The sequence below is a fragment of the Dama dama genome, chromosome 7, assembly GCF_033118175.1.
Source record: "Dama dama isolate Ldn47 chromosome 7, ASM3311817v1, whole genome shotgun sequence".
Classification (NCBI taxonomy): Eukaryota; Metazoa; Chordata; class Mammalia; order Artiodactyla; family Cervidae; genus Dama; species Dama dama.
This window is the reverse complement of record NC_083687.1, coordinates 39698290-39842468: the sequence shown is the minus strand read 5'-3', so window position 1 is coordinate 39842468 and position 144179 is coordinate 39698290. Positions and strand designations below refer to the sequence as shown.

The 144179-nt window shown below is 42.8% G+C and overlaps 1 protein-coding gene across 5 annotated transcripts; it reads right to left on the bottom strand.

The window, feature by feature from the left end:
- Positions 1 to 23057: 23057 nt before the first annotated feature.
- On the bottom strand, positions 23058 to 143391 carry MBOAT1 (membrane bound O-acyltransferase domain containing 1). Of its 5 annotated transcripts, XR_009693636.1 has the most exons (15): positions 142980 to 143391; positions 85180 to 85325; positions 84225 to 84302; positions 78230 to 78325; positions 67150 to 67205; positions 64585 to 64639; positions 62429 to 62612; positions 60142 to 60334; positions 55247 to 55327; positions 54766 to 54869; positions 52302 to 52366; positions 50224 to 50356; positions 47121 to 47272; positions 38239 to 38454; positions 23058 to 32125 (listed from the first exon to the last, which is right to left on the bottom strand). XR_009693636.1 is itself a non-coding variant. In XM_061147527.1 (14 exons), the coding sequence occupies exons 1-14, from the start codon at positions 143073 to 143075 to the stop codon at positions 38328 to 38330; spliced, it is 1566 nt and encodes a 521-aa protein (XP_061003510.1). In that variant the 5' UTR covers positions 143076 to 143391; the 3' UTR covers positions 37149 to 38327. The 5 variants fall into 5 exon arrangements, 2 of the variants coding, with proteins under 2 accessions (XP_061003510.1, XP_061003511.1); XM_061147527.1 differs by lacking the exon at positions 23058 to 32125 and having other exon boundaries at positions 37149 to 38454; XM_061147528.1 differs by lacking the exons at positions 23058 to 32125; positions 55247 to 55327 and having other exon boundaries at positions 37149 to 38454; positions 142980 to 143353.
- Between the last annotated feature and the right edge of the window lie 788 nt (positions 143392 to 144179).

Below are 144179 nucleotides of genomic sequence, written 5' to 3'. Positions count from 1 at the left end.
TCAAGAGGAAAACCTTTAACCTTTCATTACTAAGTATGACAAATACTATAGATTTTTTTTATAAGTTTATTAGTTCATTTCTAATTTCTCAAGACTGTTTTTTTTTGAAGGGGTTGAAAACTGGACTGATATAATTCTTTTATTCCAGTTTTAATAATTTACACATAACACCTTATTTAAGACGTATAACATAATTATCTGATGTGTTCATTGTCAAATGATTATCACAAGTCTAGTAAATATCTATCACCTTATTTTTATAGCTATATTTATAGCTATTTTTCTTGTGATGAGAACTTTTAAGATTCACTCTCTTAGCAACTTTCAAATATATAAGGCAATGTTAATAACTAGTCACTATGTTGTACTCTGCATACCCAGAACTTATCTCACTTAAGGAGTCTATGCCTTTTGACTACCCTTCATCCATTTCCTCACCCCCTCATCTCCCACCTCTGGCAACCACCACTCTGTTCTTTGTTTCTATAAGTTTGTAGTGTGTTTTTTTTTTTTTTTTTCGATTCTGCATATAAGCAAGCTCATATGATATTTGTTTTTCTCTGCCTGACTTATTTCAATACTTAGCATAATGCCCTCAAGGTCCATTCATCTGGTCACAAATAGAAAGATTTATTTTTTGACAGAATAATACTCCATGATACATGTGTATATACATACATACTATATATACACATACATTTTCTCTGTCCATTCGTCTGTCAATAACATTTAGCTTGTTTCCATGTGTTGACTATTAGAAATAATGCTTCAGTGAATAAGGAAGTACAGATATCTCTTTGGAATAGTGATTTTGTTTCCTTTAATTATATACCCAGAAGTGGAATTGCTGTATTATATGGCAGCTCTGGACATGGAACCACAGACTGGTTCCAAATAGGAAAAGGAGTACGTCAAGGCTGTATATTGTCACCCTGCTTATTTAACTTAAATGCAGAGTACATCATGAGAAACGCTGGGCTAGAAGAAGCAAGCTGGAATCAAGATTGCTGGGACAAACACATGAAAAGATGCTCCACATCACTCATTATCAGAGAAATGCAAATCAAAACCACAATGAGGTACCATTACACGCCAGTCAGGATGACTGCTATCCAAAAGTCTACAAGCAATAAATGCTGGAGAGGGTGTGGAGAAAAGGGAACCCTCTTACACTGTTGGTAGGAATGCAAACTAGTACAGCCACTATGGAGAACAGTGTGGAGATTGCTTAAAAAACTGGAAATAGAACTGCCATATGACCCAGCAATCCCACTCCTGGGCATACACACCGAGGAAACTAGATCTGAAAGAGACACATGCACCCCAATGTTCATTGCAGCACTGTTTATAATAGCCAGGACATAGAAGCAACCTAGATGCCGATCAGCAGACGAATGGATAAGGAAGCTGTGGTACATATACACCATGGAATATTCAGTTCAATTCAGTTTAGTCGCTCAGTCGTGTCCAACTCTTTGTGACCCCATGAATCGCAGCACACCAGGCCTCCCTGTCCATCACCAACTCCTGGAGTTTCCTCAAACTCATGCCCATCGAGTCGGTGATGCCATCCAGCCATCTCATCCTCTGTCGTCCCCTTATCCTCCTGCCCCTAATCCCTCCCAGCATCAGGGTCTTTTCCAATGAGTCAACTCTTTGCATGAGGTGGCCAAAGTATTGGAATTTCAGCTTCAGCATCAGTCCTTCCAATGAACACCCAGGACTGATCTCCTTTAGGATGGACTGGTTGGATCTCCTTGCAGTCCAAGGGACTCTCAAGAGTCTTCTCCAACACCACGGTTCAAAAGCATCAATTTTTCGGTGCTTAGCTTTCTTCACCGTCCAACTCTCACATCCATACATGACCACTGGAAAAACCATAGCCTTGACCAGACAGACCTTTGTTGGCAAAGTAATGTCTCTGCTTTTTACCATGCTATCTAGGTTGGTCATAACTTTCCTTCCAAGGAGTAAGCATCTTTTAGTTTCATGGCTGCAGTCACCATCTGCAGTGATTTTGGAGCCCAAAAAAGTAAAGTCTGACACTATTTCTACTGTTTCCCCATCTATTTCCCATGAGGTGATGGGACCAGATGCCATGATCTTAGTTTTCTGAATGTTAAGCTTTAAGCCAACTTTTTCACTCTCCTCTTTCACTTTCATCAAGAGGCTTTTCAGTTCCTCTTCACTCTCTGCCATAAGGGTGGTGTCATCTGCATATCTGAGGTTATTGATATTTCTCCCAGCAATCTTGATTCCAGCTTGTGCTTCTTCCAGCCCAGCGTTTCTCATGATATATTCTGCATATAAGTTAAATAAGCAGGGTGACAATATACAGCCTTGACATACTCCTTTTCCTATTTGGAACCAGTCTGTTGTTCCATGTCCAATTCTAACTGTTTCTTCCTGACCTGCATACAGGTTTCTCAAGAGGCAGGTCAGGTGGTCTGGTATTCCCATCTCTTTAAGAATTTTCCGCAGTTTATTGTGATCCACACAGTCAAAGGCTTTGACGTAGTCAATAAAGCAGAAATAGATGTTTTTCTGGAACTCTCTTGCTTTTTCAATGATCCAGCGGATATTGGCAGTTTGATCTCTGGTTCCTCTGCCTTTTCTAAAACCAGCTTCAACATCTTGAACAATGGAATATTACTCAGCCATTAAAAAGAATACATTTGAATCAGTTCTAATGAGATAGATGAAACTGGAGCCCATTATACAGAGTGAAGTAAGCCAGAAAGATAAAGACCAATACAGTATACTAACGCATATATATGGAATTTTAAAAGATGGTAACGATTACCCTATATGCAAAACAGAAAAAGAGACACAGATGTACAGAACAGACTTTTGGACTCTGTGGGAGAAGGCGAGGGTGGGATATTCTGAGAGAATAGCATTGAAACAAGTATACTATCAAGGGTGAAACAGATCACCAGCCCAGGTTGGATGCATGAGACAACTGCTCAGGGCTGGTGCACTGGGAAGACCCAGAGGGATGGGATGGGGAGGGAGGTGGGAGGGGGGAATCGGGATGGGGGAACACATGTAAATCCATGGCTGATTCATATCAATGTATGGCAAAAATCACTACAATATTGTAAAGTAATTAGCCTCCAACTGATAAAAATAAATGAAAAAAATGATAAAAAAAGATTGCTGGGAGAAATATGGATAACCTATTGATATTGAGAAATATCAATATGCAGATGACACCACCTTATGGCAGAAAGTGAAGAAGAACTAAAGAGCCTCTTGATGAAAGTGAAAGAGGAGAGTGAAAAAGTTGGCTTAAAGCTCAACATTCAGAAAACTAAGATCATGGCATCTGGTCCCATCACCTCATGGGAAATAGATGGGGAAACAGTGGCTGACTTTATTTTTTTCGGCTCCAAAATCACTGCAGATGAAATTAAAAGATCACTGCAGGCATGAAATTAAAAGACCGCTTACTCCTTGGAAGGAAAGTTATGATCAACCTAGACAGCATATTAAAAAGCAGAGACATTACTTTGCCAACAAAGGTCTGGATAGTCAAGGTTGTGGTTTTTCCAGTAATCATGTATGGATGTGAAAGTTGGACCATAAAGAAAGCTGAGTGCCGAAGAATTGATGCTTTTGAACTGTGGTGTTGGAGAAGACTCTTGAGAATCCTTTGGACTGCAAGGAGATCCAACCAGTCCATCCTAAAGGAGATCAGTCCTGAGTGTTCATTGGAAGGACCGATGTTGAAACTGAAACTCCAATACTTTGGCCACGTGATGCAAAGAGCTGACTCATTGGAAAAGACCCTGATGCTGGGAAAGACTGAAGGCAGGAGGATAAGGGGACGATAGAGGATCAGATGTTTGGATGGCATCACCGACTCAATGGACATGAATTTGGGGTAAACTCCAGGAGTTGATGATGGACAGGGAGGCCTGGCATGCTGTAGTCCATGGGGTCGCAAAGAGTCGGACATGACTGAGAGGCTGAACTGATGGTAGTTCTACTTTTAAGATTTTTAGAAACCTCCGTACTGTTTTCCACAGTGACTGAGCCAACTTGCATTTCTACCGAGAGTGCACAAGGATTCCCTTCTCTTGAGATTTCTGCCAACACTTGCAATCTCCTGGTTTTTTTTTTTTTTTTTTAAGTGACATTCAAACAAGTAGAAGTGATATCTCATTGCTATCTTTCTTGATTTGCATTTCCCTGGTGATTAGTAATGTTGAGTATATTTTTACATACCTGTTGGCAATTTGTATGTCTTCTTTGAAAAAAAAGTCTAATTCCTCTGGCCATTTTGTAACTCATATTGCTTACTTTGATGCTGTTAACTTGTTCTTTATTTATTTGGATATTAACCCTTTATCAGATATATGATTTGCAAATATTTTCTCCCATTCCATGGGTTGCCTTTTCGTTTGATTGATGATTTCCTTTGCTATGCAGAAGCTTTTAATTTAATATTGTCCTACTTGTTTATTTTTGCTTTTATTGTCTTTATTTTTGGTGTTAACTCTAAAAGACCCTTACCAAGGCCAATGTCAAGGAGCTTACCCTCAAAATTCCTTCAGGAAGTTTATGGTTTCGGACCTTATATTCATGTCTTTAATGCATTTTGAGTTAATTTCTGTGTGAAGTATGAGAGAGATTATTTTCATTCATCATCACTCATTCCATTTCATTCTTTTACATGTGGCTGTATACTTTTCCCAACACCATTTATTGGAGAGACAATTCTTTCCCCATTGCATATTCTTGGGCTCTTTGTTATAAATTTCTTGACCATATATGCATAAGTTTACTTGAGGGTCTCTCTATTCTGCTTCATTTGATATGTGTGTTTGTTTATATGACAATAGCATACTGTTTTGATGAGTATGATGAAGTGTGATGCCTCCAGCTTTCTTTTTTCTCAAGATTGTTTTGGCTCTTGGGGGTCTTTTGTGATTCCATATGAATTTTAGGACCATTTGTTCTGTTTCTATGAAAAATGCCATTGGAATTTGCATTGAATCTGTATATTGCTTTGGGTAGTATAGACATTTTAACAGTGTTAAACTTTTCAATCTTTGAGTATGGAATATCTTTCCATTTATTTGTGTCTTCTTCAGTTTCTTTCATTAATATCTTAGAATTTTCAGTGTACAGGTCTTTCACCTCCTTGCTTAAATTTATTCTTATATTTTCTCCTTTTTGACACAGTTGTAAATGGGGGTGTTTTCTTAATTTCCTTATCTGAAAGTTCATTTTTAGTGTATAGAAACATACCTTTTTATACATTGATTTTGTATCCTTCAATTTTACTGAATTTGTTTTTTAGTTCTAAGAGCTTTTTTGGTGGAGTCTTTAGGGTTTTCTATGTATAATATCATGTTTTATGCAAATAGTGACAGTTTCACTTCTGCCTTTCTAATTTGGATGATTTTATTTATTTTCCTTGCCTAATTGCTCTGGCTAGAACTTCTTCTTTTTTTTTTTACTTTTCACTGTATATTTATTTTAAAACATATCTTTTTTTTAAGCATTGTTGTAGTTTGTTTTATTTATTTATTTACTGATTTTTTTTTTTTATTAGTTGGAGGCTAATTACTTCACATTTCAGTGGGTTTTGTCACACATTGATATGAATCAGCCATAGAGTTACATGCATTCCCCATCCCGATCCCCCCTCCCACCTCCCTCTCCACCCGATTCCTCTGGGTCTTCCCAGTACACCAGGCCCGAGCACTTGTCTCATGCATCCCACCTGGGCTGGTGATCTGTTTCACCATAGATAATATACATGCTGTTCTTTCTAAACATCCCACCCTCACCTTCTCCCACAGAGTTCAAAAGTCTGTTCTGTATTTCTGTGTCTCTTTTTCTGTTTTGCATATAGGGTTATCATTACCATCTTTCTAAATTCCATATATATATGTGTTAGTATGCTGTAATGTTCTTTATCTTTCTGGCTTACTTCACTCTGTATAATGGGCTCCAGTTTCATCCATCTCATTAGAACTGATTCAAATGAATTCTTTTTAACAGCTGAGTAATATTCCATGGTGTTTATGTACCACAGCTTCCTTATCCATTCGTCTGCTGATGGGCATCTAGGTTGCTTCCATGTCCTGGCTATTATAAACAGTGCTGCAATGAACATTGGGGTGCACGTGTCTCTTTCAGGTCTGGTTTCCTCAGTGTGTATGCCCAGGAGTGGGATTGCTGGGTCATATGGCAGTTCTATTTCCAATTTTTTAAGAAATCTCCACACTGTTTTCCATAGTGGCTGTACTAGTTTGCATTCCCACCAACAGTGTAAGAGGGTTCCCTTTTCTCCACACCCTCTCCAGCATTTATTGCTTGTAGACTTTTGGATAGCCGCCATCCTGACTGGCGTGTAATGGTACCTCATTGTGGTTTTGATTTGCATTTCTCTGATAATGAGTGATGTGGAGCATCTTTTCATGTGTTTGTTAGCCATCTATATGTCTTCTTTGGAGAAATGTCTGTTTAGTTCTTTGGCCCATTTTTTGATTGGGTCATTTATTTTTTTGGAATTGAGCTTCAGGAGTTGCTTGTATATTTTTGAGATTAGTCCTTTGTCTGTTTCTTCATTTGCTATTATTTTCTCCCAATCTGAGGGCTGTCTTTTCACCTTACTTATAGTTTCCTTTGTAGTGCAAAAGCTTTTAAGTTTCATTAGGTCCCATTTGTTTAGTTTTGCTTTTATTTCCAATATTCTGGGAGGTGGGTCATAGAGGATCCTGCTGTGATTTATGTCGGAGACTGTTTTGCCTATGTTCTCCTCTAGGAGTTTTATAGTCTCTGGTCTTACATTTAGATCTTTAATCCATTTTGAGTTTATTTTTGTGTATGGTGTTAGAAAGTGTTCTAGTTTCATTCTTTTACAAGTGGTTGACCAGTTTTCCCAGCACCACTTGTTAAAGAGGTTGTCTTTTTTCCATTGAATATCCTTGCCTTCTTTGTCAAAGATAAGGTGTCCATGGGTTTGTGGATTTATCTCTGGGCTTTCTATTCTGTTCCATTGATCTATATTTCTGTCTTTGTGCCAGTACCATACTGTCTTGGTAACTGTGGCTTTGTAGTAGAGCCTGAAGTCAGGCAGGTTGATTCCTCCAGTTCCATTCTTCTTTCTCAAGATTACTTTGGCTATTCGAGGTTTTTTGTATTTCCATACAAATTGTGAAATTATTTGTTCTAGTTCTGTGAAAAATACCGTTGGTAGCTTGATAGGGATTGCCTTGAATCTATAGATTGCTTTGGGTAGTATAGCCATTTTGACAATATTGATTCTTCCAATCCATGAACACGGTATGTTTCTCCATCTGTTTGTGATTTCTTTCATCAGTGTTTTATAGTTTTCTATGTATAGGTCCTTTGTTTCTTTAGATAGATATACTCCTAAGTATTTTATTCTTTTTGTTGCAATGGTGAATGGTATTGTTTCCTTAATTTCTCTTTCTGTTTTCTCATTGTTAGTGTATAGGAATGCAAGGGATTTCTGTGTGTTAATTTTATATCCTGCAACTTTACTATATTCATTGATTAGCTCTAGTAATTTTCTGGAAGAGTCTTTAGGGTTTTCTATGTAGAGGATCATGTCATCTGCAAACAGCGAGAGTTTCACTTCTTCTTTTCCTATCTGGATTCCTTTTACTTCTTTTTCTGCTCTGATTGCTGTGGCCAAAACTTCCAAAACTATGTTGAATAGTAGTGGTGAGAGTGGGCACCCTTGTCTTGTTCCCGATTTCAGGGGAAATGCTTTCAATTTTTCACCATTGAGGGTGATGCTTGCTGTGGGTTTGTCATATATAGCTTTTATTATGTTGAGGTATGTTCCTTCTATCCCTGCTTTCTGGAGAGTTTTAATCATAAATGAGTGTTGAATTTGTCAAAGGCTTTCTCTGCATCTATTGAGATAATCATATGGTTTTTATCTTTCAGTTTGTTAATGTGGTGTATTACATTGATTGATTTGTGGATATTAAAGAATCCTTGCATTCCTGGGATAAAGCCCACTTGGTCATGGTGTATGATCTTTTTAATATGTTGTTGGATTCTGTTTGCTAGAATTTTGTTAAGGATTTTTGCATCTATGTTCATCAGTGATATTGGCCTGTAGCTTTCTTTTTTGTGGCATCTTTGTCTGGTTTTGGAATTAGGGTGATGGTGGCCTTATAGAATGAGTTTGGAAGTTTACCTTCTTCTGCAATTTTCTGGAAGAGTTTGAGTAAGATAGGTGTTAGTTCTTCTCTAAATTTTTGGTAGAATTCAGCTGTGAAGCCATCTGGTCCTGGGCTTTTGTTTGCTGGAAGACTTCTGATTACAGTTTCGATTTCCTTGCTTGTGATGGGTCTGTTAAGATCTTCTATTTCTTCCTGGTTCAGTTTTGGAAAGTTATACTTTTCTAAGAATTTGTCCATTTCTTCCAAGTTGTCCATTTTATTGGCATAGAGCTGCTGGTAGTAGTCTCTTATGAGCCTTTGTATTTCAGTGTTGTCTGTTGTGATCTCTCCATTTTCATTTCTAATTTTGTTAATTTGGTTCTTCTCTCTTTGTTTCTTAATCACTCTTGCTAATGGTTTGTCAATTTTATTTTTTCAAAAAAACAGCTTTTAGCTTTGTTGATTTTTGCTATGGTCTCTTTGGTTTCTTTTGCATTTATTTCTGCCCTAATTTTTAAGATTTCTTTCCTTCTGCTAACCCTGGGGTTCTTCATTTCTTCCTTGTCTAATTGCTTTAGGTGTAGAGTTAGGTTATTTATTTGGCTTTTTTCTTGTTTCTTGATGTAAGCCTGTAATGCTATGAACCTTCCCCTTAGCACTGCTTTTACAGTGTCCCATAGGTTTTGGGTTGTTGTGTTTTCATTTTCATTCATTTCTATACATATTTTGATTTCTTCTATGATTTGTTGGTTATTCAGAAGCATGTTATTTAGCCTCCATATGTTTGAATTTTTAACAATTTTTTTTCCTGTAATTGAGATCTAATCTTACTGCACTGTGGTCAGAAAAGATGACTGGAATGATTTCAATTTTTTTGAATTTTCCAAGACCAGATTTATGGCCCAGGATGTGATCTATTCTGGAGAAGGTTCCGTGTGCACTTGAGAAAAAGGTGAAGTTGATTGTTTTGGGGTGAAATGTCCTATAGATATCAATTAGGTCTAGCTGGTCCATTGTGTCATTTAAGGTTTGTGTTTCCTTGTTAATTTTCTATTTAGTTGATCTATCCATAGTTGTGAATGGGGTATTAAAGTCTCCCACTATTATTGTGTTAGTATTAATTTCCTCTTTCATACTCGTTAGTGTTTGCCATACATATTGCGGTGCTCCTATGTTGGGTGCATATATATTTATAATTGTTATATCTTCTTCTTTGATTGATCCTTTGATCATTATGTAGTGTCCTTCTCTGTCTCTTTTCACATCCTTTATTTGAAAGTCTATTTTATCTGATATGAGTATTGCGACTCCTGCTTTCTTTTGGTCTCCGTTTGCATGAAATATTTTTTTCCAGCCCTTCACTTTTAGTCTGTATGTGTCTCTTGTTTTGAGGTGGGTCTCTTGTAGACAGCATATATAGGGGTCTTGTTTTTGTATCCATTCAGCCAGTCTTTGTCTTTTGGTTGGGGCATTCAACCCATTTACATTTAAGGTAATTATTGATAGGTGTGGTCCCGTTGCCATTTACTTTGTTGTTTTGGGTTCACGTTTATACAACCTTTCTGCATTTCCTGTCTAGAGAAGATCCTTTAGCATTTGTTGAAGAGTTGGTTTGGTGGTGCTGAATTCTCTCAGCTTTTGCTTGTCTGTAGAGCTTTTGAATTCTCCTTCATATCTGAATGAGATCCTTGCTGGGTACAGTAATCTGGGTTGTAGGTTATTCTCTTTCATTACTTGAAGTACGTCCTGCCATTCCCTTCTGGCCGGAAGAGTTTCTATTGATAGATCAGCTGTTATCCTTATGGGAATCCCTTTGTGTGTTATTTGTTGTTTCTCCCTTGCTGCTTTTAATATTTGTTCTTTGTGTTTGATCTTTGTTAATTTGATTAATATGTGTCTTGGGGTGTTTTGCCTTGGGTTTATCCTGTTTGGGACTCTCTGGGTTTCTTGGACTTGGGTGGCTATTTCATTCCCCATTTTAGGGAAGTTTTCAGCTATTATCTCCTCGAGTATTTTCTCATGGCCTTTCTTTTTGTCTTCTTCTTCTGGAACTCCTATGATTCGAATGTTGGGGTGTTTCACATTGTCCCAGAGGTCCCTGAGGTTGTCCTCATTTCTTTTGATCCTTTTTTCTTTTTTCCTCTCTGCGTCATTTATTTCCACCATTTTATCTCCTACCTCACTTATCCTATCTTCTGTCTCCGTTATTCTACTCTTGGTTCCCTCCAGAGTGTTTTTAATCTCATTCATTGCATTATTCATTTTTAACTGACTCTTTTTTATTTCTTCTAGGTCTTTATTAAACATTTCTTGCATCTTTTCAATCTTTGTCTCCAGGTTATTTATCTGTAACTCCATTTTGTTTTCAAGATTTTGGATCATTTTTATTATCATTATTCTAAATTCTTTTTCAGGTAGATTCCCTATCTCCTCCCCTTTTGTTTGACTTGGTGGGCATTTTTCATGTTCCTTTACCTGTTAGGTATTTCTCTGCCTTTTCATCTTGTTTAGATTGCTGTGTCTGGAGTAGGGCTTCTCTTTTTTTTTTTTTTGGTAAGGTATATAGTGTATTGAAAATGAAAATTGAGGAGTAGTAGAGGAGTACTAGAGGACTTTAAAAGAAATAAGAGAAAAAGAAAAATAGAAAATAGAAGAGAAAAAGAAAAAAAGAAGAAAAGAAAAGAAAAAAAAGAAAGAAAAAGGAAAAAAAAAATTTTTTTCCTAATTAAAAAAATCGTAAAAATCTATGAAAATGAAAGTTAAGGAGTAATTTGGGAGTAATAGGGAATTTTAAAGGAAAATAAAAGAGAAAAAAATAAAAAATTAAAAAAAATTTTTTTTCTACTAAAAAAAAAAAAAAAGTAAAAATATATCTAGGAATTTCTCTGGAGCTGTTGCGGTCAGTGTGGGTTCGGCTCAGTTTCAGATAGCTCCTCCTTCCAGCTTACACTTCTCAGTATCTACAGGCCCCTTCCGGTGTAGTCGGTTTTTTCCACAGGGATTTTAATCTGTTGCACCGGTCCCTTCTGAAGCAGTTCCCTTTGTTTATTTGGCTTCTGTTTGCCGGTCTCTTCAGAGCCTCATTTCCACCCTGACACAGATGGGCGGAGGTGGACTCTTATTCAGGTTGCTAGTTCCGTCGCGCTGCAGGGAGGGGCTGACGCTGCTTTCTCCGTCTGCGCTGCTCAGGCTCCCGGCTGTTCTATATGGAGCGCGCCCCGCGCTGCGCGAGGTTCCAGCCCTCGGGTGTTCCACAAAAGCGCGGAATGAAAAGCTGCGCCTGCTCTCTGTGCCTTCCCCGTCAGAGCGGTCCAGGCAGCCAGGGGCTTGGTGGGCGCACTCTCCCCGGGTGCAGCGCACCCACTCCCTTCTCCGGTCCCAGTCTCAGTTTCCGCCGGCGCCAGTTGGGTGCGTGCATCTTCTGCCCTCTGCGTCCCCAGCCCCAGTCCCCGCCCGCGCCGGTCAGGTGCCTGCGCCCTGTGTCTTGCGGCGACCCTCCTGGCGGATGTCGACCATCCAGAATCTCAGGAGGTCTTTGATTAGAAAGTGGAGGCCTGTTTGCAGTGCGGCAGGGGATGCGGTCCTTGGGGCCGAGCCTGCCCCCTTCCCCTCCCCTCCGCCTCCTGCCTCCGGCGGGGCTGAGCCGGTCCACAGCCTGCCGAGCTCTTCTCTGGACTTTCTCGGTCCCTTTGTTCTGCGAACGGCCGGCAGTGTGCTCGGGCCGGTTAATTTTCTCTCTCTCTTTTGCTGTCCCACAGTTTAAGTTGGCAACTCACAAAAGCTCCCTATGATTGTCCTCAGGGCACTCAGGCCCGACCCTACCCTAAGCAATGCCGCCTGCTCCTCTCCGTTCCGCCCCCACTTGCTGGTGGCGGATGCGGGTGTCTGGGGTACTTTTCTACCGGGAGTTGGTTTTAGGCTTGTAATCTGTGGGTTTTATTTATTGTTTCCCTCCCAGTCAGGTTGCCTTCCGAGATTCAAACACTTCCCCCCAGGCCCGCCAGTGCGAGGGTTTCCCGGTGTCTGGAAACATCCTCTATTGAGACTCCCTTCCCGGGACGGATCTCCGTCCTTGGCTCTTTTGTCTCACTTTTTATCCTTTATATTTTGTCCTACCTCCTTTTGAAGACAATGGGCTGCTTTTCTGGGTGCCTGATCACCTCAGCTAGCGATCAGAAGTTGTTTTGTGAAGTTTGCTCTGCGTTCAGTTATTCTTTTGATGAATTTGTAGGAGAGAAAGTGGTCTCCCCGTCCTACTCCTCCGCCATCTTGGCTCCTCCTCTGGCTAGAACTTTTAATATGAACTTTAATAAAAGTGGGGAGAGTGGGCATCTTTGTCTTATTCCTGATGTTAGAAGAAAGCTTTCAGCTTTGTACCATTAAGTACGATATTAGCTGTGGGCTTGTCATACATGGCCTTTATCATGTGGAGGTGCATTCCCTCTATAACTCTGTTTGTTGGGAGTTTTTATCATGATTGTTTGTTAAATTTTATCAAATGCTTTTTCTGCACCTGCTGAGATGATCATGACTTTTATCCTTCATTGTGTTAACATTGACTAATTTACAGATGCTGAACCTGCCTTGAAGCCCTGGGATAAATTCCATTTGATCATGATGTCTAATTCTTTTAATGTATTATTGAATTAGGTTTGCTAATACTTTTTGAGGATTTTTGCACCTATGTTCATCAGGGATATTAGCCTGTAATTTTCCTTGTCAGCCTCCCTTCTGGTTTTGGTATCAGGATAAATGCTGGTCTTATAAAATATATTTGGGAGTGTCCCCTCCTTTTCCATTTTCTGGAAGAGTTTGAGAAGGATTGGTATTAATTCTTCTTTAAGTATTTGGTAGATTTCACCAGTGAAGCCATCAGGACCTAGAATTTCATTTGTTGAAAGGTTTTGATTACTAGTAAGGAGATTTAATCAGTAATCAGTTTGTTCAGATTTTCTGTTTCTCCCTGTTTGAGTCTTGGTAGGTTGTATGTTTCTAGGAATGTATCCATTTCTTCTAGATTGTCCAATTTGTTGGCGTACACTTTTCATAGCGGTCTCCAATGATCCTTTGTACTTGTGTGGCTTTTTTAAGTCATGAGTAGATATGGAATGTTTCCAGTTGCTTTTTATGCATCTGTTAAAATGATCAGTAATTTTTTTCTCCTTTATTCTGTAAGCACGTTAATCACGCTGATTAGTTATTGAATACTGGACCAAATCAACATTCTCAAATACAACAATATGAGCAAGATTTATTATCTTTTTATATATTGTTCAATGCACTCTATTAATATTTTGTTAAGGATTTTTGAGTGGATTCAACTATAGTTTTTCCTATAATGTTTGTTATGTTTTGGAATCAAGATTATTTAGGCATTGGAAATTACTTTTTTGTCATTTCCTAATCTCAAGAGTTTTTAAAGTTTACCACTAACTCCTTTTTAAATGTTTGGTAAAATTCAGCAGTGAGAATTCTGAGCATAAATTTTCTTTATGGGAAGCTTGTTAATTATATAGGCTTTCCTTGTGGCTCAGCTGGTAAAGAATCCACCTGCAATGTGGGAGACCTGGGTTTGATCCCTGGGTTGGGAAGATCCCCTGGAGAGAGGGATAGGCTACCCACTCCATTATTCTGGCCTGGAGAATTCCATGGACTGCTATAGTCCTGGGGTCTCAAAGAGTTGGACAAATAGTTACAGCATTGTTCTGATATTTCTGTTTCTTCTTGGATCCAGTTTAGTGAGTCACCACTAATAATGTATTGAGGGAAGTCACCACTAACAGTAAGGAATGTGTCAATCTTACCTAACTTACCTAACTTTAATAGATAAGTTTAAAGCTGTTTGTTCACAACACACACAAAGTCTTACAGCAGGATCTATAGTATTGTTTCCTTTTTGATTCCTGATATTAGTTGGGTTTTCTGCCTGTTTTCTTTTCATCAGTCTATGGTAGAGTTTATGAACTGGTATCAGTCCTTTCCCAGAACCCACTTTTGGCTTTATTGCCCTTTTTTAAATAATGGGGACATTTGAACATTTTTTATTTGTGTATTTGTTTTCGGTTGTGCTGGGTCTTTCTTGCTGTGTGGGCTTTTCTCTAGTTGGGTGAGTGGGCGCTGCTCTCTAGTTGAGGTGCGCGGGCTTCTCACTGCACTGGTTTCTCTTGCCGCAGAGCACGGGCTCTAGAACATTCAGGTTTCAGTAGTTACAGCACGTAGGCTCCAGAGTTGCAGCTCTCAGGCTCCAGAGCCCAGTCGTAGTGGTGGCCCATGGGCTTAGTTGCCCCGTGGCACGTGGGATCTTCATGGACCAGGGATCGAACTCATGTCTCCTACATTGGTGGGTGAATTCTTTACTGCTGAGAAACCAGGGAAGCCCTGATCTTCTTTTTATGATTGTTTTCTGTTTCATCAATTATTTTTCGCTTTCTATTTCCTTCTTCCTACTTTTTTTTTTTTGGTGGGGGGGGGGGTAGCTACTCTTTAAGCTTTTTTTATTCTGACTTGTTGAGATGAATTCTTAGGTCATTTATTTTCAGATCTTCTTTTCATTTAAAGCTACAGACTTGGGGCATGGTTTTCACTGCATTCCCCTCATCTGTTGTAGCAGTGGTGCCTTTGTAACTGTATGCATAAGCCTGTATTTTATCACTTATTTTAAAAATATTGGATCTACTTTTATTTACATCGCATCATAAGTCTCTAAATGATTTCTTTTCTTTTAAGCTATATCCACATAGTCTTTTAATAAACACGGGGTGAAAGTCTTTCCACTTCCCGTTATCTAGAGGACAGAGGAGAAATAGGTGCATACCTGCCTGTGTTTTTCCTTTGATCACACCTTCAGTCTCACTCTCCTACCCAAATCCAAGCCCTTGGAGTTATTTTTCAGCAGGATTTTCCAATCTCTCCTTTCTCTGAATTCTTACAGTATTCAATCTCCATCTTACTCATTTTGACACTTGCTAATAAGTATCTTCCAGTGTTAGTTGTTTCAAGTGTGTGTTTTAAATTAGTCTGTTGTGATAGGTAAAGATTCTAGATCTTTACATGCATCTTGTGTTTCCCTTACCACACTGCATGGTGCTAGACATGTGACTCACAGTCCTAACACCAGATACAGGAAGAGCCGGTGTAACTGACAGGGGCGTGGCCGAGGCCCACCCATGTGCTCTCAGCACTCACCTTTCCTGGGAGTGCAACTGCTGCTTGTTGCAATCCCCCTGCGTCTCTGCTGGAGGTCCGCTCTCCCTGCCGAGCTTGCCGGACCTGCCATGCTGCTGGGGAGTGGCCCCAGTGACAGATGAGAGTTAGTCCATCAATACTTCAATCTCCTGTTCTTGGGTAGGAGAACTCTGGGGTGTGTTTTCCACTGTCTCCAGGGTCCCCAGCAGACTGAGCTCCAGTTGACCACAGGGCTCATCCACTAATTAGTGCCCCCGATACTAGATTCCATCCCTACCCTGTCTCACTTCCCCATTCCAAATCCTTCCTGGTATCACTTCCCAAACTACTGTTGCTCAACGTGACATCCCTGGCTCAAGGAAGATCTGCTTCTGGGAAGACACATCCCAAGGCCATCTGTGGCCTTTCTGCCTTTCTAAAGGGATCATCCTCATTTGGAAATTTACAAGGTTTCAAAAACAGATTCTAGCAACAGTTAATGCAAGCTAATAATAGCACAAGAAGAGTTTCTGAGACAATTTGTGAAATGAACCGACACAGTTTGGCGACTCCAGACCTAAGCCCAGGAGGACGGCCCAGGGTTCCAGTGTCAACCCCATCACTCCCTGCATGTTTGCCCACAGGAAGGTCACTCAGTTTTTTCAGATCTCAGGTTCCTAACTTAAAAATGGATCGTAACAACTCATTCCAGTAACCTCGCATTCTTGGTTTGAGAAGCAAAGGAGAGAATGTATGGGAATGGGTTTTTATGAACTGTCAATTACAAATAATACATGAAGTAAAATGGAATTGTTGTCTCTTCTCATGAGGGACCGAAAGGATTCTGGTGATGTTTAGAAAACTAATTGCAAGAAAGAAAAAGTGGGAAACAGGTGGGGGAAGGAAAGAACAAATTTTCCCAAAAGATATGTTGTTTCCTGATATTTTTCCCTCTGACAGTGAGGCATAAACTTGATTTGGGAATTTTATCCAAGGGCCTTGGATTGCTGAGAAACGAATGAGGTGGGAAGGGAGATCTAGAAAGAAAGATCCATCTGCTGCATTGCTCGTCCTAGTAATCTTGGGCCAGAAGGGGCAGGTGCCACTGACTTACCTGTGTGAACAGGTCTAACGGACACAGAGGAGATTTAAATGCTTGCCAAAATATTTACCTGTTTCTTTCTAATTTAAGAAACTTGCCTCACTGCCCTCATTATAATACTGGAATATCAATGATGAAAGAATACATAAAATGCTTCTCTTAATATTTTCCTTTCGAGACTGGCCACCTAGAACTTATTATCCAGGAAACAAAATACTCCCAAGTTATAGGCCAAAAATAAATTAGGTCAGACCAGCACAACCACAGGCTGGAGAGCTCGTATCCTCAAAATAGGAACTCATTAGGGTGTAAAGGAAAATATCAAATTGTAGACCGTCAGAAGCAATCTTCCTAATCAGTTCGTTTAACACTCATATTGTACAGATGAGAAAATTGACAGTCGAAGAGCTTAGATAGCCCTATGTCCCAATGACTTATTTCCACTATACCATCATTTCAGAAATCAGCCAGCTTAATAATTCACATTATTACTGAACTCATGTTTAATCTCCACAATCTGACTGGTGCTCTACATAAGAGGAAAAGTCCTGAGTTGGCCCACTCCTTCCACGTTCACACAGTAAATAAAAAGCAGAAACATGTCTTAAAGCCATTTGCCCACAACATCTAAGCTTCTTTGAGTCCATACATCCTCCTGTTTTTGTTTAAGATAAGCAGAAGTCAGGGTAGTATTTGACCCTACTGGAAGAGTCATTAAAAATCTGACCTTTACTCTGAGATTGTCATTTACTGTTTAAAAGGAACATCAGAGGTTAAAGCGGAAATTGCTATGTAGTCACACAGTGAGTGAAAGAATGTATGAATGAACCTTAAAGAACTGAAGAATCCATGAACCAATGCTTGAATTTTTAAAAGGTGAGTTGCTTGCAATTACCTTAACTGTCCACAAGATGTCACTGCTTCACCCCACTTCAGAAAAGCCATCCACATTCAAGAATTTTTGATCTTGTGGACACGGATGATTTATCTCTTATAATTGAAAGAAGCTCCGTCATTTCAAGTATCTTTTGACTGCTTCCTGTTTTCTCTTAAATCTACTATGAAAGAGTCTGCAAAAATGTAGATGTTAATTGAGGCCTGAGACTGAATGGGCTAGTGCTGGGAATCTTTAACCAAGAAGTTTCACCCTGTCAGGAGGTTCCCAGGCTGCTGCAGGACTGGGGACCTTGCACCAAGCCCTTCATCTGCTCAGCTGCAAGGCTCTCATCAGCACTTTTTTGTAATTCTACCAGCCTCAGTCCTTTGGACTCACGGAAACAGTGATTTAGCAACATCCAAAAGATGGCATCTTGGGGTTTTAAATTGTGCTTCCTTCTTGAAATATTCCCCATACTTTCCCTTCCTGGGACTGAAGTTCCAATGACTAATGAGTTTATGTTGTCATCTATTCATACAGCACACTCATAATTCAGATCAGAGTTGTCCTGTGTTCACTGGGGTTTTTTTCCCCCATATAATTAGAATCCAGTTTGCAAATCATAATTTCAAGTCTTTACAAGTTTTAAAAAGACCCCAAATATGTTAACCAGGCTCACAATTTCCACTTCAGCTATACTGAGCATCGACAAACCTTCCGTTTATTTTAAATACTTTATTATTCATATGAGATTTATTGATGCACAAAGTGCTTGCAGATGGTCCCAGCATGTTTCAAAGTTTGTGTACTTTATTAGTGCTCACTACTGAGACTCTTTCTCCTAATCTCTCTCTCTCTTAAAACTGAAATTGAGATGAATAGTCTTCACTAATGGGGGCTTCCCTGGTGGCTCAGCAGTAAAGAATCTGCCTGCTAAGGCAGGAGACGCAGGTTAGATCCCTGGGTTGGGAAGATCCCCTGGAGACAGGAATGGCAACCCACTCCAGTATTCTTGCCTGGAAAATCCCGTGGACAGAGGAGCCTGGCGGCCTACAGTCCCTGGGGTCGCAAAAGAGTTGGACACAACTTAGTGACTAAACACCAAATCTTCACTAATGGCAGTTCATGTCTGGCCACCCTGAAAGGCATGAACTCAATTCCATTAAAAAAAAAAAAAAACCCTTTCTGCTTGGTAGTGTTCAGAAGAGGGTTCCACTTTCTAGAACAAGAAAGCTGTTTTGCTTTAAAGGCCCATATTTCCTCCACAAACACATCTTACTTACTGAGGAGGTCAGTGAGGTCACTCAGCAGGCAGAGGGTTAAAAGTCTTGGGGAAGTTGGCCTCAGCTTCCATGGACTGATGGGTTGTGGATTAAGTCAAAGTAATTTCAGACTAATGATAATTAAGAGTTCAGTTAGTAGTTAATTTACCTTTTAGAAAATTAACTAGCTTATGAGCCAAGTTCAAGCCCACCCCCATTATGGCCTCACTGGTTTTCATTCCTCAAAGTGTTGACCGGTACAGAGGAGGGAGGCATGGAGGACTTAGTGGCCTGTGGACATGCTCACATTGTAAAGTTAAATAATATCCAGAATTCCAAGCTCCATAAGAAGTCTTAGGCTTTTGTACAAATCAGTGCCTATAAGAAGAATAATAAGAAAAGCATTTTATAACTACAGAATAAAATAGGAATATAATAAAATGTCAACAGGTACTGGGATTTATGCCTGCTTTATTTTTTTTATGAATTTTAAAAATTCTGGGAGGAATATTTTTAATAAAGCAACAACCAATGGCCAACAATTAGGCTGTTTTTCAAAACTATGACACATTCACCCACAGAAGAGTACGCAGCCATTAAAAACAACTTTTAAGAAGTTTCTTTAATAATATGGAGATATGTGAGATATGTCCAGATATTTCTGAAAAGTCAGATGTGGGGGCATTGAATTACTCTGAAGGGCTGCGTACAGAAGATAATAGTGGCTACCTCCAGAGACTGGAACAGGAGTGCTGAGGACAGACCTAGGAGGGAGAATATTTTTTTCACAATGATCAGATTGCCACAAAACAAAAATCTGGTGACACCAAGTCTGATGAGAACGTGGACAAAGAACTGCCAGACCCTGCAGTTCAGTTCAGTTCAGTCGCTCAGTCGTGTCCGACCTTTTGTGACCCCATGGACCGCAGCACGCCAGGCCTCCCTGTCCATCACCAACTCCCGGAGTCCACCCAAAGCCATGTCCATTGAGTTGGTGATGCCATCCAACCATCTCATCCTCTGTCATCCCCTTCTCCTCCTGCGTTCAATCTTGCCCAGCATCAGGGTCTTTTCCAATGAGTCAGCTCTTCACATCAGGTGGCCAAAGTATTGGAGTTTCAGCTTCAGCATCAGTCCTTCCAATGAACACTCAGGACTGATCTCCTTTGGGATGGACTGCAGGGTGAGGGGGAAATTCCTGTAACTATTTGGAGACCAATAACATACAGGCAAGCTATGAGTCCATTTGTTCTTGCAATTCCATTTCCCTTCATCTACCTTATCACCCCCGTGTACACAGAGAACTACAAAAGGGTGGTCACCCCAGCTTGGTTTATTACCATGGAAACACTGAGAAGAGCCTGAAGATCTGTGATGGGCTGAATCATGGCCTCCCCAAATTCTTAAGTAAAGTTCTAACCCCAGTACCTCAGAATGTAATTTACTGTATTTGGAAATAGGGTCCTTAAAGAGGTATTAATAGTTAAGTTGAAGTTATTGTGGCTGGGCTCTAATCCAATATGATTGTTGTCCTTAAGAGGGGATTAGAACACAGACCGATGCTGAAGTTGAAGCTCTAATACTTTGGCCACCTGATTGCAATGAGCCAACTCATTGGAAAAGACCCTGATGCTGGGATGGATTGGGGGCAGGAGGAGAAGGGGATGACAGAGGATGAGATGGTTGGATGGCATCACCGACTCAATGGGCGTGAGTTTGAGCAAACTCCGGCAGTTGGTGATGGATAGGGAGGCCTGGCGTGCTGCAGTCCCCAGGGTTGCAAAGAGTCAGGCACAACTGAGTGACTGAACAACAGCAACGGAACAGACACACAGAGAGAAATCCCTGTGACAATGAGGGAGAAGACGGCTGTCTGCCAGGAAGAGTGGGAGACCGCAGAAGGTCCGCTCTGCCGACACCCTGATCTCAAACTTCTGGCCTCCAGACTGTGAGACACACACTCTCTGTTGTTTAAGCCGCCGAGACGGTGGGACTCTGATGGCGGCCCAAGCAGCTAAAGGCGAAGCCCATCAGCAATGGATGGATACATGAAGACTTGGTTACGCAGAAAACAAAAGCACTAACCACTCAAATTGTAAAAGATGAAGATCCCAGCAACATGGAGCCCAGTGAGTGGACAGCCCCCAGGGGCTTGGTTGCAGCCATGGTGACCTTACCCCCCACAGGCACCCCAGAGGCCAGAAAAGCTTGGTCCGGCACCCTATTCAAGGGGAAGCCTGGGCGCTCCAAGACAAGGGAACTTGTTGCCTTTGGTTGTGACTAGTGCTGTTTATAGGAAAGTGAAAAGTAGTCATTAGTCATGTCTGACTCTTTGCCGCCCCATGGACTGTAGCCTGCCAGGCTCTTCTGTCCATGGAATTCTCCAGGGAGGAATACTGGAGTGGGTTGCCATTCCCTTCTCCAGGGGATCTTCCCAATCCAGGGATCAAACCCTATCTCGAAGGGCCGTTTCTAGGGCTGATCTCTAAACGCAGGGGCCAGAGCCCCAAGCCCAGCCCACCTCCCCAGGCAGCCCTCTCACCCCAGGGAATCAATCCTGTCCCAGGGAGTGGAATCTATTCCTTCCCTCATTAGTTCAATGAACCATTGACTCCAGACCCTGTGAGTTAGCGCCTTGCTAGGTAGGAAGACATAAACACAACACGGAGTGTCAGGCAGCAGGCAGTCAGGTTGGAGAACAGACAAAGGAAACCAGGTCACTCGGGACACGGAGTATCATTGAGTGTCTCTGAGAAGAATCCAGAGGCCCATGGAGGGTGACAACCAGTGAAAGCAGTCACCAACATCTGTTTTTTCGGCTGGAAAGGCCTGTCATTTTTTGCTTTGGGAAGTGCCCACTCAAAAAGGGCAGGTCCTCAGGCAGTGACAGTACAAGATACGGATCAGGTCACTGGGGAAGAGATGGATTTTCTGTGTCCACAGTAGGAGACGACAGACAGTTTTCTGCAGAGAATGGGCCTCATGGTCCATCCACGAAGTTTCCCCAGGGAGAAGCCTGGAGAAGGATGGGAGGGAGAAGAAGGCTGATGAGCCGGCAGGGAAGTCGCCCCAGCTTCTGAGGTTTTTCTGGGCCAGTGCACCCACAGACAGTTGCCCCCCGGGACTGCAGCTGGAAATGCTGAAAGGTCATTTTGCCTGTGAAACACAAGACAATGGACAGAAAGGAGGCCTGCAATGAATGGATGATTATAGCTGGCAACTGCTTAGACTGTGTATATTTGAATGTCAAAAGTGCTTACTCCAGATGAATTTGCTTTGGGAATAAAAGAGGCCATTTGATCCATTGGGCTATGTGGATCTAGAAAGGCATAGGAAAAAAAAAAGTGCTGTACTGTCTAGAAAAGTGCTTCCCATCTGTCTCCATTGGTTGGGTCAGCAGTTCTGGGAAGACTGTGAGGAGGCTCAGAAGCTGACCCTAGGCCACGGCATGCGGAGGGCCACCTGGTACCCAGAAGATGCAGATGTTCAGGTCTGCAGAAGCAGGACCAATGCTCACCTGTACTATGTTAGGCCTTACAGGGGCACGTGCTCATCAGAGGAATGGTCGTAGAAAACTAAGATAGCTCCTCTAAGCCCCGTTTGTCCATGCAGCGCACAGAGCTGGGTGTCTGTTAGGAGGGAGGAAGTGCGTAGTTGTGGGACTTACAAGCTCTGCTGGAACAAGAGAATTTGCTTCTATCCTCAAATCTGCTACAGAAGAGCTTCCCGATGCCTCGGGCAGGTCATGAAACTCCCTGGGAGTTACCTCGGATGTAATAGTCATGATAAACCAGTAACTCCCAACCCAGGAGTACTGTTTTCCTGAGCATACCTCCAAACCAACTGAACCAAAAGATCTGGGGGCTCCTCCTGGAGTCTGTTAGTCGCCAAGTGTCTGTTAAGGTGTCTATTCCCTGCATATCCCTGAGGATCTCTCACTTTATAAGAAACTTGAGTTTCTAAGTACAAGGATAATGGGAAGCACTGTTGGCGAGAAATTTAGGGGGTCCTCATGGACTTAGGTCACTTCTGGGCTTTTCTTGCTCCAAGCTCTAGTGTCTATTACATTTTCTCTCTCAGTCTGTCCTCTTCTCTCCTCCCAACGCCAGCCCCAAGTGAAGCACGTGGGATTACCCCTTTCTTTAAACTGGAAAGTGTCCCTAGCTATGGCAGTAAGAGAGGAACCTTCCAGAACAGCCCAGAAATTGTGCCCCTTCCTGTTCTTAAACGTCACCCTGATCAGCCGACCCTCTGGGAATTCCTCTTCTCAGGTCCCAAACGTTTGCTGCCTCATTCTTCTGCTCCCAAGTGGGGACGGCTGATCCCCCCAAAGTCCTGTTCATTTCTCCATCAAAGTAGTTTTTTTCCCACAACATACATCAGGTCCCGAAGGTCTAGGCCAACCTTTGCATATTTCAAAAGTGTGCTGAATATCATGTTAAACAAAAGGTCTTATAGCAGCACAAGCACAGACAGAAGCTTCAAAGTGCCTCCTCTCTCTCTTTAATATTTATTTATTTGGCTGTGCCAGATCATTTTTTTTTTCAGGGTAGAGTCTATTATAATATTGCAAATTATTTTTTAAATCCATGAATTATTTTAATAAACATGTCACTTATACTAGTCACTACTTTTTACTAAGTACTTATTAAACACTAGCCACTATTCAGAGCATTATTATATATTCTCTTATTTTATTTCATGATAACCTAGTTGTTGTTCAGTTGCTAAGTTGTATCTGACTCCATGAGACCCCATGGACTGAAGCACACCAGACTTCCCAGACCTTCACTACATTCTAGAGTTTACACAAACTCATGTCCATTGAGTTGGTGATGCCATCCAGCCATCTCATCCTCTCTTGCCCCCTTCTCCTCCTGCCCTCAATCTTTCCCAGCAACAGGGTATTTTTTAATGAGTCGGCTATTTGCATCAGGTGGCCAAAGTTTTGGAGCTTCAGCATCAGTCCTTCCGATGAGTATTCAGGGTTGATTTCTCTTAGGATTGACTGGTTTGATCTCCTTGCAGTCCAAGGGACTTTCAAGAGTCTTCTCCAACACAATTCAAAAGCATGATAACCTAGTAAGTAGATCCAGTTACTATTCCCATTTGATATATAAGTAACCTGAAGCCCAGAGAGGTTAAGCAGCTTGCCTAGAGTCGTGCAATCAGTATATAGTTGTGCCAGATCTTAGTTGCAGGACGTGGGATCTTCAATATTGTGCGGCACATGGGATCTAGTTGCCCAACCAGGGATCGAACTTGGGCCCCCGGCACTGGAAGCACGAGTCTTAGCCACTGGACAACCAGGGAAGTCCCTCAGTGTGCCTTCTCTAGACCAGAGTCCAGTGATTTAGTGTGGTTCCCACCCTACCAGTTTACTCCTTCCCTTCTAACCCACAGGGGCTTCCCTTGTGGCTCAGCTGGTAAAGAATCTGTCTGTAATGCGGGAGACCTGGGTTCAATCCCTGGGTTGGGAAGATCCACTGGAGAAGGGAAAGGCTATCCACTCCAGTATTCTGGCCTGGAGAATGCCATGGACTGTGTCGTCCATGGGGTCACAAAGAGTCAGACAGGACTGAGTGACTCACTTTTCTGACCCAGAGAGCCTGAGAGCAGAGCAGGGTTCCCTTTAGCCTCCATTGACAGGACTTCTGCTGCTCCCTTAGACGGTGGCAGTCGGTGTTTCTCTGTCAACAGCAGACCCATCCTTCCCACCCTGCCTCTTCAGCAGGGTCTCCAGGAGACAGGGCCAGCCCACCTGCATTCAGGGACCGCTGGACCAGGTGACTTGTAGAGTCACTTCTAAGCAATACAGTTTCTTGTTAAAGGGCTTGTTCACAAGGAGGCAAGATGACTTCAGAGTTACCTGGACCAGGATCCAAGCCCCAGCTCACGCACTTGAACAAGCTGGGTGACCTGGCACAAGTTACTTAGTCTCTGAGCCCTGGCTTCCACATTTGCTGAGGATATTAATGGCAAGTTTCCAGGCTGTATTAAGTAATGAATTTGATTTATAATGTCATCTTAATTTCTGTACAGCCAATTGATTTTTACATATTTAAGTGTTCTTTTTTTATATTGTTTCCCATTATGGTTTATGAAAGGATATTGAATATAGTTCTCTGTGCTATTCAGTAGGACCTTGTTTATCCATTCTGTATGTTACAGCTTACAGCTGCTAATCCTAGCCTCCCACTCCACCCCTGCCCAACCCCCTCTCCTGTAGCAACCATAAATCTGTCCTCTCTGTTTATGAGTCTGTTTCTGTTGTGTAGATAGCTTCATTTGTCATATTGTAGATTCCACATGTAAGTGATATGATACGGTCTTTCTCTTTCTGACTTACTTCAGTTCGTATGATAACCTCTGGTTGCATCCATATTGCTGCAGATGCCATTATTTCATTCTTTTTAATGGGTGAGTGGTATTCCATTGTATATACATACCACATCTTCTTTACCCATCCCTCTGTCAATGGACGTTTAAGTTGTCTCCCTGTCTTGGTTATTGTGAATTGTGCGGCTGTGCATATAGGAGGCACGTTATGTTTTTGAATTAGAGGTTTGTCTGGATATATGCTCAGAAGTGGGATTGCTGGATCATATGTTTTTAGTTTTCTGATGGGCCTCCATACTGTTTTCCATAGTGGCTGTACCAACTAAAATTCCCACCAGCAGGGTAGGAGGTTCCCTTTGCTCCACATCCTCTCCCGTATTTGCTATTTGTAGTTTTTTGGTTTAGGGGTGGGAGTTACATTTATTTTTGACTGCACCACATGGTAGGTGGGATCTTAGTTCCCTAACCAGGGATCAAACCAGTGCCCCCTGCATTGGGAGCATGGAGTCTTAACCACTGGACCATCAGGGCAGTCCCTGTAGGGTTTTTAATGATGGCCACTTTGACTGGTATGAAGTGGCACCTCATAGCAGTTTTGCTTGCATTTCTCTAATAATTAGAGATTTGAGCATCTTTTCACATGCCTATTGGCCATATGTATTTCTTCTTTGGATAAATGTCTGTCTAGGTCTTCTGAACCCTTTTCTTAATGGTTATTTTGTTGCTGTGTTTGAATTGTATGAACTGTGTGTATATTGGGAAATTAAACCTTTGTCAGTCGCATCATTTGCAAGTATTTTGTCCCATTCTGTAGGTTGTCTTTTGTTTTGCTCATGGTTTCCTTTGCTGTGCAAAAGCTTATAAGTTTGGTTAGATCTCATTTGTTTATTTTTGTCTTCTATTGCCTTTGGAGACCGACCTAAGAAAACATCGTATGATTTGTGTGAGAAAATGTCTTGCCTATGATATCTTCCAGAGATTTTATGGTGTCATATCTTATGTTTAAGTCTTTCAGCCATTTTGAGTTTATTTTTGTATCTGGTGAGAGTGTTTGAATGTCACTGATTTATATGTGGCTGTTCAACTTTCCTAACACTACTAGATGAAGAGATTGTCTTTTCCCATCATATAGTCTTGCCTTCTTTGTTGAAGATTGAGTGTGGGCATGTGGGTTTAGTTCTGGTCTTTCTATTCTGTTCTCTTATAGAGAAAAATAGAAAATATTGTTTCTATTCAGTGTCTCTGTTTTGCATCAATACTATGCTGTTTTGGTCACTGTGGCTTTGTAGTTTCTGAAGTCTGGGAGGTTATGCTTCCTACTTTATTCTTTTCCTTCAGGATTGCTGTAGCAAGTCTGTGTCTTTTATGGCTCCATATAAATTTTAGGATTATTTGTTCTAGATCTGTAAAAAATGGCATGGTTAACTTGATAGGGCTCACATTAACTCTGCAGATTGCTTGGGTAGTATGGTCATTTTAACAATACTAATTCTTCTAATCCGAGAGCATGAGACAGCTTTTCATTTTTTTGAATCATCTTCAGTTTCCTTTATTAATGTTTTATAGTTTTCAGCCTGTACGTCTTTCACCTCCTCTGTCAGGCTTATTCCTAAGTATTTTACTTTTGGGGGGTGTGATTTTAAAAAAGGTTTGTTTTTTGTTTTTTTTTAAACATTCTCTGATATTTCATTGTTAAAGAAATACAACTGATTTCCATATGTTAATCTTGTATCCTGCTACCTTGCTGAATTCATTTCAGTTCTAGTAGTTTTTATGTGGCGTCTTTAAGGTTTTCTCTATATTGTATATCATCTGCAAATAATGACAATTTTACCACTTCTCTTCCAATTTGGATCTTTAGTTTCTTTTTCCTGATAGCTGTGTCTAGGACTAGTGGGAAGGCTTTCAGCTTTTCACTGTTGAATATTGTATTGGCTGTGCATTTGTCATAAGTAGCTTTTATTATGTTGAGATATGTTCCATCTGTTCCCAATTTGGTAAGAGTTTTATCATTAATGGATGCTGAATTTTGTCAAGTGCTTTTTATGCATCTATTGAGATGATCATGTAGGTTTTATCTTTTCTTTTGTCTATGGTGTAGCGCATTGACTGATCTGTGTATGTTGAAGCAACCTTGTGAACTTGGGCTGAATTCCACTTGATCGTGGTGTATGATCTTTTTTATGTGTTACTGGATTCAGTTTGATAATATTTTGAGAATTTTTCAATATATATTCATCAAAGATATCAGCCTGAAATTTTCTCTTTTGGTTCTCTTTGTCTGGTATTGGTATCAGGGTGATGGTGGCTTCATAGGGTGTCTTTGGGAGTTTACCCTTTTCAGTTTTTTGGAAGGATTTGAGAAGGTTCAGTATAGGTTCTTTTTTTGTGTGTTTGGCAGACTTCATATGTGAAGCCATCTGGTCCCAGACTTTTGTTTGTATGCAGTTTTAAAATTACAGATTCTATTTCACTTCGTGATTGGTCTGTTCAAATTATCTATTTCTTCTTGATTCAGTTTTGTTGGGTTGTAGGTTTCTAGAAACTTATCCATTTCTTCTAGGCTGTCAAATTTGTTGGCATACTATTGTTAAGTATTTGTTCATAGCATTCCCTTACGGCTCTTTGTGTATCTGTGATATTGGTTGTTTATGTCCTCTTTTCATTTCTTGTTTTTTTGGGTTCTCATTTCTTCTCAGCAAATGTAGTGAGAGGTCTGTCAATCTTATTTACCCTTTCAAAGATCTAGCTCTTGGATTTATTGATTTTTTAATTTTTTTTTTCTATTGCTTTTTAAATCTCTATTTCCTCTCTGACCTATTTCCTTCCTTCTGCTGATTTTGGGTTTTGTTTGTTCGTTTGCTAATTCTTTTAGGTGGTAGGTTAGGTTGCTTGAGATTTTTCTTGTTTTTTTGAGGAAGGCCTATATCACTGTGAACTTCCCTCTAAGAATTGCTTTTACTGCAACTCGTAAATTTTGTAGAGTTGTGTTTTCATAGTCACTTATCTCAAGGTATTTTTAAATTTCCTCTTTGATTTCATCACTGACCACTGATATTTTAGTGACATATATTATTAATCTCCATGTAATCACTATTTTCTTATTTCTTTTCCTGTGGTTAATTTTTAGTTTCATATCATTGTTAGCAAAGATGCTTGAGATAATTTCTATAATTTTAAATTTGTTGAGGCTTGTTTTCTGCCCTAATATGTGGTCAATCCTAGAGAATGTTCCATGTGCACTTGAATATGTATTCTGGAGATTTTTTTTTTTTTTTTTTTTGGATGTAACGTCCTGAATATATCCTTTAAGTCTAACTGTTCTATTGTTCTATTTGGGATCTCTATTACACTACTGATTTTCAGTCTAGAAGATCTGCCCATTGCTGTGACTGGGGTGTAAAAATCTCCTACTATTATAGTAGTCCTGTCAATTTCTCCCTTTATGTCTGTTAGTATTTGTTTTATGTAATTGAGGGCTCCTATATTGGGTACATATGTGTTGATAAGTGTAAAATTCTCTTCTTGTATTGATCCTTTCATCACTCTATAGTGTCCTTCTTTATCTTTAGGATCTTTGTTTTAAAGTCTATTTCGTTTAAGTATCACAACCCCTGCTTTCTCATCATTTCCGTTTGCATGAAATATCTTTTTCCATCCCCTCGCTTTCAATCTATGTGCACCCTTTGCCCTAAAATGAGTTTCTTATTGGCTGTTTCTTTTTTATCCAATCTGCCACTCATGTCTTTTGATTGGACCATTTAGTCCATTGACATATAAGGTAACTATTGATAGATATGTATTTGTTGCAGTTTTAAACCTTGTTTTCCCCTTGATTTTATATTTATTTTTGTCCCTTTATTTTTCCTTTTGTGGCTTGATGATTTTCTTTTGCATTATACTTACGTTCTCTTCTTTTTGGTTATTTTCTGAATCTATTTTTATGTTTTTGATTTGCGGTTACTTTGTTTTTCAGGCATGTGAACCCCTTCCTATATCTACTTGGTAGTCACATAGGCTCAAACTCGTTCTAGGAAATGAAAAAAAAAATCTACATTTTCTTACTCTCCTCTCCTGCACTTCATGATTTTGATGTCCTATTTTACATCTTCACATTCATCTTTTTGCTGTTCATTGTGGTTATCATCACTTTCACATAATCTTTTTTTTTTTTTTAAATCTGTGTACTGGCTTATTTGGGCTTCCCGGATGACACTAGTGGTAAAGAACCCACCTGCCAATGCAAGAGACGTAAGAGATGTGGGTTTGATCCCTGGGTGGGAAGATCCCCTGGAGGGGAGGGCATGGCAACCCACTTCAGTATTCTTGCCTGGGGAGCTGCATGGACGGAGGAGCCTGGTGGGCTACAGTCCACAGGGTTGTAAAGAGTCAGGCACTACTGCAGCAACGTAGCACACTCGGGGTTACTCAAGTGACTTGCTTTCCAATTGTGGTGTTCTCTTCCTTAATAGATGCTTACTTCTTTTCTATTTAGAGAAACACTTTCAATGTTTCTTTTAGGATAGTTTTAGTATTGCTGTCCCATCACTTCATGGCAAATAGATGGAGAAACAATGGAAACAGAGACTTTATTTGGGGGGGCTCCAAAATCACTGCAAATAGTGACTGCAGCCATGAAATGAAAAGACGCTTGCTCCTTGGAAGAAAAACTATTACCAACCTAACCAGCATATTAAAAAACAGAGACATTACTTTGCCAACAAGGGTCTGTCTAGTCAAAGCTATGGTTTTTCCAGTAGTCATGTATGGATGTGAGAGTTGGACTGTGAAGGAAGCTGAGCGCCAAAGAATCGATGCTTTTGAACTGTGATGTTGGAGAAGACTCTTAAGAGTCCCTTGGACTGCAAGGAGATCCCACCAGTCCATCCTAATGATATCCTGAATATTCATTGGAAGGACTGATGCTGAAGCTGAAACTCCAATACTTTGGCCACCTGATGCAAAAAACTGATTCATTGGAAAAGACCATGATGCTGGGAAATATTAAAGGTGAGAAGAGAAGGGGATGAGGAGAGGATGAGATGGCTGGATGGCATCACCGACTCAATGGACATGAGTTTGAGTAAGCTCTGGGAGTTGGTGATGGACAGGGAGGCCTGGCGTGCTGCAGGCCACAGGGTCAGAGAGTCAGACACGACTGAGTGACTGAACTGAACTATTGCTATATTCTTTTAGTTCTTGCATATCCGAGAAATTCTCTCTCTCCTTCTATTCTAAATCATAATCTTGCTAAGTAGAGTATCCTAGGCTGTAGATTTTTCCCTTTTGGGGCTTTGAATATATCTTGCCACTCCCTTTCTGGCCTGCAACTGTTTCTGTAGAGAAACCGGCTGACAGCCTTATGTGGGGGGGTTACCTTGTAATTAACTCTTTGTTTTTCTCTTCTGCCTTTAGCATCCTCTCTTTAACATTTGCCATTTTTATTATAATATGTCTTGGTGTAGGTCTGTTTGGGCTTATCTTGTTTGGGACCCTCTGTGCTTCTTGTATCTGGATATGTTTTTTTCCTTTAGGTTTGGGAAGTTTTCAGCCATAATTTTTTCAGATATATTCTCAATACCCTTTTCTCTTTCTTCACGTACTGGAATGCCTCCTATGTATAGTTGGGCACACTTTATCCCATAGGTGTCTTATATTGCTTGCATTTAAAAAATTTTTTTATTTTATATTGGAGCATCATTGCTTAACAATGTTGTGTTAGTTTAAGGCAGCAAAGTGATTCAGTTATACACACAAGTGTCTTATTATTTTTCAGATTCTTCTCCCATTTAGGGTATTACAGAATATTGAGCAGAGTTCCCTGTGCTATACAGTAGGTCCATACTTATCCATTTTAAATGTAGCAGTGTATACGTGTCAATCTCAAACTCCCAGTATCTCTCTTTCCTTCACCTTCCCGTCTGGTAACCATAATTTGTTCTCTAAGTCTGTTTTGTAAATAAGTTGATTTACATAATTTTGCTTTCTTTTTTTTTTCTTTTTTCATTTGGCTTTCTGTCTACCGTCCTGAATGGGTGACTTCCAATATTCTATCTTCCAGGTCACTTAAATTTCTTCTGCATTCATCACCCTGCTATTCATGGCCTTTAGTTCAGCTTTCATCTTGGCAAATGAATTTTCTAATTTTCCTTGGTTCCTCTTTAGTGTCCACTTTCACATTACCGTTCCTCTGCATTTCTGTCAGTCGTCTTTCTTAACTCCATCAGTATCTTCATTATCTCCTTTTCAAAATCGGTGTCTATTAGTCTGAAGAGGTCTGTTTCATTGTTCTTTCAGGGGAATTCTCTTGGTCTTTCAGCTGGAAGTGGCTCTTCTGTTTCTTCATTTTGCTTATATTTCTCTTACTCTGTGAGTTTAGGAGAAACAATTATCTACTGTGGTCTTAGGAAGCTATTTATAAGTGGGAATGCCCCTATGTGGCTTGTGAGGGTTTCATATATTTGGTGCAAGTGCTGTTTTTAGTGGGGATGCTTGCCTCCTCTTTTCTTGGCATATGCTGGTCATCTTCCCCTTGAACAGGGGGTATGCAGATGAGGCAACTGGTCCCCTGTCCTGGGGTTCTCAGAGGCAGGGGTAGCCCATGCATGCCCGCAGAGCATGTGATGGGGTCAGCAGTAGCTCCTCTCCGGGAGCCTGAGGGAGTGGCAGGGATGGCAGCTTGCAATTATTCCTGGAGCTCCTAGCCTAACATAAGTTTAGGGATTAGGCAAAGCTCAGGTGGGCTGAGCCTTCTCTCGGCAAACACCCTTCCTCCCGGGCCTCAACACCTCACTCGCTGAGCCTGGAACTTTCACTAAAGATCTTTCGGGGTTGGGGGCTGGATTAGCCACCCCACTACCTCTATGGGCAACTGGGAACGCACAGTCTGCTCCTTTGGGCCGTCCCTGCAATAACTGGTACTGGTTTGTCGCAAAGGCAGCATCCAGTTTCAGAACAAGGGCAGGCTTCACTTCACCCAGACAAGAGGCTGCTGAGTGGTGATGTTGCTCTCCTGGGTAACCTTCAGGCTCCAAGAGATGAGGTGACTCCGAACTTACAGGAAAACAAGGACACAGCACCAGTCACTGTGCCTTTCAGAATGCTGGGATCCCTCCAACCTGCAGCACATGCTCTGGATCTTGTCTGTCTGGTCCCACTGTGAGCTCTTCGAGGGCACAGAACGGGTCTTCAGCATCTTTTACCTGCATCCTTTATGTGGCCAGACCTGACATTTGATAAATAAGCAAACGCATTAGTTAATGGATGGTGGGGGGTGGTGATGGTGGGTTCAGACTATGTATACTGCCTACCTGAGTGATTATTTCACATAATGTGCTTTCAGAATTCCCTGAAAACACATGCCCTTATTTCAAAAACTAATTCTGAAAAGTATAAAAGATGTTTCCCAGCACAAAAGTGACTCCATCAAAACTGTCAAACCCAATGATGCATTAAACTAATGCATTCAATCCTTCCTTCATTCAACAAACATTTACTGAATCTTCATTACATGCCAGGCACTATGCCAAGGTCTGGAGACAAGAAGAGAAATAAGATACAGTCTCTCATAAAGCTGGGCATCGATCACTTTTTATAAACTTCCTATTGTGGTTGTAATGTGTGGCCAGCATGGAGAAGGGCTCTCTGCCTCAGCCTGCACAGTCCAGGGGGCACATCCACACCTGTTCTGCGACCACCCACCAATTCCTCAATTCCTCTTTTCTTCTCCCAATTTCTGCCTCTTTCTCTTAGCCTGTCAAAATCTCAGGCTGAAATATTGAGTCTTTGCAACTACTAACGTTTCTTTTCTGTACGGTAACCTTAAAAAATTTTTAACTGAAAGATTCTCTAAAGTTTTATAATTTAAAAAAGTTTCACACACATGACTTCATATAATCCCATAATAATCCCTTTTCCACCCTGTTCTTGTGTTGACTCTCCCTTCCCTCTCCTCACTGGTAATCACTAGTCTGTTCTCTGTGAGTCTGCTGCTTTTCTGTTTTATTCAGTAGCTTGTTGTATTTTTTAGGTTCCATGTATAAGGGATATCATTCAGTATTTATCTTTCTCTGACTTATTTCCCTTCACATAATGCCAAGTCCCTCCACGGTACTACAAATGGCAAAATTTTTCATTCTTTTTATGGCTGAGTAGTATTCCATTGTGTGTATGCATATTCTATATGTAGGTGTGTGTACACTGTATCTTCTCTCTCCATTCATCTGATAATGGACACTCAGTTTGCTACCATACCTTAGCAATTATAAGTAAGGTTGCTGGGAACAAAGGATTGCATGTTTCTTTATGAATTAGCATTTTGGGTTTTTTTTTTTTAATATATATCCAGGAGTGGAATTATTAGATCATATGGTAGTTTTATTTTTAGTCTTTAGAGGAATCTTCATACTGTTTTCCACAGAAGCTTCTCCAATTTACATTCCTACCAACGGTATATGAGGGCTCCCTTATCTTCACATTCTTACCAACATTTGTTATTCTTTTTGATGACAGCCATTCTGACTAGCATGAGGTTGATTATCTCACTGTGGTTTTCATTTTCATTTCACTGATGACTAGACCTGGCCTTTAAAAAAACAAAACAAAACCCTAAAATGTATTTCTTTTAAACCTAAAGCTCATCAACTCAACACATATTTATTAAATGTATAATACATTTAGGGTAACTCAAAACTCTTTGTTAAGTTACTCCATCATGCCTGACTTTCTGTGATCCCAAGGACTGCAGCATACCAGGCTTCCTTATCTTTCACTATCTCCTGGATTTTGCTCAGACTCATGTTCATTGAGTCAGTGATGCTATCCAACTATCTCGTCCTATGTAACCCCCTTCTCCTCCTGCCCTCAATCTTCTCCAGCATCAGGGTTTTTTCTAATGAGTCGGTTCTTTGCATCAGGTGGCCAAAGTGTTGGAGCTTCACCATCGGTCCTTCCAATGAATATTCAGAGTTGATTTCCTCTAGGATTGACTGGTTGGATATCCTTGCAGTCCAAGGGACTCTCAAGAGTCTTCTCCAGCACTACAGTTTAAAGGCATCAATTCTTCGGTGCTCAGTTTTCTTTATGGTCCAACTCTCACATCCATACATGACTACTGGAAAAAGCATAGCTTTGACTATATGAAACTTTTTTGGCAAAAGTGGTGTCTTTGCTTTTTAATACACTGCTTAGGTTTGTCATACCTTTTCATCCAAGAAGCAAGCGTCTTTTAATTTCATGGCTGCAGTTACCATCTGCAGTGATTTTGGAGCCCCAAAAAAGAAAGTCTCTCACTGTTTCCATTGCTTCCCCATCCATTTGCCATGAAGTGATGGGACCAGATGTCATGGTCTTCATTTTATGAATGCTGAATTTTTTCTTTCGGGCAAGAAAAAGAAATTTGTTAGAGGGTAAACGAGAGGGTGACTGGCCCTTAAGGAGAACAATGTTGAGTTTTAAGCCAGTTTTCACTCTCCTCTTTCACTTTCATCAAGAGGCTCTTTAATTCCTCTTCGATTTTTGGCGTAAAGGTGGTGTCATCTGCATACCTGAGGTTATTGATATTTCTCCTGGCAATCTTGACTCCAGATTGAGTTCACCCAGCCTGGCATTTCACATGATGTACTCTACATATAAGTTAAATAAGCAGGGTGACAATATAACAGCCTTGACATTCTCCTTTCCCAATTTGGAACCAGTCTGTTGTTCCATGTCTGCTTCTAACTTGCTTCTTGACCTGCATACAGGTTCCTCAGAAGGCAGGTAAGGTGGTCTGGAATTCCCATCTGTTTAAGAATTTTCCAGCCTGCTGTGATCCATACGGTCAAGGCTTTTGCATAAGCCTTCGCATCGTAAACAAAGCAGAAGTAACTGTTTTCTTGCTTTTTCTATGATCCAACAGATGTTGGCAATTTGATCCCTGGTTCTTGTCTTTTCTAAATTTAATTTGTACATGTGGAAGTCCTCTGTTCATGTACTGTTGAAGCCTACCTTGAAGGATTTTGAGCATTACCTTATGAGCGTGTGAAATGAACACAACCGTGTGGTAGTTTCAGCATTCTTTGGCATTGCCCTTCTTTGGGATTGGAATGAAAAATGACCTTTTCTAGTCCTGTGACCACTGCTGAGTTTTCCAAATTTGCTGGCATATTGAGTGCAGCACTTTAACAGAATCGTGTTTTAGGATTTGAAATAACTCAGCTGGAATTTCATCACCTCCACTAACTTTGTTCATAGTGATGCTTCCTAAGGTCCACTTGACTTCACACTCCAGAATGTCCTGGCTCTACATGAGTGGTCACACCATTGTAGTTATCTGGGTCATGAAGATCTTTCTGTGAGTTCTTCTGTGTATTCTTCCCACCTCTTCTTAACATCTTCTGCTTGTGTTAGGTCCATACCATTTCTGTTCTTTATTGTGCCCATCTTTGCATGAAATGTTTCCTTGGTATCTCTAATTTTCTTGAAGAGTTCTCTAGTCTTTCCAGTTCTGTTGTTTTCTTCTGTTTCTTTGCATTGTTCATTTAAGAAGGCTTTCTTATCTCTCCTTTGCCTTTCACTTCTCTTCTTTTCACAGCTATTTGTAAGGCCTCCTCAGACAACCATTTTGCCTTGTTGCATTTCTTTTTCTTGAAGATGATTATGGTCACTGCCTCCTGTACAATGTTACAAACCTCTATCCATAGTTTTTCAGGCACTGGATCAGATCTAATCCCTTGAATCTATTTGTCATTTCCATTTGTATAATCACAAAGGATTTGATTTAGGTCATACCTAAAAACTAGGAAATCTATGGCGATAGAAATAGTCCCCATCTTCTATCTAAATATGGGTCCTAAGTTGAAATTTTTTTCTATGGGCAAATGTTCTCAGGGGAAGAAAGGTACGAATCGTTCTTCAATGTGTTATCCTTTTATTACTGAGTAAAGCCTCATAGTATCAAAAATGTGTCCCAGGACCTAGCACTGTCTGACACAGGTGATCTGTGAGCCCAGATTCCATAGGCTTGACTTTATTCCATAATGAATAGTTGATTCTGGTGGTCACTTAGGGGACCAGTGGTCCCCACTTGCCCAGGACTCAGGGGTTGGCAGAGTCCCTGCAAAGCAAAGTGATGATAAACTCTCCTCTCACCACCAAAGTTTTTCTCTCAGAAATGAAGACACTTAAAATACAGTGAAACCCAGACATAAATCATGTTGCAAGTTCAAGGATTTCATTGTAAGATGGATTATTCCACACACTCCATGCCAGTGGTGATATACACCATTTTTGCTAGTGTACAAGATTATGTATTTTGGTCTTGTTCCTCAAAATATTCCTGGAGGCAGACTCTGACAGATGTTAGGCACCTACCTTTTCCCCCTGCATCCACTAAGATTCCTTTCAGGACACTAAGAAGGGTTGCTAGGAGATTGAAAGAAGTGTTAGTCACTCAGTCGTGTCTGACTCTTTGCGACCCCACTGTAGCCCACCAGGCTCCTCTGTGCATGGGATTCTCCAGGCAAGAACACTGGGGTGGGTAGCCATTCCCTTTGCCAGGGGATCTTCCTGATCCAGGGACCAAACCCAGGTCTCCTGCATTGCAGGCAGATTCTTTACCATCTGAGCCACCAGGGAAGTCCCAGAAGGTTACCTGATTAAATTGGGGTGAGCCTCCTACCCTGGCCCAAATGTGCTACTTCTTAACTTCCCTATCTCATGCGTCAGGACTAGAGCTTAGGTTCTGAGCAGCACAGGGCCACCCTTACTCTTTAAGGGACAAGAACATCATTTCACATTTCATTGTCCAAAGAGAAGCACCAGCATGGGAAGATCCCATGGCCAGCAGCCTTCCTGGGACCACCGTGAATTCCAATCTTAGCTCAACCACGAAGTCTGTGACTGTGGGGCAGTTAGCAACCATCTTCCTGACTCTCTTTCCTCATCTGTAAAAGGAAGTTAATCCTATCTGCACTTAGGGGGATGAAGATCAGAAATCCAACCAAAAACCAAAACCATCCAAGCGCCTGACATAAAGTATAGAGTGAGCACACCATGCTCAAATTTTAAGCAAGTAAGACCTTTAAGTTTGTACACATTTGTAAACACACACACACAAAATGCACACACATGCTTCAGAATGGCAAGATGCTACTGACACAATAAGCAATGCTTTTCAGAAATATTTCCTTTATATAGAAACACAGTATTCATTTAGTAAGAAACTAACTTTTTACCCTCTTATTTGAACAAATCCTCTCCTCCCAAGGTTTTTGATTGAAAATACAACATGATAGCATGTTTTATTGTCATTATTGTTATTTTCCGTAGCATTTAATACCACATTTCCTTTTCCCACATAGAATATCACCCCATAGAAGTTTCCCAAAGGAGCCACAGCACATTCATGACAAAGACAGAAAACCGTTTTTCAATTTCTGCTTTCAGGCAGGATGATTCAACTCAAATAATGTCAAATTTAATCAACTATGAAACTGAAAAATGGAAACCAGCCCAAGTGAACACCATGGCCATGATCATGAACACTCCCAAGATGTGAGGGAAGAGAAGAGAAATGTCTGCCTCTTCTTCCCAAACTTCAATGTAATTTTATTTTTAAAAAAATAATAAAAAGGTATCCTCCTGCCTTCATAGTGTGAAATTTGGGTGTTTTCTCAGGACCACGTGTGGGCAAGTGGAAGGCATGTACTTGTACAATGGGGAACAGTAACCCCTCTGAGACCTCTTTGTACCTGGACAGGAGACTTTCTGATTTTCAAGCTTGGCTCATTGCAGAAGAAAGAAGGGTTACATCCCTCGTTGGGGGGGGGGGGGTGCGGGGGGGGACACAGCCGCCTTCAGGGCACATGCCTGACTTCAAGTCCATACAGGTGTCCGTTCACGGTTGGTGATCTTGGCTCATCGAGTTTTCAGTATTCTGCAGACCTCCCTTCACACGGTCCCTCCCCGGAAGTCTTCTGAGTGTAGTTAATGTGTTTGAGAACAGTAATGTCACCAGTCAAAGGACTGGGGGCTTCCCAAGGCACAGCCATCTTGGGTGTATTCTGGAAGACAACTCATCTCAGCTTCCCCTTCTCACTTCAGGAGCACACACTCAGGTTCCCAATATTCAGATTTCAGGGGCTGGAGATCATGCCAGAGAAACAAAAACCCAGATGCCCAGAATGCACTGTCTCTGCAAGTTCTGGCACTTTCTCCACATACCTCCATGCCACTCAAATGTCCTATGAAATATTAAATCAACTGGGCATGGCTGATTTAATGGTACAAAAAGGCTTACAAAAATACTCCCTGCACGTAAAAAACAAACAAGAAAAAAAAAATGCATGTAAACATCACCTCTAAGTCACTGGAGAACTCTGGAGTCTTTGTCCAATGATTTGCAGTCTTAAGTGTTCAGCATTTTTCTTTTTTTTTTGGTGGAGGTATCAATCCATTTTTTTCTTATTAACAGAGTTCAGAGTCTGAGGCCGCCTTTGATTATGAGCTTGTGGTTTGATTGGCAGGAATAGAATGATCAGGAGACTGATGATGTGTAAGTAAAAGTACATAGACCTAGGAAGAAACATACACACTGTATTTCAAATGAGGATATACAAGGGAAATGTCACATGAAGCAAGTACATCATCCTTTGGCACCGGTGGACCTGACCGCTCTCGGGCTTGCCTTGATCTACTCCATACAGTGGGTGAGTGGGCCAAGGATGGACCAAAACCTCAGAGCTGGGCAGAGCAAACCAACCAGCCCATCTGCAGACAGACACATGGTACTATCCCACTGATGTTATAAGCAGATCAAGAACATTAACCCCACAGCTAGAAACTCACCATATTAAAAGTATAAGGATGCATGGAATTCAAATTCAAGCCCTACCCTATGTTCCCCAAACACAAAAGCAACTGACACTTTAGCCAATGTGCTCCACCAAGTGTCAAGGGTTCTTGTAGACATTATGAGCCCCAAGAGTCCAGATTTCAAAAGCCTACCCCATGACTCAATAATTTTCATCCAAACTAGAACACATTTTGCTTTTGAGGTTTGTGGACTTACAGCCTAAGTGTGGTACTGGGCACAGTATAGATGTTCAGTAAATCTGTATACATCAATGAATGAAGTAATTAGGAACAGCTTTTATATGATTGCTATATATCCCTTTGGAAAAACTGAACTTAGAGTTTCTCCAATGCTTTTTGAAGAGCAGAAGAAAATAATGTTAAGGGGCATTTACATCTCATCCCCCAGCTTCTGTGATCATAAGGTCAGGTCTACAGAAGAGTCAAGAGCTCCAGCAGAAGCAAGCATACCTTTTCTTCTTTCAGTAAGTACGTGTGTGTGTGTGTGTGTGTGTGTGTGTGTGTGCGCCACTGCTCAGTCATCCTTGTGACCCCATGGACTGTAGCCCACCAGGCTCCTCCGTCCATGGAGTTTTTCAGGCAAGAATACTGGAGTGGGCTGCCATTTCCTCCTCCAGGGATCTTCCCGACCCAGGAATCGAACCCACATCTCCTACATCACAGGGGATTCTTTACCACTGAGCCACCTAGGAAGCCCACATAGGATGTAGGAAGGATTAAACTGGGATCTACAAAAAGACAAAGACTACACCCCTTCTTTTGGGAATGGAAAAGACCAGTACAGACAAAGTAGTAGCAATTTAGCCAGCAGAGGGGTTAACAGCCACAGGTGAGTGGTCATCTGATTTAGTATTTAAACCAGGACATTATTGAGTGTGAAAAACAGTTCAACAGGGAAGCACATTGGCTCTGCAAGTATAGACTGGGATTCTCATAGGCACATCCAAGGCAGAGGGAATTCCAGTTTCCAAAGCTGCTCTCCTAAAAGACTTTGTTTTTGCCTTTTGCCTGAATCATTTACATGTGGTCAAATCTACCCTGGAGCAGTTATGTTAGATTACAATCAAATATTCTGGAAGTCAAGGGGTTAAAATTTTCTTTTCAACCTCCCAGGAAGGTTTAGTAACCTATTCTGACACTCCATACTTCTCTCCAGTGTTAAAGAACCCTTCATCTTTTTTTATTATGGAAGAACTCAGTTAACATTTATATAGTGTCCTAGCACTAAAGTAGGTGTCCAGATATACAGATGAATAGGACATAGTTCTACTCTCAAGGAGTTTGCTATCTACAAAAACTCCTACACAAATTCTAACATTCTTATTCACTGAATTTAATAAGTGTTATCTAGTTAAAGACAACTTAGGAGATTTTGCTTTTGAAAATGGTTTCAGAGAAGTGTTCTGCTCTAGACTAAATATTTCTGTCCTCCTCGAATACATACGCTGAAACCCTGACTTCCAGTGTGATGGTATTGGAAGCAGTAGCCTTAGGGAGTGATTTGGTTTAGAAGAGGCCATGAGGGTGGGGTCCCCATGACAGTATTAGTGCGTTTATTAGGAAATAACAGGAAATCAGAGTGTGAGCTGTCTCTCTGTCCTTCTCACTGTCCCTCAACCCATCTCTTTTGCTATCCCTGTCTCCATCAGTCTCTCTCTGCTATGTGAGGACACAGCAAGAAGGCAAACTTCTGCAAGCCTGAAAGAGCTCTCATTGGAAACCAAATCTGCTGGCACCTTGATCTTGACCTTCCCAACTTCCACCACTGCAAAGGAAAAAAAAAGAAAAAGTCTGTTGTTTAAGTCACCCAGCCTATAGTATTTAATCACAGAAGCCTGAACTAAGACAATTTCATTCTTTTTCTTCTTTTATTGGATTATAGTTGATTTACAATGTGTTAGTTTCAAATGTGTGAAAAAGTGATTCAGTGATGCATATATTCATTCTTATTCTGTCCTTATATAGCTTGTCAGAGAATATTGAGTAGAGTTCCTTGTGCCACACAGCAGGTCCTGGTTGGTTACCTATCTTATATATAGTGGTGTGTGTACGTTAACCCCAAGCCCCTGATTTATCCTCCATACCCCCACATTTTCCTCTGGTAACCATAAGTGTGTTTTCAGTATCTGTAAGTCTGTTTCGACTTCATGATAAGTCCATGAGTTCATTTGTATCATTTTTTAAAAATCAGATTCCACATGTGGGTGATATGGTATTTGCCTTCGTCTGGCTTATTTCACTTAGTATGACAATCTGTAGGTCTATCCATGCCGCTGCAAATGGCATTATTCCATCCTTTTTATGGTTGAGTAATGTGCTTAGTCACTTGTCATGTCTGACTCTCTGCCACCCCGTGGACTATAGTCCATCAGGCTCCTCTGTCCATGGGGATTCTCCAGGCAAGAACACTGGAGTAGGCTGCCATGCCCTCCTCCAGGGGACCCACTGTGTATATATATATATATATATATATACACACACACACACACACACACACACCCCACATCTTCTTTATCCGTTCATCTGTTGATGGACGTTTAGGCTGCTTCCGTGTCTTGGCTATTGTAAACAGTGCTGCAATACACATTAGGGTTCCTTCCTCTGCAATTTTTTGGAAGAGTTTCAGAAGGATTGGTGTTAACTCCTCTCTAAATGTTTGATAGAGTTTGCCTGTGAGGTCATCTGGTCCTGAACTTTTATTTGTTGGAAGATTTTTAATCAGTTTCAACTTCAGCACCTGAAATTGAACAGGTCTGTTCTATTTCTTTCTGGTTCAGTCTCGGAGGGTTGTACCTTTCTAAGAATTTAGCCATTTCTTCTAGGTTGTCCATTTTATTGGCATATAGTTGTTTGTAGTAGTCTTTTAAGATCCTTTATATTTCTGTGGTGTCAGTTTAACTTCTTTTTCATTCCTCATTTTATTGATTTGAGTTCTCTCCCTTTTATCCTTGATGAGTCTGGCTAACATTTATCAATCTTGTTTACATTCTTAAAAAGCTTTTAGTTTGATTTTTTTCCATTATTCATCTCTATTTCTGCTCTGATCTATTTCTTTCCTTCTACTAACTTTGAATTTCATTTGTCGTCTTTCTTTCCTTTGCTTTAGGCCTGAGGATCATAGCTTCTCTTGCTTCACATGTCTGCCCTCTAGTGGCTGACATTGGTCCTGAGGTTTGTGCAGGTTTCCTTGTGGTTGGAACTGGTGCCCGCCCACCAGGAGCTGGGTCTCGTCATTCAGGTGGTCAGGATCTTGTCAGTTCAGTTCAGTTGTGTGTGACTCTTTGTGACCCCGTGGACAGCAGCACGCCAGGCTTCCATGTCCATCACCAACTCCCAGGGCTTGCTCAAACTCATGTCCATCAGGTCAGGTCAGGGATGCCATCCAACTCATCACTGGATGGCATCCTCTGGCATCCCCTTCTCCTCCTGCCCCCAATCCCTCCCAGCATCAGGGTCTTTCCCAATGAGTCAATTCTTCACATCAGGTGGCCAAAGTACTGGAGCTTCAGCTTCAACATCAGTCCTTCCAATGAATATTCAGGACTGATTTCCTTTAGGATGGACTGGTTGGATCTCCTTGCAGTCCAAGGGACTCTCAAGAGTCTTCTCCAACACCACAGTTCAAAAGCATCAGTTCTTCGGCACTCAGCTTTCTTTATAGTGCAACTCTCACATCCATACATGACCACGGAAAAACCACAGCCTTGACTATGTGGATGTCTCTGCTTTTTAATATGCTGTCTAAGTTGGTCATAGCTCTTCTTCCAAGGAGCGTGTGTCTTAATTTCATGGCTGCAGTCACCATCTGCAGTCATTTTGGAGCCAAAGACAATAAAGTCTGTCACTGTTTCCATTGTTTCCCCATCTATTTGCCATGAAGTGATGGAACCAGATACCGTGATCTTCGTTTTTTGAATGTTGAGTTTTAAGCCAGGTTTTTCAGTCTCCTCTTTCACTTTCATCAACAGGCTCTTTAGTTCCTCCTCGCCTTCTGCCATAAGTGTGGTATCATCTGCATATCTGAGGTTATTGATATTTCTCCCAGCAATCTAGATTCCAGCCTGGTATTTCACATGATGTCCCCTGATATAAGTTAAGTAAGCAGAAGTGACAATATAAAGTCTTGACATGCTCCTTTCCCAGTTGGGAACCAGTCTGTTGTTCCATGTCTGGTTCTAACTGTTGCTTCTTGATTTGCATACATGTTTCTCAGGAGGCAGGTAAGGTGCTCTGGCATTGGTCAGGATTGTGTCAAGGGGTGTCTCTAGAGGTGGCTGAGACTTCCCTGGTGGCTCAGATGGTAAAGAATCTGCCTGCAGTTCAGGAGACGGGGGTTACATCCCTGGGTCATGAAGATCCCCTGGCCAAGGGAATGGCCACCCACTCCAGTATTGTTGCCTGGAGAATCCCATGGACAGAGCAACTCTAACCTTGGCGGGCTACTGAGAGACTAACACAAGGACCAGGTGACCTCAGTGTGGCTGTGTTCCTGCGGATTGTTCCGTCTGAGGCCTTCCAGCACTGGAGCGGTAGGCTGTTGGTTAAAGCCGGGTCTTGATGCAAAAATGGCTGCCACCACTGTCCTTACCCCTCCCCCAATGGGCCACAGCCAAGCCCTGTCTCCACAGGAGATCCTCCAGGACCCATAGGTCCAGCCCCAGCTCCTATGGAGTTGACTACTCTGGGCTGGCTCCCAGTGTGTACAAAACCTTGTCTGTGCCCACAAGAGTGGACTCTGTCTCCCCCAGTCCTGTACTCAAGCCCCTCTGACCTCCAAGGCCAGATGCTCTGGGGTCCCTCCTCTCAGGGCTGGACCTTCATGCTGGGGAGCGTGATGTGGGAGATCTTGTGAGAGAACCGCTGTGATATCATTCTTTTCCAGTCTATGGGCTGCCCACCTGGTGGACATAGGATTTGACTGTGCTGTGAAAGCACCCCTCCTGCCGTCTCGTGTGGCTTCTTCTTTCTCTTTGAATATAAAATATCATTTGGGGTAGGCTCCAGTCTTCTTGGTCGATGGCTGTTCAGCACTTAGGTGTGAGTTTTGTGATTTCCGGAGAGGAAGTGAGCTCAAATCCTTCTACTCTGCCACGTTTTTGGAAACACAAGTTCTTTCATGATACATTCAGATGTTCACTGGGTCTCACAACTACAAGGGAAAAAAGTAGACTGCGAAATTTAAAGCAGGATTTTTAGTCACTACAGATTGAAAAGTGACAAGACAGAAAAACAAAGCCCGTCTGACACTTATATGTCAATCAGGGAAGGGTACCGTGAGAAGTGGATTTGCATACGACTGCCAATCATCTCCAGTTACTGAAATTACCCACTAGAGAGGAACAGATCTGGCCAGACCCATCTCCATTAATTTCTTCTGCCAGATTCAGAGAGTCCCCTAAGAGTTTCTGAAAAAGAATTGTTTTAAAAACACTTTTGAGAGGCAATCTATAATAGCCATTGGCAACAGCCATGCAGCTGTTAAAATTCAAATTAATTAAAATTAGATTAGGTTGAAAACTGTTTCTCAGTCACACTAGACACATTTCAAAAGCTCAGTGGCCACATGTGCTGACGGCCAACCTACTGGATGGCATTTCTGTCACTGTAGAAGCTTCTCCTGGAGAGAGCTGACCTAGGTAGGGATTTAAATGGTATACATAAGCAGAGAGGAAAGCAACACACCACTTAGGCTGAATTACTTGAAACTGACGAAAGTGACACAAATGTCAATTTCACTCTAAACAGAGGTCTGTGTGCCTTTTAAGTAAATTAGGTTGTTTTTAAAAAGAAATGGAAACCTCCTGAGAGTGATCTGGACTGATAATCATTTCTTTCCCTAAAGCTCCTGCCTAAATGCAGAATTTAGCATACTTAGTAGGTTAAATGCATGTGATCACAAACAAATCACCACTGGTGTGTGACTCCCAAGTGATAACATTCTTCCAAAAACTTTGCAAGTGTGACATCTGTTAAATCACTCACCCTCTCTGAGCCTCCATGGCCATAAATAATAAACAGGGGTAGTGACACCTACCATTCTCTCTCCTCAGCTCACTGCTCGACCTTGGATTGGTTCTACAGTCGCCCCACACTCATGGTTTTCTCAGGGCTTCGTCCTCTTACAGTGGAGCCTATCTGTGCTGCTCCCAGGGTTTGCAGCCCAACCCCCAGTGCTCCAGCTGCCCCCTCAGCACCCCCACACACTCTATACCTGCTTCACACTCCCATGGTGCAGCCTCCGGGAAAGAAAGCTCAATGCTGCTTTCTCTCAAGAGTCGGATTCCTGTTACGTGCACCATGTACATGGTACAGAATCTTTGTACCATTCATTCAAGGGTCTGATCTTAGTGGGTATTTATAAATCTGTCAGTTATTTCCTATCACTTAGAAGTGATCAAGCTATCTACTCCACGGAAGAAGGAATGAGCTCTATCTTTGGCTCACCATCCCAGTCCCAGCTTCTAGAGCGGTGCCTAGCATGCCGTGCTGTGCAACCCTATGGCCTACAGCCTGCCAGGCTCTTCTGTCCATGGGGTTCTCCAGGCAAGAATACTGAAGTGAGTTGCCCTTCTCCAGGGCATCTTTCCGACCCAGAGATCAATTAAATGATATTGAGTTAAATACAGGCACTTCTGCTATAATATGACACACATATTCCTGGAAAAAAAAATATTGCATCTAGCAACATCACGTGCTTAAAATACCAGGACTGGGGTGGGTATGTTTCGCCTCTCTAGTTCCTGTTTCTTTATCTGCATAGTGACTTAGATTTTCCAAACACTGGGGGAACCCTCAGCCATCTGATTTAGGAATGCAAATCAATGTGTCTCAACACCTGTTTAAAAAAAAAAAAAAAAAAACCTGTTTAACATAACTCCTTGTTTATTTCACGGTTCCACTTCTTTATAAAAGGTTATCTCCTCACGAGCAGCTCTCTCCTAAGAAAAGGGGCAAAAGGACCGAGGGTTACAAGTTACAAGCAGACACCTCAAAACCTATGAGACTTTTTGTAACCAGATCACTAACAAAGACAATTAGCACCTAAGCCCCAAACTCCAGGAGGATAGCTCAGCTGGACTTAAAGGCTGCTTCAGAGAGTGTTAAAATGTACAAGATAATAAAGGGCAAATGCTGGTTGGAGGGCACTGGGAAAGGGAAATGGAGCCGTGAGCATGTAGGGCTGCTCAGAGGGAGGGGACATAGGCGGTAAAACCAAGCTGGTGCAGACTCGGGGGGGCAGGTACCTCTGGGAAGAGGGAGCCTCGTGCAGGCGGGACAGCTCATGGCTTCTACCTCTGTGGCACCTGAACTGAGGGGTTTTTTTTGGCTGAAGATTATAATTCTTTTTCCACTAATCTGGCATCCCTTGTCTAGAAAAAGCTGTATATAAACCAGTTCAACTTCCATGTTATCTGGACATAACTCCTATGACCTAACTGGAATTATAGAAACAGACTTCAACCTGAAAAGGAAAAAAAAAAAAAAATCCCACCTCTAGACTCTGATACCTATACTGAGCAGTGAGTATCTTTGATCATTCCTAACCAGTGTATCCAGTCTCTGATGTACAGTAAGGCACATTTGCATGTCTATTTCCAAGCCACTTTTCTGACTGTAGCTATGGCCCAAACTTAATCTACAGAAGTCCCTGCAAATCAGTAAACAATACAAGTCAGTATTTACCGAGCACAGCCTACAGCGTCCAACACTGGGCTGGGTTCTTTGTACGTCTGCCTCATTCAATCCTGACAAAGGTGTTTTGAGATGAATTCTATTCTTACCTTCATTTTACAGTTGAGAAAACACAGGTAAAAGAGGTTAATAACTTGCCAGAGGTCACATAACCATTTCTCTGAGAGTAGAGAAATATGACTAATTCAACAGAGGAGTGAAACAATAAAAGTAATCAAGAAGAGGTTTGCGGTTCAGCTGGAGGGCTGGTGTTTGAATACACGGGGCTGACACCCGTTCCCTAAAGGCCTCGTCTGTGGGGTGAATCCAGCTCCTGCCTGCGTTCTGTCCCTCCTGGGGTGCCCCAAAGCCTCCAAAAGAGCCTAGCCCCTGGAAAAAAGAGGTAAGGGCAGTGAACTCACCCTCTGAGCTTGTAATCCAGACCCATCCCGTAGGGATTCACTACCATAAGCATCCCTTACTTATATTAGGAATGGCTCAAGGGCCACTCTGCTCCATCTGCATTACTATTTGTTGGCATCCTTCCTCCTAAAGCCTTCTCTAAGACATTTTCCCATCGAGAACGTACATAGAAACTGTCAGTACTGGCTGATTCAGTTTACCAGCTCCTAAGTCAAACACAGAGGTTACCAGACAAGTTTTCTACAGAGCAGTTGGGAACGAGGGAAACTTACTTGTACAAGCTGATGGTGGGTTCCACGGCCAGCATAACGAAGGGGGCCACCGTGTAAGAGACGGCCAGCTGAGTGGCAGCCCAGGTGACTATGTCATAAGCAACCTTGAGGGCTTTTGAAGAAAGGAAGTAATGTCTGTAGTTTTTCCTCACCTGCTCACCAAGGAAGTCGTGGGGGGCGGGGTGCAAAAAATAAAAACTTTTATTCCGTGCATGCAGGTAGTTCACCTCAGGAACACAGGAGATAAAAACTACCAAACCATCTTAGTTCTATTTTCAACCAAAAATACCATTATAGTTTTTCTCGTTATTTTTAAAAAGTACACATCCATTCACTGTGGAAAAATGTTTAAAGAACAACTAAGCAGAGTCAGATTTTTTTTTAAACATCTCCCAGAGAAAAGCATTATTGAAAAACCCTTTCAAGTCTCTTTTCTATTCATACATATTCATACTTATATTTCCAATGGCATCACTAGATGGTTAGCCTGTTTTTTTTCACTTAGCAACATAGCATGAACTTTTTTCTATGTCAGTAAATACTAATCTGACACAATTTTAATTATGGGAAACTTTGTAAACAATTTTGTGATGTATATCCTTGTAGAAAAGTCTCTGCACTGTGTCTTACTTACTTCCTTTGAATAACGGTGATAATATAATAGTGTCATAATGACACTTTTTTAAATAAATGACACAATACCATTTATTGAGTGCTTACAGCATGCCAAGCCTGTGCAAATTCTTTATGGGTATCATCTCTGATTCTCCCAACAAATCTATCAGGTAAACATCATTATGCCCATTTTACAGACAAGGAAACAAAACTCTTTGAGATGAAAAATGCTGGGTGTCAAAGGATTTGTAGGTCTTTGGACACAGAGTTGTTTCCAGAAAGACACCCAATTTCCAGATGCCAGAACCAAAGACAGATTTGAAACAATGGCTGGTTTAAAGGCAGGTCAGCCCCAAAGCACGAAAGTCATCCCAGGGCTGCCTAGGAGGGTAAGGACTCTTCCTTGGCTCTAAGGTCCTCTAGACACAGGCTGGAAGTCCATCCATGGGCAGTACTGAGAAGCATGTAAGAGATTTCATTAAGTAACTTCCTAGGCCTGAGACACTTCATGAGTGTTTGAGTTCATTCTCCCTTCAGGGGAGAAAAATGGAAACACTGTTCTGTCAACCCTCTCTCCATCACTTATCTGGCTCATTTGTGGAAGACGTTCCAAGGTCACCTGAGAGGCTTTACATACTGGGTTGGCCCAAAAGTTCATTTGGGCTTTTGCAAAAGATGTTACAGAAAAACTTGAACAAATTTTTGGCCCAACCCAATAAATCAATGCTTTTATAGCAATTAAGATCAACTGAACGAAAGACAATTTTAAGAAATAATACTCTGAATGTATTAACAAAATTCTAGCCTTTGTCCTTCCATCTGTTTTTAGTTATATGACCTAAGTTGGTATATGAATGGGAAAAAAGAAAATGCTTGCTTTCACTGCACAAATATGTACAATATACACTTTTATTGTTCTTGTGTAGTCACTAAGTCATGTCTGACTCTTTTGTGACCCCCATGGACTGTAGCCCAGCCAGGCTCCTCTGTCCATGGGATTTCCCAGGCAACAATAGTGAACTGGGTTGCTATGAAACTTTAAACTGTGCTAATCAGAATAATCAATTACCTATGTTCACACAACAAACATTTATATAAATAAAATATTGGGTCAGCTAAAAAGTTTCATACAAATTTTTCTACAAGTGCTTAAGGAGAAACACGAGTGAACTTTTTGGCCAATCTAATAAAAATTCCATGGGTGAAGAACTCTTGTTCACTGCAGTAGCCCAGCACCTACTAACATATAAAAAGGCTCCTGAAATATTAATCGAACAGATGAATTCAACAATGAGTCAGTAGCTACAAGAAATGGGAAAGAAATCCTTCTCTACCCACTTTCTCCACTGAACAAACAGGAAGATGTGATGCGTTTATATGAGCTGTTTCCCATTTGTAATAGATGTTATGTCTCTATACTCAGCGGCAGACCAGGAATAGGGACCATATCCCTTCTGTTCTCCATTTTTTCCTCCAGTAACCATCACAGCACTTGGCATGTAGGAGGCACTCAATAAACATATTTTTAAAAAATAAAAGAATCAGTGAATAGCTTTGTTAGGGCTCCTAAACCCACATCTAAAATACCAGCTCAACAAATCTCATTGAAAGCTCTTGGCACCTGAATCAGTATCAGGTACTGAAGTGAAATAAAATTCAAAGCTCTTCTGACAGAATACACAGACTTGTCATTACTTTTGTACATGTTCACCTCATTTTTGAGGACAGTCATGTTTGTTTTTTTTATTTGTCATTATTCTTGCTCTGCAGCCAGCAAATCATAGGAACAGTCTAGGACAAACTGAAGGCTACTCCTAAAACCTAGAGAACTAAATTTATAAAATTCACAAAAGACTTTAATCCAATTAAATTAAGTTTGTGTAAACACAAGAGGTTAGAGAAATCTTTAAAAGAACAGTTCCTGTGGCTGCAATTTTTACAGTTGCTCAGAGATCAAATTATTTTTAGGTGTAGGATTATGAAGAGAGACATTATGTATAGTATAAGCAAAACAAAGTTTTATGGAATCTCCATGAATGAATAATGATGCTATGCTATGCATGCTAAGTCGCTTCGTCGTGTGCGACCCTGCGGACAGCAGCCCACCAGGCTCCTCTGTCCATGGGATTCTCTAGGCAAGAATACTGGAGTGGGTTGCCATTTCCTTCTCTATGAATAATGTTAGTCACCTGTAATTAGTAGCCTTTAATGATTAAAAATATTTTCATCTCTTAAGGTACTAAACATTGTTCCTAAGAGTCCTTTTGTTTTGCAAACACTCCCTGTAAGTAATATGAAAATAAAACAGTTAACCATTTTATGACCGTAACTTCCTATATACTGAAATATTTCTCTAATGGGAAGACTTCTGTTGATTTCTCAAAACATCACTCTCACCATGGTCCCCAACCTGCTGGGACCTAAAAGACAACACACACACAGACATCTGATTACTAAGGAGAACACCCTATAACCGAAGGAAGCTTACCGTTCTGGCTGCTAGAGTGACAAGGATTCCAGTTAAGAAAGTGAAGTAGTACCCAGGGTAGACACCGTGCCATAATGCAGACAGGATGAAGGTCAGCACTGTGGGGTACCAGGGAACCCGCTCGTAGCACACACTGGAGACAGGAAGGTACAATGAGCCTCAGGTCAAACATGTCAGGAATTTTCACCGCCACCTGCATCTTTTTGGATCCAATCATGCAGAAATCACTTGATGATCCATTGATGGCATGCCTGCCTAACCCTCATCAGGGACTTTCAGTGTAGTCCAAGCAGCCTTGAACTCTAGTTTTCTTAAACACTAAGAGTCATGTCTGACTCTCTTGTAACCCCAAGGACTATAGCCCGCCAAGCTCCTTTATCCATGGGATTTCCCAGGAAAGAATACTGGAGTGGGTTGCCATTTCCTTCTCTAGGGGATCTTCCAGACTGGAAAGTGCCATTGGCTTTAAAAACATTTAGAACCAGATAAGGGTCCTCATTTAGTGGAAATAATTTACTTTCCACACTGGCCCCAATGCCACCTTAAACAACAACAACAACAAAAAACAATACTGCAGCCTTCTCATCTCTCTTGGCCATGACTCCAGCACAAAATCAACACGTCCGTTACAGGACCTCTTCAGTTCTCAGTGTCCATCGGATTCCAATCCATGAATTTGCCTTCAAGAGTGAGAGCGTTATGAGAGTCCAGGAACTGCCAGGAAATACCCTGGGGAGCTCCAGCTTCTTGGTAGTTTATTAAAACAAAGTGACAGGGGACTTCCTCCCAAATCCAGTCTAGAGATTGACAGTGGTACCCTGGGGAGCAACTTCATGGCTTCCTAAATGAGACAGCCCAGATGAAAAATAAATCCCAACAGTCAAAAGTAACTGAGTTAAAACCAAAGGATCACAGCTTTCTCTTTATGGGAAGAGAGGGAATGCATTTGAGGAAAGAAACAAGGATGGAATTCCACGTGTGATATTTCTTCTTAAACGAGCGGTACTTTTCATGGATGTTTATTTCTTACTTCTCTGTATCTTCATGTATGAATGAAATATTCCGTTTTCTAAAATGATTTTTTAAAAATATTTTTTTATATATGTTCACATAAAAAATGTTTATGGAGAACAAGCTCCTAGCGGAGACTATAGGATTCTCAATACATTGGGGTCATTCAATACACAGAAATAGAGGTTTATGCTAAAATGATTCACAAAATTAATAGCAGTACCTTAAGGGCAAATTTTCAAAATGTGCATGTTCAGATTAATTGCATGAGTTTACTCTGGTAGAACTGTTATACACTGTCTCTTCTTTGACCCCAATGTTTTAACAAGATGAAAAATGCTACTTATCAAAAACAGTAGAACTGACAGTTTAATATTTTTATACTCTCTCTGCATTCATGTATTAGGAATATTCATGAGCTAGCGTCTGTTGCTTCGAGGATAGCATGTCATTAGTTCCATAAGCAGTAATATTTCTAATTTTGGAATGGGTGGAAAAACAAAAGGACAGAGAAATACAAAAAATACAAAGTTAAAAAGCATCAACATGTGGGGGGGTACCATAAAGTTTTCAATGCTACAGATAAAATAAACAGCAGTCCTCCGTGACACTGCCCCTCCCTGACATCTGAGCAATGGACTCTCCTCTAGGTAAGCAGCTGCACATCACAGAGGTTAAGAGCCTGGCTCTGGAGATGTGCTGGACTCATGCTTATTACTCCTTAGCTGTGTGACTTTGGGCAAGTTACACAAGCCCTCTGTGCCTCACTTTCCTCATCTGTAAAATGGAGATAGTAAGTACCAACACTTCATGGGATTGCTATGAGGATTAAATGAGTACCTGGTACACAGGAATGGCATTAGCAAGTATTTGGTACAGTGAAATAAATATACTACATTGTGACCTTCTCAAATTATTCCTGCTTTTTCGTTGACACAGCATAGATGTTAATACCAAACAAAAGTGCCAGCTGACACGACCCGGCAGACTACGGCTGTTCATCTAATGCTGCCCATCTAAACATATCCCAGTGCCATGAGTAACAAGGTCATTTTTGTTTTCCTTACCGCTTTAGCCAAGTAGCTGTCTGAATATTCCAGTTCTCTACGTACATTTTGAAACTTGTGGCAGTCTAGAAAGGAGAAAATAACACCTATCATTAGCTTTAAATATCCCCAGAAACGGAAAGTCCTCCCCAGAATTTCCCTGGCGGCAGGCTAGAGGTGCTATTTCCACAGTGACTGACTCAGTGTACACAGTCAGACTTTATGGGCTTCACAAGATTTCCTTTGCAACTAAAACTTGGCTTGCAGAGTCTCAATTTCTCTCAAAATCTATTTTCAAATTTTAGGATGACCGAAAGAATGTGTTGTGGGTTTTCCTTCCATTCCGGTTAAACACAAAACCCAAGTCATCTGAATTTTAAAACTAAACCCTCTAAAATGGGATTTGCTACAGGAAAAGCTTCATCCTGTGAATTTAAGGCCCTTCCAGAGACACCTTGAATTCAGTTGTCATCGTTTCACTCTGGGGCCAGCTGTAAACTAGGTCAGTCTGGTGCAGTTATTCTGCAAGGAGCTACACAGGTTCAAATGCTTCCAATTGTATCTAGAATAGTAAGGAGATTTCACGCATGAAGGAGTCACAATACAGAAAAGGAAACAAGAAAATATCACCCCGCCGGCATGACGCAGGTAGGTCAACCATGCAGAAAGATTCCAAAATAAGTCATAAATTGGGTTTCCTAATTCCAAAAAAAAAAAATAAATAATAATAAAGGCTGGGTGTAGAAAGCATGTAGCACACATTTAAGAACTAGAATTCCTAATGAAGTTGGCAAATGTAGATGTCACTGTTTTCTGTTTCAACCATAAGAAAATTTTAGGCCACACGTTGGCCTAATGTAATATGTTTAGAAGGAATGGAGGAAGAGGGAGAATGCATCAAGGATGGACAGACAGATTTGTCTACTACGAGCTTTTAGTTTCAAAACCCTAAGGCAGGGGTCTCCAACCTCCAGGATCTAATGCCGGATGATCTGAGGTGGAGCTGATGTAATAACAATAGATATGAGGCACACAATAGACGTAATGAGCTTGAATCACCCTAAAACCATTCCCTGCCCCTGGTCCAGGAAAAAAGTGTCTTCCACGAAACTGGTCCCTGGTGAGGTCTGCTGCCCTAAGGAGTTTTATTTATCCATTTAGCCATCTTCCATGGCTAATAAAATGCTATCCACACAGATCTAAAAGTGCCTAAATTCAATCAGACTTCCTTGGTGGTCCTACTTAGCTCCTGGCTGTATATCAGCTTCACCGGAAATACAAACTTTCTCCTCCTGGTGTTCTATCAGAATAAATACATGACTCAGCATCCCCCAGAACACGTGCGCACAGTGAGGGGGCTCTGTCTTCAGGGCCGCAGTGGAGGGGTTGGTGGGCAGCCGGAGGTCCAGGGGACCCACCCTGAAGGCCCATTTACCCTCAGCACGCCAAAGCAGCCAGCCGGGGTCCGAGGGTTTTGAGGGTGACGAGAATTTTAGTGGGAAAGGGGAGGAAAGTCAGAACACGTTGCTCTCTGACATCATCTATATAGAAAAACAAAAGAGAGGTTGTTCTGGAGGCTGGATTGTGTCCATTGAAATGAAGAGAAGCCCCAGGTATCAAGCAGTTGGAGGCGGTCCCCCAGGCCTCCCTGTGGCCTTGTTCCCACCGAATGTGGCTGGCAGGGGGTCAGTCTCCACCTCCGGGGTTTCCTGCCCCACACGGACATCCTCTTTCTGCCTAGACTCTCCAGTGGCATAGCCAACAGCAACCATGGGTCTCTTGGCTGGAGAACCAGTACTTCTGTGTGTTGAGAATCATGCCCTCCGGCTGCAAGGAGGAAAACAGCCAGAGGCTTGGCATTCCCTTCAGCGCTGAGGAATGACAACGCTGAGAATATCAAGAAGGATGGGGCCCCACAGAGATCACCTCTAGAGATGGAAATGATAATACCGAGAACTGTGGTCCAAGAACAAAGCCAGTGAAAGAGAAAACACCACTCTAATTCTAGAGGCCTAAAAGCTGTGCACTGTTGTAATTCTTAAAAGCAGATGCATTATAAATGTTTCCAAAGGAGCCACAGAGAACACTGGCAATACAATGCTAGTCTGTATCTTTGAGGAAAGGAGAATGTCACCAAGAGAAAATGACATGAAAATGTACTTTCTAGTTGATGACAACAGGAATGTAAACAACAAAAAGATTTTCCTGGCTCTTTGGCGGGCTTTCCATGTGTCATTGTTACTAGAACCATTAATAATGCCAAGAAAGTAGGTACCTTAAAAAAAAAAAAAAATATATATATATATATATATATAAGGAAAAGAGTTCTGAGACACAGAATGTTTCAGAGACTGCTGGAGCCAGCATTCCCCGATAGTGGCTTTTTCCTGGACACTAACGACGACCTCCCATGTATATCACACTCACAGCACACCGTTTGCTGTATTCACAATGGCAGCGTCATTCAAAAGCATGATACACTCACCTCAATTTTCCAGATGTTTAGGTTAGAAAGCAGATCCCAAGAGAAATTTCCATTCTTATCCACTCCGCTGAACCCAAAGCCAGCTGCATTATTCACTGCATCAGCTATGGTTTTTAAAACAACACATTAGGACGTGGGACAAAAGTCACATTGCTGCTTTCAAAGATAACTAAATGTCTGTCTAGCTTTAAGAGGAAGAGAGATGGCTGCAGTTTCCTTGAGTAAGAAACCAAAATAAATTTACAGGATCTCCTGGTACTACTAAAAGTCAGAGTTTTGGCTCTTGGGTGACGTCAACTTTTATTCATTCATTTCTATTCATTCTCTAGCATTTCGTGAGCACCTGCTAAGTAAGAAGGAAGATGCTCACAGAATGTGCAGAATGAGAAAAAGAGAGATGAAGAAACAAAACAAAGAAATAGCAAGATTTAGAGGCCAACTAGATATAAGGGGAGAAAGGGAAAAAGGTGGAATTATTTACATATAAGCTCAGAAGAGAGGGAACTCCATCCAAGGGCTGTCATTAAAGATGGCAGGAGACAGGCTATCGATAGCATCACATCTGGAAGAGAATCAGCTCTGAAAGAGAAACTGAAGCTCATTCTGGACATGTTAAGCATGACACGTCAGTAGGGACATCAGTTGGGATGGCCAAGATAAAGTTAGAACAATTTAGAACTTACGACAAAGAATAGTACCAGAGCTGTGAATTTGGAGGCAGCTGCCATAAAGGCCACATGCATACATGCTAAGTCACTTCAGTCAGTGTACGACTCTTTGCTACCCCATGGACTGTAGCCCGCCAGGCTCCTCTGTTCGTGGGATTCTCCAGGCAAGAATACTGGAGTGGGTTGTCATGCCCTTCTCCAGGGGATCTTCCTGACTCAGGGATAAAACCCACATCTCTCATGTCTTCTGCATTGGTAGGCGGGTTCTTTACCACGAGCTCCACCTGGGAAGCCCGCCAAAGAGGCCACACATGGATGCAATGACCAAAGCCACCCTACCCACAAAGTCAGTCTAAAAGCTCCTGTGTCCACCTTTACTTCACTTCACTTCACTGAACTCTGTGAAACCGTCCCCCTGCTGTATTTCATTTCTAATCAGTTCCTTAATGATATTTTTTACACTCAAAGAGAGACCTGATGAAATCAACACACTTGTATTATGATGGCCAAGATATCTTCTTTCAAGTTTACTCTGTTAGAATATTTCCTTAAAAATAATCAAATGAGCTTTTTAACAGATTAAAAGGAAAAATATGGTCATATTAACAGATACAGAGATGACATTCCATAGAATTCATCTTTTCCTAATGAAAAACAAGATCCCCTCATCAAAACCCCTAAACCTTTGCAGAGAAGAGAGCTTGTTTAACTTAATAAAGCAATCTACAGAGAACAAATAAAAAAGCAGCAAATGTACTTACTTGATGCCTGCTTCCAACTTTTGACAGTTATGAATAAAGCTGCTATAAACATAAAAAATCAAACTAATGAAGTTGTAGAGCCTGAGATCTGGGGGAGATGTCAGAGAAACCCTTCCCATAGCTTTGGTCATTCCGTTTCTAGGGGAGTTCAAGTCCAACTCACGTTGGACTTCTGAAGGGCCAGTGGGAAGAAAAACCAGCCCCCTCGAAGTTGGCCTGCTTCCCCTTTGGCATTGTTGATGACTTAAAACTGCTTATCTTACGCTTAGCTTTCCTGTAAAATAATCTGGTTTCTTTCAGAGAAGGGAGGAAAGAAAGGAGTCCTGAAATCTCTTCCTCCCATGCCGACTGGAGGGAAATTCGGTGGAAAAGGAGGACACAGCCAGGGTGCAGCAGCTAAGAGATCATGAATTTACACTCTGTGGGCACAAACAGCGAAGCACAGAATTAAACAAGACCAGGGGAGGACGCGCTCCCGAGGGCTGGGCTGACAGTGCTGGGACCAGCACAGCAATCCAGGCATGCCCTGTCCAGGCTCCAGCCTCAGATCTAACACACACAGAAGAATAACAACTTTTTTTTTTTTTTTGGTCCTTAAATATTTCCCCAGGATTCTGAAAAGCATTCCACAGACATTTCTCATTTAATGCTCACAATGGTGTGAAGATGGTGACTCACACTACCATCGTCGTGGGAACGGTGATCTCTTGGGTTCCTTTCTCCACTTGGGAGTGGGGTCAATTCACAGCCTTGGGAGAGCTGTCTAACTTCTAGGAAACTGTTCTCTTGAGTGGATGTCATAACATTGTACCACACTGTACCTATTTTAAAGGGATGTTGAAAGGATTAAACCAAATTGAATATATGTAGAGTGCATAATACAGGGCCTGGCCCAAGTCAACATTCAAGAATGGTTAGCTGCCACCATCATCATCATTATTACTGCCACCCCCATCTTGTTAGTAAGGCGGCTAAAGCTGAGTGACGTTAACATTAAGATCATTCAGTCCCGCCAGGCGTGCAGGACTTCCCTGGTGGGCCAGTGGTTACGACTTCGCCTTCCAATGCAGGTTCGATTCCCTGGGTGGGGAGCCAAGATCCCACATGCCTTCAGGTCAAAAAACCAAAACATAAATCCGATGCAATACTGTAACAAATGCAATAAAAACTATAAAAACGGTCCACATCAAAAAAAAAAAAAAAAAAAGGTCACTCAGGTGGTAAAATTCTGATTCCACCAGGCTGATATTGGCTAGGAGCCATCTGAAAGATAAATGTAAGAACCAGAAGAGGTGACTCTCAGAACTGCCTCAGTCAGACGTGGTTGGAATTCCCTGCTCCCCCTAGTGCATCCTGCCACCTTTTATCCAAGACTGTTCTTGCCTTAGAGCAGTTAGAATGTCTAAGTTCACCAACCCAAAACTGGCTTCACTTGCATTCTACACGGCCCTAACATATGACGGAAGATAAATTCGCTGGACACCCCTATTTGGGCATCTTTGATCTTTAGAACACAGCCTGGGCTATAATTGAGCCTCACTAATTAGTACTCATTAGTAGGAGAAAAAACACTAGCCTCAAATCCTAAGTCCAAAGAAAATAGCTCTATTCTTTCGATAGAAACGGTAACTTCATCTAGACGTACACAGTGCAAGTCGGCTGAGATTCATCAAGAGGCCAGCTTTAAGGATTAAATTTATAATTGTGTATAATTAGTACATCAATTATATGGAAATGGTGTTTGAAGGAGCTGGATAAAACAATTATTCGGTTAAGCAGTTTAAATATTCCCTGTTACACTATTCATTGCATCTTTACTCATAAATAATACAAAGGTTAATTTCAGACCAGCCCATGCAATCTAAACTATTACAAACTTCAAATTGAGGCCATGCAAATTAAGGAAGCGTTTCTACTGAAGCTACCAAAAACAATGAAGAAAGGGTGGTGGGGAAGAAAAGACAAAGAGGTAAGTCCACAGCGAAAGCAAGCTGTGGGAAGGGTTATTTCTCTTCTCTAAATATCTGGAGTCACTCCACAAAGGACAGAGTGAGGCTGGACAGCCCTGTGCCCTGTAACCGCCTCCCCACCCAGATTCCCGCCAGCACAACCCACCTCGTGTTAGACTTGCCCTACAAGGCCACGGAATGGCCTTTCTTTCCTCCTTAAATCAGGAGCCGATTTATTCCAGAAGCCAGCCCATAAGCCCTGGGGTACAGAATATGGGAGCAGGAACGGGAGGAAGAAGCGGGAAAGAAAGGAAAGAAAAGCGAAGAAGCAGAAGTTAGGACAGGAGTGAGAGATTCTATCACACACCCTCTCCAGGTTGGAGCAAGGTGAAAAGTCTACTTCACATAGAAAAACACACCCAGTGTTCCCAGGAGCGCTCCATCCATAGGAGGCATAATGCCTACCTACTACGGAAATGACTCTTCAATAACAAAGCATCTGCAGGAAAGGCAATCAGATACAAGGAGACTCTGGGGGCCTTGCCCAAGGACCAGTCCGTACGCATCATCTCCTCTGTCATCCTGTCACAGCTCTGGGGGTGTATTGCCTGGTGGGTATATGTGTCTGTGGCCCCACCGAGTGCAATGACCTTGAGGGCTGAGATGTCCTACCTTTGAGTTCCTCATAGCACAGAGTCCGGTACTCAACAAAAACTCCTTGCATTCAACTGAATGGGACCGGGAACAAACTTTCCCACACAGCAAATTTTGGAAAAGCTCTTACGTCTCTCTCTGGTCAAGTGTGACATATATCCTGCACTGGACTGCACCTGTCTCTGAACACTGTGACCTTTAAAAAATCATCTGGACCAGGAGCAGGGAGGAAAGAGGAATGGGGGTTACTGCTTTGTTGAAAGGACAGAGCTTCTGTTTCAGGTGATGGAGAAAGTTCTGGAGATGGATGGTGGTGACGATTGCATTATTGTGAGCAAACTTAATGCCATTAAGTTACACACTATAGGTGGTTAAAATGGCAAATTTTACATTACGTATATTTTACCACAATAAAAAATGATAATGAATAAATCAATAGTTACAAACTTGATTCAGGTGCTAAAAACTTAACAGTATGAAATGAGAGAATTCAGTGAAGGGCTGCACCCTTATGGAATATGGTCTAACTACTACGGACGGAGTTTGATAATCTACTTGACCTCATAAACCAAGTCACTGCTCCTGACATCAGGCCCCACGTCACTTACAGCTAAGGTGTTAAACTTCCCTTCCTGAAAGTCTTCCGAATGTGAAATAGATATTCCCTATGGTTACCATGCTTTATCAAAATACTTTACCATTCTTGGTATGTAAATAGAAGGTTTATTGCTCACCTTAGCAAAGGTTTAAACTTTTCTGGTATAAAACTCTTTATAAGGAAAGATATAAACGCTTAATATTGACTAAAGTTACCTCACAGGGGAAAAAGAAAAGTGTGATAATACCCAATTAAGTGGAACTTTTTACCTTAAAAAAAAAAATCACTTGAAATCAGCTTCTTTCTAAGGCATAAAGCTTAACCAACCATTTCTTAAAAAGTTCAACCCAAATGACCACACTTATGGGTAAAATTCGACGTGTATCCTGTATTACAGACAACCCAGAAAAATTACAAGAAAGCCAGATCATTCTGGAATTTTTCCCTAACTTTCCATTGCCCTAAATAGCCAAGTTTGATGGGTAGGCCCAGCAGCTTCCAAGGTTTGACATCTGTTAATAGCACTGGGTTTAAACAATAGCTAGGACTTCTTTTCTCCTTATCACAGATAATTGAGAGGAGGGTTACCCTGGAAAGTACAGAGTCAGGATTCCTGGCTCAACTGCCTTCCATTACACACCAGACTTTTTCTTTTTTGGATTAAGTGATCCAAATGTTACTCTGGCCAAGCCCTCCAAGGAGTAGCACTTTTTCCTCAAGTATTCAGCGCCCTCCAGCAAACTCACCTAATGTCCAGGCAAAGTAATACTTGGGCTTGGAGGCTTGCATGACAACGTATAAATAGCAGAGTCGGGTCAGAAAGTTTGCTTCATGAACAAACCAGTCGTCAGCCAGGGAGGTGACAGGGAAGGTCTTCGTCAGCGTCAGAAACAAAAGGAGAGATACCAAGGTCACGCACAGCTTGTGCATCACGGCTCCCTGGAAATGGGGGAGAAGAATGAAGTAACTATTCAGGAGACACTGGTGCGTGGAAAACAATTTCAGCAAAGGCATGCTAAGAATAAAGCTGCTCCATGGCTTCTGCGGTAATAGTCTCTAGATGAAGGGCATTCTTCCTCAGGGCACAGTTTCAGATGATGGGCATACATGCTATATTTAGGTGCAGGATACGCCTCTGACACCCCAGGAAGGGATGGATCTAAAAAAAAAAAAAAAACTCTTACCAGCACATTCTACCATCAAAGGTCAGGTGGTTCTATTACCCAAGTGAGTGACCACTTGCTCAGTTGGATCTGACTCTTTGCAAGCCCACCAGGCTCCTCTGTCCATGGGGTTCTCCAGGCAAGAATACTGGAGTGGGTTGCAATTTCCTTCTCCAGGGGATCTTTTTGACCCAGGGATCGTCCCTGGGTCTCCTGTGTTGCAGGCAGATTCTTTGCCGTCTGAGCCATTAGGGAAGCCCCCAAACATATGCAAAATCAGTAACATTACAGGGTGGCAATCTTCCATCAGAAAGAAAGAACCACTGGCCTGCTGGTCCTGCAGCCGGCAGAGCCAAGGAAATGGGTCTGAGTCACCAGCAAGGAGCACAGAGGCTTTAGTTAGGAAGGATTCTGGGCACGTGGTTACATGTCTGAGCCAGGACGTGGGCAGGTAGCCTTACAAACCCTTTCCGGATGGTCTCCATGCAGTCTGCTCTGGGGTTGAGATGTACTGAGGTTTTCAATTCCCTTGGATGGAGTCATTTCGCCCAGATCTCCTGACATCCTGGGATGTCAGCTAACACCCAAAGAATTATAGTCCCCAACTTTATGAAAGAGACTACTTTTATTTGTAACAGCACCTGCCTCACAGAGGGGCTTGGGGTTTCAGCGCAGGAATGTTTACTAGGGCCTGAGAACAGTGCCGGATTCCTGGCATCTCGCAGTAACTAACTAACTGTTAGTTACTAATTAACTAACTAACTGTTAGTTACTAATTAACTAACTAACTCGCTTAACTGTTCACCACCAGTGCGCGCCAGCCCCTCACATCCATGTGTCTTTGGCCAAAATCCAAGTTCAGAGCTTCATGTTCTCTGTGCCCAAAAATGCAAGAGTCTCCTTGGAGGGTGACCTGAAGGCTCTCTGATAATATTATTTTCCAAATAATGTGACACAGAACTCCTCCGACAGACCCTGCATATAAGCACCTGCGGTTACTCAGATGACGCCCGGCCAGTGACCTCCCTCCTAGATTCTGTCCATAAAGGTCTCTGATTCACCATAAACTACAGAGGACCTGACTGTGTCAAAACTCTCAGAAAACATATGTTTCATCAGTCATTTAAATTTTCAAATACTTAATGGCGCCTGACTGGCATTTTATAAATATTTAAATTATCCTCAATCTCTCCCTTTCCAATGTTTCTCATTCCTTCCATTAATTGCAAATTTTCCTTAAATATAGGATATCTGGTCTGGATACGTTCAGCAGATTTGCAAAGTTTAGTGAGTTATCCTCATGTTGACTAATCTGAGATTGATACACTTCAAATTAAAACATTATTTCTAAAAAACACCTCCAACTGTCTACAAGTCAATAAGATGAAACTTACTGACTATAAGGCATGCCGGTATAAAGCTGGTTTCCCTTGCCATAGTAAGACTCTGCAATAAAAAGCACATTTATTTTGGTTCCCACTCTTTCCCCCTTCACCGTTTATCACATAGTATCCTTTGGCTGTCTATGAATTTCTATTCATAAAGACACATTTGAAGGTGTTAACTAGCACCATTGTAGGTACATCATAGGCAGTAAATACTGGCTGGTTGGCAATTAGATTAACTGCTGTAATATTTCCAGCCAATGAGCTTCTCTGGGAAATAAACTCCTGTTGCTCCAACAGGGAGAACTCCTGCAAATAAATACCAATGTTGATATTTTAAACAGGGGGGAAAAGTTATGGGCCAAGCTTTCTGGTAAACTGTTTGGCTTTTTAATTAGAACAATTAAAAGTGACTGGCAGCCCTGGCAGCAAAGCTCTATTTTCTAGACCTCTGGATAAATACTTGGCACTAAAAAAAAACTTACAGTGGGAGAAGGTTCTGGCAGACTGTGGAAGCCTTTTTCCTTCCAGTTGACTTCCAGCAACTTCGTGTGTGTGTGTCTCCCCTCAATGAAGGCTATATAATCCTTGAAATTGTTACAAGGGCCCGCTATGATACTCATGAAGTTGAGAAGGTAGCTCACGTATTCCAAAAAGGAGGGTTTTGCTCTGCGAAAATAAAGTGAAAAGTTGAAGAGTCTTCAGTCTTTGATTTTTCTTTCATATCTGCAAATGTGTCCGTTGTAAAGACAGGTGTTGTCTCTGTAGCTAGTTAAATGCTACACGCTCCTTCTTTGTTCTGTTTCTTTAAAAACCCACCTAAGAGAGAAATGTAGTTGAAAGGAAGGTGGTGAGTGGCTCAGAGACGGCACAGCACTGCATGGCGCCCTCTGCTGGCCAACTGCAGCTCTACACGCGGAGGGCCAGGCCCGGACAAAGGCAGCCTTGAGGCTGGGGAACAAACATTCTTTCTGGGCAAACTCAGCTGTCTGTCCATGTCCACCCGAGAAAATGAAGGTAATAAACATCAGGCAGGGTGGGAGCCCGGCCTAATGTGACTTGGTCGAGATGGTGTGAGATGGGAAAACTCCCTCCCAACTGCCAAAATAAATACAAAACAAATGATGGGTGGAACTGGTTTCCACTTGAAGAGGCCACACAAAACTACTGCGGCAGCAGTCTCCTGTCTGCTTTGGCCTCCAGGCATGACGTCCTGGCCAACAGACAAGGGTTGTGGCAGGAAAACACTGTGCAGAGACCAGTTGTGTCTAGTGTGTTAATGGCATTTTAAAGGGCAGGCTCAGATCCTGAGGACCACAGGTGGTCCAGTGGTTAAGACACTGCACTTCCAATGCAGGGGGTGCGTGTCTGATCCCTGGTCCGGGAACTAACATCCCATATGTCTCACAACCAAAAATAAATGAAGTGCTGTGATATTGTCTGAGTAGAGTTTCATTAAAAATCGTAATGTTGGAAAGCAAAAATAAGAACCAAAGGGCATGTTCTTCTAACGACAGAGTTGTGGGGAAAGGATTCTTCACGGGGCATGGCTCACCAGTCACAGGAATTATGCCCTCTAGCGTTTACACCTCTATGATGCTTAGCAAAGAAGTTAGTTCATGAGACTCTTGCGGTGGTTCTTTTTCCATCACTTCCAAGTCCCGATTCCTTAACAAAGAAATGTAGCTGGGACCCACTCTCATACATCCCGGTTATCTCCTGCTACAGTCTGGTATTCTGGTGTTCATTGGAAGGACTGATGCTGAAGCTGAAACTCCCAAAACTTTGGCCATCTGATGTGAAGACCTGACTCACTGGAAAAGACCCTGATGCTGGGAAAGATTGAAGGCAGGAGGAGAAGGGGACGACAGAGGATGAGATGGTTGAATGGCATCACCGACTTGATGGACATGAGTTTGCACAAGCCCCAGGAGTTGGTGATGGACAGGGAAGCCTGGTGTGCTGCAGTCGATGGGGTCGCAAAGAGTCGGACACGACTGAGTGACTGAACTGAACTCTCTGGTAGGAACTCTCCGCCGTGGCTGCACCACCCTCCCCCACGTGCCATTTCAACTGCCTTATCAGTGCTATTCTCCTCTTTACACGGCCTCCCTTCCTCTCTGACACCCACCCCCTCTCTACTTCACATCAACACTGGCCAAAATCCACCTTCAAACTTTAGCTTCCTCCTTCCTCCACTTGCCCAGCCCATATTTCTCTCTCCAACCCTATATCCTATCTTTTTTCATGCCAGCATAATCATACTGATGGGCACAGATAAGTGACTGTTTCTTGAGGACGCCCCCCAACTCTAGATACATGCCCAATAAAAATAATCCTGGAATAAACAGAAAAACTGCAGTGAAGGAGAATCCTGGGAAACTAAGAAAATTACAGAGCCACTGACCCTTTAATCGAGGAAACCTATCCCACAACTACACCCAAATCCATTTTAAAATGACCTATGAACAAGGTTATCATGGTTTACCATTTATAAAAGCCAAAGACTGGTAGACAACCCAGTCTATTGATTGTCCATCAACAGTAGCTTCATTCCATAAACACTATTACATCCATTTAAACAAGGAAGAGCTCTGAATACTGATGCCCAAAGGGCTCAAGACTATATCGTCAAACTTACTTTACAGCAAGTCGATGTTGCTCGCTGGAAAGATCTGCAGCCCTTCGACCTAATCCTATGAAAAGAAACATTTAGAAATAAGAGGTTTTGAGTGAAGTAGATCACTACATCCTAAAAGAGGCTGATAAAAACTCATTTGAAAGAAATGATTCATTTTTATTTCATCAGTCATAAAGAGTCTTTGTTTTCCTTTTTTTTTTTTAATTTATTTAATTAAAGGCTAATTACTTCACAATATTGTAGTGGTTTTGCCATACATTGACATGAATCAGCCACGGGTGTACATGTGTCCCCATCCTGAACCCACCTCCCACCTCCCTCCCCATCCCATCCCTCAGGGTCATCCCAGTGCACCAGCCCCGAGTACCCTGTCTCATGCATCAAACCTGGACTGGCGATCTGTTTCACATAGGATAATATACATGTTTCAATGCTATTCTCTCAAATCATGCCACCCTCGCCTTCTCCCACAGAGTCCAAAAGACTATTCTATACATCTGTGTCTCTTTTGCTGTCTCACATATACGATCATCGTTACCATCTTTCTAAATTCCATATATATGCTTTGGGCTGCCTATAAGTACATGAGTGAGGAGGAAAGTTTTTATAGGTTCTTAGGAAGAGGGGAGGATCGGAGGTTACCCTTATTTAATTCGCCAGTATGAACAGGGATCTACACTGCATATGCTCCTTACCAAGCTAAGGTTTTCATTGCTACGTGAGACACAGCCTCCCTTTGCTGCCTGCGTTTGCTAACTGCCAACCAGATTATGCTCATACAGACACCTGGTAGACACTGAGAATGGAATGGAGTGGGAAACGAATAGGGGACTTTCCTCTTCCAAAGGAAAAAAAACAGGAAATGTAGCCCTGAATGCAGGGGAAACACCAAAGAATTATCAGGAGGTTTTTCTTCTTTTAAAATGCACCCATGCCAGAGCTCCCAACCAAATCACACTTGTGCCTCCTAGAAAATGCATATGTTAACTTACAGTCAAGGAAACCAAACTGTCATCTTAAAAGCAAAAGAATTCAACTTTAAAACTGTATATTTAGCTAAGACAGATTATGGTCAACAACCACCAACACAACTCAAAAACATGCCTAAGAGAAGGCAGAGTGTTTCGGGAATTTACTTGTTCCTCCCACACACAAGAAAGAAAAAAAGGCATTTTTTGCTGCATGTAAGGGATATTCTAAAAACAAACAACAGGGTAAACTGAGAACACTTTAAAAAGTAAATTCAGGCAAAAAGCTTATGTATTAAAAACAAAAACAAGAAGGAATGTTGATTAAACAAAATCACACTCACTTTTTTCTAAGATCTCATCAAATAGTCCAGCTCTGGCAATCTAAGGAGGGCTTCCCTGATAGTTCAGTTGGTAAAGAATCTGCGTGTAATGCAGGAGACCCAGGTTCAATTCCTGGGTCGGGAAGATCCGCTGGAGAAGGGATAGGCTACCCACTCCAGCAATCTCAGGAATTAAATTGATTTTAGCTTACTGACTTATGGCGCTAGTATGAGTCTATAACCACGATCAAATGGTTTTCAGATACAAAAATACTGACCAACTCACTCCATTTTGCCCAGGACTTTGCCAATTGGGGCACTAAATATCTCCTGTCCTGGGAAACCCCTGGGTTCTGAGCAAACCCGGATAGCTGGTCAGTGTAGAAAGACTCCATCCTCAGAATAAAATTGTTCAGTTCTCTAGTGAATGACTAATCACCAAGTATGAACTGGGAATAAACAGGGTCAAAATGAAATTAAATCAGTTCTCAAGCTTTAAGGAAAAACAAGAAGACTCACTAGTGGGGACCAAATTTTCCCAATCTGTCAACACATAAAGAAGTTTCAACAATCAGAAAGCATTTGTTAGAGCCCTACAAACCCAAAGAAGACATCCTTACTAATTGCACCTGCATCTCTTAAGCCCATATTGAAACCCTCCTGGCTGGAAGCGCCACCCTCCTTTCCTGGAACCCAGTATTAACACTGGAAATAATCATACTTTCTGGCCATTATCAAGAAAGGTCCAAGTGAAGAAAATGTTCAGTTTTTAGACAAACAGAAGATTCTTCCTCTTGCCAGCTTTTTACAGGTTTGGGCCCATCTCATTAGATAATTCTCCAAGCCAAAAAAAAAAAAAAAAAGGTAACTTAACTAGCCAATGCTGTTTCATCTTTTATAACCTTCTGAGCTTCTCAGAGATGAACCCAAAGGAAAAAGGATGCCATTTCTTCTTGACAGATTTGGAAATCAAGGGCAGAGAGTACCACAAAATTAACTGAAATTTAAAACATCATAAAGCTAAACTGAAAACCCACTGTTCTCAATGCAAATGTTTCAGCAAAGGCTACAGATTCAGCAGTGGAGTGGTAGGTCACGGCTGGGAAACTAAAAAGCTATGATTAATCTGAGTTGCAAAAAAAAAATTTTTTTTCACGACATATAACAAGATCTGCCAGCCCTTGTCTAAACTTTAGGCTGTGTATACAGTGGAAAAGAAGAACTCTGAAGGTCAAGCTCACTCTTAAACCCAAAAGGAGGGCTGCTGTTCTTACCATCATGAACTTGGAATGCCAAGGTTGTGATCTTCTGAGTAACAATCATCAGAGGCCTAAAAGGAAGATAGAAAATAATGAAGACTGGCCACATCGCTGCGGGAGAAAATGTTTATTCCATCTCTGGTCCTGGTAGTTTCTCATCTTGAAGGTTATTAAGTAAAATACAAAAACCATGAAATTCAAAACATTTTTTCCCCTTCCAAATCACCTTAAATAAGCACAGAGAACAAGTGAACAGCAAGATCACCCTGAAAAGTCTCTCTTGCATTTTTACTCGAAGCTAAGTTCCAGGACCAACACTGCCAGCATCTACTGGAGCTTGTCTGAAACGCTGAAGCTCATGCTCCAACCCCGACCAGAAAATGAGAACCTGAATTTTAACACGATCTCCATGGAATTCAAATGCACGTTTAAGTGTAAGCAGCACTAGTCTGGGAAACACCCGATCCAGTGCCCTGGTTCCACCTGGATAGGTATATTTTTTGGCTGCTTCATCCTAATATGGTCTAACATGGTTTGTTCTATTTAAAGGCAATGCTTCCATGCACACATAGTAAAGAAAAAAAAAATACATTTGTAAAATGTAGCTTCCTGTAAATAAAGCATTTAGTGACCTAAAATAGCAACAATCTTAATTTGAGGGAAAAAAAAATCTTAAGAAGTGACAACCATATCAACAAGGGTGCCAAGATAGTTCAATGGAGGCAAGAATATTCTTTCAACAAATAGTGATGGGACAACTAGACAGCCACATAAAAAGCATACTGAAAGTAACTAAAAATGGTTCAAAGGTCTAAATGCTAAGAGCTAAAACTACAAAACTCTTACAAGAAAACACAGGCATAAATCTTCATGACCTTCAATGTGGCAACAGCCTTTTAGATATAACACCAAAAGCACAAGTCACAAAAGAGAAAGAAAACAGATCAAACAGATGTCATTAAAACCTGAATTTTTTGTGCTTCAAAGGACACACACCATCAAAAAAAGTGAAAAGACATTTCACAGAATATACAAATGTATGTGAAAATCATATATCTGCTAAAGAACCTGTACTAGACTACACAAAGAACTCTTCCAAATTAAAAATAAAAAGACAAAAATAACCAGTTTAAAATGGCCAAAGGCTCTGAATGGACATTGATCTTAAAGAAAAGATATACAAGTGGTGAATAGGCACATGAAAAGATGTTCTACTGTCATCAACCATCAGAGAAACGCAAATCAAAACCACGAGACACCACTTGGCCAAGACTAGGATGACCAGAATCAAAAAGACAGGTTGTTTTGGCCACAAGGTGAAGAACTGGAACCCCCATACGTTACTGGTGGGAATATTTAATGGTGCAGCTGCTTGAAAAGCAGTCTGCCAGTTTCTCAAAAGGTTAGACATAGAATTACCATATGACCAAGCAATTCCACTCCTAGGTATATACCCATGATGTGTCTACACATAAACTTGTACATACACGTTCAGAGCAACATTATTCGAAAGAGCCCAAAAGGAACAACCCAAATAACCCAAATGTTATATAAATACATTTTATTTATCCATTCATTAGTTGATGGGTGTTTGGATTATTCCTTTCAGGCTGTTTTGAATAGTGTTGTTCTGAACATGTATGTACAAGTCTATGTGTAGACATATTTTTCTTTCTCATCAACTGATGGACAAATAAAATGGGATATGTCCATCCAGGGCTTCCCCGGTAGGCTCAGCAGTAAAGAATCTGCCTACAATGCAGGAGATGTGGGTTTGATCCCTGGGCCGGGAAAATCCCCTGGAGGAGGAAATAGCAACCCACTCCAGTATTCTTGCCTGTAAAATTCGCTAGACAGAGGAGCGTGGCGGTCTACAGTCCATGGGGTCACAAAGAGTCGGACATGGCTGCACACAGTCACACACACACACACACACGTGTCCATCCAACAGAACATTCAATAATTCAATAAAAACAATGAAGCACTGCTACATGCTACAGCATGGATAGACCTTGAAACCATTATGCTAAGAAGCCAGACCTCAATGGCCACATATTATATGATTCCATTTATATAAAATGCCTAGAACAGGCAAATCCATAGAGAAATGAAATAGGCTTCTGGTTGTCTAAGACTGGGGAAAGGGAGGAAATGAGCAGTGATAGTTAATGCACACAAGTTTCTTTGGGTAGGAGGGTGATGAAAATGTAAAATTAACTACTGTAAATGATTACACTCTAAATTCACTCTGCGTATATGCTAAAACCTGCTGAATTGCGTTCTTTAAATGGGTGAATTGTATGGTACATGAATTATATCTCAACAAAGCTGCAGTTTGGTTTTTCTAGTCATCTGGCCTAGCTCAGTACCTTTAATAGCTCTATTCTTGCCCCATAAGACAAGATAAAATCTCACCGCCCAACTACCATACCTTCCGCTAAACCTTGTAAGTTTAGCCTGGTTTTCTGATCTCCATCCTCATGGCTGCTCACTGAACTTGCCATCTCTAACCGATATGTTCTGAGGGCTCATTTACATACAAAGCTGAGGTTTGGTCAATGTCCTATGACTGCATCCGTGAGATGCAGCACAGCCTCTGGGCCCCGAGCTCAGGCCAGGCCCAGGTGTGGGAGGATGCGGCTGGACCCAAAGCATCCTTAGACCAAAGCTGATGTGTCCGCTGTACTCAGCCCCCTCTCTGTGAGGTCATTTTCTTCTTTAACTCCTCTGGTTCCCATTTCCATTTTCCATCTCTTTATAAGAGTAAGCATGTAATATTTTAAACTACCAGTATAAACTAAGAAAATACACTATTTTAAAGAGTGTGTCAACAAAGGCCCTTTGAAATCTTAACACCTACACCCAACTTTACATCTTATTTGCAAAAGCCCCACCGCCAACATTTGAAACAAGGGTCCTCAAACTGTGAAAGGTGAAGAGCAGGGGAAGTGAGTGGTCTGCCTGTGGAAGGGAGGGGCGGCTTGCTCTCCGGGGACTGGGGCGAAATGGGAGTGGTGGACAGGGGGCCCCCGGAGTGGTCACGCTAGGGCGGCAAGACAGCTCACAGCTGACACTGATTTTGATCACACTGTTATATAGTGAAAAAAAAAAAAATAACTGCTTCCAGAACATGGAGGTTTGGGTCCTAAAAGTAAGGACGATATCAAAACTTTCTACAAGAGCAATTTGGCCTTATAGACCAATATAACCTCACAGCTCATCTTCTTGATATTCTACCACACTTCTAACCCAGAATGTATAACAGATGCCAAGGGCCATTTATCTTGAAAGGGACTCACCCTAAGCATCACATTCCAAGTAGTTGCCAAACATGTCCTTTTTTTTCCCAAAGCCTTTTTGTCCTGTGAGACTGTAAGTCTGAGGAATCGGGAATAGGACCTAAGCTCCCAGCCTTCTTTACACAAGTGAAGTGGAGTGAAGTCGCTCAGTTGTGTCCGACTCTTTGCGACCCCGTGGACTGTAGCCTACCAGGCTCCTCCATCGAAGGGATTCTCCAGGCAAGAATACTGGAGTGGGTTACCATTTCCTTCTCCAGGGGGTCTTCCCGACCCTGGGTCTCCCGCATTGGAGGCAGACGCCTTAACCTCTGAGCCACCAGGGCCCAGCACAGTTTTTTTTGTATTCTGAGATACACATTCTGATGACCATGCAATTTGCAAACCGAGTTTCTACATTTAGTTTATAACTTCATTTTTAAAGGGCTTATAATATTGATATATCCATAAAGAAAATGTGTCACAGAATTAGCTTGCCCTTCTCTCTCTACCTAAGACAGATGGATGGATAAAGAACATATGGTACATATATACAATGGAATATTACTCAGCCATTAAAAAGAATGAAATTATGCCATTTGCAACAACATGGAAGAACATGGACATGATCAAACTAAGTGAATTAAGTCAGAGAAACAAATATCATATCACTTATATGTAGAATCTTAAAAAATTGATACAATGAACTTATTTACAAAACAGAAACAGATTCACAGGCTTAGAAAATGCATATGGTTACCAGTGGGGAAAAATGAGGTATGGGGTGGGGAGGATAGATTGGGAGTTTGGGATGGACAGGTACACAATGCTGTAATTAAAATAGAAACCAACAAGGACCTACTGTATCGCACAGGGAACACTATTTTGTAATAACCTAAATGGGAAAAGAATTTGAAAAAAGGATACATATTTATCATTGAATCACTTTGCTGTACGCCTGAAACTAACAACATTGCCCATCAACCATTCTCTAATATAAAATTTAAAAAAATTTTTTTAAAGAAATGTAACATTTGTTTTCCTTTACCTGGGGTTAGATTCGATGTATTCCACAATGAGACACACATTCAGCAAAGCGTTTAGTATCTGTTCACAGAAACAATGGGCGTGAGAAAGCAGCTCTCTAACTGGCTGCTGGGGATGCGTGACTGACTGGCTCCAGCTACATCCTCTGGTCCCACCGCCTTGCTGGTGCTGAGCCCACACCTCCTGAGGCTGTGTCCAGGCAATGACTGAGCACAGCTGGGTACCCAGCAGGACCCTCCAGGCCCGGTATGGTGCTCCTCAGCTGGGGATTCGAGCTCGAGGACTTATCACTGAACTCGCTGAAATATTACTAGAACTGCACTGCAGTCCAAGACCTCAGCCCCCTCCTTTCCTCTCCATCTCAGGGGCCAGATGGGCATTTCCATCTGACGGCTCTCCCAGATGGAAGAGCCTCCCTGTTTAGCTGCCTCCACGTCTTCCCTCACAGGTATTTCACCCAGCACATCTCATACTTCTGTTCCCACCTTGGCATCCACTTCTCACAGAACCCAGACTAACAAAATGTATAATAGTAAATATCTGGATCAATGTAAATGAGTAACAATTATTCCATATGAAATCTGTACCTTTAGGTCTATGTAAGAATCATATTGTTATCATTCTTGATGAAAAAAATCTCCCTTCTGGGGGGCAAAAGAAAGAAGCCATGGGTCAAATAGTGTTACTCATCACCCAGACTATACTTTCAATAATACAGTGTTTCTGTTTGAAATATCTGAAGAAAGTTCTAGCAACTTAAGAAACAACTCACACATGGAATCATGGGCTTATAAAACACACACTGCCAACCTATAGGAAAGGAAATGGAGTTAGACTCTTCCTACATTCTTACTTTCCTGTGGGTGTAAGGAACAGTGCCATACGCTTCTGCTCAGAGGGTGTCCATTCTGAACACTTTTTCATTCATCAGTTTATTTAAACCAATGGGTAGATCAGATGCCAAACTCAGACAGCACAGCTTACTGAGACTTCAGAGTTACTGACTCAGGATAAAATTCAAATACCATAATACCATCCATGTTGCATTTCAATCAAAAAGTAAATCCATGGCTGATTCATATCAATGAATGAAAAAACCCACTGAAATGTTGTGAAGTAATTAGCCTCCAACTAATAAAAAAAAAAAAAAAAAAGTAATATAATCCAAGTCACAGACCCCCACCTATTTGCACATACTGGGCTGGTCAGTGCAGTGATAGGGATTATAATAAACCAACAGAGGAAAACATCTCCCATAGAACAACAGGGCAAATGAGCTCTACTACCCCAAGGGGTGTGAGTGAGTGGTATTTCTAGAATGCCCAACAGGATAACCGGGAACACAAATGGCTATTGTTCCACGGTGTAGGCTGCAGTTCACCATGATAAGCATGTACAGTATGCATTCAATTGTATTATATTTAAATGACATTTAGAACTTATTATATAAAAGTTTTAAAAACTATTATTGAAATCACCAGTAAAGACCACTCCCCAACCCTAGACAGAATCACTGTCTTAGCATTTATTTCCCTCCACTCTTTCCCCCCGCCACATCCACATTCATGAAAATGGAATCTCAATACATGTATTTTTGTGTGTGTGGTTTTGATCCAATACTTTGACCACTTCATGCGAAGAGTTGACTCATTGGAAAAGACCCTGATGCTGGGAGGGATTGGGGGCAGGAGGAGAAGGGGACGACAGAGGATGAGATGGCTGGGTGGCATCACTGACTCGATGGACATGAGTTTGGGTAAACTCCGGGAGCTAGTGATGGACAGGGAGGCCTGGCGTGCTGTGATTCGTGGGGTCTCAAAGAGTCGGACACGGCTGAGCGACTGAACTGAACTGATTTTCCATTATATTGTAAGCATTTCCAGTGTTATTAGATATTCTTTGAAGACATCATTTTAATGGATGCATATTAGTACCAGAATTTATTTAACTTTCTTGGCTACACCATGTGGCTTGTGGGGTCTTAGTTTCCCAACCAGGGATTGAACCTATGACCTTAGCAGTGACAGCGTGGAGTCTGAACCACTGGACAACTAAGGAATTCCCATTTAGTATCATAATTTAACCATTCACCTCTTTTGGACCAGTTAGGATGTTTCCAATTTTGAACTATTATTGACAATAGTTGAACACACCTATGAATAAATTTGATTTCCTTCAGGTAATTCAGTTTCTAGGAATGTACAATAGGATATAAACTTTTAAAAACATTCTTGCTTAAAATCTGTGGCTAAGTTGCCTTCCAGAACAGTTGAACCAATTTATAGTCCCACTAGCGGCATATAAAAGTTCTCATTTCATGATGTTTTCAAAAAAGCATGAGCAACTCAAATTGCCATCCTGATGACAGAGCAATCATCTGCCTGAATCTGGCCCTGTCTGCAAAAGGATTAAGGTTCCTTCTTGCTGTTTCCCTCAGAAGAAAACTCGATTTGCACCCTTCTGTGAGCAAAAAACAACCAGTTCACTATCACAGACTTAAAAGGAATCAAGTATCAGCTTTATTACAAGCAATTGTTGAGCTTCCCCGGGGAGAACAGTTAAGTCTTCCCATATTTTTAATAACCTGCATTCACAGAGAAAACATCGAGCACACTGACCTCTGTGTGTACTGATAGAAGTGAAATCAGCACCACTAATAAAAGTGAATCTTGTGTGTTACCCTCACCGTTCACACCAGTTTTGATTATTTTCAGAATGACAACATTTCAAGCCCCAGAATAATCTGAAGTACAAGTTTATGTGCTCCCCCAAATTAGAAACATATATACATCATTGTTGGAGAAGGGAATGGCAATCTACTCCAGTATTCTTGCCTGGAGAATTCCATGGACAGAGGAGCCTGGCAGGCTACAGTCTGTGGGGTTGCAAAGAGTCAGACACAACTGAGTAACTCACACACATACATCATTGTAACAACCCTAACATAATCCATTTCTGGTCAACTCCAGTCTGTGCGCTTGCTCTACACACCAGTGTTAAGCATATAGGTTGGCAGGCATGCTCAGAAGAGAAAAGCTATCACATCAGGCTGCTGCCTTAAAAACACCAAGTGTAACTTCAAATCACTGCTTGATTCCTCAACAAAATCCTAAATAAGATTCTTAGACTAACATAAACAAATTCCATTCTGAAAGAGAACTGCTGGTTGCTTGTATGTTCATAATGAGGACTGTTTCCTACTGGGGCTTCCCTGATGGCTCAGATGGTAAAGAATCTGATGCGGGCTTGATCTCTGGGTTGGGAAGATCCCCTGGAGAAGCGAATGGCAACCCATTCCTATATTCTTGCCTGGAAAATTCCATGGACAGAGGAGCCTGGTGGGCTACTGTCCATGAGGTCACAAAGAGTTGGACATGACTGAGCAAACAACACAATGAGAACAGACACTGGGAGAGAATCTCTGTTATTGACCATTTGTGATGTAAAACGTCTTGTTAATTTCTGGTTAGTTTCTACCTCTCCATTTATGTTTCTGACATTAACCAAGAAGATGGATTTATATCAGTGAGGCACTGTGCATTTATGGTGACAGGGGAAAAATAATGCTGCTGCCTAAGAATGCCCTATAATTAAAAAAAAAAAAAAAAAAGACACATACCTTCCAAGAACTGAACATAGTATGGTCTCTTGCCAATTAGGGATCTAAATCACTTTCAATGTACAGGAGCAGACACATTTTCGTTGTTTCCTTTCCCTAACAGAAGCTTTCCCTAACAGTCCTTTCTCATTCAAACAGTCTGCACTTTTATATGTAAAGTCAGAGATTTCTTAACACAAGCAGACCCAAAAAATGCCAGAGGACAAACACCACGTAAGGAAATGTAGCACGATGTCGCCTACGCCGCTGACGGTGGAGTGGACAGGAACTCCCATCCTCCCCCGCTGTCAAACCCCAGATCCACCCCGTTTCAAAAACACATGACTGTCTTCCCATAATTTGCCCTCTATCCTTCCCTTTTGGTAACTTTCCACAATTGCAATTATACTAAAAATGACGTAACAATCGTTCGAGAGTTTTATGGACAAAACCACTGGAGGAGATGTCACGAGGGCAGGGAGGAATGTGGAGGGGCAGGCACTGTGACCTGTGTGACCAGGAGCCGGGGACCACAGTCAGCAGATATATATGAAATCAGAACAATGGATATTCATCTCCTAGAGCCACCATAACACAATGGGTGCCTTAAAACCAAAAAACCTTACTGTCTCACAGTTCTGGAGGTCAGAAAGGCCAAAAGCAAGGTGCTGGCAGAGTTGGGTTTTTCTGAAAGCTCTGAGGGAGAATGTTCCATGCTTCTTCCTAGCTCCTCGGGGCGGACGGCAACCCCTGGAGTCCCTTGGCTTGTGGCTGCATCATTCTTCTCTCTGCCTCTGTCTTCACGTGGCCACCCTTCTCTCTGTGCGTCTCTGCCTCTCTCTCGTGGATCTCTTATAGGACACCCGCAATGTGAATTTAGGGCTCATCCTAATCTAGCATGCCCTCACATTAACTAGTTACACCTGCAAAGGTCCTGTTTCTAAATAAAGGACATATTCCGAGGCTCCAAGTGGACACGAATTAGGGGAACACTCCTCAAACCAGTACGTGATGACGCGCTCACATGCAACCTTCCTATATGCAAACCTGAAATGGGTCACTGCCCATTCATTCTTCCTCAGTCTTTCCTCACCTCTGTCTCCTATAACTGTGCCTGCCATCTACAGGCTCTCAGTCAGGTCTGCTGAATGATGAATGAAGGTATCTTCCAAGGCAGGACCCAACCGCTTCCCTGGAGTGTGGATCTGATCAGGGATGGCTATGTTGTTACACAATCCCCACCCACTATCTCCGGAGTGGTTTTCTCCAACACAGATTGAGACGGTAAGGGGAAGCAAAGATGCTTGCAAAGCAATCGTAATGCAGGATTTTCATTTTTATAATCCTGCCCCACACCCTTTTGGCGTTCTCAAATATGAGAGTATTTAACTCATCCATTTAGTGAGCACCTATGACGTGCCGGCTGTTCTTCCATGGTGGCTCAGACAGTAAAGCGTCTGCCTACAATGCGGGAAGACCCGGGTTCAATCTCTGAGTCAGGAAGCTCTCCTGGGGAAGGAAATGGCAACCCACTCCAGTATTCTTGCCTGGAAAATCCCACGGACGGAGGAACCTGGTAGGCTGCAGTCCATGGGGTTGTAAAGAGTTGGACACGACTGAGCGACTTTACTTTCACTATGATGTGCCCGGAGTTCTTCTAAGTGTGGGGAACGGGGAGACACAGTTCTGGGGTTAAACCAAAAAAAACTGAAGTTTGTTGATTAAACTCTAAGGTGAGTTATGACCACAATTTTGAAATTACTTTTAATGCTACAACTTTGCTAATCTTTGTTGCTCGCATATTTTCCATATTTTGTTAGCCACATACATCATTTAAAAAAAAAAAAACAACAAATAGCAGTTTGTGAACTTGTTTCAGGAAAACTGAAAAATAGTGGTCCACAATCTGGAGGGAAAGAAATAAAGAAAGGATGCAACTCAAAGAGAAACAGGCAAAACCCAGAGGCCTGAGGGTAAGAGGAACCTTGCCCAGAAAGCCAGTCTGAGACCAAACCAGGGTTGTGGATATTTCAACGCAACAGTTTTTGTGTTCCAAGCAACACTTCACCTCCTGAAGCCTCATCACAGTGGAACAGTTTAGCTGCACAACTTGGGAAGTTCCTACAAATGAGTGGTAAGCTGTAGCCCTTATTTCATTGATTCTCTCTACCAACTCAGCCCATGAAAGGCAGGTCAACCTGAGGGGAGGACCCAGGCTCTCCCTGACCTCAAACTGCCTGCGCAGAAGAGAACCGAACTCCTAAGGAAGTGACGTGGATAATACAAGACGTGTGAGGAGGAGTGTCCCTGCTATAGGGCCTGTTCCTCAAGATTCACAAAAAGCTGTTCCTGAAAGAACATCAACAGAGCACAAATTTTTCACTGATTCACCGTCAGCTTCACTAGGTGACCCACTAGGACAGGGGTGGCCCCCAGGTGAAGGCCACGGTGACAGACAAAACTTTACAAGAAGTATGGAGACCCCTGCTATGCCAGACGTTACCCTTCTAGTTGCCAGAAGTCTGGGGGAGCTGGGGAGGGGGCCTGGGGAGAAGGCCAGAGCAGCTGGGAGCACTCAATGGGGCTCATGTAGCAGCTGTTGGATTGGCCAAAAAGATCATCTGGCTTTTCCGCAACATCACATGGAAAAATCCGAGCGAACTTTTGGGCCAACCCAATGTTTATCAGCTACTATGGAAGAATTTTGTGTTATTAACTAGTAAGAGATAAAACACCAACCCTGTGTTTGGGACCTTAGAATAGGGGTTGGCAGACTTTTCTGTACAGAGCAAGATAGGAAGTATTTTGGCTTCTGTAAGGTCATATGGTTTCTGTCATAACTACTCAGCGCTACCACCGTAGTGCAATAATCAGCCGCAGATAACAAATACATGAGTAAGTGTCTGGGCATGTTCCAGTATAACTACAGAAACAAGTGGCAGCCCAGACAGAGCTTACAGTATGTGGTTGGCGACCCCTGCCTTACAACAATGGCAGAGCTCACCATCCTATGGAGCAATCAAATCTCCAACCTCAACCTCATGAGCACAGTCTTACCAAATGATGTAACCAAGTCACTGATGATTCGTACCCGTGCTCTTGATCTTTACAGACCTCCAAGGGACTGAGTCAAAGTCAGCCATCCAAGCACCGCAACGCAAATGAAGATACTCACCCAGAAAAATCTGTAGTGAGAATTCCGTAGTGGAAGATGTAGATTCGACTGATGTGGCAGATTGTAAGGTAGCCCATCGCTACAAAAAAGGAGTATCTGCAACCAAAAACACCGAGGATCAGATCATTGTGCATGCACTCAGTCGACTTTCTCTTCTTTCTCTCCCTCACCCCCCACATGCGATTGGCCACAAAGTCCTATCCGGCCCACCTCCCTCCCCAGCACATCCCTGCTCCTCACTTGCACACCCATGGCTCTCAGCCCTTCATCTTTTCTCATCTGGGCCACTGCAGCCGTTCTCAACTCAGGCAGCAAGACGGAATCACTGGGGAGTAACTGGCCCCACCCCCGGATATTCTGATTTCATTGATAAGGGTGCATCTGGCAGGTGTCAGCTCCAACATGCAGCCAGCGCTGCGAACCGCGGACCTGTAAGGTCCTGCACTCAGATCCTCCTCTTCCCAAACCATCCTGTTTACACAACGATCTTCCTAAAATACAAATCGTCCTATTGCCAACCACTCCCTTCCTGAAACACTTTGTTCCCTTGGCTTCCATGCTCCTTGTTTCCTTCCCAGCTCTCTGGTTCTTCCCAGGCTCTTGCTCAGCGAATCTTCCTCCCCTCTACTCCTTAGGTCTCAGCAGTCCCAGTGCTCCGCTCAGGACCCTCCCTGCTGATGCCCGAGGCTCTAATTTCCACTTTCTCCTGTTCACTCCCCGGCCTCCTTCAGAGGATCATCCTATAGCATAAACCAGCAAGGTACACACACACACACACACACACACACACACACACACATGCCATTAAAAACATTCATCAACTTGAACATAAAAAGATATGTGATAATCTGATTAACCACCGTCTCCCTTACAAGCCTGAAAGTCCCATGAAAGTAAGGATGGTCATGTGTGTTTCATTCACCACTAGCTGCTACTGTTGCCAGTGTTGAATGAACACACAATAAATGAATGTCTTTTGACTTAAAAGTCGCAGGGGTCAATCCCTGATTCGGGAAGATCCCACATGCCACTGGACAACTAAGCCCAAGCACCACAACTACTGAAGCCCACGTGCCCTAGAGCACATGCTCCATAGCAAGAGAAGCCAAATGTACCACAACTAGAGAGCAGCCCTCACTGTCTGCAACGAGAGAAAGCCTGGGCACAGCAACAAAGACCCAGCACAGCCATAGATAAATAAATAGAGCCGTTTAAAAAAAAAAAATTCTCGCTCATCCACCCCATCCCTACTCCCTACTGTCTAATCACATCAAAACTCCTGAATACAGCATTCAAGGTGCTTCACATGCTAAGCTCTACCTTAGCAGTTCCGAACTTTCTGGATCATGTTCCATGTCCATCATATGCTAAACCACACCAGACTGCTCCCTTCCCACAATTAAATCCTGAATTTTCAGGCCAGATTTCTTTCTCCTTCCTCTGCCTGCAACTCTTTGCTCCCTCCTATGGTCTGTCTGGACACAAATTATCTGATATGGCTGAGTTCTAATGTTACCTAGCATAGTCTTGCTCCATCCACCCCACCCCAACTCCTAACACAATTCACTACTCAACTGCCTGTGTTTCCCCAGTGCCACATGCTAACATGTATCATCATAACATTAAAATTACACGTCTGTATCTGTTTCCCCAATTCACTGTGACCTTGAGCACCCAAACTCTTGGCCGCCAAGTAGTTCACTTAACTACTAGTTGAAATGAACTAAGCTGAGAACATTAAACACCTTGGAAGAAAAGTTATGACCAATCTAGACAGCATATTAAAAAGCAGAGACATTACTTTGCTGATAAAGATCAATACAGTCAAAGCTATGGTTTTTGCCGTAGTCATGCATGGATGTGAGAGCTAGACCATAAAGAAAGCTGAATGCCGAAGAATTGATGCTTTTGAACTGTGGTGTTGAAGAAGACTCTTGAGAGTCCCTTGGACTGCAAAGAGATCCAACCAGTCAATCCTAAAGGAAATCAGTCCTGAATATTCATTGGAAGGACTGATGTTGAAGCTGAAACTCCAATACTTTGGCCACCTGATGCGAAGAACTGACTCACTGAAAAAGACCCTCATGCTGGGAAAGATTGAAGGCAGGAGGAGAAGGGGATGACAGAGGATGAGATGGTTGGATGGCATCATCAACTCGCTGGACATAAGTCTGAGCAAGCTCTGGAAGTTGGTGATGGACAGGGAAGCCCGGCGTGCTGCAGTCCATGGGGTCACGAAGAGTCAGGCATGACTGAGCGACTGAACAGAACTGAACTGAATGGTTTAGGAGCCCATCAAAAACAGACATAAATTCACAAGGATGATTTTCAAGCAAATGTAATAAAACTGGGGAGATGTATATTCTAATACCGAATGATGTTGAAATTCACAAATTCACATTAAAATAACTCATGAAGCCTGGATCAACCTCAGGAATAGTAAAGAAGGGATAATAAACATTCATTTGGTAGCAAGGGAAAGCAGGATGCTGAGCCAGATACAGTAAAGCATTCCACGACTTTAGCTCTCCTCATTATTTGCAAGCAAAGATGTTACCACACAGAAATGATTTTTCCCTCCCTTGGGTTCAACCGTAACCCTTTCCAGACCAAGGAGATGGTGCACAAAGCAAATGTTTAAGAAAAAACTCCCTTATGAGCTGAAGCACTAGAATGGAGTTAGACCTTTTCCCTCCAGTATCTGTTCCCCTTCCCAAGCCAGTTCACAAGGGTCAAGGCAGTAACAGAAAGAAGATTCGAGAGACTTTTCCAGAATCCTTTCAAATCAAAAGGAGCTACACCCATGCCTTCCCAGGACCCCTCACCCAGAGAGAAAACCAAGTTCAATTCAATTATTATAATACAACCCACCTACCAAGGGTGGGGCCAAGTACTGAGTCCCCAAACAATAGAGTAATACATTTATTTCCCCTGAGAAGTCTGAATTCAGGAGCAGCAGACAGAGCATGTATTCTGGGCACAGACCAACATGAGTTCAAATCCGAGCACTGGCCAAACTCATCTGCAGGTGTGAGAAGTCAGGCTAGTCGTTATTTTAGGAAGGAAGGGTGTGGTAGAGATTGGAACATGAGTGACGGTAACACAATCCTCACTGACCTTCGTGGCAGTTGCAGGGGCGTATTCACTTTGTGAAAACTCACTGAACTGCAGAGATATTTGTACACCTGAGGCTTTCCAGGTGGAAAGAATCCGCCTGCCAACGCAGGAGACACAAGCCATGCGGGTTTGATCCCTGGGTTGGAAAGATACCCTGGAGTAGGAAATGGCAACCAACTCCAGTATTCTTGCCTGGGAAATTTCATGGACAGAGAAGCCTGGAGGGCTACCAAGGAGCCAGACACGACTGAATGACTGAGCACGTATACCCATTCACCTCTCTGAACTTTCATCAGATTTCATCTCAGGGGGAAAAAAAAAATCTATATCCTATAGAGTTGTCCTAGAAAGAATGTATTTGCCATAATGATAGGAAATAGTAAATGTAACTGTATATTGATGTACTCAATAAGAGTTTATGTATCAAAATAATGAAACATATTTAAGAGAGCTTGGCCTCAAAAGTTGGTAACTGCATCGCCAAGTTCCCACATGAGGCCTTCCATCCCAGGAGGTACTGTATTCTGTTCCAGTGGGTTCATATAAGGTAAGCGAACACCCGTGATTTTTGCCCAACAGAGTGGCCTGGGAAGGAAACAGAATCGGTACTCCACAAACTCTCTGGATAAATCCTAAATAACAGGCAGCTCTACAGTGGGTTAGGTCCGCATGGCAGCAAGTACCAGTCTTTCCCCTCCTCTTCCCAGCTGTGCGTAGAACACAACTCATAACTCAGGGGAAGGCAGAGGAAAACAATTCACAAAGAACCCAGCAATCTTGAAGCGAACTTAAGCTCAAACCATCCCCTGGTGGCTCAGTAGTAAAGAATCCTCCTGCCAATGCAGGAGATGTGGGTTCAATCCCTAGATTGGGAAAAACCCCTGGAGTAGGAAATGGCAACCCACTCCAGTGTTCTTGCTGGGAAGTTCCATGGACAGAGGAGCCAGGCAGGCTACGGTCCATGAGGTCGCAAAGAATCGGACAAGACTCAGCAACTAAACAACAAACACCACGACAAACCCCACATTGCACAGGCGGGAAGCCCGACATGCAAAGAAGCCGCCTGGCTTTTCCAACCTCATGCTGCTGGAAACAGCCAGGTTTCCTGACTGACTCCTGCCTACTGTTCTTTCCCAGCAGCAAGAGGAAACAACTCCCCTCCACGGGGAAATGTAAACCACTCCTGCCTTCAGCAGTACTGGTAACCACACATGCACAGAAGGAGGAGACGAACTTGTTCTGGCTTTTTTTTCTCTCCAGTCTTATGACACGGCCCTCTGCCACCACAACGTTATCGTGAAGAAACAGTCGGAGCCTGCCTGTGAAGGGATCTCCCTACCAAGGCTGGAGGATCCCACTTCTGGCTGGAGACTAACACAGCAAGCCTGGAAATACAGCTGGACCCTCTGAAAGGTGGACCCCACCTCACCAGCGTCACACAGATGCAGGGAGAGCTGACAAATTACAGTTTGTGAGGTAGCTGGAAACCTGCTTTAGAGATGCGACACTTTTATTCATCATTTAATAGCTTCCAGTGTCAAGTGGAGGAAAAGCCACACATTTTTACCTCCCACTGAAAAAAGGCATTTTGTCATAACATGAAGCATTTCCCAAATCCATTCTTAACAAATTACAGAAATACAGATTTCCTATTTCCCTTCTGAAGGAATGACTCTATCTCCTTTAAGGAAGACACTTAGCAGAGAGATGACTAGAATTCAAATTTCCCAAGTTCATTTGAATACAAAGTTCAATGACTATCCAAGTTAAAAGCAGGCAAAAATAATATCCCTTGCAAACCAGAAATTTATTGGAAGTAATTACAAGACGATACACTAAAAAAATTAAATTCCAATGCTTTTAAGAAAGAAAACTACTGTGCTAATAGTCTTAATCAAAGAGTTTTCCGAGGTTGAAATAAGGCGTCTGCTTTCCCAGAGAAGTCATCAAAAAGGAAGCCAACGAAGGGTGAATGTCTTTTCAAGTATATTCAGTCATTCATTCCATAAATATTTACTGAGTCTTGACTTGTGCCAGGTATTGTTCTAGGCTCTGAGGCTACAAAAGTGAAGAGAAAAGTCTTTGTTTTCACAGAGCTCACATTCCAGTGTTACTGAGAGGGTGAATTAATTCTGAGGTTTCAGAAAAACCACAGGAATCAGAGACAGTGCAAGACAGCCACTCCAGGTATTTTCCTGGATTGTCCAAGCATGCAGCCTTCAAGGTAAAATTAAATTACTTCTTCACTTTGAAGTCAAAATATAGTAAAGAATATTTCTTCCTTTTTTAACACTTCTTTGGGCATATTTAAAGTATCCAAAGTTTTGACACATGTCACACTCAGAAAATCAGAGCCAAGTTCAAGATAACAGACATATTCATCACCCCTCCCCAGGCTGCTTCACACCTTTTGTGATCCCTTTCACATCTCCCTGACCCATCTCACTGCCAGTTACCCCAATCTGATTTCTGTCACTACAGATTAGTTTGCTTTTTTGAGAACAGAATTCATGAGATCTCCTTCATCCAGCACATTGATGTTGAGATTCATCCATGGCATTCTGTGTAGCAATCATTCATTCCTTTTCATGACTGAGTAGTATTCCATAATGTGACCACTTTCCAGGTTGGTGCCATGACAAATGAGGCTGCCTAATTCTGATAAACTCTCTTTCCCCTGAGTCCCAGTTTGCATCACAGTTTGCATCATCTCCGAAGACCCCCAGCATTTAAGGTTTTCCATCCCTCCCTTCAGATACCCCAGAGAACTTAGGATATACCACACGTGGCAAATGGAGAAGGCATCCCTTCATCCTGGAAACAGATTTTAAAGATCATGAAAAACCTCACCTTGGGTTGTTCATCCTCAGGGTCTTACCTGTGAATATTGGATATGCTCGCAGTGACCATGATTCCATAGCATATTAACACCAGCACAAAAAGATGCACAGAATACCTGCAGGATATCGTGGGGAGAAAGGGAGGACACCGAATGTATTTCATATTATCATACCTCTTGGCGGTCTCCACCTCCACTCCCACCAAAAAGCAAGTGATCAGTCAACTCGTGTTTATTTAAGAGAAAATAAATCAAGTATTTTCATTCTATGCAAGTAAGATACCTTGATAAGACACTAGGAAGTCATGACAAAGACCTCCAACTGCAGAGAAGAGAGTTCTTTCTAACTTCAAAGTATCAAGACCAAAACTGAGCTGCCCCAGACACCATCACTTTGACTAGGGGGTGATTCAAAACACTCATCATCCTTTCTCAAATTTTCATTGGAGGAAGAGGAGCCATAAACTACTACTCTGAACAAATTCCCTCAAGTTGGACTTCTAGAAATGTTCATTCCTAGAACTTCTTTCCTAAGAAGTGTCCCTCCCAGGGAACCTGTCCAGCTTACCCAGTAGAGAAAAGGCTTTCCCTGCTAAAGAAAGACACATTCCCATAGACGGGCCCTAAAACTATTCTTCTACTCTAAGTGCAGAATTAATGCCAGCATCTCTAGCAGTGATACAAGAAAAACACCAATAGCTATGACACTTAGGACAAGTTCCTTGCTGGGAAAATTTAACCTTAGAGCATTCCATTTACATGACCCTGGGTGAGATCAGCAGAAGTCTAATTTTAAGAAAAACTCACTGAATTAACTTCTATTAGAGTCAATTTATTGGTTTCAGTTTCTGGAGATTCCTGCAATATCCCCATTATTTTACAATAATAGTAAATGTCATATTTTTTTCTTCCTTAGTGTCTGGGAAATGCCAAGAGTATCTCCACAAAAACACTCAAATGATAAACATTTAGAATGTAGGAGGTTCATACTCACCAGCCAAAACAAAAGATGACAAAATAGATGCCAAAAATGGTGGCAAACGCATGCCGGACATCAGGACTGGTTTTACCAGGACTCAAGTAGAGGCGGAACCAGAAAGCAGCAAACAACGCAAAGAGCTGGCAGGCCACAAAATTCACCTATAAGGGGGAAAACGAGAATCAGAACCTTTACTGTTTGGCCTGTGTGTGAATTTTCCTTCCCTCCTTCTTTCAGATTCTACATCAAGATGCCTCTCAGACTTAGATGTTTTGCTCAGTAGAGCATTTGTTTGGAGAAGGTTAAAAAATAACCATATCCTCATATGATAGAAGAAGTGATAAACCCAAAAGTTTCTTCTCCAATCCTTTGAGATGAGGCAAAGTTGCTTTCCCACCGACAAACTGGAGATTTTTTTTTACCGGAAAGAGCCTTAGTTGACTGTGAGGTCACTTTGCTGAGCGTCTTCCCTTACCCCCAGCCCTTAGCATTATCCTAAGATAAAGAACATATTCTTTTTGAGAGGCAGATGAATCAAATCCTTGAGGCTTCCCTCACTGTGAAGTGAAGTGAAAGTCGCTCAGTTGTGTCCAACTCTTTGCAACCCCATGGACTACACAGGCCATGGAATTCTCCAGGCCAGAATACTAGAGTGGGTAGCCTTTCCCTTCCCCAGATCTTCCCAACCCAGGGATCGAACCCAGGTCTCCTGGATTGCAGGCGGATTCTTTACCAGTTGAGCCATAAGGGAAGCCCAAGAATACTGGAGTGGGTAGCCTATCCTTTCTTCAGCGGATCTTCCTGACGCAGGAATCAAACCAGGGTCTCCTGCATTGCAGGCAGATTCTTTACCAATTGAACTATCAAGGGAAGCCCTTTCTCTCACTGATACCTAAGAAATCAAATGCTTCTCCAAAACAATCATCAGCTGGTTTTGGGGGGCTTTTTTTAAGTTATTTTTTAATATGGACCATTTTTTTAAGTCTTTATTGAACTTATGATAATACTGCTTCTGCTTTATGTTTTGGTTTTTTGGCCCTGAGGTATGTGGGATCTTAGCTCCCCAACCAGGGATCAAACCTGCAACTCGCTGCAGGGAGTGAAGTCTTAACCAGAGAAGTCCCTCATCAGCTGTTTTTTGACTCTAATTTTTCTCATTTTAAATTAACAACAAATAAGAGCATTGCCCAAATCCAAGGGGGGTACCCCAAAGACCCTCAGAAAAAGAGACAGCCCTGCATTAAACTTTTAATATCAAAACTATCTAGTTATGCAAAATAGGTACTATATTTCCTTAGAAAAATCTCAATGACCTCTCTCTCAAAAATATTTTACCTGAAAGAAGCTATAAAATATTTATAATTTCCTGATATCCTTAGGTATGCAGAGTACATCATGAGAAACGCTGGGCTGGATGAAGCACAAGCTGCAATCAAGATTGCCAGGAAAAATATCAATAACCTCAGATATGCAGATGACACCACCGTTATGGCAGAAAGTGAAGAAGAACTAAAGAGCCTCTTGATGAAAGTGAAAGGGGAGAGTGAAAAAGTTGGCTTAAAGCTCAATATTCAGAAAACTAAGATCGTGGCACCCAGTCCCATCACTTCATGGCAAATAGATGGGGAAACAGTGGAAACAGTGAGAGACTTTATTTTGGGGGGCTCCAAAATCACTGCAGATGATGACTGCAGCCATGAAATTAAAAGACGCTTACTCCTTGGAAGGAAAGTTATGACCAACCTAGACAGCATATTAAAAAGCAGAGACATTACTTTGCCAACAAAGGTCCGTCCAGTCAAAGCTATGGTTTTTCCAGTAGTCATGTACGGATGTGAGAGTTGGACTATGAAGAAAGCTGAGTGCTGAAGAATTGATGCTTTTGAACTGTGGTACTGAAGAAGACTCTTGAGAATCCCTTGGACTGCAAGGAGATCCAACCAGTCCATCCTAAAGGAGATCAGTTCTGAATATTCATTGGAAGGACTGATGCTGAAATTCCAATACTTTGGCCACCTGATTCGAAGAACTGACTCATTGGAAAAGACCCTGATGCTGGGAAAGACTGAAGGCAGGAGGAGAAGGGGACGACAGAGGATGAGATGGTTGGATGGCATCACCAACTCAATGGACAGGAGTTTGAGTAAACTCCAGGAGTTGGTAATGGACAGGGAGGCCTGGCGTGCTGTGGTCCATGGGGTCGCAAAGAGTCGGACACAACTGAGCAACTAAACTAAACTGAACTGATACCCTTAGGAAAGAGCAAGGGACTTAACACAAAATATATTGAAAGGTTTAACCATTAACTTAACCCTAGAAAAGTAATTTAGCCTTTTCAGAGTATTCAGAATGAAAACTGCAGTATCAGTTTGCTTTTAGAAGGGATCAAGGATATAGTATCTGAATAAATCCTCAACTTCAGCCTTGACAGTTTTTCATGGTACAAAAAAACTGTGGCTGTTAGTGAAATTCATCAGGGTTATTATGCTCCATGGTAGGGCTGGAGGTAGGCGACATCAGCTCTACTCCAGCTTAACTGTTTTTGTAATAAAAGAAAACAAGAATGGTCCTTATAATTCATAGGAAATACTCTTAGAGAATTTTATTTTGAAGAATTGACTGTGCTGATTTTCTCCTCCATTTGGAGATCGCTCTCCACAAGTCTTTCCAAAAACATGTTCCCACTACCGTCCCACCCGCACTCTCTACCTTGAAAGAGAGAGATGAGGTGAAGTTTGATCCTCTCTTGTGTGATCTGGTCGTATCTCTTTATAGACTAAATGTACAGCCAGCAACTCACACATAGGGACTTCTGGGCAGTCCAGTGTTAAGATTTCACCTTCCAATGCAGGGGGTGCGGGTTTGCTCCCTGGTCAGAGAGCTAAGACATGCCTCAGGGCCAAAAACCCAAAATATAAAACAGAAGCAATATTATAACAAATTCAATAAAGACTTTAAAAAATGGTCCACATCAAAAAAAAAAATCTTTAAAGAAAAAAACCTCATGCACACACAAGTAGAAAAATAACTGTCTCAGAAAAGTTCTGAATATAAAGGAACTAGCAACTAGAAAGTCAAAGTTACGATCATCTGTAGGTGGTCAATCACATGTTCCTTCCTTTTCTTAGTCCACGGACCAGCCCACAGTGGAACGTAGTGACTCAGAAGTGCAAACAAGGAGAAATCTGCTCCATTCTTTCTGGCTGGCCAGTAATCACTGAGCATCCCTGGCCATGAGGAGTGATTCAGAAAAGCTACCCACTCCAGTATTCTGGCCCAGAGAATTCCACGGACCGTATAGTCCGTGGGGTCGCAGAGACTCGGACACGACTGAGTGACTTTCACTCACACTCCGGGGCTAGAACAGCAGTTCTCACAAGTATGGCTTCAGCCCAGCAGCCTCACCTGTGTTAGAAGCACACACTCTCGGGCCCCACCCCTGGCCTATTAGCTTTGTCCAGGGTGGGCCCAGCAATCTGCATTTATCACACCCCTCGAGAGACTGCACACCCAAGCTTGAGAGCCACTGGGCTAGAGGAGAAAGAAGGCATGATCTCTGCCTGCAGGAGCTTATAGTCTACCTGGCAACAGAACACAGATAATCCATAAGTAATTGTAAAATGACATTAACGCTGTGTGCCCTTTACACCCAAAGTAAATGAGAAGTTCACGGTTAAGGAGGGATGCGATTCAGATGGACAATCAGGAAATAAATGAAAATTGAGGAATGTTAGGAACATTTAAAAATACTGTTGCCTAGGCCCTATCCTCAAGGATTCTGATGTAACTGGCCTGGCAACAGGACTTTTCAAAGCATTCAGGTGATTCTTCTATGCAGGCAGGATGGATACAATTTGGTTTAGAACAATAGAGTCCTACAGAGGCACCCATTGTGAGCTGGACTTTTCCAGAATGAAAAACACAGGATAGGGAGGTTGAACTGTGCAAGTTATGGGCAAGGATGAAGTGAAATAGATTTAAGAGTGATCAAAGCCTGCATCCATCACTCAGCCAATCCCAAGTCTCCTGAGCTGGGTTGGTTGTCTTCAAGACCCCTCTAAACCTATCGTCAAGGAACAGCGGGCCTCACTTTGGGAAAATCACATCTGACTTTGTTACCCTAGGGATTGAAAAAGAGAAAAAGACGACTCACTTGGCCATGGGAGCAATCTGCTATTTTTTTATAATAGTCACCATAATATCATGTGTAACCAACAGAATGCCCTCGTTCTGCCACTAACAGGTCAACTGGGTGGACTTAGGTAATTCATGGGTTAATTTCACAAACATTTACTGATTGACTCCATACATAGGATACTGGGGACAGTGAGCAAGACATTGTCACTACCCTCAAGTCAAGAAGAGGAAACTTTCATGCTCTGGGTTTCAATTCCTTCTGAAGTGGTCTTCCATGACTAATGGATTCTGATTCCACATCTAACCAGAATCTTTTCCCTGAACTGTTGGTGCCCAAATGCAACACTTCACTATGGATTAAAAGTTTCCCCCCTGGACACAAACACAACCCACCCCTCCACCTTCTTCCCAGCAGTGAGTCTCTAGCCAACCCTCAGATGGCTAGCTGAGGGTTCCAGAGCGAACTATTCTAAGGCGAAACTGAAAACACACAATGGCAGCACTTAGTTCTAGCAGGAAGGTTCTAGCAGAATTGCTTTTCAATTACTAGAGGTACATTCTAAAAGGTACATGCTGAACCACAATTAGATACCACTCCACACCCATTAGGATGGTGATTATTTTAAAAACAAAATAATGAGCATTGGCAAGGATTTAGAGAAATTAGAACCCTTGTACACTGCCGGTGGGAATCGGAAATGGTACAGTTGCTATGGAAAACAGTATGGTGGTTCTTCAAAAAATTATAATACAGCAATTCCACTTTTGGGTGTATACCCAAAAGAACTGAAAGCAGGGTCCTGAAGAGATATCTGCCCACTAGGTTTAGAGCAGCATTATTCACAACAGTCAAAAGACAGAAACAACCCAAATGTTTATCAACAGATGAATGGATAAGCAAAATGTGGTATAAATACATACAATGGAATATTGTTCAACCTTGAAATGGGGGAAATTCTGACACATGCTACAACACAGATGAACCCTGATGATATTATCCTAGGTGAAATAATCCAGACACAGAAGGACAAATATCTGATTCCACTTATATAAGGTACCAGGCTTCCCTCATAGATCAGCGGGTAAAGAATCTACCTGCAATGCGTGAGACCTGGGTTTGATCCCTAGGTTGGGAAGATGCCCTGGAGAAGGGAAAGGCTACCGACTCCAGTATTCTGGCCTGGAGAATGCCATGGACTGTGTAGTCCATGGGGTCATCAAGAGTTGGACATGACTGAGCGACTTTCACTTCACTTCATATGAGGTACCTAGAAAAATAAAATTTATCAAGACTGAAAGCAGAGTGGTGCTTGCCAGGGACTGAGGGGTAGAGAGAATAGGATTATTACTGAATGGGTATGGAGTTTCAGTTTTACAAGATAAAGAGAGTTTTGGAGATAGATAATTTGGTAATAGTTGCATGACAAGAGTGAGTGTACTTACTGCCACTGAATTGTACTACATGCTTTAAAAGGGGAAACCCTGTGATCCTTTTAAAATCATTTAACAATATACTGTGGCTATTTGCCCATTTCAAAACATATTCTTCATAATAAAGAAATTTAACAATAAAATGGGAAACCTTGTATACTTTACTAGTTTTAAAAATATACACAGGCTGGAGCACGATATCCATTTCTTTGTGTTTCCCAGTTTATATCAATACTGGTACCTGTAGGAACTATGACCATCTCTGCAGCCAAGAGTAGCTACCTGACAACAATTCATATATGAACATTATTGGATCTTTGCTCCTTTCCTCTCTGAAGGGTTAACAAAACTGGACATTATATTTTACATATATATATGTTACATTTTAGAAATAAATCCACAAAGGGGTTTGACTTAATCTATGGGATCTACTTCCAAATAATCTCAAAGGGAGGGAGAGTGGAGTGAGTATAAGTCAGTGGCCCCCAACTCAGGATGGTGTGTCCCCAGGGGACACTTCCTGTTGTCATAACCAGAAAGTGGGGAGGGGTGTAGTGCTACCGGCATAGTAGGTGGAGGCCAGGGATCCTGCTAAATATCCTACAAGTCACAGGACAGCCTCCCATCCAAAGACTCTTCCAGTCTAAAATGTCAACAGCGCCAAGGTGAAGAACCCCTGATATTGATGAAACAAGGCTGGCCATGAGTTTAAAACCACTGAGGTGGCGTGTTAGGCACATGAAAAGTTTGCTCTACTGTTGTCTCCACATTCACCTTTATGTTTAACCTTTTTCATAATAAATATGTTTTTAAAATGACACAGCTCTGGGACTTCCCAGGTGATCCAGTGGCTAAAACGCTGTGCTCCCAGTGCAGGGGGTCTGGGTTCAACCCCTGGTCAGGGAGCTAGACCCCACATGCCACAATGAAGACCCTGTGTGTTGCAACCAAGATCCGTCACAGCCAAATAAATTAAAAAAATATTTAAAAAAATAACACAACTCTGGAAGACAAGTCACTGACCTGAGATAATAGAAATTTTAAACCCTAGTGATTCCAAGTAGTTGAAACGAAGGTTTCTTTATCCTCATCAGAGAAACAGCTAAGTTAGTGAGGAAATACATATTAATATAGGAACAAACCAAAACAGTAAAGGGATGATGCCTTCCTAAATAGGAAAAGAACCACCTTTTATGAAATGATCAAACTCCTGAAAGAAGAAAGCCAAAATTGTCACAAATACAAGAGAAAAGGATTCCCCTTCAATTATAATCAAATTAAGTACTTATCACCTCCCAGTCCCTGACCAGAAATAGAACCAGGGCTTCCTTCCCTGATGGCTCAGTGGTAAAGAATCCGCCTGCCAATGGAGACACGAGTTTGATCCTTGGGTTGGGAAGATCTCCTGGAATAGGAAATGGCAACCCACTCCAGTATTCTTGCCTGGAGAATTCCACGGACAAAGGAGCCTGGTGGGTTTGTGGGCTACAGTCCATGGGGTCACAAGAGTCAAACACGACTTAGAGACTCAACAACAGTCTACTGGGCTGCAAGACCTGGCTTCACCACTCACAGGTTGAAGAGTTACAAAGCTCATTTTGTCTTGGCTCCTAGTGCGTGTGGTAGAGGCAATAACAGTAGTACTAGGGACTTCCCCATTGGTCCAGTGGTTAAAACTCCAAGCTCCCAATGCAGGGTTCAATCCCTGGTCAGGGAACTAAGATCCCTCATGCCATGTGGTATGGACAAAAATTAAAAAAAAAAAGAATAGTGGTAGTCCTTCTCAAGTTGTTTTATGGACTAAAGAAGTTAATTTAGAAGATCACTCAAAACAGTCCTGGCACTGACAAGTACTTGCTCTTAATATTATTCTATATCCACTAAATTAACACAGGAGGAGAAGGAGGCAACAGAGAATGAGATGGTTGGATGGCATTACTGACTCAATAGACATGAGTTTGAGCAAACTCCAGGAGACAGTGAAGGACAGGGAAGCCTGGTGCCCTGCAGTCCATGGCATCACAAAGAGCTGGACACACCTTAGCGACTGAACAACAATGACAACACGCAAACTGTGTGTTCGATAAACTTAATACGCAGTCACCAGTTAAGTCACAGCACTTAACTGCTGTGTTGTTAAGAACTGGCTTCCCCAGTCTCCTCACTGTTGCCCTTGGACTGATTCCCTTTCCCACCCATCATTCAAGCAGCTGCCCAAGTCCTCCACATTCCTTTCTTCCCCAGGGACAGGCCATGCAGCCTAGGGTGAGAGAGGCAATCCCTGGGTTTTCCAGTTCCTGAGTAGAGTTTTCTAAACCTAAAGCAGAGATAAATCTGAAAGTCAAAACAGTCTCCAGAAACATAGGAAAGTTTTTCTTTTTCCTTTTTAATTCTGAAAGCTTATCTTCATAGCTCAAGAGCAAAAGTGAAGAATTTAAAGCATGGAGTTTCACCCTAATCCCAGAGGAGAGAAAAGCTCTTTAATGTATTTTCGGCACAAAAGTTGATAAAAGTGTTTGGCCAGCAGACTGAAGGAGAGATTCCATGGGGTAGAACTAGCACTTGGGGCTTCCCCAGTGGCTCAGCAGTAAAGAATCTGCCTGTAATGCAGGAGCTGCGGGTTCAATCCCTGGGTCAAGAAGATCCCATGGAGGAGGGCATGTCAACCCGCTCCAGTATTCTCGCCTGAAGAATCCCATGGGCAGAGGAGCCTGGTGGGCTACAGTCCACAGGGTGGCAAAGAGTTGGACACGACTGAAGTGACTTAGCACAGAACCACACAGGACCAGCACTTAAGACACCGGGACAAAAGGGTAAAAGGAAAGATGCTCAGACCATTAAGTGGATGGGATGCCTAGAAAAGTCTAGAGGAAGGATGCAGGTATCACAGTAGAGGAGATGGTTGCCTGGCTTCTCAGAATGAAGCCGGGGGAGATGGCCAACTGTATAGAGAAGCACTCTAGAGGAACACAAAGATGGAGAGGCCAGCAAAGTCCCAATGGCACCGGGACCCGATGCCCACCAAGAGCACAAAAGTCTGCAACTCATTCCCAGGTGCTGCTGCTGCTGCTAAGTCGCTTCAGTAGTGTCCGACTGTGTGTGACCCCATAGACGGCAGCCCACCAGACTCCACCATCCCTGGGAGTCTCCAGGCAAGAACACTGGAGGGGGTTGCCATTTCCTTCTCCAATGCATGAAAGTGAAAAGTGAAAGTGAAGTCGCTCAATCGTGTCCGACTTCTAGCGACCCCATGGACTAGAGCTGACCAGGCTCCTCCATCCATGGGATTTTTCCAAGTAGGAGTACTGGAGTGGGGTGCCATTGCCTTCTCTGATTCCCAGGTGCAGAGGGAGACAAACCTTCACAGCCTTAAACAGGAGGTGAGCTGCCTAAAACTGGCAATTCAGCTTGAAAACTAAATTAAGTTTAATAGGGGAAAATGTTTAAAGTTCTATTTTTTTTGCATTGTCTGTGGCTGTAAATCTTTTTTTATATATATTTTGCTTTATATTGGAATATAGATGATTAACAATGTTTTGATAATTTCAGGTAAATAGCAAAGGGACTCAACTATACATCATAAACATGTATCCATTCTCCCCCAAACTCCCCTCCTAGCCAGTCTGTGTGACTGTACATTTTAAAACCACAATTTCCTATTAGAAATGTGCACCAAATTTTTAATACACATACACAAAAAAAAACCTCAATATTATTTCTAATGGCAAAAAGAAGCAAACTAAAAGTTCAACAATTAGTAAAGACATTGGTTAACACGTGAAAAAAAGGATGCACCTGGCACTATAATCCTTTCAAAAGGAATATGGTAGATAGTATTTACTACGAGTAACACTTTTGACCAATTCCTGGAAATTTATTCATTGGAATGATAAAAAGCTTAATGCCAAACAAAAGTCAAGATATTATTTACAAGACAAAATGAAGCAAAATCTACCTACATATAGGATAATAGAGGGACAGTAATTGATGGTAAACCTGTTCAGTATAACAGTATTAAAAATGGGCCTTACAAAGCACCTATAATAAAATGAAAAACATTTGCTATAACTAATAAAAAGCAGAAGATAAAACTATATAGATATGTACAACTATATTTTAAAACATAGTAGCATGTGAAAAGGCAAAGACATGTAAAATTGAATATGGCTCTTTTATCAGGATGGCAGGAATCTTGGCAAGTTCTTTGTAAATTTTTTTCCAATTTATAATTGCAATTTCCATATGGAATTTCTCATACACACGCCCCACACACAATCAGGGCATTTAAGAAACTCCTAACAATTCTTATTTAATTCTACTTACTCTATCCTCAGGGCTACATTTATTAGCACTTACTATATAAATCAAGTTTAGGGAGGAATTAGGCATAAACAGGCGTTAACTTGAAAAAAGCTTCATCTTAAAGAAAAATGTGCTTTTTACAGGCAGCAAAATGTCAGGAGTTAACCATGTAGATGGGCAAAGAAGATGAAAATAGGTAGTTTTACTTTTAATAAACCCTTCCCTGGTGGTTTCAGACACAAAAGAATCTGCCCGCAATGCAAGAGACACAGGTTAGATCCCTGGGTTGGGAAGATCCCCTGGAGAAGGGGATGGCAACCCACTCCAGTATTCTTGCCTGGGAAAGCCCATGGACAGAGTAGCCTGGCGGGCTACAGTCCGTGGGGTAGCAAACAGTCAGACACGACCAAGCAACTAACACTTTCACACTTTCATATTTAAAAGGAAGATGTGCCAAGTTTTTTTCTACTGATGCCCTCCCTCTAGAGCAGGAAAGCAAGCTGCATTTCCATTCATGGTGTCCAACAACACGCCCTTCACAATGAAAGGATTGCCCAGGCCCTTCTGCAGAAGGAAATGGTATAACACAGCTGTTTTGATCAAACACAACTCGGATTCAGCAAGAGCTCAATTTCCACCACTTTCGCAAGATTTCAAAGTCACGGCAAGGAGATAAAACATGTGCCCAGGGAGGTGGGAGGGAGTTCCAACAAGGAGGGGACATAGGTACATCTATGGCTGATTCATGTACGGCAGAAACTAACACAATATTGTAAAGCAATTATCCTCCCATTAAAAACAAACAAAAAAACAAAAAATATGTGCCCAAGGGTCTGACTTATTTCACCACAGGCCCATCACTCAGTGCTTAGTCGCTCAGTCGTGTCCGACTCTTTGCAACTCCATGGACTGTAGCCCACCAGGCTCCTCTGTCCATGGGGATTCTCCAGGCAAGAATACTGGAGTGGGTTGCATGTCTTCCTCCAGGGGATCTTCCCAGCCCAGGGATGGAACCAGGGTCTCCTGCACTGCAGGCGGGTTCTTTACCATCTGAGCCGCAGGGAAGCCCAGTCACAGTGAGCTGTAATCTTCCAATGGAAGTTTTCGATCTTTCTGCTCTCATGTGCTGCTTGAAAGGCATTTCTTGGGGATTTATGTTCAAAAAAAAAAAAACCAAACTTTGCCAGGAGCGCAAAACATTGCCTGCCTCCTAATGAAGAGATGCAAGCTGGCTATTTTTAACAAACAGCAAATATTAACAATCCAAAATTATTTCCCTACCACAGTGATTTACCGGCGGCTCACCAATGAGACAAAGGCAGCTGTTCAGGCCTGGAATGTTTTTCTCAGCAGCGCTGCCTTATATGCCCCAAGACGAAACCAACCTAATTAAACAATTCCTTATTTAAAGGCAAGCCGTCCCTCTTTTACAAACAGTGCTCTTTTGCATTGCCTCCTACAAACGAATGTGGCTGGGGAAGAGAACAAAAAATGCAATTCCTTTCTGTACCACAAAACAAAAAGTGGCTGTACCATACTCTTTAGCTACTTTGCACTTTCAAAGACATCCTTGTCATATTTTAATTCCAAGCTCCTTGGGAGGTCAGCAAGAAAAGCCTTCAAATCTGTGATAAGCCATTTTCCAAGCTTGTAGGTAAGCAAACAGTACTTAAAAGTGATAATCAACGTGCAAATTTATAACCAAACTCCTAACTGATATTCCATCTCATTGTAACAATCAACACTTATTTTTTTGACTGCTTACCAAGTGTCAGGCACAGTGATAAACTTTATATAGATGAAGTCCTTTCAGCTTCACGACTTTATGAAGTAGCTTACTCCCACTTTACACAGGAGGAAAAGAAAAAACAAAGGCTGAATTCACAAAGCCAGTGAGCAACAGAGCCAGAGTTTAAAGCCTAGCCTGAGTCCCTACTGAAGATATTGTATCACTTCCTTCACCTTCAAATAGTCTGCCCAGAAACACTATCACTCCGGGGAGAATTTAGTAGCTGCCTGTATTAGTTTGGTCGGGCTGCCATGTCAAAGTATCACAGACAGGAGGGCTTCAACAACAGAACTTTGTTGCCTCACAATTCTGGAGGCCCCGAGTTCAAGATGGCAGCAGGGTTGGTTTCTCCTTAGGCCTCTCTCCTTGGCTTGTAGACGGCCAACATCTCCCTCCCAGAGGGTCTTCCCAAATTTCCTCCTTTTTATAAGGACATCGTCATTGGATTAGGACCCAAAAGAAAGACCTCATTTCACTCAGCGACCTCTTGAAAGATACTATCTCCAAATACAGTCACGTTCTAAGATACCGGAGGAGGTTTTTTGTTGTTCAGTCACTCAGTCGTGTCTGAATCTTTGCAACCCCCACAGACTGCAACACGCCAGAGTTCCCTGTCCTTCACCACCTCCCGGAGTTTGCTCAAACTCACCTCCATTGAGTCAGTGATGCCATCCAACCATCGGGGAGTTAGGACTTCAGAACTGGGTTTTGCAGGAACATAATTTGGCCTGTAACACTTCCCAATAAAGAACCCTCGACTCAAAGACAAGGAATGAAACAGACCTCATTTTCCTGGAGCCTGCAGGTGGGAAGTTGGCAACACCCAACCCAATCTGTGAGGGATGCCGTGAGGCTCAGCATAAGCTGGGGCCCCTTCCTTGCCTGGAGGTGCCTCTCAGCCCACTGCAAACAGCTACTGAGAGGCTTCCCAGCAGTGCCCTGGCCTCCCTGCTCCTACTTAGGTCAAAAGCTCATTAGCCTACAAAGGGTTTACACTTGTCGAGAAAGTTCATGATCCCTCAGCCTTTTGTTTCAAACACACACGTGTAAGTAATAACAGTCAGCACTGATTGAGCGTGTATGTGTACTGAGCAAGACAAATACTGGCTGTTTTTCTAAATGTATGTGCTCAGTCTCTCAGTTGCCTCTGACTCTTTTGCAACCCCAAGGACCATAGCCTGCCAGGCTCCTCTGTCCCTGGAATTTCCCAGGCAAGAACACTGGAGCAGGTTACCATTTCCTTCTCCAGGGGATCTTCCTGATTCAGGGTTTGAACCCTCATCTCCTGCATCGGCAAGGAGATTCTTTACCACTTCACATCTATCTCCTCACTGAATCTTCCCAACAACCCTCAAGGACTATTGAGGAAACTAAGATGTAAAGTAAATGGCCCCCAAACACTCAGCTGCAGGGCAGCTCCAGGAATTAAAGCGAGATGCTTAGTCATTGCCTGTGGTTGTCTCCCAAGGCCTCAGGCTTGTCCAGGGGGAGGCTTTAATTAAGCTGTTCGAAGTCATTTCCAACTCTTCAAATTGTGCAAACTTTCTCTCTGAGCTTTTAAAATTTTTTTTTTAATATGGACTATTTTTAACTTTTTTTATTGAATTTGTTACAATATAGTTCTGTTTTATGTTTTGGTTTTTTGGCCCTAAGGCATGTGGGATCTCAGCTCTCCAACCAGGGATTAAACCCACACCCTCTGCATCGGAAGGCAAAGTCTTAACCACTGGACCATCAGGGAAGTCCCCTTCTCTGACTTTTTATACTCACTTAACAAGCCTCTCTCCACTAGTTCAGAGTAAGTCATCCAGTCCTTCTGGAATGAGATAATCCTCCCTGATGGCTCAGCAGTAAAGAATCCACCTGCAATGCAGGAGACGCAGGTTCGATCCCTGATCCAGGAAGATCCTCTGGAGAAAGAAATGGCCACCCACTCCAGTATAGTTGCCCGGGAAATCCCATCGACAGATGAGCTGGACAGGATACAGTCCATAGGGTTGCAGAAGAGTCGGACACAACTTAGCAACTAAACACCTTTTCAGAACAGAATCCTATATACTTGTTTAGAGTTTAAATGGTACATGAAGACTCATGGCTGACCTTATTCTGTAAATATCATACCATGAATTTATTATAATTTACAATGAAAACCCTTTAGAAACTGACTCCAGTGTCTACAAAAGGGGGAAAATACTTAAGCCGTCTGTTTAGCCATGGCAAAGAAAAACCTTAATATAGGTGGGTAGTATCTTTTAAGGATATCCCTTTAGCTTGCCTCCCACCCCATAAACCATATCCTTATAATCACTGGCCAAGTAGACAGGGAAGACTGGATAGAATTCAGGAGGAATATTTGAGGAATCCTGGAAAACCTTGTCCATAAGCATGCTGGCACCTACCTCTCTGGAGATACCATTTCCCCATTACAATTAATTTCATTGTTAGTCAGTTAATAATAGCTAGTATTTAGAGTAGTCTTCGCTGGTGGCTCAGACGGTAGAGAGTCCACCTGCAGTGCGGGAGACCTGGGTTCAATCCCAGGGTTGGGAAGATCCCCCAGAGAAGGGAAAGGCAACCCACTCTGGTATTCTGGCCTGGAGAACTCCACAGAGAAGCCTGTTGGGCTACAATCCATGGGATCACAAAGAGTTGGACCTGACTGAGTGACTAACACTATCAGTATTTAGAGTGCTAACTATTGGGATGGCCAAAAGCTTCATTTGGTTTTTTCCATCACATCTTACAGAAAAAGCCAGATGAACTTTTGACCAACCCCATATATTCTAGCACTGCTCTAATCCTTCTGCCTGTAAGTCACAGAGAGGTTACAAAGGTTTCCTAAGTATCACACACCTAGTAAGTGGCAATATGGGAATTTAAAGTTGGGGATACAGGGTTCAGAGTCCATCTGCTCAGCCCCCCAGAATGATTCATTTAGTTCAATTTTCTCATGTAATTCCAAGATCTCATTTTTCAGATAAGAAAAGCGGAGCCCAGAGATGGCCAATCACTCAGCCAGGTTCACCGTCACCAAGCAATAGACCACCCTGACTCCAGTCCAGCGCACCCTCCGGAAATTCCCCACCAGCCTTGGGTGTAGGGGCTTCCCTGGTGGCTTGGTGGTACAGAATCCGCTTGCAACACAAAAGATGCAGGAGACGCAGGTTTGATCTCTGGGTCAGGAATATGCCCTGGAGGAGGGCATGGCAACCCACTCCAGTATTCCTGCCTGGAGAATCCCATGGACAGAGGAGCCTGGTGGGCTACATTCCACAGGATCACAAAGAGTCGGACACGAATGAAGAGAATGATCACGCACATGCACACTTGGGTGTGGGGGGGAAATAAAGCAAGGTGCAGGGAATCCGCTAGACCCATCTAGAAATAAGTTCTCACTGAAGACCCCTGAACTGCCAAAGGGAAGAGGGGACACCAGCTGCTGAAGGCAACACCACTGAACACACAATGCAATCTCTGCAGACAACTTTATGATATTTTTAATTGAGATACAATTAACATATAACATTATATTAGTTTCAGGTGTACAATGTATGTCAGTAGCTCAGTCGTGTCCAACTCTTTGTGACCCCATGGGCTTCAGCCCACCAGGTTCCTCTGTCCATGGGCTTCTCTAGGCAAGAATACTGAAGTAGACTGCCATTTCCTTCTGCAGGGAATCTTCCTGACCCAGGAATCGAACCTGCATCTCTTCCGTCTCCTTCATTGGCAGGCGGGCTCTTTATCAGCTAAGCCACTAAGACTCCCTTACAGGTGTACAGCATAATGATTCAGTATTTGCATATATTGTAAAATGATCAACAGAGTAAGTCTAGTTGATATCCATCACCATACAGTTACAACTTTTTTTTTCTTGTAATGAAAAATTTCAAGATCTATCCTGTAGTTACTGTATAAGACAGGGAACAATATTCAATATCCTGTAATAATCTATAATGGAAAAATAATCTGAAAATATGTATATATACATACATGTGTGTGTGTGTGTGTGTGTGTGTGTGTGTATCATGAAGTGAAGTATGAAGTGTTAGTCGGTCAGTCATGTCTGACTCTTTGTGACCCCATGGACTGGTACCTGCCAGGATCCTCTGTCCATGGAATTCTCCAGGCAAGAATACTGGAGTGAGTTGTCATTCCCTTCTCCAGAGGACCTCCCCAACCCAGGGATCTAACCAGGGTCTCCTTCACTGCAGGCAGATTCTTTACCATCTGAGCCACCAGGGAAGCCTATATGTATCTCATAACTATTCTCAACTAGACATTTTCTTATAAAATTAATAAACGTTCATTTGAACAACTGAACAATACAGAGAAATGCAAGGAAAAAGCTCAGTTTCCCCATCGCCAAAACCTTCCATACACCATTCTTCTTAGCAACTACAATACATGTTTAAATACTTTTTTCTATATTTACAAAAATATACCCATATACGTGGTTTCTCCTTTTAATATAATCATGGTATAAAAATCACCTATAGCTCAATTTTTCACTTAAAATATGACAGACATCTTCCCAAGTCTGCTCACACTGAGCTAAGTTATACTGTTTAACACTGCATGATATTCCAAAACATTGTGTTGGAGGAGAGGGGAACACTCCCCACTTCGTAGATTTCCATAAGGAAGAATAATCTCCACTCCCTTCCCTAGGAGGGAAAATATAAAAGGAGAATTTCCACCTTCTCTCCACTGTGACTCTGCACTTCCTCCTCTCCAGGGAGGGAGGAAGTGACTAGCCCAACTGGTGAATCTGAGAGGAGACACTGGGCATGCTGGACTCACTCGGGGACTGCGGTCTTTGATGGCCAGTCTGCGCTTAGACAAGGACCTTCTCTGATCTGTGCTCCCTCCCCTGCTGTCCTTCCCGCATCACTACCAGTGCAGTTCAGTCACGTCCGACTCTTTGCCACTCCATGAACCGCAGCACGCCAGGCCTCCCTGTCCATCACCAACTCCCGGAGTTTACTCAAACTCATGTCCATCGAGTCGGTGATGCCATCCAGCCATCTCATCCTCTGTCGTCCCCTTCTCCTCCTGCCCCTAATCCCTCCCAGCATCAGTCTTTTCCAATGAGTCAACTCTTTGTATGAGGTGGCCAAAGTATTGGAGTTTCAGCTTCAGCATCAGTCCTTCACTACCAGTAGTTGAGGGCATAAGTCCATCTCATTCAAGATAAGAATTCAAATAAGAAACACAGTCAGCTTTATCATTAATAAAGACAATATTTTGATCTCCCTCTGTCCCTTGGGTCTTATTTCCTAACTGGTTCCATAACTAGAAGGAGAGGGCTTCCCAGGTGGCTCAGTGGTTTAAAAAAAAAAAAAAATCTGCCTGCAATGCAGGCAATGCAAGAGATTCAGGTTGGATCTCTGGGTTGGGAAGATCCTCTGGAGGAGGAAACACAATCAATCCACTCCAGTATTCATGCCTGAAGAACCCCATGGACAGAGGAGTCTGGAGGGCTATGCTGCATAGAGTCGCAAAGAATCAGACACAACTGAACAACTGAACATGTGCATGCATGCATGCTAGCTAGGGGAGGAGTTGTTGCTTAGTTTCCCCAAACTCCAATATTTGGTATGCAGCATAATTTATGCCAGCATTTTCCAGCTGCCAAGTGGTTTCCGGTTTAGGGTCATTACAGATAGCATGATAAAAAAAAAAAAAAAAAAATCCTTGTTCATGCATCCTTATGTACTGGTGATTTTATGTCTACAAGATAAATCCCTAGGAGTTCAGTCAAAAGAAATGTTTATTTAAAATTTTAAATAAAAATTCGAAGCAATTTTTTACTTCCACCCTCCCCACCAGTTACATATGAATATATGTCCTTACCCCTCACACTTGGATGCTATGAATCTGTTCAATTTTTCCAATCAGGTAAAGAACTAGTGGTATATTCATTTCAATTTGCATTTTCCTGACTACTGATTGAGCATCTTTTCATTTATTATTGGCCTTTGGCCAATGAATTTATTAGCCACAAGACTCCTTTTCATTACTGTAAAAAGAGTGTCATGCAGATGAGTTAAAGCATTCAGATTTGATCAATAAGACACTGTCCCTTGGAATCTGTGGGGATTGGTTCTAGGACCCCAACAGATACCAAAATCTGTGGATGCTCAAGTCTCTTATAGAAAATAGCCAAGTACTGCCAGTCCTCCTTATTCTCAGTTTCTGTCCGTGGATTCAACAAACTGCAGATCTGTAGACAATGCAGCAGACTGTAATGAAAGCTAGTGGTGTAAAGAGTTAAGACCACAGGCTCTGGAGCCAGACTGCTGAGACTTGAATCCCACCCTAACTCACCCCATAGCTGTACAACTTTGGCTAGTGATCTAACCTCTACCCCCAATTCTTCTGTAAAATGGGGATAATAATATAGCTACCCTCAGAGAATTAATACTTAATATTAACTGAGCCATAGATTTAATGACCTAATACTTGTAAAGTGATTAGCATGGTGCCTGTCCAGCATGAAATACTGAGTGTGTGCTAAATGGCACCTCTTTTATTTTCCATCAGGCTGTCTACGCAATACAGCAACAAGGAGAAAAGCACAAATATATTCGTTAGAGTTGATCAATTTCTCTGTACATCCTTCAGTAAAAAAAAAACATATAAATGATGACCACTCCCTACTCCATCTCTGAGGACTTTCCAAGTGGTGCTCTTGGTAAAGAATCCTCCTGCCAGTGCAGGAGATGTAAGAGACAGGTTGGATCCCGGGGTTGGGAAGATCCCCTGAAGAAGGGCATGGTAACCCACTCCCATATTCTTGCCTGGAGAATCCCATGGACAGAGGAGCCTGGTGGGCTATGGTCAATAGGATCGCAGAGGCAGACACGATTGAAGTGACTTAGCACGCTGATGGTCTACCAAATGCATAATAAGTTCCTATATAGTTGGCAAGTGTGTTAGTCGTTCAGTTGTGCCTGACTCTTTGCAACCCCATGGACTGCAAAACGCCAGGCTCCTCCATCCATGGGATTTTCCAGGCAAGAATACTGGAGTGGGTTGCCATTTCCTTCTCCAGAAGATCTTCTGGATCCAGTAATCAAACATAGGTCTCCTGCACTGCAGGCAGATTCTTTACCCACTGAGCCACCAGGGAAGCCCGTAGGCACATTTGGCACCTGTCCTAGATGTAAAATGAAATTAGCCCATCTTCACCCGAATGAGATTCAATTGAGTTGACAATGGTGCTTTAAAGAGGCCACATTCATTATCCTAACATTTTTAAAACATCTCATTATTTAAAATTCTGAGACATTACACATTTGAAATAGTACAATCAATCAAGAAATATGAATCCAATCAGCATGGAGCATGAATCAATTATACTGTGACCCTACATTGTCATTTTATTTTTTAAAAAAAAGTAACTACCCACACACACACACACACACACATCCACACACTGTGTTTGGCTGCTTCATGTCACTAGGGAGGCAGTAAGTACAAATATCATCAGTGGTTTCCCAGTGGGTAAAATGGAGAGGTTAAATAAGGTGTATTTAATGAGAGAGAGGAAAACAGACTCCCAAGTCACCTCTATCCCCAATAACCTATTGCTGCCTCCTGAACAAAAAGCCTGACTTAAACAATTTCTTTTGTGGTGGGCTGTAAACCCTTCACCATGCCAAAGAAAGTGCCCTCTACAGGTAGATCCGCTTTCCCATCACCCATAATACTATTTACTATTTAAGACATTACTGTGAGTAAGATCTTTAGAGAAAATGAAAATGCAGAACTCGGAGCTATATTTTCTTATGCAACTTCCCTAGGGTGTGACCAATTATCTCACACAGTTACGAAATTCTCAAATGTCTCAAAACAGAATTAATTTTCACTTCCAGTTGAAAATAAAACATAGCACCATTTAGCTTTCATAAAATAGAGCTCTTGTGGGGACAGGTGGGATATAACATAAATGTCACAATTCCAAGAGTGGAGAGACACAAGCCCTAGTGGTCACTATACAACCAGGGAACATCAAAATGGGAATACCTGTGATTCTGCCTGGTCACTAAGTCCTAAGCTATTTACAGTTCCTATTAGGTAAATCACCTTCTCTAAAATAACTGCTGTGACCAAGTCACCAACCATCTCATCGGCCAAAGCCGGCAAATGGGACCCAGGAGCTGCCATGAGCTTTCAGCAACATTTGACGCAGAGCATTATTCTCTTCTCTTTCTGCTTGACTCCCTGACATTCCATGGTGGTCTTCACCTTGGAGAGTTGCTCTCCTGCTGCTCCGCCTGAGACAGTGCCTTCTGGGGGGCCATCCCAGGCCAGCTTCGCTTCCCAGGCCGAGATATACATCACAGGATCTCTTGTACTCCCATGCCTCTGATGACCAGCAGACGACTTCCAGATCTCTTTTCTTCAGCCCAGATGTCCCTCCTGAATCTCCAGGCATACACCCTGGTGCCTACTGGAATCCTCACTTGGATAAACCACAGACACGTCAATTTCATGAGGTCCATAAGAGCTTATCACTTTCTCCTTCACCTCAGCCTCCTCTCTTAGGGTGGGCCCTTCAACCACCCAGCTGGTTAGGCCAGAAACCAGAGAACGTGTCCTTCGCCCTTAAATCCCATAAATTGAATCAACCTCCTGACTCTGTTCATTCTAGCTCAGTCTCTTAAAGCCATCTGCTTCCCTCACTACTTCTACCTTAATTCAGGTCACCCTTCATTTCACCTGGACAATTTCAACAGCCATTGAACTCATCTATTGCCTCAGACCATGCCCACTTCCTTCTCCCCTCTTCCTCCAACCTTTTAATCACGGCTTAGAAGTCACTTCCTCCAGGAAGGCTTCTGTTTTGGCATTCCTGTAGTATCCTAAGCTTCTGTAGTCACGGCACTTCTTGAACTGTGTTGACCTCATTACCTGGGCAAACAGCTTCAAGAAGGCAAAGGTCGTGTCTTTACTTTTGATCAAAGTATCCATTTTGTTGTTATTCAGTCGTTCAGTCATGTCCAACTCTTTGTGACCCCACAGACTGCAGCATGCCAGGCTTCCCTGACCTTCACTGTCTCCCGGAGTGTGCTCAAACTTATGTCCATTGAGTCACTGATGCAATCCAACCATCTCAACCTCTGTCGTCCCCTTCTCCTCCTGCCTTCAATCTTTCCCAGCATCAGGATCTTTTCCCATGAGTCAGCTCTTCGCATCAGGTGACCAAAGTATTGCAGCTTTAGCTTCAGCATCAGTCCTTCCAGTGAATATTCAATGCATCCATGGTGCCTGCTCTATATTGGGTTCTCAATATTAGAATGAATGAATGGTAGGCTCAGGAGCAAGGGAGGTTAGCCAGCATGTTAAGGGGATAAGAAAAGACAGATAAAGGAAAAGGAAAGCAGAAAACAAGTAATAAAAGAATCTGGAGATCATGCTCCCTCTTTATTCTGTAAAGAATACAGTTCCAGGCTTCTACCAGGTATTCATAAACAGTTTGCTAAAAGGCTGATATACAAGAATGAACTGTTTTGGGGCCACGGGTGACTTTGACAGAAGTATCTTTTGAGTTACAGGTGTCACTTTTTTAAATGACCAATATTATTTCTTATTCAGCTATTTATACGTAGTTAATACAAAACAAACCTGATAATCTCTTTCCAATCTAATCCTTCCTCTCAACTTCAACAGAAAACATTACAGTTAACCCCATCAATAACAAAGTGTGGAAAATTCTTAAAGAGATGGGAATATCAGACCATCTTACCTGCCTCTTGAGAAACCTGTATGCAGGTCAAGAAACAACAGTTAGAACCAGACATGGAACAATGGAATGGTTCCAAATTGGGAAAGGAGTACGTCAAGGCTGTATGTTGTCACCTTGCTTGTTCAACTTACATGCAGAGTGCATCATGCTAAATGCTGGGCTGGACAAAGCTCAAGCTGGAATCAAGATTGCTGGGAGAAATATCAAAAACCTCAGATATGCAGATAACACCACCCTTATGGCAGAAAGTGAAGAGGAACTAAAGGGCCTCTTGATGAAAGTGAAAGAGGAGAGTGAAAAAGTTGGCTTAAAACTCAAAAAAAAAAAAAAAAAAAAACCCACATAGTTCATGGCATCCGATCCCATCACTTCATGACAAATGGATGGGGAAACAATGGAAACAGTAACAGACTTTATTTTCTTGGGCTCCAAAATCACTGCAGATGGTGGCTGCAGCCATGAAATTAAAAGACGCTTGCTCCTTGGAAGAAAAGCTATGATCAACCTAAACAGCATATTAAAAAGCAGAAACATTACTTTGCTGACAAAGGTCCATCTACTCAAAGCGATGGTTTTTCCAATAGTCATGTACAGATGTGAGAGCTGGACCATGAAGAAGGCTGAGCATTGAAGAACTGATACTTTAAAATTGTGGTGCTGGAGAAGACTCTTGAGAGACCCTTGGACAGCAAGGAGATTAAACCAGTCAATCCTAAAGGAAATCAACTCTGAATATTCATTGGAAGGACTGATGTTGAAGCTGAAACTCCAATACTTTGGCCACCTGATGCGAAGAACTGACTCACTGGAAAAGACCCTGATGCTGGGAAAGACTGAAGGCAGGAGGAGAAGGGGATGACATAGGATGAGATGGTTGGATGGCATCACAGACTCAATGGACATGAGTTTGAGCAAGCTCCAGGAGTTGGTGATGGACAGGGAGGCCTGGCGTGCTGCAGTCCATGGGGACGCAGAGAGTCAGACACGACTGAGCGACTGAACTGAACTGAGTGGGGGGAGTGGGTAGCAGCTCTCTCTCCACCCTGTGGGCCAAGATCCACAGGCTACCTGGTTGGTCCCAATAACCTGGGGCCACTCTCTTACTCAAATGAAAAATGGGATTAACAATATCTGTCAGGACTTCTGCAGAGATTTGCATGTTTTACAAAAAGCAAAAGGGTTTGAAGGAATCTTAGAAATGATAGCACGCTAACTAAACAAATCTGTGATGATACAAGTTGAAATATGTATGATGCCCTCCAGATCCATCATGGTCCAAGAAAGATACAGACATATATGCACACACATCTACATATATTTAAATACATATATATTCACACACATATACACACACATATATATACACACATATGTATTTCTTATATACGTCATTTCTATAGATGTATACACACATACACACACACTTCCAGGTGGCACAGTGGTGAAGAATCCACCTGCCAATGCAGCAGACTTAACAGACCTGGGTTTGATCCCTGGGTGGGGACGATCCTCTGGAGCAGGAAATGGCAACCCACTCCAGTCTTCTCGCGTGGGAAATCCCATGGACAGAGGAGCCCGGTGGGCTACAGTCCGTGGGGTCACAAAGAGCGGACACGAGTGAGCACCAGCAGCAGAGCATGTGCGTGTGCACACACACTGTACACAGATGTCAGTGGACCACCTCTTCCAGGCGGTAAGGACACACTTGTTCTTAAGATTAAAGGCTGAGCCTCAGAATATGGTTCGTGCTGTTTAGCATGCTTGAGAGAGGAAAATTAAGACCTCTGAGAGAGAAATGGGGAAAAAAGCATCAGGAGTCCAGGAACCCAAGCCACCCATCTATAAAGGGTGGGCTGCACGGCCTCACCCATCACCTCCAGGTGGCCGCTCCTGACACCACTCACAGCACCAGTGCCCTGCTGTATGCAACACGGCGGGGGTGACTTGGGCTCAAGAAGAAAGAGATGCTTCTTGCGAGTATCTTGAGGAAATCAAGAGTACTTGAAAACAGTTCCAGTCATGGGATCCATGCTGAATAAAAGTAATACCAAGCAGCCAATGATGGAGGGCTTTCCAGGTGGTTCGGTGGCAAAGAACTTGCCTGCCAGTGCAGGAGAAGTGGGTTCCAGCCCTGATCTGGGAAGGTCCCCTGGAGGAGGAAATGGCAACCCACTCCAGTATTCTTGCCTGGAGAATCTCATAGGCAGAGGAGCCTGGTGGATTACAGTCCACGGGGTCACAAAAGAGCTGGACCCAACTTAGCAACTGGACAACAACAACAAGCCAATGATGAAGAGGAATTTGCAAAGCAAAAAGTTAGTTACTCCTTTTAAATTCCTTTGATTTCTATTTCATGTCTGACATGATGGGGATATGCCAGAAGAAGGGCAGTGACATCACAAGCAGCAACTTAATTCATCCTGGATGTATCATTTAATAAGACAGTCAAGAAAGAGAGTTCCCAGCAAAGCCATGCCTTGGTAAGTTCAGGATGCGGGGTAAAGATATCTGCGGGCCAGGAGTGGAAATAGAGACGTATCCAAAAACCAGTCTCTCCCCTAAAAGCTGATCCCCTTTAAGAGCCCACAAAAACAGGCTTTTAATTAACAAAAATAACACTGCCAGAAAGGCCGTAGTAGAGAAATTATCTGTAGCAGAGATACTGCTTTCTCTCAAATGGAGAATTTTAAGTTTAGGTTCTTAAGAGAAATTCATCTTTTCTTGAAATTCAAGAAAAAAAAAAAAAATGTTACATGTTGAAAATGATCCATGCAATTGCAACACATGTTGAGTAGACAACAGCTTCATAAGTGCTGTTGGCAAAGAGCCATTTGAAGCTTGACTATAGGGGTGTTTGCATTTTATATTTTGTTTGTTTTAGGATTAATACAATGCAGTGGTGTGGTTAAAAGCTAACTTTTTTTTTTTTTTTTAAGTTGAAGCTTTAAGCAGTCCCAAAGTAAGATGCAGAAGAGATACTGGCATTTACCATCAATATTTTTTCCATTTCAAATATGATAAAGTCTAGTGTTATAAATTTTTTTAAGATTTTTGGGGGGGGATGCGCACCGTTTTTAAAGTCTTTATGGAATTTGTTATAATATTGTCTCTGTTTTACATTTTGGTTTTGAGCCCCAATCATGTGGGGTCTTAGCACCCCAACCAGGGATGGAACCTGTACCCTCTGCCCTGGAAGGCAAAGCCTTTACCACTGGACACTGAAGTCCTATAACCTCGTAATTGTTAACTATAAAAAATGCATAGAATCGGATAGTTCATAAAGCTATCTGCTAGTAGCTCAGTTGGTAAAGAATCTGCCTGCAACGCAGGAGATCCGGGTTTGAGCCCTGGGTCGGGAAAACCCCCTGGAGAAGGAAATGGCAACCCAATCCAGTACTCTTGCCTGGAGACTTCCACGGACAGAGGAGCCTGGCAGGGTATACAGCCCATGGGATTACACAGAGTCGGACAGGACCGTGCGACGAACTTTCAGTTTTCACACATATTAGAAACACTGAAAATTTTGACAGTCTAGCCTGTCATCAAGAATGACCTGTCCTTAGTCACTACCCGGATGAAAATACTAATAAAGACCCCAGCTGTTGGTATTTCAACAGTTAACAATAGGCTGGTGCTCAGTCACCTTTTGCCAGTGAGTTGGCCTGTGATCTTCAGGCAGTCACCTTCTCTCTTGCTTCATGAGCTTATTAAGCAGCAAACAGAAGGGTTCAGACCTGCCTTGGGGACATTATAATAACAAAAATGCCTATAAAAAAACCCCAAGATATGTTGATATGGACAATACAGCAAAGCACAACACTGGAATTTCTCATGAAACTTGGCAAATGTTCCTGAGACATCATCCTAAAATGTCAGCTTTCTCTAAAACCTTCTGCTTATCTTCTCACTCTGTTCCCCTCTGCCCAAAGCTCCAGCCTACCTGTCGCCACCTCTATCACCTTGCTTCCCTCCTTCCTGTCACTCTGATGCCAGCTTCTTAAGTCCCTGGCAGCAGGTTCAATGGCAACAGGGCAGATTAGCGGGCATCAGGTGTCACTCACAAGACTCACGTCATGCAGTTGTCTAAAAGATTCTAAAGGTGCTGCTGAGCATTAAAGCTACTTTCTCTTAGCGTGGAGGGGAAAGTCCTTTGGATTTCACATGTAATCCATCCATCCTCTACAGGAGGGGTTCCCAATCTCCTGGATCCAATGCCGGATGATCTGAGGTGGAGCTGATGTAATAGAAACAAAGTGCACAGTAAGTATCAGTCAGTTCAATTCAATCCTGTCCGACTCTGCGACCCCATGGACGGCAGCACTCCAGGCTTCACCAACTCCCGGAGCTTGCTCAAACTCATGTCCATCCAGTCAGTGATGCCATCCAAGCATCTCATCCTCTGTCGTCCCCTTCTCCTCCTGCCTTCAATCTTTCCCAGCATCAGGGTCTTTTGCAATGAGTCAGTTCTTCACATTGGTGGCCAAAGTACTAGAGTTTCAGCTTCAGCATCAGCCCTTCCAATGAACACCCAGGACTGATCTCCTTTAGGATGGACTGGTTTGATCTCCTTGCAGTCCAAGGGACTCTCAAGAGTCCTCTCCAGCACCACAGTTCAATAGCATCAATTCTTCAGTGCTCAGCTTTTTTTATGGTCTATCATATCCCGTACATGACTATTGGAAAAACCAAAGCTTTGACTAGACAGACCTTTGTCAGCAAAGTGATGTCTCTGCATTTTAATATGCTGTCTAAGTTGGTCATAGTTTTTCTTCCAAGGAGCATCTTTTAATTTCATGGCTGCAGTTACCATCTGCAGTGATTTTGGAGCCCAAGAAAATAAAAGCCCTCACTGTTTCCATTGTTTCCCCATTTATTTGCCATGAAGTGAAGTGACAGGATCAGATGCCATGATCTTAGTTTTTTGAATGCTGAGTTTTAAGCCAATTTTTTCACTCTCCTCTTTCACCTTCATCAAGAGACTCTTTAGTTCCTTTTCTGAAGTTTCTGTATGCCGTCACTTCAGGTTATTGATATTTCTCCTGGCAATCGTGTTCCAGCTTGTGCTTCATACAGCCCGGCATTTCACATGATGTACTCTGCATACAAGTTAATACACAGGGTGACAATATACAGCCTTGACATACTCCTTTCTCAATTTGGAACCAGTCTGTTGTTCCATGTATGGTTCTAATTGTTGCTTTTTGACCTGCATACAGATTTCTTAGGAGGCAAGTAAGGTAGTCTGGTATTCCCATCTCTTTAAGAATTTTCCACAATTTATTGTGATCCACAAAGTCAAAGGCTTTAGCATAGTCAACGAAGAAGAAGTAGATGCTTTTCTGGAACTCTCTTGCTTTTTCTATGCACAATAAGTGTAAAGTGCTTGAACCATCTTGAAACCATTCCCACCCACCCCTTACTTCCGGTCTGTGGAAAAATCGTCTTCCATGAAGCTGGTCCCTGGTGCCAAAAAGTTGGGGACCGCTGCTCTAGAGTCTATAATTTTTCAGTGGTGTAAACATAAAGAAGTTACTCACCTCAAAAGCCTATTAAGCCAAGATGCAACTTCCTGTCTCCTATTGTGGTTTTTCTATTTGTTTTACATTGAAGTCGGACCATTCCAGGGTACAAGGTAGAAGTTCCTGCCTCCTGCTACTGGTTTTCCAGGGATGTAAATTCTAAGGGGAAGAGGAGGAGGCAGGCAAGATGCACCGGCACAGAATGACCAGGAAAGTCCCTCCAGCGTGTAGGTAATGTACACCCAGTCATTATTGGGTATTCAATGAATGGACTTCTAAGGCCACCCCCACAGGACACCATTTTTCTTTAGAGCAAAAGCTGAGCCGGCCATGGCTACCTACTGTTAACACTCTGAAGATTCCACGGTTGCAATGCTCGGCCACAAAAACATGCCAGTGTTAGAAAAGGACCACAGGATTCTGCGAAATGTTTAAAAAGTAGCAGCTGCTGTTCTAAACGTGATGTCCCTGCCAAATACACCTGGTGTCAGAGTGCAGATACCCATTGCCTAATCTTGGACCAGACACAGACTAGGCTGAGACAGGCTCATCATGGGCTGACAACGACTATGTACGGAACATTAATCATTAGCCCCTGAGGTCCTAAGCTTTCCAACTGGAAAAATCAGGAGATCATATTTATGATCCATAGTATCCTTTCTAATTTGAAAATACTTATAAATGCTTTCTGTGTTTTGATTGGATAAGGTGACTGACTGACATCTGACAGGTGATGATGAACTGATCTACTTCATGTAAACCGATCCACTTCATGTACAGACTACACCCACAGCACAGGAAATAAATTCATTGTACTGAGAGCAAGACAATGAGTGAAGCAAGGTCATCCCACTGAACGGCCAGTCTTCTTAAAAGTGTAGCTCACCACCTACAGTGGGTGCCTGGTTTCTATCAGGGATTTGCTAAGAGTTAGATTTTACTTTTTTTTTTTTTTTCTTGGCCACATGGCCCCTGGGGCACAGCTTCCTAACCACTGGACTGCCAGCAAAGCCCCAAGAGTTGGATTTAAAAAAAAAAGAAAGAAAAGAAAAAACCAACAGCTTCCCTCAACAAATCAGAGAAGCCAAGCACTGTATCTCTCTCCCTCCCTTTGGCAGGCTCCGCAGTTGCCTCACGCCAGCACATTGCACCCATCACATCCTGTCTGGTCCCCTAAGAGTCTGTGTTCATATGCCACCTCCACTACTAGACTGTTTCTTCCTTGAAGAGTGGATCCTTATCTGGATAGTCATGGCACTGCTCAAAAAGAAGACACTTCTCAGACTCCTTTCAACAAAACTCTGGTGTAGTTTAAAGCCACTGAGCCTGCTTTAACTTCCCCCTCACTCCTTTTTCCAATCACTTCCAATCTCCCCATGCTCTCACTACTGGCCATCTTCATACGTCCCCTGACTCTCCTGTCTTTCCCCATGAAAATGTCCTGCTGTTTTCCACCTTTTTCCCCTTCCGGTCATCTCTCCAGGGCCTCCCAGTGTGGACTCTCAGGCCTCATGGGCAGCTAACGAACCCCTTGCTTGTTCCAATAACCACCGGTGGCCCTGGCTCTCCTACACCCCACATTCTGCTCCCCCCAACACAAAATCAGCTGCTCTGATATTTTGCTAACTCAAAAATCATCTGCACTTGATGAATCTGCCCACAAAGTTCCACTCTGAGCTATGCTAAACGTTATTTAAATTTCTAGCCTTTAAATAGGACACCAACTCTTCTTTCTGCTGCTGCTGCTGCGTCGCTTCAGTCGTGTCCGACTCTGTGCGACCCCATAGACGGCAGCCCACCAGGCTCCCCCGTCCCTGGGATTCTCCAGGCAAGAACACTGGAGTGGGTTGCCATTTCCTTCTCCAGTGCGTGAAAGTGAAAAGTGAAAGTGAAGTCGCTCAGTCGTGTCTGACTCTTAGCGACCCCATGGACTGCAGCCCACCAGGCTCCTCTGTCTATGGGATTTTCCAGGCAACAGTACTGGAGTGGGGTGCCATTGCCTTCTCCGACTCTTCTTTCTACCATCCAGCAAATATGAATTATTTGTTACTGTTCATCTTCTAACTTAAAAACATACAGTGTATCCACAGACAAGTGAATTTAATGAAAACTTCTATTTAATAAATGGCATCGCTTATGTAAACTTGTGTTTTCCAACTGGAGGCTTAGGAAGACTTCATCAACAGAACTTAAAATTTAAGAATGAAAGAAACTGAAATGATCAGAAACCAGTCTGATGTCACCCAAACTGAGCCTGTGCTTGTGCCTGCTAAGTTGATTCAGTCATGTCCGACTCTTGGCAACCCCACAGACTGTAGCCCACCAGGCTCCTCTGGCCATGCATGGGATTCTCCAGGCAAGAATACCGGAGTGAGTTGCTGTGGCCTCCTTCAGGGAATCTTCCCAACCCAGGGATCGAACCCTCATCTCTTATGTCTCCTGCATACCACTAGCACCAGCTGAGAAGCAGTGAGCCTAAGGAGACATATAATGAAAACAGAAATAGTAGCAAATGATTGCCTTGAAGTGATCAGTTTTAGGCAGTGTTAACGGCAGGCTGAAAATAGAAACCAGATAATTTAATCTTGTCTGCTTCACAGCTGCCAAAGACCAGCCCATTGAGGCTGTTTCCCATTTGGTGGCTGTAGCAGAGAAGTTTGAATTGGGGGTAACACTCTGGTCAGTGCTGTGGTGACCCTCCGCGGTAAGCACCCCGCCGCCCCCACACAGGAGTGATCAGAGCCACTGAAAGGGGGCAGGACCAGCTCAGCGCAGGAGGAAGCGCACGGTCCCAGCCCTGTGCCACCTCTTTCTTTGTTAAACACTTCTTTCCTTTCACCTCTTTATTATCAGGTTCCCTCTGTCTTCCTTCTTCCTGCTCCGACTTTATTCTTTAGCAGGGGGCCACACTGCATGGCATGTGGGACCCTAGTTCCCTGACCAGGGATGGAACCCATAACCTCTGCACTGGAAGCACACGGAGTCTTAACCCACTGGACCACCAGGGAAATCCCTGCTCCCATTTTATTCTATTTCCAGCTGCTGGCCTTTTGTCTCCATCTTACTTTCTTCTCTCTTGAACTCTAAAGTGGATGAAAAGTCGTCATTTAAATGTATTCAATTAAATAACTAGTTCCAGAGTTCAGGCATTGTGCCACATGATGCCATGGTAGAAAAAGGACAGGCACTCTGGTTCCCACCTTCTAGAGAAAGGGGTAAAGCAAGTTTCAATACATCAGACCAAAAAGCACATATGCGTGCATGCATGCTAAGTCGCTTCAGTCATGTCTGACTCTCTGAGATCCCCTGGACTGTAACCCACCAGGCTCCTCAGTCCATGGGATTTCCCAGGCAAGAATACTGGAGTATTCTTTCTCCAGAGGAATCTTCATGACCCAGGGATCGAATCCATGTCTCTTATGTCTCCTGCATTGGCAGGTGGATTCTTTACCACCAGCACCACCCAGGAAGCCCCTAAAGCATAAGGCATCACCAGTCCTCACACACAGGAGACAGGAAGCCCACGGGCATCCAGAGGAGAGAGCTCACGTCTCCATGGGGACCAGGTGATGAAGGAGGGGCCATCCAAAGTGAAGACCGTGCTTCCAACACAGTGCATGACTCAAGGGCACAGGTGTATACGTTTACAGTGTCTCAGACCATGAGAGACTATGTCACACCTACACAAATGTAAGGACGGGATTAACAACACACACATCTATCATCAGGATAAATCAGCTCAATTCAGGCTGCAAGAGCTCTCACATTTATGGTTCCCAGCTCTGTTTGAGCTCTCTCACTATCAAAGACACTATCAAGCACCCTAGCTGATACCTATGCACATGTCTCAACTGATTCACAATGCACTGGAGGGGGTTAAAATGGAACGCTCACAGCCCAATATTTATTATGGGAAATGATGGAGAATTTTTCACTGCTGGAGAAAAACTCAGATAACACAATGGAAACAGTTGGTATTATATTTACAAAAAAGATCAAGTTGACACACAGCGCTCTCCAGACACTGAAAACCCCCTGACCTTACCTCCCACCCCTCTGCAAAGAGCCGAGGGCATGACTGCAGCCAGAGAGAAATCCCTTCCTCTGGACCCCTCTGTCACTCTCTCACTCAAGGGGCCTGCCAGGCGGTCCTGTCCTCCAGGATGGAATGTAACTAAAATAAACTGTAATCTAGTCCACAGCTTGGCTTCCCTTGTGGTTCAGCTGGTAAAAAATCTGCCTGCAATGCGGGAGACCTGGGTTCGATCCCTGGGTTGGGAAGATTCCCTAGAGAAGGAAAAAGGCTACCCACTCAAGTATCCTGATCTGGAGAATTCCATGGACTGTATAGTCCATGTGGTCACCAAGAGTTGGACACGACTGAGTAGCTTACACTGTAGTCCACGGTACTGTGATCTAGACAATGTGTTTACAGAAAGGAGAAGTCTGCCAGGATTTTATTAAACAAAGGATAAAAGACAAAAGAGTTGACTACATGAGCACCAAATAGGTAAAGAGGTGCTACAACCAGCCCATCCAGGTACAGACAAATGATGCAACTGGGCCTATGTGGTCAGCCTGGCTCAATCACCATGACCATGATGTCCATCAACGGACTCATTTCTTTTTTTTTTTTTTTATCCATTTATTTCTGATTCGATTCTGAATTTGCAGAGAAAGTCTCCTATGTAGGAGATAAAGAGAATGACTACCCAATATCAGTATTTCTGTTCTGCGTACCAGTTATATTGTGTGTGTATGCTCAGTCGTGTCTGACTCTGTGACCCCATGGACTATAGCCCTCCAGGCTCCTCTGTCCAAGGAATTCTCCAGGCAAGAATACTGGAGCGGGTAGCCATTCCCTTTTCCAGGGGATCTTCTCAACCCAGGGGTCGAACCTGTGTTTCCCATATTGCAGGCAGATTCTTTACTGTCTGAGCCACCAGGAAAGCCCCTGTACTACTCTAGGTATCTAATATTTTAACATAATGGCAATTTGTGTGTGAATCTATATTCTAGCTATGTTTGAGTTCTCTGTAGGCAAGGGACAAGTTTTACTCATCTCTGTAAGCCCAGCACCTAGGTCAGAGCCCAACACACAATAATCAAAATTATACTCTCCATAGTCTTAGCATTTTCCCTATTTTTTCATTTCATTCCCTTAACAAAACTATGAGGTAGGTCCATTATCATTTCCATCCAACAGATGAAAAGTCTTAAAAAGCAGGGAGGACAGATGGCCAAGAGGCACATGAAAAGATGCTCAACATGGCTAATTATTAGAGAAATACTAGAATACAAAACTACAATAAGATATCACCTTGCACCAGTCAAAATGGCCATCATCAAAAAATCTACAAACAATAAATGCGGGAGAGGGTGTGGAGAAAAGGGAACACCTCTATACAGTTGATGGGAATATGAATTGGCACAGACAGAAAAGAATACGGAGGTTTCTTTAAAAACTACAAGTGGAGCTACCAAATGAGCCCACAGTCCCACTCCTGGGCATATATCCAGAGAAAAACACAGTTCAAAAAGGATACATGCCCAATTTCATCGCAGTGCTATTTACAATAGCCAAGATAGGGAAGCAGCCTAAACATACACCGACAAATGAATGGATAAAGATGTGGTATATATATACAATGGACTATTACTCAGCCATTAAAAAGAATGAAATAATGCTATTTGCTGCAACATGGATGGACCTAAGGATTATCAAACTAAATGAAGTCAGCAAAAAAGGCAAATATCATATGGTATCACTTATATGCAGAATCTTAAAAAAAAAAAATGATACAAATGAACTTTTGAACAAAACAGAAATAGACTCCAGACTTAGAGAATGAACTTATGGTTACCAGGAGGTGGGATGGAGAGGGTGGAGGCATAGGCTGGGAGTTTGGGATTAACATGTGCGCACTGCTATATTTAAAACAGATAACCAACAAGGACAAGGACCTACTGTATAGCACAAGGAACTCTACTCAGCATTCTGTAATAACCTAAATGGGAAAGGAATTTGAAAAATAATAGATACATGGATAACTGAGTCAGTTTGTTATACACCTGAAACTAACACAACATTGTTAATCAACTATGCCCCAATATAAAAACTGGGCTCAGTTGGTAAAGAATCCGCCTGCAATGCAGGAGACCCCGGTTCGATTCCTGGGCTGGGAAGATCCACTGGAGGAGGGAAAGGCTACCCACTCCAGGATTCTGGCCTGGAGAATTCCTTGGACTGTATAGTCCGCGGGGTCGCAAAGAGTCAGACATGACTGGGCAATTTTCACTTTTTCACTTTCACTTATAAAAACTGAAAAAAACAGGGAGGGTTGGCTACTTGTCCTCACAGAGAGTTAATACCAGTTCTGACTCCCTGTCTTTGTACTGTTTCACATCCATAAATGATTGAAGGAAAACGGTGGGGTGGGAAGGTGTGAGGCGTGGAGTTTGCTGAAAGCTTCAGCTCTGTCTTCATCTGTAGGTAATCTAGCTCCTCCCTCCCACCAGGCTCACTGCCCCAGGGAACAACAGTCTTCAATAAGAACAAGACTTTTCAATATGATCAGGGGTATTTCAACATGAAGCCAGCTCTTCTAGATTCCACACGTAAGTGAGATCATACAGTGTTTGTCTGTCTGATCATACAGTTGTTTGACTGACTCATTCCACTTCGCATAATGACCTCAAGGTTCATCCACTCATGACAAATGGCAAGACTTCCTTTTTCTTAGTGGAGGGGGTTGGGGGGAGGGGCTGAACAGGAGGATGTGCATGCAGATATTTCTTTAACAGTGATCTCATTTCCTTTGTAAATATACTGAGAAGTGGGATTGGTCAATTATACAGTAATTCTATTTTTAGTTTTCTGAGGAATCGCCACACTGTTTTCCATAGTGGCTGTACCAGTAAGTCTTCCATCTCCAATGATGTTTCCAACATACCTCTTCCTGCTGCCTGCATTCTCCAGGTCCAAGCAACTACAAATCCATGTGTCCTGAGTGTCACCACCCTTTCTGCAGCCCAGAGTAAGAGAATGAGAAATAGGAGAAGCAACACTGTGACCCTGTGGGGAATGGATAAGCACCTGCTTCTTGGAAGCAAGTTTACCGGGCAAGTTCTTCCCTAGTTGTTTGCTGGATCTGAATCTGGAGGGTCAATGAGGTCAGCCTGAAACATCATCACTTTGAAGTAGAGCCCTGGCGAAATCTTTGAAGAAGTAGCACAAATTAGAATATTCTATCAAAGTACATCTTGAACATTGTAAAGGAGTTTAAACTCTGAGTAGGGGATTTAAGAAAGCCACAAGAGAAAGCAAGCATCTATTTCCAAAAGTAAATAAACTAACCAGAAAGTCAGGAGAAAAACCATAGTGCCTTGAGTAATTCCCAATTAACTACTTTCCAGGTAATTAAACAAGCTCCACACTCCAACAAATGGAAAGCAGAGCATAAGCCATTCAGTTTTAAGCAAAACCTGCAGCCTGTAAATATGGTTATAAAACTATTTACCAAGTTGGTAGGAAACATTTATTTCAAACTTAAACATCTTCAGGATAAAAATAACTTCCTATGTTTATTCCGCTAAGACATCTTTGAACATCACAACTTGCTCATTCAGATGTGAATATAAAGTCCTTCCCAGAACATAAGAGAGGCTTCTCAAGATTCCTGGAATATTTAAACACCGACCAACGGCAACTCTGGGCTTCCCTGGTAGCTCAGGTGGTAGAGAATCCGTCTGCAATGTAGGAGACCTGGCTTCCATCCCTGGATCAGGAAGATCCCGTGGAGAAGGGAGTGGCAACCCACTCCAGTATTCGTGCCTGGAGAATCCCATGGACAGAGGAGCCTAGCAGGCTACAGTCCATGGAGTCGTAAAGAGTCAGACACATATAGTTACTAAGCACCACAAAGGCAACTCTATGCGCAATAACCATGTAATCCAGGGATCTAGTCTTCCCACCACGGTCATGTTTTACTAATTCTGAAGATACGAGCAAATCACTAAACATGTCATATAGGAAAGAGCATGGACTTTGGAGTCTGACAGCCAGTTCTGCCATGAGTTACCTAGGGTGTCCTTGGACACTGCTGTAATCTCGAGGAACCTAGCCCTTCCTGCCTGTAAAATGAGGAAGAGGGAAAGATAACTGTTAGGGTAATTCTGAAATTTCCAAAACAAAATATATGGATACATCTAGTACAAGCATCTAAAGGGCTCTCCCACAACTTATGGGGAGTGTTCTCCAGGGCAAATTTTTACTGTGGTTCTATAGAGCCTCACTTTCTTCTTCCTACTTCCCCTACAAAAACAGTTCCAACTTCTTATTTTACAAATTCAAAACAATTTACAAAGCCAGAAGGGGTCAACAATCTCTATCTTCAGCAAAGGGGAGAAGGAATAAAAGAGTCATGACACTAAGAGTTAGGCTCCTGGATTAATTAATATGAAAGAATAAAAGAGAAAAAAAAAAAGAATTTCCATAAGTCAGGTGAAGAAATGAAGAAACTTGGCACACTGGATTTCTACCTAAGTTTAAGAGTGAAATGGGAGCACTATACAGGCATACCTCTTGGTTACAACTCACGTCTCTGTGCTTCACAGGTAATGATTTTTATGAACTGATGGTTTGTGACAACCCTGTGTAGTCAGATGATGGTTGGCAATATTTAGCAATAAGGCATTCTTTAATTAAAGTGTGCATATTGGTTTTTTAGACACAATGCGATTGCACATTTAACAGACCACAATATAGTGTAAACATAACTTTTGTAGGCACTGGGAAATCAAAATGCAATACTTGCTTTATCGCAGTGGTCTGGAATTGGAGCCCCAGTATCTCCAAGGTCTGCCCGGGTGGGGCGTAAGAGGCAACCCTGTGAACTGGAAGAGCACCTAGAGAAAATGACGCCAGGGTGCTCAGAGAGGCCTCAGAGTCTCTGTGAAAACAGACATGGCAGACTGAGAACAGGAAATAACACCACAGATATCCACATCTACAAAGGCTCAGCCTTAGAAATAGCAAGGTGTCTGATCACCACGGGAGACCCGACATCCCCAAGTGAGCAAAATTTAGAACAAGTCCCCAAAGGAGTAAACGCTCAGACAAACCTATAGACAATACACAGAATATTTTCCTCCTCCAGAAAGGCATTCTTCCTCTTTAGGACTCCCAGCACCCCAGGCAGCTCCTGAGGGGTATGTTAAGTCCTTATTTTTTCTCCTTCCAGTTCTATTGAGATGTTATTGACATATAGCACTGTGTAAGTTTCAGGTGTATGGCATAATGATATGATGGACATACATCAGGAAACAGTTATCACAGTACGTTTGGTGACTATCCATCACCTCTTAGAGATACATAATGAAATAAACAGAAAAAAAAATTTTTTTTTCCTTGTGATGAATCCTAAACCCTTAGGATTTACTCAGCAAACAACTTCCATATATAACATACAGCAGTGTTGATTCTATTTAGCATGGTGTCCATTTCATCCCTAGTATTTATTTATCTTACAACTGCCAGTGTGTACCCTTTGACTAGCTTCACCCACTCCCCACCTCTGGTAACAATTTCGATCTCTTTTTCTATGAGACTGCTGGCTTGCTTTTGAAGCATAATTGACCTACAACACTATGTAAGTTTCATTTACACCATAATAATTCCATATTTCTATACATTTCAAAAAGATCACAATGAGTCTAGTTACAATACATCACCATACATCAATATGACATAGCTATTGACTATATTCCCCACTCTGTACATTTTATACCTGTACTCACTCATTTTAGAACTGGAAGTTTGTATTTCTTAATTTCCCTCACCTATTACTTTCCCCTCTCCCCACTGGCAACCACCTGTTTGTTCTCTGTATCTATAACTCTTGTTCTGTCTTCTGTTTTAGATTGCACATATAAGTGACATCAAATAGTATTTGTCTTTCTCTGATTTATTTCACTTAGCATAATACCCTCTGGGTCCACCCATGTCATCAGAAATAGCAAGATTTCATTCTTTTTATGGCTGAAAAGTATTCTATTGGATTTATATACCATATCTTCTTTATCCATTCATCTATTGATGGGCACCTTAGACTGATTCATATCAATGTATGACAAAACCCACTGGAAAAAAAAAATAATAAAAAAAAAAAATGTAAAAAAAAAAAAAAAGAAAGAAAAAAAAAAAGAATTATGAAACTAAAAAAAAAAAAAAAGATTGAAAGACATACCTTAGTAAAATGTTATAATCAATAGCAAGACATGCCTTAGTTCAGTTATTGAGCATTAAAGAAAAACACATCATTCTTTAAACATCATAGTAGAAAGTGCAAGTCACTTTCTATAATGAAAAAAAAAAAAAACCACCTCAGGTTATTTGAACATTTTCCTTAGCAATTTACTTACACAGTTCTAAGAAAAGAGAGAAATAAAAATATTTTAGGTGACCAAGTTGTTTTCATTTGTTAAGTAAATGGGCTCAAATTATCAAATAAAAAAGCAAGTTTTTTTCCAGAGGTCACTTTGTCAGCATTTTACATTGGTGAAAACAACACAAAACTGTAAACAGAGGTGGATGAACTGAATGTCAAAATTTTAAAGATTATGCCTAATATATACCTACCTTGATAAATATACTCTCAACTATCTGGTTTAAAAAAAAAAAAAAATAGACTGCTTCTCTATGTTGGCTACTGTAAACAATGCTTCAGAGAACATCAAGGTACATGTATCTTTTTTTCTAATCAGTGTTTTTGTTTTCCTGAGTAAATATCCAGGAGAGGAGTTGCTGAATTACATGCAGTTGTATTTTTTCAATTGTTTGAGGAATCTCCATACTGTTTCCCACAGGGGCTGTACCCATTTATACTCCCGTCAACAGCAGGTAAGGGTTCCCTTTTCTCTACATCCTTGTCAGTACTTGTTATCCTTTTGAAATAGCCATTCTGGCAGGTGTGAGGTGGCATCTCATTGTGGTTTTGATTTGCATTTCCCTGGTGATTAGTGATGTTGAACATCTTGTCATGTATCTGTTGGCCATCTGTATGTCTTCTTTGGGACAATGACTATGCAGATCGCCTGTTCCTCTTCTTTGGCACCCACACAGGGACATGAACATCTTCAGAGGTCACTGCGATGGCTTAGCCACATGTTGGTGACTCTCATTCCCAAACCAGACAGATGAATAGATGGAAGAGATGGCATTTTTATTTTTTAATCAGGACATGAGATCATAATACACATACCCTTCTGCAATTTGCTCTTTTCACTCAATAGATGACTATCTTTCAACCTGACCTCATTTTCTCTAATATGTGTATCTAATTTCATAGCTTGAGTATACTATATAATTCAATCTAACTATTCCGCTATTACTTATCATTTAGGGATCTTTCTATCTTTAAATGTCCATTGAGAAAAGACGCGCCTTAAACCACTGGCTTATTTTTTAGCTGATACTAAAACTGGAACCACTGAGGACTAACAGCTGGATAAACAAAGAACTCAGGGCAAGCAGGGGAGGGCTTTCAGGAAGGGAGGGAGTAGATCCTGATGGTAGGAGTATCATCACCACACAGCCTCTGCTTGAGTACTTAAAAACTGCCAGGGATGGGGGACTCATGAACTTCAATGATGACCAATTCTTTTATCGACACAAATCTCATCAATAGGAAACTTTGTGACAAATCGAAGTCTACTTCCCTAAAGTTTCCATCCCTTGAGTTCAATTCTGCTGAGGACACAGCATAATTACATTCATCAAATATCTGAACACGACTATGGGATCCTATCTAAGGCTTTTCTTCTCTAAATTAAACACCTCCTCTTCCTTCAATAATCCTCTTCCCAAGAACTAGGTTCCAGGGCTCTCACCTGGCCTCTCACCTTCCTTCAGCTCTTCCTGTTTTGCAACATCTCTCTTTTATGAGTCTCTGCTGCATTTGGTACAATGTTGCTTCTGTTTTATGCTTTGCTTTTTTGACCACAAGGCATGTGGGATCTTTGCTCCCCAACCAAGGATCAAATCTTCATCCCCTGCACTGGAAGGCAAAGTCTTAACCACTGGACCACCAGGGAAGTCCCTCCAATGTTGTTCTCAAAAGCTAACACACAGCACTAAACACCTGAGGGGCTTGTGACTCAACCAGCACAGAGTGAACTGCTGTGACCATCCATCCCTCCACAGCATCACCTGCTATGGACAGGAGAGTATAACACATCCCCTGGGTCATTTTACCACAGGCCACAAGCCAAAGAGTTCAGTTCAGTTCAGTCGCTCAGTCGTGTCCGACTCTGCAACCCCATGGACCACAGCACTCCAGCTTCCCTATCCATCACCAACTCCTGGAGCTTACTCAAACTCATGTCCATCGCGTCGGCGATGCCATCCAACCATCTCATTCTCTATTGTCCCCTTCTCCTCCCGCCTTCAATCCTTCCCAGCCATCAGGGTCTTTTCCAATGAGTCGGTTCTTTGCATCGGGTGGCCAAAGTCAAACAGGACAGCTGCAAAACTTGCTGTGTATTCTAACTCATTCCCAGATTTACCAAATACTCTCTCTTGAATATTCTCTAATCAGCCCTGCTTTGAGGCTGCATTTGATGTCCTTAGGCATAAAACACAAGAGTGGATAAGAACCCAGGGTTGGACTCCAAAGTTGCTGAGTCCCAATCCTGGCTCTACTGTAGGCCAGCCATGGGACCTAAAACAAGTCCACATAGGGTGGTTGTGTGACTTAGATAATTCATACCGAATGTTTAGCACAGTAAGTAGGAAGCAATCATTGCAAAAAGCTTAAGAATTCCACGGACAGAGGAGCCTGGTGGGCTGCAGTCCATAGGGTCACAGAGAGTCGGACGTGACTGAAGCAACTTAGCATGCATGCGTAGCTAGACTAGCACAGAGACCGGAAGTTGAAAGTAGAATTACTGCCATATGACAGAATAAATATACATGTGGCCCATACCTCCTGAGGAATTAAGCTGTATTTTCCTCTTCTTTGCAAGAGACAGAAGTCTTGTCTCATATATCCAAGTGGCTAATAAATAAGTAAATACCTGAGCTTCGGTGTCTGTTTCAAAGACAGTTGATTTTTCCTAATATCCCACAGGCACAGCCACACAGCTGGCTGTGAACATACCCACATAACTAACCCTGCCTTTTCATTGATAAGAGGTAATGTTTATCTGATAAAGAATGGTTCCTATGAGAGGCTCTTTCTCACTTCCTGGGTACACTAAATTTACTTATATTTCAGCCTGGATCCAACCCTTCCCATTTCACTACAGTCCAAAAAAAAAAAAGTTTGCTTCTCCCCACCACCAGCTGTCATCCTTATCTTTACTCACTGCCTTCTTCTGCCCCCATCTTTTCTGTCTTGAAGTACTAAATTTCTTCATCCCCTAGATTCCTCAAAATCAAGTCTTTTCTTACTCATCACCAGATACTAACTGAAAACTCAATTTCCCCTCCAAACACCACCTACACCCACCTCACTTAAGCTCAGTGCTGTGACGTGAGCACTGAGCGTGTATTGTTCCCTCTGAGCTTCAAAAATGTGATGGAAGTGGTGATGGGGAAGTGACAGCAAACAACATGGGCATAATTGATGAACAGTTTACTAAAATCTTCCCCATGGATCACCTGCCTCATTTGAAATTCAAACCTCTCTTAATGTGCCAATAATAGCTCATTTTACAAATAAGGGATCAAGCTCAGAAAGCTTAAATAGGTTGGCCAAGGTCCTGTGCTCCGTCAAGTCCCACTCTTTGCAACTGCCAGGCTCCTCTCTCCATGGAATTTTCCAGGCAAGAGTACTTAAGTGGTTTGCCAGTCTCTTCTCCAGGGGATCAAAGCGCGTCTCTTACATTGGCAGGTGGATTCTTTACCACTAGCGCCCCCTGGGAAGCCCCAAAAGGTTACACATCTACAAAAGACGCTCTAAGCCTAAAACCCAGAAGTCTACTGCCCCATTGTTCCTACTAAAATTGAGCAAGGTGAGTTCACTAGGACAGAAGTCAGAAGGAAACACAAATATCAATTACACAGCCTGGGACTAAAATGTGGTCGGCTTTTTACAGCTTGCCCTCCATAATTACTTGAGAAGAGTTTTTTGCATGAATTCTTTTGGCTTAAGCAATAGACACTTAGAATGATCCTGCTGAACTGACAACTGATATGCAGAATAGCACTTTCAAGGTCAAAACTTAATGAGGAAATACCCTCAGCGAGCAAAGGCTAATGCCTGGAGAGTTTTGTTTGGAGGTGGAGGTGGGGGGTGGGGGGAAGGGGGTTCTGCTGTTTTATGTTACAAGAAGAGAAATACTTATCTTACTAAACAATTATTTGTTCATGAAAATCACCTGATGAGGAGCTGGAGGATCAGGATGAACCACATTTCTTTGTGTCTTTACTGAAAGTGACTTAGATGCATGAGATGATTTTAATAAATCTGACTTTAAAGCAAAAGTGAATGTAAAGAACACACACATACCAGGGTAACCATGTGTTTCGTTTTCATTCTTCTGGCTAGAAAATACTCTAAAACCACACTGGTCCCAGTGTCCACAGACACGGCACAAGTAATGATCCTTGATTAAAAACAAAAAGGCAGGGACTTCCCTGGTGGTCGAATGGGTAAGACGCCACTATCCTCAAGCAGGAGGTGTGAGTTCTACCCCTGGTCACGGAGCTAGATCCCACGTGCATGCCCCAACTAAGAAGTCTACATGCTGCAACTAAAGATCCCACCAAGACCTGGCATAGCTGAAAATAAATAAATACTTTTAACCCTATTTCCTTTATTATTAGCATCTCACATACAAAGGTTTCATAGGTCACAGGTAATGAACCAATATCCATACATTAGTATTAACTGAAGCCTGTTCTTTATTCAGATTTCCTTAGACTTGCCTAATGTTCTTTGTCTGCCCCAGGACACAACATACATTAGTTGTTCTGTCTCCTGAGACTCATCCTGGTTATTAAAATGGTCACACAGCCTTGTGAAGATACTAAAAAATATTGAACCGAACACCTGAAATGGGTGAATTGTAAGGTACAGAATCTCAGATTAGAAAGAGGACATTAGTTGAAAACCTGGTGGAATTCAAAAAGTCTGGAATGCATTTAACAGTTATCAGTGTTGATGTTTTACTTCTGACAAGGGTACCTAACGAGGAAAATTGGGGAAGGCATATACAAAAACTCTTTGTACTATCATTACAAATTTTCTGTACATTTAAAATTATTCCAAAAAAAAAATTATTCCAAAATAAACTTGGGATTTTTTTTTTAATTACCATAGAACATGATCTATTATTATGAAGCAAAGAGCAAATCTTAGATGGTATGCCAGTTGCTTCTTGAAATATTGGTGAGACCCTTAGTATTTTCACTCAAGCTAAAGAGAGGATACCTATAAAATGACACAACAAAGGAGTTCTCTGAGGCCATCAAGTTCAAGGTCTTCTTCAGTTAATAATGTGCATCAGTGGCACACCCCACCTAAGGTTACCAAACCAGCATTTTACGTCCTCCTTGATCACCATTCCACAGTCTGCGGCTTTGGCCTTTAGTCAACTCTACTCAAGTTCACTTTCTTTCATTTAGGAACCTTCAATTCAGTTGTCCTTGTAACAGTTTTTCCTGCTCCTTTCTAACTGCACCATATCCTCTAGAAACTTTGCAATAGAGGACCAATCTTGATACATATAACTCTAATAAATACTTGGGGGTTGCCAAGCATACACAGATGGTGTTCCCGTTCTCATTTAAAAAAAAAAAAAAAGTGGTCAATTTCTAAATCACGTTGACAGCTTACTATCGTCCTTCAGAGTCTCTCAAAGTTTCAAATAGCTACGGTGCACAGTCATAATCCATTACTGCTCAAGACAGTGAAATTGGGCCCCACCTTGTACTCTGATGAAAAGATTACTTTTAGGTTATAGCCTCCTTTCAGCCTTCTTTTAAATTAAGATAACAAACTAGCCATCAGATAAAGGTATCTATCAATTCAGTTCAGGTCAGTCACTCAGTTGTGTCCAACTCTTTGCAACCCCATGAATCGCAGCACGCCAGGTCTCCCTGTCCATCACCAACTCCGGAGTTTACTCAAACTCATGTCCATCAAGTCGGTGATGCCATCTAGCCATCTCATCCTCTGTCGTCCCCTTCTCCTCCTGCCCCCAATTCTTCCCAGCATCAGGGTCTTTTCCAATGAGTCAACTCTTCACATGAGGTGGCCAAAGTATTGGAAAAGGTATCTATAAAGACACTCTAAATACCTCTATAGAAAGATAAAACACGTAACTCAAGATTTGCAACTAGGTCAAGATCACTATGAAACTGAGGTAAATGATAACTCAATAAGGCTGAGATTACAAAACAGCCTTTCATTATACCCTTTTTGTAAACTCCACCCCCAGACCCCAGTCATTAAGGAAAAAAAAACATAAAAAAATTTTTTTTCTTCCCTCCAAAGGGTAGAGAAAGTGGACCTCTGAATACAATTTCAAATCCAATTTGATTTGCTTCCTTTTGGCTCAGTAATCTGCAGGCAAGTTAACACTTAGTGTTTGGAGATGAATGGGCAATTTTCTTCTGGGATAGAGAAGGGAGGAAAACCAGCTCAACATCCCTAGTAAATAAGAAATAGAAGCTCTTTTTCACACACAATACACCAGTACGTGTTTGTGCTTTAGATTCACTTTTAAAGTCAGATTTATTAAAATCATTGCATGCATCTAAGTCACTTTCAGTAAAGATACAAAGGACTTTTGGTTCATCCTGAATCCTCAGGCTCCTCATCAGGTGATTTTCATGAACGATTAATTGTTTAGTAAGATAAACATTTCTCTCCTCAAACATGTGAACAAGATATAGAAGCTCTTTTCAAATAAATTACTCTTATTTCCAGAGCAAAGCACACAAATTTCTAAGGCATTCCGACCAGACTCTAACAAGGAGGTGGAAGCAAAGCACTTCCAGAGCCCTGAAGTTCTATTCACTTCAGGCAACACGCGTGGAAATGCGCACATTTCATTGAAAGAAGTAAGAAAGGAACATATACAGGTGCGATCCTTTGAGTTACATCCACTGGAAAGGAAAAGGAAAGGGGGTCTTCACCCTCAAGGAGACTTTCTTTACAACCTGAAACCAAGCCTTCCCTCGACTGTTGAAGATCTCAGAATCACAGAATTTTAGAGCTGCACTGGACTTCAAGGGTATTGTTTCTGGCAGACAGAGAGATCAGAAATTCTGGAGACAGGCCATGGACACCAGGTCTGTGAGAGGCAGAGCCACTCGAATCCCTGGGCCACGAGGGGCAGAGGATCTTCAACGTCCTCAAGCCTGAGTCCAGTGCGGATCTCGCTCCCTCCCAGCAGAAACTGGAGGCAAACCCCATCTTCTGCCCCCTCTCTTGAGCTAAGTGCTCAACCCCCCAGCCTGTCCCACTGTAGGTGGTCCCCACACTCTCCATATTCCTGGGGATCATGCCCATGTGGAGGACCCCGCCCCAATTCCATCACCCACCCCCAGCAGCGTTTTTCAGTTTTGGCTAAAGGATGAGGTCACTCCTGGAAGCACAGAAACAGAACTCTCAGAAAAGGCAGAAAGGAAGTCAGCATTGCAAGAGCTCTGTAGACACAGATATGAATCAATTCCTAGGAGACACTGTTTTGGGTTTGTTTTTTTTTAAAAGGAGAAGAGTGGAGGTACACTCTCATTTGTTATCAGAAAAGAAAAAAGATTCCGTGTACATGGATGTCTCGCCTACCTCTCAAAGGATGCCACTGGCTGCCAGTGGGGAGGGAATCTGAGTAGTTTCAAACTAGGGGGATGGGAGATAAGGGGGGGAACACTACTGGGACTGACCTTTCATCCTACCCCCATTTTCTGCCTTGTGATTTTGACACTAAATACACAAGCTACCTAGTCAGAAAACTCATTTCTTAAAATCTGTATTTACACAAAGTAAAAGCCCAAAAAATGAGCTAATCAAACACAAGTCATGTTTAATTAAAACAGATAAATATTTAAAATAAGTGAAATTAAATTTTTAGAAAGACGGAGCAACAAATAATGCAGGTGTGGGGTGGGTGGGGGAGGTCTTCGGAGGAAAGACATCTCAACCCAATGACACACACTTAAACCACTTCGTGACATTTCACAAGATGACTTTTGAATTTAGCAACTTCCTCTAGGCCTTAGCAACTTTATGTTGTATATACCTCTGCTGACTCTGTTTCAGATAAGAAGCACAGAATGAGGAATGAGACAAAAGTGAGGGGGGACAAACCACAGGATTTTTTAATTACTTGTTTGAAATACAAATTTAGAACTGAAGAAAACTTTTCCAGTATAACCCTGCTCTTTTTTTTCAAATGAGACAAGAACCCAAGCTTTGTGTTGTTTTGGTAAATAAGCTGGAGTACGGAATATTTTTAATAATAGGATGGTTGGGAAACCCTCAGCACCAACCCCCTTTCCCAGCCCCCAGAAATCCCAGTTCAACACTTAGAGATGCTTTAATGCCATGTGGACTTTCAAAAACACATTTCAAAGAAGATTAACCACTGACAACAGTTATAAGCAGAGCCCTTCTATTATAAGGAAGTTGGTTAATGATTCACAAGTACATATTTTTTGGCCAACTAAAAACCCATTACAAATGGGTTAATGAGTTCATCTTGTGGCACATGGTCACGTAACTGAGCCCTAAGGGATAGTGGTCTTTTAATAAAGCCCATTTTTAACCAGTATAAACCATGTGAGGGTACTTTTCCCATGTTTATTCTCTCTCCTTCTGCACTTCTGGCAAAACTACTAAAAATTGTCATTAATAAGTCTGCAGCAAGTTTTTCCTTTGTCTTATTTACTGAAAGAGTTGACTTACTTAAAATTGAAAGCTTCTGAAAAGCACACAACCAAATACTGCGATTAAATTACACAGACTGAATTCTTAATTTTTTTTATAAGTTGCTGCCACAAAAAGATATTTCCAGATTGTATCTCCTTAGATATAATCTTTTCATGAAATTTTTCTTTATGAATGTAATTCAGAGGCCATGCTTCAAAAATACTTGAGAGTACTGGGGTATACTGTACTTTTCGTATAAATGACTTGACTTCAGACTGGGAAAGGCATTTCTACATATTGTCCACACAAACATGAGACATTCTGACCCTCCAAAAGATGATGATAATATCTGCATTTATGATGTCGAGTAACAGATCTTCCAACTTCACACAATGAAGAGGACTGGAGAATTTTATACTTAAACAATCCAAGATTCACATTTCACTATCAGCAACTGGGCTGTTAATTAACTTTCAATCAGAAATCAGGCCTATTCAATTGGAAATGCAGGGTCCAGATAAGAAATAGGTTGGCCTAACCTAGTGGTAAAAAGAACTGGCCCCTAAGTTTCTCATCACTTAGTCACCCATTCCAATGCAAATATGTAAATAAAATTCCACTACAATGGAACCGAGTTTATTTAGTTTTTACTTCATACTACTAAGCATACCAAGATAAACACGTGAATTCAGCCTTAGTCACTGCCCACAGAGAAAGTTCATCTTTTCTCAGAACCTTTGCTCAAACAGTTTCCTCTTCCTGGCATATTCTGCCTGTCCCCGCCCCGGGCCCCATCCCTGCGCTTTCTCTCCTCCTTCTAAAGCAGGAACTCCCAGGAAGAACACTCCCCACATACACAATTCCCCAGAAGAGGCCCAGGGGTGCTGAGGCCTGGGTGCACACATTTTCTGGAGCATTAAGCATACTGCATTATTAGAGTTTACACTGGCTTATAGGTTTGTCTGCTAGAAGGCACAGATCCTAGATCATCTCTGTATCCCCCTTCCAGCCCAGTATGTGGTACCCGGTGTTCAATAAACAACTATAGAAAGAAGCCTCTCAGAATGAGGCAAGGCAGAAAGACCAATAAACATCTGAGACACAAGGTAAGAAGCACCATGTGGTAAAGAAAGAACGAAATATTGCCATTTGCAGCCACTTGGATGGACCTACAGTATATACTACTAAGTGAAGTCAAAGACAAATATTACATAATATCATTTATATGTGGAATCTAAAAAATAATACCAATGAATTTACATACAAAAAAAAGAAACAGACTCACAGACATAGAAACCATTTATGGTTACCAAAGGGGAAAGGGTGGGGAGGGATAAATTACGAGTATGAGATTAACAGACACAAACAACTGTACATAAAATAGATAAGAAATAAGGATGTACTATACAATACAGGGAACATATTCAGTATCTTGTAATAACCTATAATGGAATAGAATCTGAAAAATATATATAACTGAGTCACTTTGTTGTACAGCTGAAACTAATACAATATTGTAAATCAACTACGTATTTTCAACTTAAAAAAGACAGAAACAGACACACAGAACCAATATGCAGACAAGTAGATACATATATTGTTGTTCAGTCACGTCCCACTCTCTGCAACCCCATGGACTGCAGCACGCCAGGCTTCTCTGTCCTTCACTATCTCCCGGAGTTTGCTCAAACTCGGGTCCATTGAGTTGATGATGCCATCTAACCATTTCATCCTCTGTCGCCTCCTTCTTCTCCTGCCCTCAATCTTTCCCAGCATCAGGGTCTTTTCCAGTGAATTGGCTCTGAGCATCAGGTGGCCAAAGTACTGGAGTTTCAGTTTAGCATCAGTCCTCCAAATGAACATTCAGGGTTGGTTTCCTTTAGATATGCAAATACAAAGTCAATAAACATAACCCTTTGGCTTACTGTCATAATCCTTCCCCCCAAACAAGAGGTACATGTGATATGAGAGAGTCCTCTGGAGAAATGAAAATAAAAGGGGGTCCATTTGGCCCTGGGGGAGGGGGAGTCTATAAGGGAAGAGGGGAGAGCAAGGCCAGGGTCACAGAGAGCAGACAGCAGGGGGTGAAACAGGAAATGAGGATCAGGATGAGGGCTGATGCCTGGGAGAGGGGCAAGTGTGAACAGAAGCTGGAAGGTGTAAAGGACACAGAGGATCTGAGCCACAGGAAAGAACTGTCTGCTGCGCTGACTATACAGAACCCAGGAAAGCGTGCTGGGATGCAAGGCAGTGACTACAGCAAAGACTGCAGAGTCCCAGGTTCAAGTCCTGCCTCTGCCCTCACCCAGCCCTAGGGCTGCAGGCACTTACTGAAGTCCTATGTGTGTTTAGTCGCTTCAGTGGTGTCTCTTTAAGATGCTATGGACTGTAGCCCGCCAGGCTCCCCTGTCCATGGGATTCTCCAGGCAAGAATACTGGAGTGGGGTGCCATTTCTCTCTCCAGGGGATCTTCCTGATCCCGGGATCGAACCTGAGTCTCCTGCATTGCAGGAGGATTCTTTTCCACTGAGCCCCTGGGAAGTCCCACTGAAGACCTGTAAGCCTGTTTAAGCATCCAGCATATGGAGTTGCTGGTGTCTTTAGGGCAGACAGGTAAACTGAGGCCAAGTCGAGAAGAAACACGTCTTGTTGCATGACAGGCAGGCAAAAGCTCCAGGACCCACCAGGCCTCTGCCTGAAATGCCAGAAAGCATACAGCCACACCCCTCTTCAACTGTGGTCAAATCCGGCCACCAGACTGTGACACCAGCCAGCACCGGCCATTCCAGCCAGCACCCCCTGGACCCACCCGAGTCCCTTAGGATGGAGCTGTCATCCTTCCCCCACACAGGGCTAGACTAAGGGACACTGCCCAACGCCACCCACCCTGTCCTCTTTATTATATGGAATTTGAGGTTTATAATATAATAATAACATATAATAATAACAGTCTCATACATCTCACTGTTTCATTATGCCCATGCTACGTCGACTCAGTCATGTCCAGCTCTTTGCGACCCCACGGACTGTTTCCCGCTAGGCTCCTCCGACCATGGGATTCTCCAGGCAACAGTACTGGAGTGGGTTGCCATGCCCTCCTCCAGGGGATCTTCTCCACCCTGGGACTGAACCTGCATCTCCTGCGGTTCCTGCATTGCAGGCAGATTCTTTGCCGCTGAGCCTCTGGCTATTTTAAAAGCTGCCTTCCATCTCCCAAAAGCAGTCTCTTCAGAAGCACAAAGGATCTTTCCACTCTCTTTGTGAGCAGCTCCAGGAAATACCGCAAGGCTCAGGGTCAGTTGCTGGCCATGGCCTTACCAGGCCCCTGGGCCCCCAGGGGGCACCTCTCCCGGCCCTGCAGAACACCCTGCCTCTCATCCCCAGCCTCCTGTCTGGCGTGCAGGCTTGCAGCCATGGACTTCTTCCTCTGCTTCCATGATTCATATTCCCACCACTGACCTCCCTCCCACTTTTGACCTCTGCTCTGCTCCGGAAACCTCAGAGTCTTCCCAGCTCCCTCCCTCAGTCCTCAGCCTGGTGGGAGAGCTGTCTGCCCCCAGCATCTGCTTTCCCATTTTACCACCACGTGGCTGAAGAGAGAGAAGAAAGTCACAGCTTGTCCAGACTCCCCCAGTGCTGCTCTGGACCATTTTTTTCCCACCATCCTCTGTCATTTAGTAATACACTTGTGTACTAAAAGCTCTAAGTGCTGTGTAAATTCAGCCAATCATGTGAAAGAAGCATCTATTTATTAGCCTGAAAAGAAAGACCTCTAAAATGGACTTTTTTTTAGAAAGCATTTGAATGCATTTTGTTTGGTCTTGTATTCAATGAAGCATTTTGTTGTTCAATCACTAACTGACTCTTCATGACCCCATGGACTGCAACACACCAGGCTTCCCTGTCCCTGTTCCTATCTCCTGGATTTGCCCAAGTTCATGTCCATTGAATCAGTGATGCCATCCATCCATCTCATCCTCTGCCACACTCTTCTTCTTTTGCCTTCAGTCTTTCTCAGCGTCAGGGTCTTTTCTGATGAGTCGACTCTTCGCATCAGGTGGCCAAAGTATTAGAGCTACAGCATCAGTCCATGCAATGAGTATCCAGGGTTGATTTTTCTTAGGATTGACTGGTTTGATCTCCTGGCTTTCCAAGGGACTCTCAAGAGTGTTTTCCAGCACCACAATTTGAAAGCATCAATTCTTAAAGTATTTAATTAGCACCAATTATGAACTGGGCCCCTAGGATGGGACTGTTGGAGGGAACGGGGGTGGCAGGTACCAAAAGAACACAGCAGCATGTTCTGCTCCCCTCATCGGGCTCAGCTGCTGCCTCCTTCTATAAGGGGTTAGGAGACCTCCTAACACCCTTCAAGAGAGGCACCATCCTTCCAGCCAGAAAGTACCTCCCCTGCAGACCCAGGTCTGGCTCCTCCTAACATTGGATAGGATGCACCCTGCAGAGCAGCTGGCCGAGAGCCTGATGGCAGAGCCGGTCATGCCCTCTCTGGTCCCTCCTAGTTGTCAGCATTCACCAACCTCCACATTCCCGGAGAGCTTAGGCACCACACCTCACATCCCTGGTCACCTGGGGAGCTTCAGTGTTTAAGAGGACAATCCCTCAAACCCCCGTAGTTCCTGGGCTTGCTAAACTAAATCGACTTCCATCCCTTCTCCCAGGTCCACGCCCTCACTCGCATCCTCACCCAGGGAAGCATTGCCAGGGATCTTCAATTTTAATACCCAGCGCCTGGCTCTCTCAATCCCCCAGCACCTGCTCCTCAAAGTCTCTCCGATCTCCTAATGTTTCCCTTTTCACTGTCACCACCTCTAGCTACTTGTCAGCATCTCTCAACACCCTTACTTCTTAACGTCTCAACAACTTTCCCTTCCAACTGTCTATTTCACTTTTGCTCTGAGAAGGCGCTGAAGAAAGAGAAAAATCACAGACTGGCACAAATCCTGACATTTTTGACTTTCAGCGGGTTGATTATACCCAGCAACCCATTCAACTGACCCCAGGCAGCTCCTTCTCTGCTCCCCCATAAAGACCACCCGAAACATCCGCTCATCCTCAAAACCCCGGCTTCACTTCCATCCCTTCATCCTTCAGCCATGACCTCCCACCCCACTTCACGAGATGAAAATCCATTCACATTAAACCCTTCAACATTTTCCCTTTGATGAGAGCACTGCCTCTAAACTTCTGTTGTCAGGAGAGTCGCCTGGGCAGCCCCTTCACTCAGACAGGTATTTGGACTCACTAGGCCTGAATCGAATCCCAGAAGCATACATGTCAGTAGATTCTGGTGCCCATCCATCAGATTGGAGAAAATCAGTCTAGGACATGGATCTCAAACTCCAGCCCTCGGGCCAAATCCAACCCCTGCCTGTTTTTGTGTGGCCTGCATGTTAACTGTGTGTTTCTATATTTTTTTAAGGGTTGGAAAAAAAAAGTCAAAAGAAGAGAATTTTGGACTTTCCCTTGTGGCACAGTAGGTAAGAATCTTCCTGTCAATGCAGGGGACACAGGTTTGATTCCCTGGTTAGGGAAGATTCCACATCACGCGGAACAACTATGCCTGTGCAATTCAACTACTGAACCTGTGCTCAGGAATCCAGAACCACGACCACTGAGCCTGTGGGCTGCAACTACTGAAGGCCAAATGCCCTCGGGCCCAGCTCCACAAGAGAAGTCACGGCAGTGAGAAACCCCCACACCACGACGAAGAGTACCCCCCAACTAGAGAAAAGACTACAGGAAGTAACGAAGACCCAGCACGACCAAAAATAATTTAAAAAAAAAAAGGGAATGCCACAACCCATGTAAATCACATAAAATTCAAATTCCAGTGTCCATAAAAAAAGCTTCAGGAGAACACAGCCAGGCCCAATGATTTACATACTGTCTACAGCTGCTCTGAAGTCACAAAGGTACAGTGACGTGGATGCAACAAAGACAGCCCGCAAAGCTGAAAATATTTGCTGTCCGGTCCTTTGCAGAAAAAGCTTGCCGCCCCCTGGTCCGCAGGATGACGAGCCGACACCTCACCAGAGCCTTCTTAGCTTCTCTGTGATGTAACCCCCGCCTGCATCCCCAACCTACAGTCCCATAGACCACAAGTGCAGCCCCAGCGGCCACTTCAGTGGGTCACTGCCTTAAGTGAAGCACACAGTTTCACACTTCCCCGCTTCTGTATGTGCTATTCTTTCCACCCACCTCACCACGCAAACACTTCTTTGGCCTTCCAAGACCCAATTCATGTTCCTCCCCACCCCTGAGATGCCCTCCGACAACCAAACCTCACCTGACCCCCCACTGCACTAAACTCATCTGTATCCCAATTATCTATATACGGCAGTGATGCTCAAACTTCTTGCTCCCAGCACCACCAGGAGGGCTCATGAGATCACCCTCTGGCTGGGTCCGCCCCCCAGAGCGGTGGACGGGGTGCCAGGCAGAGAGACTGGACATTTCTAACAAGTTTCAAGGCCGATGCTGCTGGCCCAGGCACCGCACAGAAGCAACACCAGTTGACTTCTGTGTCCCCTGCCCCAATCGCCAGTGAATTTTTTGAGGAAGGGCCCAATTTTATTCATGTTTGATTCATCCCAGCCTCACTTGGTTCCAGGAATTCCTGGAATACAGCAGAAACTCAGGATTTGCTATCTGTGGTCTAACCGAATGAGCTTCCTCCTGGAAGTCAATGACTGTCACTCTTGGACAATGAAAGGGAAATTAAGTGGGGAGAGGTGATCTGGCCTTGCAGGAATCAGTGAGGCCAAAGAAATAAATGGAAGTGGCTCTCTGCAGGACCAACATTTTCTGGCCTGCCAAATGCATCCTGAGCTGGGATCAACTGGAAAGCCCTAGAGTGGAGAGCAGATAGTTTAAGTCAGAAACCCGAGAGTACAGCCTGGAGGCAGCACCAACAGGAGCGATGTTCAGTGGCGGGCCCGTTCCCCACAAAGGCCCATCCACTGTCACTTGAAAAACAAGATTCTCTATATCAACATCTGATCACGTACATCATTAGCATGGGCCTATACTGTTACTCTTGGCATGATGGACAGGGAGGCCTGGCGTGCTGCAATTCATGGGGTCGCAGAGTCGGACACAACTGAGCGACTGAACTGATTGAACCGATACTGTTACTAATGATAAAACATTTGTTGAACACTTACCACCTGCTTAGAATACAAAGGAAGATAAAACCAGCCTCAACAAAACTTTAGTTTGAAACTCAGCATATAAATGTAGGACAGCTAACAAAATAAGGTAACATTTACTAAGTGTCAAATACAAATGGTGTCAAAGGTAAACAGTAAATTCTACAGGAGTCCAAGGTGTCCTGTGGCTTTCCCATCTCCATTCCACTAAGGTACCACATGTAAACCTCAATCCTCAAGGAAATCAACCCTGAATATTCATTGGAAGGACTGATGCTGAAGCTGAAGCTCCAACTGGCCACCCAATGCAAAGAGCTGACTCTGGAAAAGACCCTGATGCTGGGAAAGATTGAAGGCAGGAGGAGAAGGGGGTGACAGAGGATGAGATGGTTAGATACCATACCGACTCAATGGAGATGAATGTGAGCAAACTCCAGGAGATAGTGAAGGACAGAGAAGCCTGATGTGCTGCAATTCACGAGGCCACAAAGAGTGATTGAGCAGTTGCACAACAGCAAACCTCTATCGGCACCAACACAGGTTCATGAGGACATAGTACTTGTATATCAATATTTATGTGGGTCTTTTGTCTCCTTTATAGGTGTATAAGCTCTTCTAGGACAGAAACCTTGATTTCTTTTTTTAATCCTTATATTTCTATGACCTGACCAAGTCCCTGGCATTACAAGTGTGAAATAAATATTTAACTGATTTAATAATAACTGTGGAATGTGAGTTAAGCTTTTAACCAAGGGCAAGGCTTAGATAAGATGAGAATTGAGGGTTGGGCTTTCCACAAACAGGCAAGGGAACCAGGGAACTGAAAACTCCAGGCAAGCAGAGAAACTTGATGATCAGAGGCCCCGCTGTGTGTTCGTCGCTTCAGTCATGTCAGACTCTTTGAGACCCCACGGATTGTAACCCGCCAGGCTCCTCTGTCCGTGGTATTTCCCAGGCAAGAAAACTGAGTGGGTAGTCATTCCCTTCTCCAGGGGATCTTCCCAACCCAGGGATCGAACCTGGGTCTCCTGCCCTGCAGGCAGATTCTTTTCCATCTGAGCCACCAGAGGGATAGGTGGGATCATCAAACCCCAGGGCTAGTATCACCATGAGTTGAGAAGGCCAGGCCTTGAGAGCTGGTCTTCACTCCTCTAGCCTTTTAAACTACAATATAAGCCTACGGGAAGAGGCCTAAGCCTTGACTGCTTTAATCTCAGAAATCACTTCCTAGTTTCTTATCTCCTGATTTATTTTTCCTTTGCCCCTTTTTTCTGCTGATGCCACATGAGGGGGAAAAACTGAAATCCAGACAAAGAATCCTAATTTAATACTGAATTGATACTTTATGCAAATACAGACAAATTTGGGGGGATTTCAGTTGGTAAAAACAGTCTTGGCACTCAAGAGTTCCCCACCATCAAACTGCAAAGTTCTTAAAGCCAGGAATTCCTCCTCTTGCACTGCTCCTCAGATATGATCAAGTGACACACATGTTAGGAATGTCAGCATTCTGGTAGCCGAGTCCATTTAGGACTAGTTGAGTCCTAGTCCATAGGAAGGCTGGGACAGTTTAAAGACAGATCATGCCACAGCCCACAACCTAAACAGAGTGGAAAGGGCATGAACAGATGATTTAAACAGAAAAGCAAATCAGTCATCCTCCACTCCCTGCCCAAGCTCCACATCTGCTCAACAGAAAGGAGCTTATTCTAGAAACACAGTTTTCAACAAACTCATCTGTCCGGCACCTGTGAAGGCCCCTACATCCTCCATTTCCTATACTCTGGATCTGAACTGCTGGGCTCCAAGTCTCTAATTAAATAAGGTGACTTTGCATTTAACCTCCTTCAGAGGAGTCCAGGCTAGTCAAAGTCCCCAGAAACTAAAACCAGAGACTTTTCCTGAGTATAGTCACAGTGCATAGGGCTCCCCTGAAGGGCTAACAGAACAGATAAATGGAAGAACTGGATGAAAACCAGAGTTCTTCACTCACATAGCAGAATGCTCAGCAGATATTTCAGGTGTCGCAAATAATAAACGACTTGACCCAGGGAGACCTAGAAGCCAAAGACATTCTCACAAGTACAATCAATTCAGAAATTACAAACACACATGTGACATGCTAAAACATTAAGGAGAGGATTCACTGTTGTCTTTAAGTGGTATGTGAGGTACTACTTGGGCAACTTGAGATATGTTTTATCATTTTTGGCAAATTGCAGGCCAATAAGAAGGCACTCTTTAATGGGCCAGGAGCAAATGTATATCAAGGGCTGGGCTCTGAGCCTAGGACTGTCCTCCAGAGCTGGCTCCACGTTTCTCGTCCCCCTTCTGTGGCCCAGGAGAAGCCCCTCAGACCACTTCACCCAGGCGCTCTAGGCCAGCCACCCACCAGGGGCCACGGCAAGAGATGCAGAGGTCAGGGAATGGGGAGCAAAAGGGGCCAAGTTCTCTCTCTCCTTCGCCCCTGCATCCAGGCAACAGGACTTTCTCCCCTTTCCCCTTCAGCACCCGGTCTTGGTACCTGAATATTCTTTATTGGTTCCTATAATGCCACCCACAACTCTTGAACAATTCAGGGAAGTTTCTTCCTTACAAGCCACTGAGTTGAATTGTATCCTGCCAGGCCCCAGTCTGATACAAGGACCATACGGCATTTTACATCTACATAAAATGTCTCGACTCCCAAAGGTCCTTTGCCATCTCCCACGTTACATGTGAGGACCCTGAGGCTCCAGGTTGGTAGAATACCAGCTGATGGTCACAAAGGAAGTTTTCTGGCAGACCAGGAACTATCCGCAAGTCAGTCTAATATCTAAAAGGCCCTTGAAAGTGTAAGGGAGAAAAACACATCAAGCTTCCAAACCCTCAAGCCACAGCTTCGCCTCAAGCCACATTGTTTATGGTTTGGGATTCCCCCTCGGCCTAAATAAACCAGCTGGGGTATTGCCCTTTACGTGTATCTTCCGCTGAGAGTCACTGTGATTGGACCCAGCTGAAGGGCAGTAGGGCTCCCTAAGATCTAAGAGATCACAGGTGCGCCTTCCTTGTCTATAGCCCACATATTTCCTTCAGTGTACCCCCAAATCCCTCCCCTGTCAGTCTTTTGTTCTTTCTTATAAATTAAAACCAGGATTCCAAAAAAATAAAAAATAAAACCAGGATTCCTTTGCCAGAAATCCAGGACACTGGGGATGAGGGTGGAGGCAGTTATAGGGCACTTAATAACATCCATCCTAGGTACCTCTTAGCCATCAATCTCCAGGATCTATTAACAATCTATCTCTTTCCATAAAAAGAAAAAACCAAACAAACTCTCCCTGGATTCCTCCTCTCTCTAGTTGTGCTGCACCACTGCAAATGGAAAGTGCAATTAAAATAAATTGTGATGAAGGGTAGAGGGGTTAAGTATCAAACAAACTCCCAGGAAAGGAAATTCGGCTCTGAGTTAGATTTCATTTCAGGGCTAGAGAATTTGCTGTTATTGCTGCCTTTGCAGGCCCCTGGCAGTCACTACATCCTCACTACAAGAACAGGCACTGGCAGCTGAATAAAACCTCTCTTGACCTTCGGGATTTCACAACTGATGAGAAGGCAACTGTCCCACCAGGCGGAGTTCTGAATCAGAGCCTCAAAGGGGGCCAGGTAAGGGTGGCTCAGAAAACAGTGTCTGAGTAAGGCAAACATCCAGCTCTCACCTCCCCATTGCTGAAGGAATAGGAGTGGAAAGTGCAGCAGGTACGCTCTTGTGTGAAGGAAAGAATTTCTTTTTTAAAGTTCACTAGGGAACAGGCAGAGGAAGAAAACAGGGTGAAACAGGAGTATGTGGGCCCTCTTCCAGGACGCCTCACCCAATTCCATTTAAATAACATACAGCTGACCCTTCAGCCACACAGGTGTTCATCTGCCTATAATTTACAGACAGCCCCCTTGTATCCTCCATTCCTAGACTCTGCAGATTTAAGCAGCTTCAGTACTGGTACAGCGCTGTAGTCCTTACTATTGAAAAATATCCACATATAAGTGAATCCATGCAATTCAAACTTGTGTTATTCAAGGGTCAACTGTGTATTCACTGACTCACTACTAAACACAGGGCAGATCTAGCCTGCAGCATCTAGAGAGACCAAAAAAAAAAAAAAAAAATGGGTTAAGAACCTCAACGTTTAGGAAGATTTCTTACCTGGAATGACTGACTGTTGCCATTTTCAGTCTCAGTTCAAACACCTGCAGCAGCCTCTCTCTCCTCCCAATAACCTGTCCTACTAGGGAGCCGGGAGCCTGGACCCTCGAGGACGGACGGACTGAATAAACCAGGGCCCTCGGAAAGTCCCTCCTCCCTTGCGGATGGAGATCGCACATGGTACAAAATAACTGTCAAGCCGATTTTCCAAGCCTCGCTGCCCAAAAAACCCCGGTCTCTCATCCCCAAAGGGTAGGCTGCTGCTTAGACATCACTCAGGCTTACTTTCTAAGTAGGCTCAACTAACTTAAAAATAATGAAGACTTGAGTGCATCGACGGAAGGAACACGATTTCATTTATCAGAAGACTTACAGGAAAGGAGGCAACCCCAAACTTCAAACAAGACAAAAAAAAAGTTTATTCGAACCTGCTGCGCAGGGTATACCCTTCCCGCCCCCCGCCCCCATACTTACAGGAGAAAAACATCACCTCAAACAAAACAAAACTCCACCTGTCTAGTCTGAAGCAGGGAAATCTGCATGGGGGTGGGGACGGAGGTAGATAACATCCCCCTCCCCGCGTCCCTCCCGCTCCGGCTCGGGGAGGGTGCCTGCGCTACGCCCCAGCCGCGGCCTGGCCGCCCGCCCGCAGTTACCTGGTCCAGCGGGATGCCCAGGAGCTCGCTGAGCGGGTGCAGACAGGTGGAGCCCGTCGTGCGGTAGGACAGGCTGGACCGCGGCTCCGCTGCCATCCTGCATCTTCGGGAGGAGCCGCCCCCAACCCCGGCCCCCGGCTCGGCGTCCTCCCGCCCGAGTGCGCGCGGGCGGCCGTCCCGAGGGCCGCGCGCGGCCGCCGGGCTCCCGGGGAGCGAGCTGCGAGCCGGAGGACAGGACGCGGCGCAGAGTCTCCGGGCGCAAAACTTGGTGTTTGGCGCTGCGGCTACGGGCGCGGTAGGAGGGCCGCGGCCCAGCGCGCTCGGCTTCCCGCTCCCCTCCTCTCGCCGCTCATTGGCCCGGCCGCCCCACGGCCCCGGAGGCGGAGGGAGGGAGGGTTGAGTGGGGGCCGGAGCCCGGCCCCCCGAGCGCCACCCGGCCCGCCCTGCCCGGGCCGCGCGGGGCGGGAGAGCGCCGCCACGGGCGCCGCCGCCTTGCTCCGCGCCCGGCGTTGCGCAGCCCCCGGGGCGGGGAGGAGCCAATGCTCTTCCTTCTCCCGATCTCCTCGTCCTCTCTCCCCGCCACCCAAAAACGACCTCCTCCCGGGTCACCCAGGCGGGCGCCGAGCTCTCGGGAGCACCCTGGCCACACCCTGTTTTGGTTCCGCCGCAGTCTCAGCACCCCCGCCCTCCCGGTTCCCGCTCGGGTGAAGGTTTCCTGCGCTTTCCCTGCGGCCAAGAGTTCATCTGCCCGGGGCTGGAAACCCAAGGACACCCCGGACACCCCGATGCTCCCAGCCAGCGCCCCATCACCCAGCACTTCTCTCCCTCTCTCCTTACATTCCTGTGGGCACGGATAGTTTCCTACACCTTGAGTTTGTGTCGCAGAAGCTCAGACACTAGGACTGCTAGCTTCTGACCTTGGATGTCCGCCCCCTCGCCCCCGTGAACTGTAAATTCTTTTCACTCCTGTAAGAAACGAGGAACGATGCTACTGTGATGGTGTGTGCTTTCTGATCACTTTTTTTTGCCGGCACCGGTTCTAAAAGGGGGTACCTGGCCTCTTCACTTCTTTGTCCCCAAAAGTGTATCACTGGTCCTTAGGAAACTTTTTCAGTTGATACAGAGGTTTTGAGAATCATAGAAGTCTTGCTCTTTCCAGGAACTGATGTAATGCTTGCTGATGAAGACTTTCAGGAAAGC

Bases quoted from the DNA above. Each gene is read 5' to 3' on its own strand.
- MBOAT1 (XM_061147527.1), bottom strand. From the start codon at position 143,075: ATGGCAGCGGAGCCGCGGTCCAGCCTGTCCTACCGCACGACGGGCTCC. The intron at 54,870-55,246 runs GTAAATAATTCC...TAAAAACCATAG, and splicing joins CCTCTCTTCTGAGCTTATAT to CTGATGCAGTGAATAATGCA. The intron at 47,273-50,223 runs GTAAGCTTCCTT...CTTGGTGAGCAG, and splicing joins TCACTCTAGCAGCCAGAACG to GTGAGGAAAAACTACAGACA.